At 40.7% G+C, this 143,899-nt stretch overlaps 1 protein-coding gene and 1 pseudogene across 4 annotated transcripts; both read left to right on the plus strand.

Annotated features, from left to right (window-relative positions):
• Positions 1-5,077: 5,077 nt before the first annotated feature.
• GDA (guanine deaminase) lies at positions 5,078-108,221 on the plus strand. 4 transcript variants are annotated; one of them, XM_008952995.6, is made up of 15 exons: positions 5,078-5,438; positions 51,808-51,896; positions 58,890-59,061; positions 67,005-67,092; positions 69,881-69,986; positions 75,471-75,498; positions 79,109-79,216; positions 81,670-81,777; positions 83,929-84,026; positions 87,146-87,213; positions 97,148-97,294; positions 101,142-101,272; positions 103,400-103,427; positions 104,267-104,333; positions 106,747-106,942. In XM_008952995.6, the coding sequence occupies exons 1-15, from the start codon at positions 5,316-5,318 to the stop codon at positions 106,799-106,801; spliced, it is 1,416 nt and encodes a 471-aa protein (XP_008951243.1). In that variant the 5' UTR covers positions 5,078-5,315; the 3' UTR covers positions 106,802-106,942. The 4 variants fall into 4 exon arrangements, with proteins under 4 accessions (XP_008951243.1, XP_024785924.1, XP_008951233.1 ...); XM_024930156.4 differs by lacking the exon at positions 104,267-104,333 and having other exon boundaries at positions 5,080-5,438; positions 106,747-106,969; XM_008952985.4 differs by having other exon boundaries at positions 5,082-5,438; positions 104,267-108,221.
• A 23,149-nt stretch (positions 108,222-131,370) lies between these two features.
• On the plus strand, positions 131,371-132,065 carry LOC100967816 (nucleoside diphosphate kinase B-like; annotated as a pseudogene).
• The last annotated feature ends 11,834 nt before the right edge of the window (positions 132,066-143,899 follow it).

Genomic DNA, 143,899 nt, shown 5'->3' on the forward strand with positions numbered 1-143,899 from the left:
TCTGCCTCAAAATACTAATAATATTAACAATAGACTTCTTTAAAACAAGTAATGTCAAATAGCATACTAGAGCATTGTTATCAATGTGTCACTTCAGCATCAATTGTTAAGTGCCTTGTATTATATTCGTATCACTTAAGATTTGACATGTAGTATATATAATAATACGACATTCACTAATTATGCTAGGGAAATGTTACAGTAATACTATGAAAGCTATTAATTTCTACTCCTAGAGGTGGCAGAGAGAAAATATATTAGTTCCATATAGGTAAGACAATATCTGTTTCATACAGTCATACCCACAGTGCTTAGCATGGTGCCTATCATAATATAGATGTCCAATAAATATTTGTTAAGTGAACAAACTATTAAAGAATATTTATAGGGACTAGCACTATATTCTCATAAAAATGGACAAAATATGAATTGAGCCACCTCTCTATTGTCAGTAAATACAGAGGTGGGATACTCACAGGCATAACTACACTATACAGATAAAGTAGTTTTGGGGGGCCGAAGGTGCTGCCTCTATGGATAGGCAAACCTGGGTTCTCACCTAAGAACTGGAAAATGGAGATCATTATGATTTGCTATCCATTAAGGCTTCCCACTCAGAAGAACACACAGTTTTAAAAGGAACGCATTTATCCCATCTCAAATTTTTGGTGTATCTTTTTTTTTTTTTTCTCTAAAGCATAACGAGCTTGTCAGAGTTTCCATGGTGAACACAGGGCACCATGGAAACTGATAGATTTAGCTACATGAAAAGAATAAATAAAATAGGCAGGCATTTATTTCACTGTACAATGACAACTTCTCTCCTAGATAAGAGAGGAAAAGTGGCCTCTCATTTAAACTGCTTCCCTGCACTCTCTGTACCTCATGAAAACCTGAGTTATTTTCGATAGCCCGTTCTACTGACCTACGCTGATTGGATTCTTGTTTTTCTCAAGGCCCATTATTCCCTTTAGTTTTACTGCAGGCTATATCTGAGTGTCACCAGCAACTGTTGGAAAACCATGTACAATGTGAAAGTTGTAGATGACAGCCCACAGTGCAGTGGCCAAGTGAGTCATGGCAAAACTGAATGAACCATTCCTGGGAGTTTACTGTGATGAGACAATGTATGAGAACAACTGGACTCAAGATCCAAGTCCATCCTATATTAACTGCACAGGCAAGCCAACCTCCCTGAACCCCAGTTTCCCCATCTGTGGAATGTTTAAAATACATCCTCTTCCTATTTTATAGGGTTGTTGAGAGGCTCAAAATTAGATAGTAGAGGAGAAAGCCTTTTCAAACAGTCAGGTTCTATCTAGCAAAAAGGACTGACTGACTAAGCTACAGGTATCATTACATTCATGAGATGAGCAAAATGTCAAAGCTAATCATGCTATGGTCTAGGTTTTGGCCTCAGGCAATTGGAGGTTTAGAACACGATGATCCCACCCCAGTAGTTGGGGAATTTGGGGGCTACTTGGCTCCATCTGAAATAGAGAAAATTGAGATTGTAAGAAATGAAGCTTTAAAATTTTTCTCTATGTTTGAACATTCTCATAAAATGTTGGAAAACTAAATAAATGAAATAAAACTCATCCTTAAGTTCTAGTCCCAATGAATTGTTCACCATTAGCACACACCCACTGTAGCCTCTTAATTTTTATCACTAAAATATAGGCACTAGAGCCATCTCCTGCAATTCAATATTCATATAAATCTATTGAGCACCTCCTAGTGACCAGGGACTGTGTTAAGGGGATGGATACACAGAAAGAAAGAGGACATGGTCCTTCAGAAAAACACATCTTCTTTGGGGTATAGATGAGTAATGGAACAATTACAGCACACCCACAAACTCAGGGGAGGAACACTTAACACTCTAGAGCAGAAATGTAAAGATATCCTGGATAAAGGTGAGGGGGGTTGGGGGAGTGGGTGGGACAATGAGGCAGACATGGTGTAAGGTGGTAAAAGGGCACCACAGGCAGAGAGAAGAGTGTGAGCAAAGCGGATTCATAGCATATGGGAGAGTGGAGGTAGCCAAGCCTGAAGAAGCAGCCAGGGAATATTCCATGCCAAGGCGGGGCTCTTTTTTTCTGAAGGAAGTGATATGTGGGGGTGGAGCACTAATGATGCTTGGGCTGTGTTTTGAGGGTGAATATGAAAGCTCTGTACTCCCTCTTTCCTCCAAACCTCTGTAGCCAGGAGAATATTTCCCTGGGGATACCAGAATGGGAATCAAAATTGCAGGAGGACCAGCAATTTAAAGGAGTTGCCAAGTCCGAGAGTGGAGTCTCACCCTGTTGCCCAGGCTGGAGTGCAGTGGTTCAATCCTGGCTCACTGCAATCTCTGCCTCCTGGGTTCAAGCGATTCTCCTGCTTCAGCCTCCCTAGTAGCTGGGACTACAGGTGTGTGCCACCACACTTGGATAATTTTTTATATTTTTGGTAGAGACGGGGTTTCACCATGTTGACTAGGCAGGTCTCGAACTCCTCACCTCAAGTGATCCGCCCTCCTCAGCCTCCCAAAGTGCTGGGATTACAGTCATGAGCCACCGTGCCTGGCTGGGAAGCCAAGACTTCTGACATGTGGCTGAGCCATGCTGCCTGGCAGTATAGCACCCAGGGCTTCTGGATCCTGGGCCCAGGTACCTACAACTTGACTGGGAATGGAAGTGGAACTATGCATTGCTCAAAAGAGCTAAAATTTACCTGAGGAGCACTAATGCCATGTCACCTGGAGGTTCATGGCCAATCCTTCTGCTTAAGACGATTAATTTTTTTAAAAGCATCATAATGATTATTCATCCTATAAACCACATAGTAACAACATTAAAAAAATCAAAACAAAATTCTCTACCTAGCAATTCCATTATCTCAACAGAACAACACACATTGTTTGATGTACCTTTTCAATTCCAGCCAATATGCTTATAGCTTTTCATGGTTTTAATCGTAGCATAGAAGCTGTTTTTTGTTTGTTTGTTTTGTTTTGTTTTTTTGAGACCGAGTCTTGGTCTGTCACCAGGCTGGAATGCAGTGGCGTGATCTCAGCTCACTGCAACCTCCGCCTCCGGGGTTCAAGCAATTCTCCTGCCTCACCCTCCTGAGTAGCTGGGACTACAGGCACGCATCACCATACCCAGCTAATTTTTGTATTTTTAGTAGAGATGGGGTTTCACCATGTTGGCCAGGATAGTCTCAATCTCGACCTCGTGATCCACCCGCCTCGGCCTCCCAAAGTGTTGGGATTACAGGCGTGAGCCATCGTGCCCAGCCAGAAGCCATTTTTGAAAGCTTAACATTGTGGCTATATATTTCTCCTGTTGTTTTTAATAACTGTATAATGTACTATCAAGTAGATATATTCTAATTCATAAAACTAGTCTCTATTTTTTTTTTGACATTTAGGTTTTCATTAAAACCTAATCATTAAAAAAATTATCAACTGTATCTGTTTTAGGAAAGTAATACATCTGTTGGAAACATCTGATTGAAACCTATCTCAAAAGCCATTTTCTTCACCTTTCTGTCTGAGGTTTTTGTGTATACAAGGGAATGTTTTCAGTGTGCTGGCTGTCGGTACTGCCAGGAGGGAGTGCGGTTGGCAGAATCAGGAGAAAGTGACAAGAAGCAGGGACAAGTGTAATGACCTCAGCTGCAGAGATTCCTAATTCTGGATCCCTGGTAGGGGGATCAACCATCTGTGTGCATGGTTCTGAGGGTTTTCCTGAACGGCCTTTCAGTGCTAAAACCAGGAAAGTGCCTGGTAAACCAGGATTTGTTGGTCACCTTAGACATTGGTTATGGGCGAGCTGACAGAACTGAGAAGGGAACGAATCATTTCTATAAGCCAGCCCTGTGTCTTAAAAGCAGCAATTCAGAGAAAAACTGCTCACACTGCAATGAAACCCTCACCCTTTATGTAGTTGTCAAAATAGTTATTTGTCTCAGGTTATGGCTCTGCTCACAGAAAAACCATCCATTCATTTATTCAATAAACACGTATGGAACACCGGCATTGTTCTAGGCATGAGACACGTTCCCTGCTCCTGTGGTGCTTCTGTTATTGGTGTGTGTGTGTGTGTGTGTGTGTGTGTGTGTATTGGTGAGAGGGAAACAGGAGTAAACTAAAAAACACAAAATAAAGAAGAAGGGACACAATAAATGCAATGGCAGAAACAAGATGGATTAGTGGAGTAGAAACTGCTGGGAGTCCGGTGCCACTTGGTGGTCAGGAAAGGTGACTCTGAAGAGCCTGACATTTGAGACAAATCAGTGGTGAGAAGAGCTGCCAAGTAAAGCGCCACAAGAGGCATTAGGGGCAGAAGGAACAGCACGTTAGAGGGCCCTGAATGGAAGCCAGCTGGGTTTCATGGAGGAACTTAGTGAAGGACCCTGTGGTCATTGTGTAGGGTGGGAACGCTGACCCTAGTTATGACCCAGTCCAAGCTCCATTTTCATAAGTGGGGATGATAAGGACACCGAGGCCCACGTGTCTTGTCCACAGTCTCTTGATTCCCAATTCAGCACCCATGGTACCATTGCTGCCTATTTGACTTGAGAACTTAATTTTCTCCCCTTGTACAACTGGAAGTAAATAAAAGAGATTGATTCATTTTACACGAGAAAAATTGGTATTGGAATTGTTTGCGGACAAACACAAGAACCAAAAACATTAGCCTCAAGGTGAAGAGAGGAACCTTGGGGTCCACAGTGACACCCAGTTTAGGGGTCCCCAGAGAGGTTCGGTAAGACATGCTTCCAGAACCTTCCAGGTGAGGACCAATACTAATTCTGCAGTCTACATAAACTAAAAATGAAACTGGTCATAAGGTAGGCAGCCCCAGCTGACCTTTCACCTGTGCCTGAACTAATGCAAGTACAGGACCTGGGTGCTACAGGTTGAAGAAGTAAGTGATCCTAGGAGTTGAAGGGTCAGAGGAGCCAGGCTGACACAACTCATAGAAGGTGGAGGAAGCTGATCTTCTGAGCCTCAGCTGTGGTTGATCTTGATAACTCAAAGAGTTAACACAACCAAAACTAACGCAAGGGTGGAGAGAAAGACCACACCCCACGGGAGCGCGGAGCCAACTCCGCGGGAGAAAAATCCTATTGGCATTGAGGAGGTAGGGAGCCAGCCCCTGGGCGCGGCCTGCAGGGTACCGGCAACCGCCCGGGTAAGCGGGGGCAGGACAAGGCCGGAGCCTGTGTCCGCCCGGCAGCCGCCCGCAGCTGCAGAGAGTCCCGCTGCGTCTCCACCGCCTGCGCCCTCCTCGACCCGCAGACCCGCGCTGCGCTCCGCCGCTGACATGTGTGCCGCTCAGATGCCGCCCCTGGCCCACATCTTCCGAGGGACGTTCGTCCACTCCACCTGGACCTGCCCCATGGAGGTGCTGCGGGATCACCTCCTCGGCGTGAGCGACAGCGGCAAAGTAAGCAGGCGCGGGGTCGAGCGCACTCCGACGGGCGGGAGGATAGGTGCAAGGAACCTGGCGCGGTGCTTCGCGTAGCCCGGGGTTCGCTCGGTGCACAGGGAGCGCCCTGGCTCCGGAGTTGAACTTGAGTCTTTGGCTCTTGGGCAACGCAGAGAGAACCCTGGCGCTAGGTTCGTGGGCTGGCTGGGGAGTTCCCAGAAGTCGGGAGCAGTGGCGTGCTAACGCCACAACTGGCTCGACAGCAGTCCGGGCTGCGGTAGAGCCGGGAGCAAGGATGTCACCCCCCGCTCCCCCGCCCCCCCGTTCCAATCCTAAAATACCGGCAATAATCTTCAATCTTGCTTCAATCATCTTTGTTTCCAACACCTAGCACTGTGCCTGGCACAGGAGGCTCTCCATAAATGTGGTTGAATTTATTGTGAAAGAAATAAGAGGAGGGGGTCATTTGATTGATGTTGTTTAGCGTGTCCAGAACATAGAATAAATAGAACTGATTACATTCACCCTATCATTCAACAGAGATAATATACTAACGATGCAGGTTCCACAACTTGTAATACTAGAAGGGATGGTCCGAAAGAAATAATTCATCCATCTCTTTTCCTTCCTCCCTCTCTCTTATACACACACGCGTACACACACACACACGCACATACACACACACACACACACACACACCATAGCCATTTGCATCAAAGCAAGCAGTTCCATTTTAAGGTTCAAAATGTCTTCTTTGAATGTATCTTTTACACTTCCTTTTCCAAAATCAGGATTTCTACAAATGACACAGGTAACTTGATGTCTACTCTTTACTGTTCCATACACACATATAGTGACTGTATCAGCCATGGCCTGGCAAGTTTGATAAGTGAAGCCATTCCATTTTTTAGAAGAAAAAAATGATAAAATAAATATGGAGATGGGATTTTTTGAGCTGTTTTCCAACTACTGGTTTGGTTAGCAAAAGTACACATACTTGTGATTTGTCAAGTTGAAGATACTATTCTTGACTAAGATGCTACCGAGTCGGTGACAGTTTTGAATCGTGACTCTTACATTTGGGGGTAACTAAACACTGTTTTCTCATGGTGCTTTAAAAAATACTCTTTCTATGCACGTTCAGGGAGCCTGCTGTTGTGTTTCCAAGGTGATAAAACTCTCAGAGCTCTCCCAGGGAGATTCTGGTAAACCCTGAGACTGATGAACCCATGCTTGGGGACTTGGTCCTCAAGTTTCAGGGAACTCAGGTTTGGGGCAAGTCCCAGGAAGCAAAGGAACGGAGATTGCTAAACTGGTGTAAGATTAGAGGTGTTATTTTAATCACAAGAAGCTGTTCAACTCTTGGGTTTCTTTTTTAAAAATTAATTTCCCATATCCAGAATTTTAATTGGTAGGGTAGCAGGCAACTGGCTTTACCAGTGGAGAGGAGTAAGAAAAGGAAGTAATAAAAATATCTTTTCTGGTGCTTGTACAGAAGAAGAATAAAAGAGTTTCCCGAACACGCAATTAGTAGTTGAGTCAGGGAGTCTATTCCTAACTAAAAATCATACTGAAGTTATAAATTTAGAAAACATGCCCTTCCCCCACAAGACAAAATGACTTAGGAATTGAATACAAAGGTGAGTTAGTCAGTGGCTGGAATGTATGGTATAGAGCTCCTGAACCAGTGGATTGCTAACTGTTGCTCTCCTCTCCTCCTAGGTGCAAGGCGGTTGATACCTGGCTGTGTTTAAAGAGAGAGCATGCCATACATATTTCAAAACTTGACATCCCCCATTTCGAAATGGAGAATATCTTACTTTTAGAGTTGCTGGGATAAATATATTACTTATTTAAACATTTCAAGGTTCAAAAAAGAAAATAATACGCCTTTGGAATACAGAAATATGTTGAATTATTATGATCTGTAATTTTTTTTTTTTTTTTTTTGAGATGGAGTCTTGCTCTGTCACCCAGGCTGGAGTGTAGTGACTTGATCTTGGCTCACTGCAAGCTCTGCCTCCCGGGTTCACGCCATTCTCCTGCCTCAGCCTCCTGAGTAGCTGGGACTACAGGCGCCACCATGCCCGGCTAATTTTTTTGTATTTTAAGTAGAGTTGGGGTGTCAATGTGTTAACAGGATGGTCTTGATCTCCTGACCTCGTGATCCCCCTGCCTCGGCCTCCCAAAGAGCTGGGATTACAGGCGTGAGCCACCGGGACGGCCAATGATCTGTAAATTTTTACTCCTAAATTTTTAGGAGCTCAAACCTTGCAATGAATCAGAAATATCTAGGGATGCTTGATAATATGCTGATTTCTGGGCATCATCCTCAGAGACTCTGAATCTATAGACCTGGAGTAGGCCCCAGAAAGTGGCATTCCAACAAGCATCCCAGGAGATTCAGGCGCAGGTAGCGGGTGGATTATAGCAGCAGGTGGATTACATTTTGAATAACTGTAACACATAGTTTCTGTGATGGGACAAGCTGTGTGAAGTATCAGGAGCTTACTTCTCCATTGCAAGTTTCAGATCTGGGGTAGAATCTCAGCGAGAGGGCACAAAGCTTACTCTGTCCTTCTGGTCTCGCTTTTAAACTTTATTCCTTATTTTGTATAACTTCGTTTAGGCCCAGAGAATGCTAATGACTAACTGCTCTTAATACATTAAATTAAAGCTCATTCAAAAGCAGGTTAATTAAAAGAAATTATCTAGCCAACTTTTTGATATAAAGCAAAATACAGAGTTATACTTTCTGCTCAAGTAGCATGTAGCTTTTAAGAATATAGACTCTAATGATTGCCATTCTAACTGGTGTGAGATGGTATCTCATTGTGGTTTTGATTTGCATTTCTCTGATGGCCAGTGATGATGAGCATTTTTTCATGTGTCTTTTGGCTACATAAATGTCTTCTTTTGAGAAGTGTCTGTTCATATCCTTTGCCCACTTTTTGATGGGGTTGTTTGTTTTTTTCTTGTAAATTTGTTTGAGTTCATTGTGGATTCTTGATATTAGCCCTTTGTCAGATGAGTAGGTTGCGAAAATTTTCTCCCATTTTGTAGGTTGCCTGTTCGCTCTGATGGTAGTTTCTTTTGCTGTGCAGAAGCTCTTTAGTTTAATTAGATCCCATTTGTCAATTTTGGCTTTTGTTGCCATGGCTTTTGGTGTTTTAGATATGAAGTCCTTGCCCATGCCTATGTCCTGAATGGTAATGCCTAGGTTTTCTTCTAGGGTTTTTATGGTTTTAGGTCTAACGTTTAAGTCTTTAATCCATCTTGTATTAATTTTTGTATAAGGTGTAAGGAAGGGATCCAGTTTCAGCTTTCTACATATGGCTAGCCAGTTTTCCCAGCACCATTTATTAAATAGGGAATCCTTTCCCCATTGCTTGTTTTTCTCAGGTTTGTCAAAGATCAGATAGTTGTAGATATGCGGCATTATTTCTGAGGGCTCTGTTCTGTTCCATTGATCTATATCTCTGTTTTGGTACCAGTACCATGCTGTTTTGGTTACTGTAGCCTTATAGTATAGTTTGAAGTCAGGTAGCGTGATGCCTCCAGCTTTGTTCTTTTGGCTTAGGATCGACTTGGTGATGCGGGCTCTTTTTTGGTTCCATATGAACTTTAAAGTAGTTTTTTCCAATTCTGTGAAGAAAGTCATTGGTAGCTTGATGGGGAGAAATAGGAACACTTTTACACTGTTGGTGGGACTGTAAACTAGTCCAACCATTGTGGAAGTCAGTGTGGCAATTCCCCGGGGATCTAGAACTAGAAATACCATTTGACCCAGCCATCCCATTACTGGGTATATACCCAAAGGACTATAAATCATGCTGCTATAGAGACACATGCACACGTATGTTTATTGTGGCACTATTCACAATAGCAAAGACTTGGAACCAACCCAAATGTCCAACAATGATAGACTGGATTAAGAAAATGTGGCACATATATACCATGGAATACTATGCAGCCATAAAAAATGATGAGTTCATGTCCTTTGTAGGGACATGGATGAAATTGGAAACTGTTGCAAGGACAAAAAGCCAAACACTGCATGTTCTCACTCATAGATGGAAACTGAACAATGAGAACACATGGACACAGGAAGGGGAACATCATACTCTGGGGACTGTTGTGGGGTGGGGGGAGGGGGGAGGGATAGCATTAGGAGATATACCTAATGCTAAATGATGAGTTAATGGGTGCAGCACACCAGCATGGCACATGTATACATATGTAACTAACCTGCACATTGTGCACATGTACCGTAAAACTTAAAGTATAATTTAAAAAAAAAGAATATAGACTCTAACATGTTTAATTCATTTGCAAATATTTAATCTTGAGGTAATGCATGCTCAAATATTACTAAGTTGCCTGATTCTTCCCACATACATCAGGGTCAGGTTGACAGTAAAGATGCATAAACATGCCTTGGGCCTTTTAATGCACACTTACCCAGAAACAAGAGTGAGGAAGAGATTCATTTTGAGGTTGTGTCCTGGGGTGGCAGGAGCAAGTCCAATGGAGGAATAGAGACTTGGGTTCAGGTCAGAGTCTCTACCACTTACCTGTGCTGAGACCACAGGTGAGACCTAACCTGCCTGAGCCTCCGTTTCCTCATTTGTAGAGTCAGATTTCCTTTCGCTACTTATTAAATGAGATAATGTATGAAAATGCCTGGAACTTTGTGGATACTTAACATGTACCATGTTCATTCTATTCCCTTTGCCTCCTAGCAAATCCTTAACCTCTTGCTCACTGTGACATTTTGCATGTTTTCACATGGTGACATGCCAAGTGGTAGAGAAGGAAGCCACGGCCTGTGATGAACTGTATGGGGTGGTCACAGAACCTTAGCTTTTTATTCTCACTGCTTATGTCATTGATCCCCTGGGACCCAAAGATGTACCCTGGAAGAAAGATCAAGAAGCATTTGGTGCTAGATTCACTAGCAAGCTATCTTTAGTATCTTTAGTGTCTCTTTTAGACTTGACAATGTCATTATTTCCACTAACAGATGAGGAAGTTGAGACTTGAGAAGTCATGCATTCAGATACGGTGGTGGTGTAGCTGGATTTTGAATTAGTATGGGGCAAAGGCCACGTTCTCTTTACTGTAGCTGACTGCTTCTCTAGGGCACAGTCCTGGACCTCAAAGAATCTGCACTTTGGCAAGGGAGCTAAGACTTGTAGCTGTAATAAAAGTGACTCATTCCTGAGCCAAACACTGGGGTTTTCACCGGAGATAAATTGATGAACAAAGTACGCAAATACTGCCCTGCCCTCTTGAGACTGATGATCTAGTAATAAATTAACAGAATCTGCCATGACCTATCAGAACTTGAACTAGTTAGGGGAAGGCTTTCCCTAGCGTGAAGTGACATCAAACTTGCAATGTGAACAATGAGAAGTTAAGTAGGTATATTAGTCAATTTTCACATTGGTGACAAAAACAACCTGAGACTGGGAAGAAAAAGAGGTTTAATTGGACTTACAGTTCCACATGACTGGGGAGCCTCAGAATCATGGCAGGAGGTGAAAGACACTTCTTACATGGCGGCAGCAAGAGAGAATGAGGAAGATGAAAAAGCGGAAACTCCTGGTAAACCCATCAGATCTCGTGAGACTTATTCACTACCATGAGAACAGTATGGGGGAAACTGCCCCCATGATTCAAGTTATCGCCCACTGGGTTCCTCCCACAACACGTGGGAATTAGGGGAGTACAATTCAAGATGAGATTTGGATGGAGGCACATCCAAACCATACCAATAGGTAAGGTGGACAGGATTGGAAGTAAAGAAGAGCCTTCTAGGTTGAGAGAACTGCCTGTGACTGCCTGTGCAAAGGTCCTGGGGTAGGAAGGAATGAAACAGTCAAGGTAGTTAGAGTCCAAAGGTTGAGGAGAAGGCTAACACAGGATAAGGCAGGACAGGTAGGCAGGGCTATGTTATGGAGGGCATCGGGGATGGTGGGATTGTGTCATGATTATATTTTGTGGTTATAAAGGTCTAACTTCAGGATAAATGCATTGAAGAGAAGTTGAGTGCAGGCAAGGAGGTCAGATAGGAGCCTGTTGCAGTATTTAGGTAAAATGGAATGTGGTTTAGATGAGAGAGGCAGTGTAGTTATCAATTGAGATATGAACTCCTAAGAGTACCTCTATCACTTATTACCTATGTGAATTTGATCAAGTTCCTTACCATTTGTATCTCCAAATTTCTTTATGCATAAAATAATTACTATGGTCTACCTAATAGGATTGTTGAAAGGATAAAATGGATTAATAAGTGTAAAATATATAGAATAATGCCTGGCATGTAGTACATGTCCATTAGACTTCAGCGGTTATTGTCAGTAATGCAGATGGAGAGGTGGATAGAATCAGTAGCTATTTAGATCAAGTTGACGGGATTTGATGATAGCTTACATATGTAAGGCTGGAAGGTAAGTGCATCAAGAGTGATCGTAAAATGTATGTAAATGTGTGTAAATAGTACAGTGGGGCACAAGTTGACCAGTGATAGGAAAAGCTTCTTGAAGGAAGTAGTAGCTGAATTGGACCTTTTAGGACTGGAACATGCAAAAGAGGATTATATAGCCCTGGTGAAAAGAGTGACCCAATGTTCTTCAGTTCTGAAGACTGCTGGGAGGAGAAAGAGTTCTTTCTCACCTGAGGCTACTTTAACAGAAGTTCTCTCAGTCTGAATCACAAATCCTAGTGATTGTGTATCATCCGTTCCTCCACTTCCTGCCAAGCTCAGCAACTCAAAATATGCTTTTGGTCCTGAGAAAGGAAATTGGGCTAATCCCTTCCTTCTGAGGCTGCTGAATAGGAGCTTGGCTTTCATCAGAAAGATGCTTTCACTCCCAAGTATTACAAGATCATCTTGCAAATTCCCATTTTCTAGAAGGCTGATTCCTTGTTCAAAATGCTCATGGCAAACACTGTTGGTTACCCACTCAGCAGTCATGACCTCTTTTTCCTTATTAACACCTGAATTTGATCAGTCCATGGTAGACTCAGCCTGTGGATACATCATGGTGTAAGCCAGTCATGGTAATCCTATCTCCATTTATCAGATACTTATTCTTCCAGCTTCCTGGTAGCTGAGGGTGACTAGTGATAATATTCTGACATACAGGAAGTTTGCTCAGAAGCTTCTAGGATGTGGGAAGAGAAGCCCTGCCTTTTTTGGATACTCTCATATGAAGAAAAGATACTTGGAACTGCTGCTGCCACCATGTGAGACTGTGAGGAAAAGGTTAAGGGGATTTCAGAGACACCATCCCATTCTCTAACATCACTGAGCAGTTGAACTACCCCTACCTGGAACTGTCTACCATCAGACTTCCAGACTTCCTTTTTTTTTTTTTTTTTGAGATGGAGTTTCACTCTTGTTGCCTAGGCTGGGGTGCAGTGGCGCGATCTTAGCTCACTGCCACATCTGCCTCCTGGGTTCAAGCGATTCTCCTGCCTCAGCCTCCCGAGGAGGTGGGATTACAGGCACTCACCACCATGCCCAGCTAATTTTTTGTATTTTTAGTAGAGATGGGGTTTCGCCATGTTGGGCAGGCTGGTCTTGAACTCCTGACCTCAGGTGATCCACCCACCTTGGCCTCCCAAAGTGTTGGGATTACAGGCGTGAGCCATGGTACCCAGCCCAGACTTCTTTTGTGAGATATGAAATGTCTTTATTGTCTAAATCTCTGTTAGTTGGTACTGTTCATTGCAGCCCAATGCACCCTCATTACTACACTGCTTTTCAATGAACAATATTTTACACTTTACAAGAATAACTACCTTCTCCTTCTTCTCCTTATTGGCCTTTCCAGGCACCCATATCAATAGTCAAGCCCAGCCAATTTTCCTCTGGGGTATCTGTGTGCATATTCACTTCCATTGCCCCCATCTACCCTTTAGTGTCTCTGAGCTAAAATATAACAGGAGACCCTTAACTGTTTTCTCTCATTCTAATATTTCCCCCACATTACTGACAACTCTTTTCTTGGACCATGGGTAGTATCATGTATCTACTCTTCTATAACCATCTATGGCTCACTATTGCCTCTAAGTTTCAAATGTCCTGGAAGATGTTCTAGGCATGACATTATTTGGCCCCAACCTGTTCTCTAATTCTTTCTGTTGCTTCATTTATCTGTCTGGCAAGTGGGAATAGGATTACCATGGCTGATTTACACCATATTGTATCCATGAGCCAAGGGATGTCTATCCATGCAAATTTCTCCCTGTTTTCCAGCACATCATGTCCTTTTATGCCTCCACATTGTTGGCACCAATTTCTTTGCCTGGAATAGTCCTCCTTTTTATATCCCCATTTCCATTTTACTTCTATCAAAATGAAATCTTGCTCTTCCTTTAAGGCCCAGCTCTGATCTTCTCTTTTTCACAAAGGCTTTCACAAAGGCTTTATTCCCAAGTTGAAATAAATTGCCCCTTCCTCTGTTCTTCCATAAAATTTTTCATATATTTCAAATCAGTATTTTACAGGTAGTTAAGAACATGGTTTCTAGAGTCAGATTATGTGAATTCAAATCAAAACTCTGCTACTTACTTGGACAAATTTTCTGACATAGCTGAACCTCAGCATCCTCATTTAAAAATGTGAATTAAGGCTGGGCGCAGTGGCCCGCACCTGTAATCCTAGCACTTTGGGAGGCCGAGGTGGGCTCATCACGAGGTCAGGAGATCGAGACCATCCTGGCTAACATGGTGAAACTCTGTCTCTACTAAATATACAAAAAATTAGCTGGGTGTGGTGGTAGGCGCCTATAGTCCCAGCTACTCGGGAGGCTGAGGCAGGAGAATCCCTTGAACCCGGGAGGCAGAGCTTGCAGTGAGCTGAGATCACACCACTGCACTCCAGCCTGGGCAACAAGAGCGAAACTCCGTCTCCAAAAAAAAAAAAAATGTGGATTAATAGCACCTTTAGCACCTTGATAGAGTTCTGAGGCAAGTGAGATAGTGTGTTGTTATTATTTTTCTTTCTCTGAAGTAGTTATCTCAATTTGCCTTTGATTATACTTAGCTTTATAGAATGTTCTCACTCACTGAAATGATTTAAAGTTTTTGGAAAAAGAGAGATGAACTGGAGAAAAGGTAACACTTACTAAGTCATACTGTATTTCAGACAGTCTGCCAAATCCCTTACAAATCAACAACCTTGAGACAAGGTAAGGACATCATCATCATCATCATCATCATCATCATCATCATCTCTACTTTACAAATGAGGAAACGGAGGCTCAGAGAGTTAATTGGCTGCAGTCACAGCAAATAAGTGGCAAAGGCAAGACTCAGAGCCATGCCTGTCTGATGTCCAAGGTCTGTGCTCTCCAGGAGTCTCTGCTGTCTTCTGTCATGGAGATGGCCAAAACTCTATTGTCCTAAGGCCCCTTCAACATTTCATGTTGTTTTAGCACAAAGTAGGTGGTCAGTAAAGTGTGTTGAATGTGATGTGTAATACAAAAACGAGGCAGGCAGATCACGAGCTCAGGAGTTCAAGACCAACCTGGCCAACATGGTGAAACCCCGTCTCTACTAAAAATACAAAAATTAGCCAGGCATGATGGCAGGTGCCTGTAATCCCAGCTACTCAGGAGGCTGAGGGGGAAGAACTGCTTGAACCCAGGAGGTGGAGGTTGCAGTGAGCTGAAATTGTGCCACTGCACTCCAGCCTGGGTGACAGAGTGAGACTCCGTCTCAAAAAAAGAAAAAGAGAAAAAAAAAATGAGTTTGATAGAACAAACCTTTCTCAGCAAACCCCACCTTAAAACCCAACTGTGTCAATATGAGTTTATTTACAGCCCATTGATTCATGAATTAAAAAAAAAATTGAAGGCCAAAGCAATCACAAGGTAATTATAATTTAAAGTGAGTTATTCTAAACTTACATATAATGATATAAGAATTTTAAAATTCCAAGATTCTCCAGAAGCTTAAATGGAAAAATAAAGTGCATCATAATCATACATTCCCCCACCCTCACACATGCACACCCTTATACACTCATCAACAAAACACAGTTCTGGAAGAAGATATTAAAATAAAAACTTAAATAATTACTTTTGTAGATTGGGAATGGAGATTTGGAGCTATGGAGGATAATTTTTATTTTTGTATTGCTAGTTTTTAAAATTTTTGTTTTGCTTTTATAATTTAAAACCAATTTATTTTATTTTAAAATTTGTATTCTTTTTCTTAATTGCAGTAAAATATGCATAACATAAAATTCACCATTTTAAAGTATATGATTCAGTGGCATTTATTGTATTCAGAATATTGTACAACTACCACCACACTGACCATGATCTAGTTCAAGAATATATTCATCGGCCTGGCGCGGTGGCTCACGCCTATAATCCCAGCACTTTCGGAGGCCGAGGCGGGCGGATCACGAGGTCAGGAGATCGAGACCATCCTGGCCAACACGGTAAAACCCCGTCTCTACTAAAAACAAGAAAATATGAAAAAAAATTAGCTGGGCATGGTGGCAGGCGCCTGTAGTCCTAGCTACACGGAAGCTGAGGCAGGAGAATGGCCGAAACCCGGGAGGCGGAGCTTGCAGTGAGCCGAGATAGCGCTACTGCACTCCAGCCTGGGCAACAGAATGAGACTCTGTCTCAAACAAAATAAAACAAAACAAATATATATATATATATTCATCACCCCAAAGGGAAACTCATTGCCCATTAAGCAGTCACTCCTTATTTCCTCTCTTCACCTCTGCAACAATCACTAATCTGCTTTCTCTATCCACTTGCCTATTCTGGATATTTCGGATAGATGGACACATATAATACATGACCTTTTGTGTCTGGCTTTTTAGACTTAGCATAATGTTTTTAAAGCTCATCCATGTTGTGGCATGTGTCACAATTCATTCCTTTTTATGGCTGAATAATAGTCCATTGTGTAGATATACCACATTTTGTTTATCCTTTCATCAGCTGATGGACATTTGAGTTGTTTCTGCCCTTTGGCTATTTGTCAGCAGTGCTGCTATAAATATTTCATGCACATGTTTAAAAAAGCAGCTGGTTAAAAAAAATCTTTGTATGGTTTCCCATTGCCTAACCCTGTGATAAACCCAGGCCTGGCCTTGCTGACTGTTTGCCCAACCTTCCACGTTGTTAAATTCCTTTGTGTCTTTGTCCATGCTCCTTTTTCACCTTCCATCCGCTGGATGGATACACATTTCAAGACTAAATTTAGGTGTTACCTCCTCAATGAGGTCATTGCTGACATAGCTTCCTGCCTTCCTTCCACAGGCAGAGTGCAGTGGTACAATGTTGGCTCACTGCAATCTCCGCTTCCCAAGTTCAAGCAATTCTCCACCCGCCACCTCTCAAGTAGCTGGGACTACAGGTGTTTGCCACTAATTTTTTTTTTTTTTTTTTTTTTTTTGTATTTTTAGTAGAGACAGGATTTCACCATGTTGGCCAGGCCAGTCTCAAACTCCTGACCTCAGGTGATCTGCCCACCTCGGCCTCCCAAAGTGCTGGGATTATAGGCGTAAGCCACCGCCCCGGCCTGTGTCCTACTTTCTACTCAGTGCCTCCTTACAACTCTTACTTGATCTCATGAGTCTCCCCAAAACCTGAGCTTGAAGGCAGGTTCACAACTTTATCACCTTTGTGTTGACAGCACTTAACACATGGTGGGCACTCTGATGAATATTTCTTCAATAACTGGTGCTTGGATTTTTTTCACCACAGGATAACCAGGTTATCTTCCAAATAACCAGTTGTTTGAATAAGAACTCTGGTTTTTTCTAATCTAGATGCCAATGTATGTGGTTACTGGGAGCTGTAATTAGTTTTATGTCCTAGTGAGTAATTAAGAACCCTAGAAGAGTACATTTTAATTAGAACTCTGACACCTCATGAAGTTCTCAAAGGCCTTTAACTCTGACTATGTTAAGGACTTGCAATAATGTAGATTATAAAGGCCTGCTTGCTTCTTTTGGTTTTGTATTATGGTTTATTAAGTGTTTGCTTTTTCATAAGATGGTAATTTACTTGAAATGTTGCTTGTAAATGCCACTTACAATTTACAGTCCTGGAACATGGTAGACCCTCCATAAGCAATAGCTCTTGTTATCCATCGCCTGTCCATCACAGTACTTTACACAGAGCTTTTGCACAAAATTAGCATTCAATGCATGCTTTTAAATGAAAGAATGAATAGAATGGGTATATGCTCTTCACAGAGTAGACAAGAAATAGTTAATCAACATTCTCAGATGGTTGTAGCCAATGTGCTTGAAGATGCAACACAAGAAGTAACATCATTGGTGACTTCCACACACTGACGCAGAGTTTTTCTCCTGAGCTATTTAACCTATAAATTGTTTCCTTTCAGCCTGTGTAGAGTGGTCTCAGGTACCCTTTAACCCTTTTTGGAAACGCAAAACACAGAAGCCATTCCTGGTTCCTAGATAAGTGGGGACACTTGTGCCTCCTCACCTTCCCGCAGAGCGTGGACTCAATGGTCTGTGGTGCTACTATGCTTGGAGCTCATGAGAGCTGACAATAGCTGATGGAGAGCAAGGATCTCAAGGTCTTAGGGATAAAATGGTAAGCAAAAGAGATGCGGTTCCTGCCTTATTTGCACTCGGAGTCAATAATCAAATTAGTATGGATCAGTATACAGTTTCTAAAAGGAAAAAATGCAGAGTGCTCTGGAGATGCAAATCAGAGGACTTGGCTTATTTTGAGGAGATGCTTCAAGAATGTAACCCCAAAGAAGTCATGTTGGAGCTGAGTCTGAAGGTTAAATGGGAATTAACTAGGCAGACAGAGGGAGGGGAAAGGCCTATGTAAAGACCCAGAGGGGAGGAGGAACCAGGAACCAGGTGGCAAAGAATGGAGGAGGAGGAGGTGGTGGAACTAGATGAGGGCAGAGAGAAACATAGTCATTCCCGTTAGCCCAAGAGCCATGGAAAGCCTACGAAGGGTGTCAGAGGAAGATAGGTCAGATTTACATTTTTTTTTTTTTTTTAAGACAGAATCTTGCTCTGTTGCCCAGGCTGGAGTGCAGTGGGGTGGTCTCGGCTTACTGCAAGCTCCGCCTCCCGGGTTCACGCCATTCTCCTGCCTCAGCCTCCCCAGTAGCTGGGACTACAGGCGCCCGCCACCACACCCAGCTAATTTTTTGTATTTTTAGTAGAGACAGGGTTTCACCGTGCTAGCCAGGATGGTCTCGATCTCCTGACCTCGTGATCCACCTGCCTCGGCCTCCCAAAGTGCTGGGATTACAGGCGTGAGCCAATGCGCCCTGACATAGGTCAGATTTACTTCTAAAAAATATATTAAAAATAATTTCAGAGTAAGGAGCAGAATGGAGCAGAGCAAGACTTGCTGGAAGAGATGACTTAGAAAATGACTGCAGTGGACCACAAAAGAGACAGGTAGATGGTGATAGACATGGAGAGAAACAGGGAGCTCTGTGAGATGAGAAGGAGGTAAATCAATGCGATTTGATGACAAAAATGGGTACAGAGGGAAAGGGAAGAGCTTTCCTGGGTTTTAGGCTTGTACAACTGGATGGATATGGTGGCTGTCACTGAGTTTTTGAAGTCAAATAAAATATAGAGACAAATCTCTGAAATGAAAACATTTTATTTGGGAAGAAAAATTGCAATTTGGGGGGGCATGCACACAGACCGACTGGCCTTCCGTATGTCCCATGAACAAAGAGAAAGTTAGAAGTTTTATAAAAAAGAGAAATGTTACATATTGCTCTTTGAGAAAGTTCATTGGCATTAGTAAGGTTTGAGGGAGCTGGCAAGTTTTGATTGGTAAGTGACAGTAACAGGTAAAATTATTCTTTTTTTTTTTTTTTGGACTGAGTCTTGCTCTGTTGCTCAGGCTGGAGTGCAGTGGCGCGATCTTGGCTCACTGCAAGCTCCACCTCCCGGGTTCACGCCATTCTCCTGCCTCAGCCTCCCCAGTAGCTGGGACTACAGGTGCCCGCCACCATGCCTGGCTAATTTTTTGTATTTTTGGTAGAGATGGGGTTTCACCGTATTAGCCAGGATGGTCTCCATTTCCTGACCTTGTGATCCACCTGCATGGACCTCCCAAAGTGCTGGGATTACAGGCGTGAGCCACTGTGCCCGGCCAACTATTCTTAAAGTCACAGGAGATTGTTTCAGCAGCTGTTAGATAAAACTGTTTCAGGTGCAGGAGGCAGTTTCAGGTGCAGGAGGCAGTTTCAGGTGCAGGAGGCAGTTTCAGCAGCCAGGCTTGCATAGAATTACGTTCTTGGAGCAATGTTTTGTTCCCTGAGTGCTTTTACTCCTGACCTCTCTGTTTTAGTTGGGTATGACAAGAATGACACATTTGTTGATTAACTTTCACATAGGGAAGAGAAGAAGAGGTCCAGCCAGGGAGGGTGAATCCAGAGGTCTGCTTTGGTCATGCTGAGTTGAGATGCTTTTGTGACATCTACATGGAGATTTGAAGCAGATGTTGACTTGCTGGTCTGGAGCTCAGAGGAGATATCTGAACGGGCGATATAAAATGTAGAGTAAAGGTTGAGAAGACAACAGGAACTAGACTAATTCCTCTTATTGAGTTTAGAGTTAAAGAGAATGAGTAGGATGAGGACAATCCAAATATCAGAGGAAGACAACGGGAGGGTATTGTCATAGAAGGCAAGAGATGGGGATACTTCAAGATGGAGGGAGCAGTGCAGCTGTCATGTTACTGAGACATAAGAACAACACTGGAAAAATGTCCAGTGGATTTAGAAACCTCAGGCAACTGTTGACCCTAGGAAGCTTATTTCAGCACAGGGAGAGGGTGGCAATCAGCTTGGGTTAGGTTTTGGAATGAGTGGAAGATAAGGACATGCAGACAGTAATCACAGACAACTCTTTTGAGATTAAAAAAAATGTGTAGTGTTTTATCATATGAGAAAAATAATTGCTTCCAACAGCAATAAAATGTAAATAAGTTACATACCTGTTATTCCTACTGCTTATCAGAGGACTTTTATACAAACATTTGCATTTGTAGCATTCTGAGGAAAAAATGCTCTGGCTGGGCCGGGCGCGGTGGCTCACGCCTGTAATCCCAGCACTTTGGGAGGCTGAGTCAGGCAGATCATGAGGTCAGGAGATCGAGACCATCCTGGCTAACATGGTGAAACCCTGTCTCTACTAAAAATACAAAAAAAAAAAAAAAATTAGCTGGGCGTGGTGGCGGGCGCCTGTAGTCCCAGCTACTTTGGAGGCTGAGGCAGGAGAATGGCGTGAACCCGGGAGGTGGAGCTTGCAGTGAGCCAAGATCCAGCCACTGCACTCCAGCCTGGGCGACAGAGCAAGACTCCATCTCAAAAAAAAAAAAAATGCTCTGGCTGTCCTCTGGTCTTCAAATACTTTGCTTAGGTTTCTGTGAATCTTTAAATTTCAGGTGACTTAAGCGCACATTCAATCTACTGAATCACAATTCACTTGTGCTCATATTCCTGTATTTGTATGATTTTTCCCAGCCTTCCTGTATTGTATGGTGAATAACTTCTTTCCAAGGGCGTTTCAAAAGTTAAGAAAGCATGCTGCTGTTGCCCATTTACAAATATTTAATTTCAAAGGATGCCAAAGCATTGGCAAATATATGTGTCAGAGCTTAGAGTTAGTTGCAGCCTTCTTAATAATCATTTTACTATTTTATTTCAGAAATATAATCTAGCATTTCAGCGTCACTGGAAATCTTGGTAGGTAGTCAGTATTTTTGTTTGGAAGTACAGGATACCAGCAGTGAAACACTTCATTTTATTAACGTCAAGCAAGTAAGGCATTATTTTCCTATAAATGTGAGGTTGTTTGAAATGAAAACAAACAAAACCAGGTAAGACAATAGAAGCAGCCATCCCATTACTGGGTATATACCCAAAGGACTATAAATCATGCTGCTATAAAGACACATGCACACGTATGTTTATTGCGGCATTATTCACAATAGCAAAGACTTGGAACCAACCCAAATGTCCAACAATGATAGACTGGATTAAGAAAATGTGGCACATATACACCATGGAATACTATGCAGCCATAAAAAATGATGAGTTCATGTCCTTTGTAGGGACATGGATGAAATTGGAAACCATCATTCTCAGTAAACTGTCGCAAGAACAAAAAACCAAACACCGCATATTCTCACTCATAGGTGGGAATTGAACAATGAGATCACATGGACACAGGAAGGGGAATATCACACTCTGGGGACTGTGGTGGGGAGCGGGGAGGGGGGAGGGATAGCATTGGGAGATATACCTAATGCTAGATGACGAGTTAGTGGGTGCAGCGCACCAGCATGGCACATGTATACATATGTAACTAACCTGCACAATGTGCACATGTACCCTAAAACTTAAAGTATAATTTAAAAAAAATGCGGTTGGTATGTGAGGTATGTGTAGGGAATGGCTAAAAAGAAAATAAAAATAAAATTTTAAATGCAATTTGGGTTGGGCATGGTGTCTCATGCCTGTAATCCCAGCACTTTGGGAGGCTGAGGTGGGCGGATCATCTGAGATCAGGAGTTCAAGACCAGCCTGGCCAACATGGTAAAACCCCGTCTCTACTAAAAATACAAAAATTAGCCGGGCATGATGGCAGGTGCCTGTAATCCCAGCTACTTGGGAGGCTGAGGGGGGAGAACTGCTCGAATCCGGGAGGTGGAGGTTGCAGTGAGCTGAGATCATGCCATTGCACTCCAGCCTGGGTGACAGAGCGAGACTCTGTCTCAAAAAAAAAAAAAAACAACAAAAAATGCGGCTTGTTCCTAGTTAAGCATTTTAAGATTTCCCCCTTCCCCAAGGGAAGAGAGAAAATCTTACCCCTCCTTCTGTTCTTCCCTTCTGGGTGAATGACTGTACAATGAAGATTTAATCTAGTTGAGAAAAACAACACATAGGTGACTCACATACAACCTTTGTATGTATGAATGGAGGCTTGTATAATCATTTGTTTTTCACTGTCCTGACAATCAAATGGGAATGAGAAAAATAAGATTTATGCTAGATTTATTTCAGTTGCAATTAGAAGGAAAACTATCCCTGTGATCTAGACAGGATTGGATGTTTCAAAAGTGCCAAATCATTGAGCAGATAGAGAAAGTGAGAAGACAATAAGGGAAGAAGATTTGGAAAGGAAATGATTTAACAGTTACGCCAGTGTCCTCACTCATATGCAGGAGTTGAAAAAGTTGATCTTATGGAGATAGAAAGCAGAATGATAGATACCAGAGACTGGGAAGGATGTGTGGGTGGGGTGGGGGTGGGGGAATGAAGAGAGGGTAGTCAGTGGGTAGAAGGGCAGCTAGATAGAAGTTATCAACAACGTATTCTACATTTCAAAGTAGCTAGAAGACAGAACTTGAAATGTTCCCAACACATAGAAATAATAAATACTCAAGATGAGGGATCAAATACCCTGACTTGATCATTACATATTCTATGCATGTAACAAATATCACATGTACCCTATAAATATGTAATATATTATTTATAAGTAAAGAAACTTAAAAATGTAATTGTGCCAATATAAACTTATGTATCAATTTATATTTGTTCATGTCTTTTGACTTCTCCACCTTTTTGTTCACACTCTTAATGCCCTTACTCTCTTTTCTCGCCTATATTTACCATACTCATCATTTCCTCTAGAAACACCTTGGTTATTCTGTCCTCACCAATTTCCTTTTTCTCAGAGTTTTCATAGATCAGTCCATAATGCCAATTTGGTGCTTAGAAACATATCATTGTGCATTGTTCTCGATTTTTCATAGGCAGTAAATTTTATTTTCTCTACCAGAAACTAAATTCTTGACAGGCAAAGATGATTTTGAAACTGACCCAATAGTTCCATAGACAGGTTTTTGTTGTTGTTGTTGTTTTGTTTGTTTGTTTTTGGATAAACATAGAAATTGACGCTTTTGGTCTTAAAGCCTGAAACTTACATTTGTTTTATTTGAGTTCCTTGTTTAGGAAATGACCCCCAGGCCTCTCAAAAGTATCAAAGAACTGAAACTAACCAGATATTGCATCCAGACAATGAAATCCAGGCCTCTCATTCATCATGATTGCTTCCTTAACCCCTCTGGAGTTCCTGTTTTCTCATACCTTTCTTCCCTGCTATATAAACCCCTCATTTTAGTCCATCAGGGAGATAGATTTGAGACTGATCTCCCATCTCCTCAGCTGCAGCACCTGATTAAAGCCTTCTTCCTTGCCAATAATCGTTGTCTCAGTGGTGTTTCGGTAACAACTTCTTATATATTTACCTGAACCCTTAGCAGTTTGACGGGCATACATTTAAGAAATAAAGGATTCCTTGAATTGTTATCAGTTGAAATGCTGCATTTCTGAACATGGCAAAAAGTGGTCTAAGAAGCATAGCTTAAGCAACTTTCTGTCCAACACTGGTTTTTCTGCACCCAGCCTCTGCCTGCAATGTGTGATTGGCATACAGCCTCTCACAGGCCCTCAGAATGTACAGGTCTAACTTTCACAAATGAACCTGGAAGATAATTTGTAATTTTGTGGAGGTGTGTGTTCAAGAGCAGCACATTGGTGTGCTAATCAGTATCCCTTCACCAGCCAGTGAGCCTTGCTGCTCATCAACATCAATACCTCAGTGTAATGTCTTGCCCTTGTCATATATGCAGAAACTCTCAAGAAGTAGTTGAAAAACAATCAAAGCTTAGCATTTTAGTAAAATGTTACAGTGGTTTTGAGAAAATTGCTGACCAAAGGAAGATGTGCACCTATCAAAGTAGTAGATTTTTACTAGTGTTGCTGCTGCCATAGGCTATAAGCTCCCTGAGAGCAGGGATTAGGTCTTACTCACATCATTCCCTAGTGCTGGGGTACATCACCTGGGAGATAGAATGTGCTCAGCATATATTTGAGGAATGGCTAAATAAGAAAATGATTATTTCTAATAAAAGGAAAAGATTGGGCAGGGTGAGGTAGCTTGTGTCTGTAATCCCAGCAGATTGGGAGGCCAAAGCAGGAGGATCACTTGAGCCCAGGAGTTTGAGACCAGCCTGGGCAACACAGGGAGATCCCTCTGTACAAAACAAACAAAAAAACACGAGCTGGGCATAGTGGTGCGTGCCTGTGGTCCCAGCTACGCAGGAGGCTTAGGTAGAGTACGGCTTGAGCCCAGGAAGCTGCAGTGAACTGTGATTGCACCACTGCGCTCCAAACTGGGCAACACACTGAGACTTTGTCTTTTTTTTTTTTTTTTTTTTTTGAGATAGAGTCTCGCTCTCTTGCTGAGGCTGGAGTGCAGTGATATGATCTCAGCTCACTGCAACCTCTTCCTTCCAGGTTCAAATGATTCTTGTGTCTCAACCACCCAAGTAGCTGGGATTACAGGCATGCACCACCATGCCCAGCTAATTTTTGTAGTTTTAGTAGAGTTGGTTTTGCCATGTTGGCCAGGCTGGTCTCAGTCTCCTGGCTTTAAGTGATCTGCCCACCTTGGCCCCCCAAAGTGCTGATACCCTGTCTTCAAACAAACAAATGAAGAATGTATAGCACTTACTATGTGCCAGGCACTGCTCTAAATCTTTTACATATATTAACTCATTTAATCATTGCAACAACCCTATAAATTAACTATTCTTTATCTCTATTTTTCAGATGAGGAAACTGTGTCACCAACAGTTTGAGTGCCTTGTTGAAGGTCACATAGCTGGTTACTGGTAGAGTTATGATTTATAATCCTCATGGTCTGACTTTACATTTAACAGCTCTCATATGGAATAAATTAAATGCTATGCTGCTATTCAGATATATGGGAAGACATGAAAGCCTCAAGATATAGTCACCAGCCTCTGTTACAAGCTTGTTGTTTGTTTTTGCTTTTGGCTTTTTGTCTTGCCACAGCAAACTCCTAAGGGATTCTGGTAATTTGTTAGCAAACTTTCTAAACCCTTCCAAAACTGCCAAATTGCTAATTCTTAAGCAGTTTTCATTGACACTATTACATTGTTTCATGTCAGGGCTTTAGAAGCAGGTGAAATAGATATTGGTTTTGGGGAGTGGGGGAAAGCTGACTAGTAATTGATGAATGGCTAGCATCTTTATACAGGAGAGGAATTTGCAAGGCAAGTAGCTGGGCTTGTTCTGAGTTTCTTTTGTTAGTTTCAGGAGTTAGGCTTGTTGAATTAAGTAAATAAAGCTCACAATGTGCTGATCATGTGAAACCTAATGCCAAGTCTATTTCTGAGCCACTGTGAAGAGGACATAGATAAACAAGGAGGGAGGAGTGTCAAGTCACACAAAATATTTCTTACTGGACTTGGATTTTATTTTTTAAATCTATTCTTTTGGAAATAGAGCCATGATCTAACTTAATGTGGCTACTCTGAATGCATGCTTTCTCCATGTCCACTATAATTTCTTTGCAGGTTCGTATAAATTTTGTAAGTAGGCTTTGTAAATCAAACTGTGGACTAAATATCCTGGTGCGACTCTCAAATTGCTCTCTCAAATTGCAGGCACAAAGTCTTGGAAGTTCTGTTGGGCAGAAACAAACTGGACCAACATTTTGCGTTTCTGTTATCACCCAACTTCCTATATGCAGTCAATCTGATAACAAACAAGCTAATGAGCTCACACTAGAATTAGAAATTATAAAACATTTGGTTTTCCAGGGGAACTGGGAATGGTTTTGTAATTAATGTGTCAGAAGGAAAACTGAAGCAAAGAAGTTTTCAATTGCACCATATATGACAGACAAAAAATGAAATTAAATGCATCCTTCAGCTCTGAGGACAGATAATGGTCCTCTGTATCTAAGCGTCCAGGAGGAGGTGTTCTCTCTATTCCATACATCTGTGTCCCAGTGACCAAATGCAATGAAGAGAGACAACTTGTAAATTAAACAAACACAATGGGGCATAAAGATTTTCCCCCTTTAATGTTACGGGATATGACAAAGAAGATCATTTTCTGGTTGCCGTAAAAATACAACAGTAAAGTTGAATTAGACCCGCAGATTTGATTAATGAATGCTGTGCTTATGAAAACACATAATTATTCCTGAGCTCTTGGAATGAACCAAGTGCGGTAGCTTCTGGGGCACTTGTGCATATTACTTTTAAAGATAGAATCCTGCTTGGCAAAAATGGCTCTCCCAGTTCTATATAAAAGATACAGCAAGAAGCAGTGAATGTATATATAGACAAAGAGAAAAATAAAGCTCATAGCTGTCTTCATACCAGTATAGATCTTTCTTAGCACATAACTAGATTTTTGTGGATTTTACAAGTTAAATAATGTGAAAAATATATTTGGGCACAAGCCGGGATCGCTGAGCTATATAAAAGGGATTCTATCACTCAGAGAGTTGTGTGATCATGGGCTAGTCAGTATCCTTTGTCAGTGGGCCTGTCTCCCTCATTCGTAAAATGGATATGGGGAGGCTTACTATTTCCTTACCGGCCATTTCAAATATATGTCTCCTGATAACCTTTGCATTTTAGAGTTCTTCTTTTGTTTTCCCATGAGCAAATCAGCAAGAGCTACAAGTTAGCAAACCTTTAAGGAGTGCTTGCTGTGTACCGGCCCATGATAGGTGATAGGGGCCACAAAGATGAAGGCGCCTTTTCTCTCTACCCATGAGATCCAGTGAGGCCAATGAATTACTATTATTGTTGTTGTTGTTGAGATAGGCCCTCGCTCTGTCACCTTGGCTGTAGTGCAGTGGCGTGATCATAGTTCACTGCAGCCTCAATCCCCTGGGGCGCAAGTGATCCTCCCACCTCAGCCTCCCAAGTACCTGGGACTACAGGCGTGCACCACCATGCCTAGCTAATTTTTGTATATTTTTTAGTGACTGGGTTTTGCCACATTGCCCAGGCTGTTCTCAAACACCTGAACTCTGGCAGTCCTCCCGCTTCAGCCTCCCAAAGTGCTGGGATCACAGGCGTGAGCCGCCGTCCACCGTGCTCTGGGTCATTGTTTTCAGCTCTCTTATAGTTCATATGTACTTTCTCCAGCTATTGTGTATTCCATCTGTTGACCTTGCTATAGCAACAACTATAATTTTAATTCCTTAAGTTCCACTTAGTTCTTTTTCAAATTTGCCTGATCATTTTTGTCTCTTGTTGCTTATTCCATTTTATGATTCCATTCTTTATTTCTTTAAGCATACCATGTATACTTGTGTATACTTCGTATCAGATCATCTAGACTCCTTGAGATTCTAAATCTGGACTTTGTAGCTTCTGCTAGCCTTTACCTGGGATGGTTTGTTCCTTTTGATTTTGGTGACCTATTTTTTATGGGTTCAGTTTTGGTTAATCTTAACCTGGGAAAATTTGGAGGCTGAAATTAAAGATGTGATCCTCCAGAAAACATTTTTTTTTTTTCCTGTTCAGAGATAGTGACCATTGGGGCCACCGTGCATTTTGTGTGGGTTTATTGTTCACGGCTCCCATTTCAGCTTAGAATCTCTTTTTTTCTTCCTCTTTTTTCCCCTTTAACCTTCATATTCTCCCTTAGGTCCTGCAAAGTGCTACCTAAAAGGTCTTGTACATTATAATGTTATTTTATAACTTAAAGGCCCCTCAGGGTATCTTGCCCACCATATTTCTAAAAGTGAAATTGCTGATGTTATTGAATGCTTACCCTGTGCCAAGCATTCTTTTGAGCATTTTACTTGTGTTAGCTCATTTAACACTCACAACAACTTCATGAGGAAAAGTAACATTTTTATTCTCATTTCACAGGTGAAGAAATTGAGGTGCAATGCGATTAAGTAACAGGTTGCCAATGTTACACAGCTGATACATGCTACATGGGTTGATAATGTTACACGGCAAATAGAGCTGGGATTGTAAGAAACACCTAAAAAATTTATGCACATGATAGGAAATTCAAAGTGTACAAAAGGCTCTATAGTGAATAGTAAGTCCTTTTCTGTTCCTGTGCCCTAGACATGCCATTGCCCCTCCCAGGAGGCAACTATTACCAGTTTCTTACGTATTTTTCTAGGGGTTGTGTACAAAACATACAATCTAATATATATATATAATAGTATATCATATTTATTATACATTATGTGTCTGATTTTGCTAGAAAAATAGAAATAACAAAAAGTAACATTTCTTGAATACTTACTCTATGCCTGTTACTTTTCATTCATTATCTCATTTGTTCTTCTGAGGAATTATTAGTTTTACTTTGTAAGTGAGAAATTGAGTATTACAAAAGTTAAGTAACTTGCCCAAGAATTTGCAGATAGTAAGAAGCAGAGCTAGGATTCAAACCTAGGTCTTCGTGGTTCTTGGGCCTGCACACTTTGGCTTTTCACAGGGAGCTGACTAGGGGTTGACATCTTTAACTCCTCTGTAGTGGATTAGGACAAGAGTTAGAGTAAAGGCTGGGGTTTAGGGTTTGTGCTAGGACCTCCTCTCTAACCCCTACACCATACCTGGATGTGGCCTGTGCAAGTGTGTTTTAGGATTGCTGCTTCCTGGGAAATGAGATGGAGAACACAAAACTCAACCTTGCCCATCTTCTCTGCATCTATATTTGTTAGTTTCATATGTTTAAGGATAGGCTTTTGTTAACCAATTACTCTATTTTGAAACTCCCTCTTCTCTTTTCTTCTTTTTCTAATTTCTTCCTTCCTTCCAACCCTCCTGTAAACATTTATTTGAGTGCCTTTATATGTCTAGCATTCTGTTTGGTGCTGGAAATACCAAGATACAAGAACATAACTGTCTTTTGAGAAGGTTGTACTTTAGTGGGGAGACAAATACCCTAACTGCAAATTATAACACAGTGAGTTAAGTGTTTGTACTTTCCTATGGCTGCCATAACAAATTATTACAAACTTGGTGGCTTAAGCAACACACGCAGATTCTCTCACATTTCTAGAAGTCAGAAGTTTGAAATCTGTTTCACTGGTCCAAAATCAAGGTGTCAACAGGGCTACAGTCTCCTGGAAGCTCTAGAGGGGAATCTCTAGATTCTCCTTTGCTTTTCCAGTTTCTAGAGCCACATTCCTTTTATGCTGAGTTCCAGGAACTTCCCTCCATCTCCAAAGCCATGAATGCAGCATCTTGCGTAAGTGATCACATTGCCTTCTTCTGCTGAAATACTGCTCTGACTTCCCCTTCTTTTTTTTTTTTTTTTTAGATGGAGTCTCGCTGTTGCCCAGCCTGGGGTGCAATGGTGCGATCTCAGCTCACTGCCGCCTCTGCCTCCTGGGTTCAAGTGATTCTCCAGCTTCAGCCTCCTGAGTAGCTGGGAATACAGGCGTGTGCCACCACGCCCAGCTAATTTTTATATTTTTCGGAGGGGCAGGATTTCACCATGTTGGCTAGGCTGGTCTCAAACTCCTGACCTCAAGTGATCCAACCGCCTCAGCCTCCCAAAGTGCTAGGATGTGAGCCACCAAGCCTAGCCCTGACTTCCCCTTCTAAGGACACTTGTGATTGTATTTAGGGTCCACCCTGCTAATCTGAGATAATCTTCCCATAGCCAGATCCATAATTTAGCTATGTCTGCAAAGTCTCTTTTGCCATATAAGGTAACATTCACAGATCCCTGACTTTTATAGTTCTGTTCTTTTGTCCTCATTTTCTCATTCTGTGAGTGTGTGTGTGTGTGTGTGTGTGTGTGTGTGTGTATCCTCAACAGTTTCCTCCAGACCTGGTGTACTAGCAAGTTGTGTGGGTTCTTCCTCAAAATACCACCCATGGGGTATTTCTTTTTCTTCTCTCTCTCTGCTCCTCTCTACACTGGTTGATGCCCTTATTCAGATAAACATTCAAATGGTCAGCTAAGGGTTCTCCCTGTCTCTAAGCTCTCCTCCCAACTTACCTTACAACCATTGTTCCATTAATTGTTCTATGTGATCCTTGTTTAAAAACTTCTAGAGAATAAATTCTGAACTCCTTAGCATGACACTTCAAGGTTCTCTGGAGTTCAAGACCTATATCAACTTCATTTATTTATTCAGCAGGTGCTCATTAGGATTTCTCATGTGTTAAGACTGTGCCAGGCACTGAGAGTATGATAGTGGGTAAAAGTAGGCATGTCCACCCTTGGGGATTTTGCTGTCTAATGGGAAAGACAGATATGAATAAAATAATAATTATGAAGAAATGTGAAATTGCAACTGCAATAAAACAGCAGCTCAGACTTATGTAATGCCTGCCATCCATCTAGCATCATCCTAAGAATTTTACATATACTGTCTCTTGTAATCTTCACAGCTTGTTCATAACTGCTACTTCCTACTTTATGGATGAGAAAACAGGTGCAGAAAGTTTAAGTGATTCAAATTCACACAGCTGGAAAGGATTTAAGCCAGGTAGCTTGGTTCTGGATTTTGTGTATGGAACCACTGTCATATTTTGATAAAAGAGAAGTGCCTGGTGCTATGAGGATCGTTAATTGGGAGTGGGACCAGGGTAGAAAGAAGCACAGAGAGAAGCAAAACTGCCTCATGAATGATGTGTTGAGGAGGTACACAGCTTGATGGTAGGCCGGGTCTGTTGGGAACTGTTGAGGTTACATATTGGGAACTGTTGAGGTTATATATATATATATAGAGAGAGAGAGAGAGAGAGAGAGAGAGACAGACAGACAGACAGACAGACACACAGAGACAGAGAGACAGAGACAGAGTGGGGATGGGGAATTGGAAAGGCTTCCTAAGGAAGGGACAGCTAAACTGAAGTTGGAAATATACCTTGGCATTAATTGGACAAGAAGAAAGGAAAAATGTTCCATCCAGAAGGAAGATCATGTGTCAAGGCCGTATGGAGGCAAGGAGCAGAGTGCTTAGGGAGTCTGAAATGGGACCAGGTGGAGCCGAGAGAGCAAAGGCAGAGGGAGGAGCAAGGTATAGGATGGCTGCAGTGGGATTAGGCTGGGGAGGCAGGTAGGTGCCAAATCACCCAGGACCCTATAGGACATATTATAAACCCTTTTCTTTATCCTAAATGCAATGGGAAACCATTGCCATTGAGTTTTTGTTTTGTTTCATTTTTCTGAGATAGGGTCTCACTCTGTCACCCAGGCTGGAGTGCAGTGGTATGATCATAGCTCACTGCAGCCTTGAACTCCTGAGCTCAAGCGATCTTCCTGCATCAGCCTTCCAAAGTGCTGGGATCACAGGGGTGAACCACCACACCCAGCCCCATTGAGGTTCTATTCAGGGGGTACGACAGAGATGTGTCAGAGGTTTCTGGATTGTGCCCTGAATTGATGTGGTCTCATTCTCTGGAACGGAACCCAGGAAAGAGAACATGTTCAGGAATAAGATCATGGACTCTGTTTTGGACCTGTTGACTTTGAGAAACACAAATGAGATGTGAAGGAAATTTTCAAATATTTGGATCCGGAGTTCATAGAAGATGTCTGGGCTGGGTCTTTAAGTCCAGCCCTTGTGTCACTGACTTTTGGCAATTGAAAGATGAACCTTTTGAAGGACTTCTATGGTGCTAAGGAGAATTTTAAATTCTACTTGTGAGACTGCATTAATCTTTTGTTGTAGATTTGAATGTGGGGTGAAAATCAGTCAGAGTGGGAAGAATTAATTTTAGAGTCCTTCCCCACTTTCTACTTTTACAACAGAATACCTTTGGATAATCATTTATCCTTCAATAATAGGAACTAGTTTTTGGAAATTGTGGTTTGAGTCTGCTATAAGGAAACTGGCAAGACAAAAAACAAATAACCAAAAAGCTGTGTGAGAAGGCTTCTTAAGACTGCAATGTAACCTCAGTGTTCAAGGCAAAAGGGAGTGTATTTGTTAGCTATTGCTGTATAACAAATTACCCCAAAACTTAGGGGCTTGAAACAACAATAAAAATGTATTGTCCTCACAGTTTCTGTGCATCCAGGAATCTGTGAGCAGTTTAGCTGAGTGGCTTGAGCTCAGGAGGTAAGAGGTCCCAGGCAAGATGTCAGTGAGTTCTTCAGTCATTGGAAAGCTTGACTGAGGTTGTAGGATCCACTTCTGAGGTTAAAGTTCATTCACATGACTGCAAGCTAGTGTTAGCTGTTGGCAGGAATCCTTGGTTTCTTGCCACAAGAGCTTCTCTCAGAGCTACTTGAGTGTCCTTACCCTATGACTAGAAAGCTCCCCCTAGACAACCTAACAGTGAGAGGGCCAGATGGAAGCCATCCTTTTTATGAGCGAGTCTTAAAAGTCACACGGTGTGGTGAATGCTTCATTCCAAGCAAGTCACTATGGTGTGGTGAATGCTTCATTCCAAGCAAGTCACTATGTTTGGCCTGCCTCAAGGGTGAAGGAGGGAACTCGGCTCCACCTTCTGAAGGGAAGAGTGTCGAAGATTTTGTGGGCGTATTTTAGAACACCACATGGGTGTTTGAAATCTGAGCTGTGGATAGGGCCTCCCCTCTCACCCTGTGTAGGAATTAATTTCGGGTACAGCATCCCTGACAGATGGTCATTCAGCCCTCTGCTTGCCACTTCCAACTACGAGGAGTTCACTACACTGTGAGTCAGTGAATTCCACTTATATCCAGCGTTAATTGTTAGAAGCTTTTTCTGTTCATGAAATTGAAAGCTCTATTGTGGATATTCCATTATTAAAGCTAGTTCTGCTACTCTAGAATGGCACTTTTACATGATGGCTTTTCCAATATTTGCAACTGTGGTAATCTTAACTTTTCTCTTCTCCAGGTGAAATTTTGTCTGTTCCATTCAGAGCTTCCTCTCGTGTTTTAATTCCAGGCTTCTTCCACATTCTGGTCACCTCCTTGTGAAAACATTCTGATGCAGTTTATCCTTCCAAAACTGAAAACACACTACTAATTCTGTAGCCCGAGCTAAGTATAAAGGGACACAGCAAGGGTTTCCTCACTTTGCGTAATAGTGGAGGACTGAAAAATGACTGTGAAACCTGAAATAATGCAAAGTGATCTTAGTGGGAAAAATGATGATCATTCTGAGACCTTTATAAACTGCTTTTTTTTTTTTTTTTGAGATGGAGTCTTGCACTGTTGCCTGGGCTGGAGTGCAGTGGCACGATTGTTGCTCACTGCAACCTCCACCTCCCGGGTTCACTTCATTCTTCTGCCTCAGCCTCCCAAGTAGCTGGGATTACAGGCACATACCACCACATGGCTAACTTTTTGTATTTTTAGTAGAGATGGGGTTTCACTATGTTGGCCAGACTGGTCTCAAACTCCTGACCTTGTGATCCACCCGCCTCGGCCTCCCAAAGTGCTGGGATTACAGGCGTGAGCCACCGTGCCTGGACAAAACATCTGTTTTTAAAACTTTAAAACTTGTTAAAATTAAAAATTTTATTTCAAATTTAAATGCAAAAATTAGTAAAACTAGTGTTCATTTAGTATTCATTAGTATTCTGTAATTAAAATATTACATATTACATTAAAGATATAGAGAATTTAAAATACAGAGGATTAAAATACTTTTGCAAAAGAAAAAAAACAAAAACATCAATAGTAGATTGAACAGTGCTTGCTACCTCCTTCTTCTTGTATAACTAATGATACAGAGTGAGTATTTTTGCTTCGGCAAATTGTCATCCTGCTTTTAAAATTTGTATCAGCTTTCAACATTATATCCTTTGAGCTTTCAGTATTATAAAACATCTCTGAGAGTTCCTTTAATGTGAAGTTGTTTTTGCTGGTATCATTTCCTTGGAGACACCTTTAATCACTATCCACATTTATGTTAACAAGTTCACCTTTGCTAAGTTCCTCTGGCTGTAGACTTTAGAGTCTCTGACAGTGGCAGTGACCACATTGCTATGGTTAGCTGTATAATTACATTTAGGTCCGATTCCCACCTCGCTACTCTGTTGTCACTTTTCACTTCTTTGCTGTACTTTCATGTTTCTTGACCAATTCACTCTCTCCATTATCCATTCTTATAAAATGCCACATGGGTTTACTGCTGGGAAGCAAGGAAGCAACACAGCTACATGCTTTGATGTCAGTGTGTGACCTGAATAATAGATGCACAGTGACTAGCCACACATACTTTGGAATAAGGAGTGTGGTTGGTTACTGATCATGATGCACGTCTGTTATGTATGTAATGATTTGTGGACTACAGAACTAGAAACTAAGTTTGCACTTTATTCAATTACTCACAGTTAATATACCATGGTAATTGATATTTGAACCATGTTGTTAGGGGACTGGTATTATTTAACTAAATCATGGTATTGGAAATTTATGTACATCAGATTCATGCAAAGCAAAGTCTGCCTGTAGGCTTACGAATTGGTCTGGAGTTGGAATCGATATATATATATTTTTTTGAGATGGAGTTTCACTCTTGTTGCCCAGGCTGGAGTGCAATGGTGCAATCTCGGCTCACTGCAACTTCCACCTCCCGGGTTCAAGCAATTCTCCTGCCCCAGCCTCCCGAGTAGCTGGGATTACAGGCATGTATCATCACGCCTGGTTAATTTTTGTATTTTTAGTAGAGGCAGGGTTTCACCATGTTGGTCAGGCTGGTCTCGAACTCCTGACCTCAGGTGTTCTGCCCGCCTTGGCCTCCCAAAGTGCTGGGATTACAGGCGTGAGCCACCGTACCCAGCCTGGAATCGATTTTTATGGGCGACTGTTCTGTGCTACTTATTTTAAGCTCCTGGTCCTTGCTGTGATCAAGTCTCATATGTCTTTACCTATGCATTTGAATTGTGTAAAATATAAGTGTAGGATTTTACATACATTCCATTTAGCTTGTGGCTGTATTTTTGACATTTTAAAAATTTTCTGATACATAATATTTGTACATATATATGGGGTCTCTGCCTTTTTAAAGCTGGATTGTGCTATCTAGTAAACAAACTGTCTTCTCCAAATTGTTATCCTTTTCACAGTAAGCCATTAGCAAGAACATGGCTGGGGCCGAGCTCAATTATATGTTTCCAGAGCTCTCTAAGAGCTCTCCAGCCATACTTCCCTCATCCTATTAATCAACCTTTTAAGTAGGAATATATAGCAGCTATGAATTTCTCCAACTCTGCTGTCATCCAGCCTGACGTTTTCGAGCTTGTCCAACAAAGTTATCTGTCTGGTGCCATCAGATGCCTTTCTGAAATCAAAGCATATTGTATCAGTAGTGGTGTCCTGAAATGCCACTCTGGTTACCCTACCAAAAATTAACACTATGGATAATACCTTGTGTTTACAGAGAACTTTTACAGTTCACTGGAGTGTTTGGCATATCTCTATTTTAAAATATTTTGTCTATATAGAGTTGAAGGGAGATATGGCAGATATCATTACTTTATTTTCAAAAATGGTAAATCAGAGAGGTTAAGGGATTGGCTCTTGTTCACAGAGCTAGTAAATAGCAGAATCTTGATCCTTCAGTAAATCCAGTGTGTTTGACCATTTCAAACTATCTCAGATGAAGTGACTACAGGCAAGAAAAAGGGAGTTTCTGCAGTGTTTTCCTGTCGATTTATTAGGACAGATCAGTCTTATGACCCTCCTCCTATAGGGTCTGTGCTGGTTTCCCAGGGCTGCTGTAATGAAGTACCACAAACAGGGAGGCTTAAACAACAGTAATTTATTGTCTTAGAATTTTGAAGTCCAAGATCAAGGAATCAGCAGAGTTGGTTTCTTCTGAGGACTTTGAGAGAAGGATCTGTTCCAGGCCTGTCTTCTTTGCTCATAGATGGTTGTCTTCCCTCTATGTCTCTTCGAATCATTTTCTTTCTATGTGTGTTCCTGTGTCCAAAAGGACACCAGTCATACTGAATTAGGGCCTATCCTAATGATTTCATTTTAACTTGATTACCTCTGTAAAGATGTTATCTCTAAATAAGGTCACATTCTGAATTACTGGGGGGGGGGGCGGTTAGGACTGTAACATATTAAATTGGGGTGGGAGGGGAGGTTCAACTCATACCAGGTCTTCAAGGCAGATTTCAAGTTTTTTTAAAAATGGCCATCTGGGCGCGGTGGCTCACGCCTGTAATCCCAGCACTTTGGGAGGCCAAGAGGAGCGGATCATGAGGTCAGGAGTTTGAGACCAGCCTGGCCAACATGGTGAAACCCCATCTCTACTAAAAATACAAAAATTTTCCAGGCATGGTGGTGGGTGCCTGTAATCCCAGCCACTGAGGAGGCTGAGGCAAGAGAATCGCTTGAACCCGGGAGGCAGAGGTTGCAGTGAGACAAGACTACGCCACTGCACTCCAGCCTGGGCAACAGAGCAAGAGTCCCTCTCAAAAAAAATAAAAATAACAAAGGCCCAAAGGAATAGGCTTGTGTAGGGAGTACTTTTGTGTGTGCCTGCATTTTTAAATCAATGTCTGTGTATCTGATACAGTCTATTGAGATCAACTTTATGGTCAATTGATACTGCCTTTCAGTTTTTCAAAAGAGAGAGAGTGAGTGCTTTTCCTAAATTAATTCTTAGTTGTCTACTTGCTGAATGTAGTCTCTGAAGATGTCTTTTGTGAGGCAGCTGCTGAAATTATTTGCTTGTTTGATGATTTCAGGATTCAAATGTGTCATTTAACTTTAGAGCTGAGATTTATGGTGAATTTCACTCCGAGGTTGGTGTTAATTTTACACACATCTAAGCAGTTTCCTTCTTCCACAAGTTGGTTAAGCATCAGAGGATTCTGAATTTAGGAAAAAAAAATAAATTAGGCAGTAACAATTTGCATCCCAAAGTGATTCACAAGTTTTCAAGTATATTCAAGGGTTGTTTAGCATATTACCGACTACTTATCAAAACACGGGACTGATTATGACCTTGTTTTAGATTGCTGGTGTTGAGGTGCTACAAATGTGAGATCTGTATTATTGTGTTTCCTCATTGCCTTCGCTTCTTCTGTGGTTTTTTCCTTTTGGTCACTTTGGGTTTTCCACAGATGACCAATGTGTGCATTTCACATGAAATAGATTTTGATTTTTTAAAAATAACATTTATTGTGAGTAGAAAATTTGGTTTTACTCATACATTTTTCTGGTGATCTTTGTGCATTTTACTTATTTTTTTGAAGTGATTCTTCTTTTTAATTAACTCATTGGGTAAAGAAAGTACAGTTCTAATGTCTACGTAAGGTGTAATGAATAAGGATGTGACGAACTGTGGTTATCTTTGAAGCTCTATGTGTTCTCAATATCCATTCCCTTCCCTTATCACCATTATACTAAATTTTATGCTTATCATGTCCTTACTTTTACTTATACTTTCACAATTTTTTTTGTGTGTGTGTGAGACAGAGTCTCACTTGTTGCTTAGGCTGGAGTGCAGTGGCGCGATCTTGGCTCACTGAAACCTCCACCTCCTGGGTTCAAGCAATTCTCTGCCTCAGCCTCCGGAGTAGCTGGGATTACAAGCGCCCGCCACCACGCCCAGCTAAGTTTTGTATTTTTAGTAGAGACGGGGTTTCACCATCTTGGCCAGGCTTGTCTTGAACTTCTGACCTCAGGTGATCCACCCGCCTTGGCCTCCCAAAGTGCTGGGATTACAGGCGTGAGCCACTGCGCCTGGCCTCACTATCTTTTTTCACTTTCTTTTTTTTCTTTTAGTCAGAGTCTTGCTCTGTCACCTGGGATGGAGCACAGTGGCGTGATGGTAGCTCACTGCAACCTTGAACTCCCAGGCTTAAGCAATCCTCACATTTCAGCCTCCCAAAGTGTGGGATTACAGGTGTAAGCCACTGCACCCAGCCTATACTTTTACTTTTTACATTTGCGTTTCCAAATAATATACTGTTTAGTTTTTCAGTTAAAATTTTTTATTTTTAATTCATTAAAAAATGATTCAAAAAGTCACAAGAATATACAAAATAATGCTGCTATAGACTTCACCCGGATTCTCAGTGCTAATATTTTACAAAATTTGCTTCATTATTCTCTACTCTCTCTACATATATAGGTAGACACACACATGCACGCACACACACACATTTTTCTGGACTGAGAGTAAGTTATAGACATGCTGTTGGAGTCTAAATACTTTATTTTTTTTCCCTAAAAAATAAGGACACTGCCTTACATAATCATGAATTATTATCTGGGTCAGGAAATTAACATAGGTATAATTCTACCACATGATCTGTAGACCCATTCAAACTTTGCCCACTGACCCAATAATGCCCTTGGTGGCTATTTCCCCTCCTCTTATTCAGAATCCACTCCAGAACCACAGGATCCATTTATGTATCATATTCCTTTAGTTGCCTTTCATCTGTAATGGGTCTTTAGTGTTTCTTTGTCTTTCATGCTCTGGATAATTTTCAAGAATATAGAAGAGTTTCTTCTTTTTTCAAACTGTCCCTTAATTTGGGTTTGTCTGATGTTTCCTCATGATTAGATTCAGGTCGTGCATTTTTGGCAGGGACATCGGAGAAATGATGCTGTGCTCTCAGTGCATCATATCAGGAGGCACAGGATGTGGAATTGTCCCGTTATTGGTGATGTTAACTTTGGTCACTTGGCTGAGGTGGTGTGGGCCAGCTTTCTGCACTTCTCTTTGTAAAATAAACTTTGTGGGGAAATACTTTGATAATTATATAAATATCCTGTTTCTCAACAAATTTTCACCCACTAGTTTTAGTGTTCATTGATGATTTTTGCATGAATCATTTTTTTATGATGATGGATGCCAAATGCTCATTTTCTAATTGTGTCATTTCTTCCACATGTATTAGTTGGTATTCCACTGGAAGAAAGAACTCTCCATTCTCACTCATGTACTCATTCATTTACTTATCATTGTGGACTCATGGATTCCCATATTATTCTTTGGATTTTAATTTGTTAGTATTTTTATTTATTTTGATGCTCAAATTGGCCCAGATTTACCTAGTGGGAGTTTGTTTAAAGTGGCTTCTTTGTCCTTTTGACTACTTTCTGACTATATTCTAGCACTTCCTTACTTTTGGCACAAAATTATGTTCTAGATTCATCTTGTATTTTCCTTACCAGAGCCCTGGAATGAGCCCTGGAGTCACTTGGTTCTGTTTTGTGGAGAATGGTATTTAGAAACCAAGATCTGAGAACTAGGGGTGCTGATTGCATCTGGGTTTCATTGTCTCTAGGCCTCTCAGCAGATAAAGCTAGTATGTGTGTGCATGTAATGTATATGTATGTATGTAAATATATGTAAATATATATTACTCCTATATGTAATCAACCTCCTGACCCTGGGGACTGTCTCCTCAGCTACAGCCTTGCCCATTCCACCTGCCTCCTTGACACTGCACTTCTCCAACCCCAGTTCCCCTGACCCTATTAGCATTCTCAGCCTTGACTGCTCCCTTAGCCCCAACTACCTCTGCATTCCTGGATCCACCAGGCCCACCTGCTGGGGCTATATGAATGGAAGGAAAAGGAAAGGAAAGGCACAAAGAAATAGTTTATAAAGAAAAAAAGAAAAGGAAAAGGCTGTTTGGTTTTTAAAATATTACATGAAAAAATACATAACGTAGTGTCTAATGGCCGTTAGCCTGTAGGCAACTGGGGTTCAAATTCAGGATTTATTACCTGCCAGATGCGTAATTTTGGGCAAGGTACTTAACATCTCTGTGCCTCAATTTTATCCTCTGCAAAATGGGGCTAGTAATAGTGCCTCATAGGGTTCTTGTGAGGTTTAAACAAGTTAACACATGTAAAGTATGTAGGATGGTGTTTGGCACATAGGAAATATATTTTAATCTCTTTATTATTATCAGACATCCCATCATTTTAGAATATGTTGCTTTATATTTCTAATAAAAATGTGTTAAATACCAATGATTGATTAGTGGTGTCTTCTACAGAGATCAGAAGAGTTATTAAAGTTACCTTTTTTCCTGCCATGAGTATTATTTTCTTTATTCAGATTTGACTGTCTATACCTTATACCACTTTGCAACATAAGCATTACATTAAATTACTATTACAAATCTTGAATCTTTGCACTTATCTTTTAAAAATTTAATTTTTAGAGAAGTTTTAGGTTCACAGCAAAGTTGAGAGAAAGGTTCAGAGCTTTCCCATGTATCCCCTGCCGGGACACATGCACAGCCCCCTCATTATCAATATCCCCCACCAGAATGCTACATTTGCAACAACTGATAAACCTACATTGACACATCATTATCAACCAAAGTCCACAGTTTATACTAGGGCTCACTCTTGGATTTGTACATTATGTGGTTTTGGACACTTGTATAATGATGTATTGACCATTATAGTATCATAGAGAGTGTTTTCACTGTCCTAAAATTCTTCTGCTCTGCCTATTCATCCTTCCCCCTCCAACCCTTGACAACTACTGATTTTTTATTGTCTCCATAGTTTGCCTTTTCCAGAATGTCATATAGTTGGGATCATATAATATGAAGCTCTTTCAGATTTGTGTCTTTCACTTAGTAATATGCATGTAAGATTCTCTATGTATTTTTGTGGCTTAATAGCTCATTTATTTTTATTACTGAATAATATTTCGTTTTCTGGATGTACCACAGTTTATTTATCCGTTCTTCTACTGAAGGACATCTTGGTTGCTTCCTAAAGGTACGTCCTTCATCTATCAAGGAGTGTTTGTTTTCTACTACAGAATGATACTTGTAAGCCACCAGAGTCTGTACTCTGATCAAATACCAAGGGCATTTGATCAGTCCCTGACGTTAAAGAAAAATGTTAAATGTTATTTCCATTTGGAAGCTAATCATAAATAAATATAAAGTTTCAGAGAAATGCTAGTGAAAGCCACTGGGATGGTTTTCAAGTTATATAATTTTAATTTACATGCATCTTTTTAGGAGTTCATATCAGAGCTTGGCAACTGTAGGCCACAGGCCAAATCCAGCTCCCTGACTGAGTTATATGGCCTGTGAGCTAAGTATGGTTTTAAAATGATTGAAAAAAAGTGAAGAAGAAGAGGAAGAAGAAGAAGACTTTATAACAAATGAAAATTACATAAAATGCAAATTTCAGTTCCTGTAAATAAACTTATATTGGAATATAGCCATAGCCATTTGCTACTATATTGTCTATGGTTGATTTTGCAATTCAGCGACAGATTTAAGTAGTTCAATAGACACAATATGGCCCGCAAAGCCTAAAATATTTACTGTCTCACCCTTTAGGGAAACTGTGCTGATCCTTGGTTTATACTATTACAGAAGCAATCATAAAGTTTTGGAAGAATCTCGGAAGACATGTCTAGTTTAGGAGATATGGCTTCCCCTGCACCTTAGGCATTTAAAATAACCTGGCCTGTTTCTTTCTGAAATGAGAATATTGGATCTGAAGATCTAAGTCCCTCATGCCTCATGCTATTCTTTGATGCCTTTGTAACATTATTCGCCCCATTGTACTAGTCCGACGGGGTTTTTTCCCCCACTTTGGTTTTTATTTTAAGGCAATCTCACTTCATCTCTCTTTTCCATTAATCTGTTTGACATGAACTGAGCTAATATGGCAATTTTTGTCTCTGTTCAAAAACTTCAAGAAATTTTGAGACCTCATATTTTTATCTGGTTTTATCTCCCCTCACAGTGACGTAAGAGTGGATTTTGTATAATGGATTGAAATATGTTCTTTTATTTTGTTGGATGGCTGAGCTATTTCACAGTGGCTCAAAGAGCAGTTTACTTTGTTCCATAGCAACAAGCCTCTTGCCCAAATTTGCCATCTGGTGTTTGAAGCCTGTATCTTGCAGCAGTTTTTTTCATTAGCTGACAGCCATTACTCATCTGCTTTTGGCTTTAGTATTCCCGACATTCTCATTATTGCTCATCCTAAATAGTCCCAGTTTCAAGTAAGAAAGCACTTGGAGTTGTTTGCTTAGCAGAAGGGAATCAATTTCATCTGGAAAACAAGTGGCCAGTTGAGAAGATACCTGCCAGCTGGGACCATGACTTTATTATTTGTGAAACTTGGTTTTTAATGACTTGTGTATATGCTTAACAGCCCACCTAGAGTGTGGCCTGTGAAGGGGAAGGCCAATTGGCCATGGTGGGTACCCACTAGATGGTGAATGAGTGAACGGGTTTCCTGCATAAATCCAGGAAACCTTGGGATGAAAAAGCAGTAGCCCCATGAAGAAAGCATCAATCATACTTTGTAATTTTGCCACATTTGCTTTCCAAATTTTTTTTAGAGATTACCTGAAAATAAATCTCAGGGCTGATCCCTGGCTACCTCTGATCTGATCTTCTATCAGTCTTTCTTGTAGTCCTTGTACTGTATCCCCACTAGCCTCTCTGGTGTTTCAGAACCTGCCAAGCACACTCCCATTTTGGGGTCCTTGCTAGATATTCCCTCTGCCTGGAATGCTCTTCCCCAAATGTCTAAGTGGTTCACTCTCTCCTTTTATGCAAGTCTCTGCTTAAACCTCATTCTTCGGAGAAACCATCACACTCCACATTTTAGTCTATTTACCTCTCTTTATTTTCACCATAACCCTCACTGTGAAGTATATCTTTATCAATTTATTGTTCCCAGTCTCTGGAATAATCCTGAGCATACAGGAAGCACTCAGGAAGTACTTTCTGAGTGAAAACATGAACGAAAGCAAGACAAAAATCTATTAAATACTTGATTTGTGAATTAAGGTTTTCCCCAACCCAACACTTCCATGTTATTTATAGAATACTCCTGTCTATTTCACATCTTGTAGCTTTTTGCCTCTTTTCTGCTGCTCCTGTTGTTACCCCTTCCATCCCTTTTCCCACAACCCTGGATACTTACCAAGTACCAAGTCCTACCAATCACTGTCCAAGTTCTGCCTTTTCTTTGAAATCTTCGCTGATCACACTTATTATCTCTCCATTGGAACCCACAGGGCCATTGCACTTCCTCATCCTCCCTTCTCATGTCTAATTCATTTTCTACCTCTGCCTGTCTTAACTCCTAAACCTTAAGCTCTATGAGTAGAGACTATGCATATATATTCCTATTTTTCATACTTTGCATTTTCATATACACTTAATGCATATTTTTAGTACATTGGCTAGAATAAGACATTTATTATTAACAACTTTGTATCTAAAAAGGAGTAAAGATGAAAGTGGAGTCACTCTCAACTTCTTTCCTAAAGAGATAAGCACTGTCATTATTTAGACACCTGCTATGGTTTGAATGTTTGTCCTCTCAGAAACTCATGTTGAAACTCAATTGCCATTGTAATAGTATTAAGAGGTGGGGCCTTTCAGAAGTGATTAGGCCGTGAGGACAGAGCTCTCATAAATGGATTAATCTTGTTACCATAGTAGTGGTTATCTTGACAGTGAGTTGTTATAAAATGACTCTGGCCTCGAGTGCTTCCCTCTTTCACATGCTCTTGCCTGCCTTTCCACCTTTCTGCTGTATGATGACTCTGGCTAGATGCTGGTGCCATGCTCTTGGAATTCCTAGCCTCCCAAACGGTGAGCCAAACCCATTTTGCTCTTTATACATTACCAATCTGTGGTATTCTGTTGTAGCAGGAGAAAATGTACTAAGACAGAAAATTGGTACCAAGACCAGGGTTGTTGGAATAATAGATACCTGAAAATATGCAAGTGGCTTTGGAACTGGGCAATGAGTAAAGGCTGGAAGAATTTGGAGAAGCAGGCTAGAAAAAGCCTAGATTGCTGTAAATGGAGCATTGAAAGTGATTCTGGTGAAGGCTCAGAAGAAGAGAAGACTGGGGAAAGTTTTGAACTTCTTAAAGATTACCTAAGTGGTCATGACCAGAATGTTGATAGAAATATGGACAGTAAAGGCTGTTCTGATGAGATCTCAGATGGAACTGAGAAACAAGGTATTGGAAACTGGGGCAAAGGCCATCCTTGTTATAAAGTAGCAAAGAACTTGGCTGAAATGTGTCTATAACTGAGGGCTTTGTGAAAGGTGGAATTTAAAAGTGATGAAATAGGATATCTAGCTGAAGACATATTTAAGCAGCAAGGCATTCAGGCTGATGCATGGTTACTTTTAACCGCTTATAGTAAGATGCTAGAGGAAAGGAATGATTTAAAGATGGAATTTATAATGAAAAAGGAAGCTCTGTGAAAAGATTTGGAAAATTTGCAGCCTGGCCATGTAAACAACAAAAAAGCATTCTAGTGTGGAACCAAGAGACCATTTACTGACGAGATTAACACAGACAGAAGAGAGCCACCATCAATACAATGGGAGATAGACCCTGAAGGCATTTCAGAGATCTTTGAGGCTGCCCTGCTCATCACAGGCCCAGAGTTCTAAGAGGGCAGAATAGTTTGAGGGGTTGGGCTAGGAGCAACCTACACAGGCTCCCTGCCCAGACCGACCTCACATCTCTGCTTTCTGCATTCCAGCACAGAGCTCTTTCACTGCTCCCACCATGGCTCAAGCAGGTCCATGTGTGGCTCAGGCCACAACTTCAGAAGATGCAAGTGGCAAATCTTGGTTGCATCCATGTGGTGTTAAGTTTGCAGGCATGCAGAATGCAAGATCTATGGGGGCATGGCTTCATCCACCTAGATTTCAAAGTATGTTGCAAATAGCCTGGAGCCCCAGGCAGAGACTTGTCACAGAAGCAGAGCCACTGCAGAGAGCCCCAACTATGGCAATACTGCACAAAAATGTGGGGTTGGGGTTAGTGCCAGAGCTGCCACAGAGAGTCCTCACTGGGGTAATGCCTAGTGGAGCCCTGGGAGCAGGACTGGCACTGAGACTCCAGGATCGTGGAGCTACTAGCATGCAACCTCAGCCTGGGAGAGCAGCAGGCAGGAGACTCCAACCTATGAAGCATGGGCTGGGTCTAGGAAAGCCATAGGAGTGGGGCTGCCCAAGACCTGTGTGCCCAGGATGCAGAAAATGGAGTCAAAGATTATTCTCTAAATTGAGGGCTTAAAGTGTTTTTTCCCATTGGGTTTTGGACTTAATTGGAGTCTGTTACTCTTCTCTTTTTGCCTATTTTTCCCTTTTGGTACAGAACTGTCAATCCTATGCTTGCCCCACCATTGTATTCTGGAAGTAGATAACTTATTTGATTTCACAGGCTCACAGCTGTAGGAATATGCCTATGGATGAATCCTGTCTGGTGTCTCACCCACATCTGATACAGAGGAGACTCTAGACTTTTTTTTTTTTTTTTTTTTTGGAGACAGGGTTTCACTTTGTCACACAGGCTGGAACTACAGTGGTGTGATGACAGCTTACTGCAGCCTTGACCTCCCAGGCTTAAGTGATCCTCCCACCTTAGCCTCCTGAATAGCTGGGGTTACAGGCATGCATCACCATACCTGGCTAATTTTTTTGATTTTTTTAGTAGAGATGGGGTCTTGCTATGCTGCTGGTCTCAAACTCCTGGGCGCAATTGATCCTCCCACCTCAGCCTTCCAAAGTGCTGGGATTACAGGCGTAAGCCACCACGCCTGACCTGAGACTCTGGACTTTTGAATTGATGCTGGAACAACTACTTAAGACTTTTGGGACTACTGGAATGAGATGAATCTATTTTAGGCCAAATACAATGGCTCATGCCTGTAATTCTACCACTTTGGGAAGCCAAGGCAGGAAGATCAGTTGAGCTCAGGAGTTCGATACTAGCCTGGGAAACGTGGTGAAACCCCTTCTCTACCAAAAATACAAAAGTTAGCCAGGCGTGGTGGCACATACCTGTGGTCCCAGCTACTCTGGAGACTTAGATGGGAGGATCATTTGAGCCTGGGAGGTGGAAGTTGCACTGAGCCGAAATCATGCCCACTGCACTCCAGCCTGGGTGACAGAGTAAGACCCCATCTCAAAACAAAACAAAAAAAAGAAATGAATATGTTTTGTACTTGAAAAGGACATGAGTTTTGTAGGACCAGGGCAGAATGCTATGGTTTGAATGTTTGTTTTCTCTGAAACTCATGTTAATATTTAATTGCCATTGTAACAGTATTAAGAGGTAGGGCCTTTAAAAAGTGACTGGGTCATAGGGATGAAGCTCTAATCAATGGATTAATGCCATTATGAAGGGAGTGGGTTAGTTATTGTGAGAGTAGGTTGTTAATGTTTTCTTTCCTTTTCTTGTTTTTTTGTTTGTTTGTTTTTGTTTTGTTTGAGACAAAGTCTCTGCTGTGTTGTGCAGGCTGGAGTGCAGTGGCATGATCTTGGCTCACTGCAACCTCCGCCTCCCAGGTCAAGCAATTCTCCTGCCTCAGCCTCCCAAGTAGCTGGGACTACAGGCACCTGCCACCATGCCTGGCTAATTTTTGTATTTTTAGTAGAGACGGGGTTTCACCATGTTGGCCAGGCTGGTCTCGAATTCCTGACCTCAAGCAATCCGCTCGCCTTGGCCTCCCAAAGTGCTGGGATTACAGGCATGAGCCACTTCACCCCACCATGTTTTCTTTTCTCTAGCTTACTTTAGTGAAGAATACAGTATATAATACATATAATATAGAAAATATGTGTTAGTTAACTTTATGTTGATTATGTCGATTATGTTATTGGTAAGTCTTTGGTCAACAGTAGGCTATTAGTAGTTAAGTTTCTGGGAAGTCAAAAGTTATCGCTCATTTTAGACTACGGTGCTCCTAACCCCTGCATTATTCAAGGGGCAACTGTAATCCCCTTTTCTTCTTGAATTACTAATTCTATTCTACTTCCCTCACAGACTTTTTACTAATGCAATATATTTTTATACTTGAAAGCCTTCCGTTGATCAACCATTGTAGTAAAATATCTGTACATAAATTTAAGCATTTACAGTGGCCTGGGAATATAAGAAAATTAAAAAAAAATTGTATTACACGTTTTGAAAGTAATTTGTTAAGTGTAAAAAGTTTTTTTCATCCAGTTTGATAATATATCTATGAATGATTGTTAGTTGTTGGTAGAATAAAATAAGGGGCAGCATCAATTTTTTCTTATTTTCCATTTTTATAGATGTGAGTTTTAGGAATAATTTTAACATAAATCGAGTAGATGCGAATGGAAAAAGTTTCATTGTAGCAATATTATTCAATTCTTTGAACTTGTTATGTGATAAATTTACATATTAATCTATCAAAAATATCTTAAATGATCTGTCAATTGATAAGCAATGAGGACTTCTATCTTTTTATTGACAGTTAAAGACCACAGTGCTAGAGAAATATCGTAGGGTGCCAGGCAGAAGCCTTGGTAGGGGCACATTTGAGCTTGGTGACTATGGCTATTCCATCTACTGTGCTGCGTGCCTTGTTCCAGTACTGCATGGCTACTCAGGTGCAGCCCAGAAAAAGGGAAAGTGGGATTCAGTTATTTTTACCAGCTGTATGTTAAGTAAAAGACAATGGAAATATGAAATAATAGATAGTGAAATCTAACCTCGACAAGGAAAATGGAGGAAGAAGATGGCTGGTGGACTGGGCAAAAGTACAGGGAGAAAGTAAAGGGAAGGCTCTTTTTTTTTTTTTGAGACGGAGTCTTGCTCTTTTGCCCAGGCCAGACTGCAGTGGTGCTATCTTGGCTCACTGCAAGCTCTGCCTCCCGGGTTCACGCCATTCTCCTGCCTCAGCCTCTGGAGTAGCTTGATTCTTTTCGCTCTTGTTGCCCAGGCTGGAGTGCAATGGCGCAATCTCGGCTCACTGCAACCTCCACCTCCTGGGTTCAAGTGATTCTTTTGCCTCAGCCTCCCAAATAGCTGGGATTACAGGTGTCCACCACCACACCCAGCTGATTTTTTGTATTTTTTAGTAGAGATGGGGTTTCACCATGTTGACCAGGCTGGCCTTGAACTCCTAACCTCAGGTGATCCACCCACCTCGGCCTCCCAAAGTGCTGGGATTACAGGCATGAGCCACCATGCCTAGCCATGTTTCTTTCCTCTTGCTGCTTTTAGGATTCTTTCTTTATCCTTGATCTTTGAGAGTTTGATTACTAAATGCCTTGAGGTACTCTTCTTTCGATTAAGTGTGCTTGGTATTCTGTTACCTTCTTGTACCTGGATATTGGTATCTTTCTCTAGGTTTGGAACGTTCTTTATTATCCCTTTGAATAAACTTTCCATCCCTATCTCTTTTCCTACCTCCTCTTTAGAAGCAAATCTATGAGTTATTGAATTTGTGGGTTTTTAGATCCTATAGGCTTGCTTCATTGTTTTTTATTCTTTTTATTTTTGTCTCCTCTGACTGTGTATTTTCAAATAGCATTTTTTTTTTTTTTTTGAGAATGAGTCTCACTCTGTTGCCCAGGCTGGAGTGCAGTGTCGCGATCTCGGCTCACTGCAACTTCTGCCTCCCGGGTTCAAACAACTCTCTGCTCAGCCTCCTGAGTAGCTGGGATTACAGGTGCCCACCACCACGCCCAGCTAATTTTTGTAGTTTTAGTAGAGACGGGTTTTCACCAGGTTGGCCAGGCTGGTCTTGAACTCCTGACCTCGTGATTCACCTGCCTCGGCCTCCCAAAGTGCTGGGATTACAGGCATGAGCCACTGTGCCTGGCCTCAAATAGCCTATTTTCAAGCTCACAAATTTTTTCTTCCGCTTGATCAATTCTACTATTAAAACACTCTGGGCCGGGCACGGCGCCTCACACCTGTAATCCCAGCACTTTGGGAAGCCAAGGCAGGCAGATCACTAGGTCAGGAGATCGAGACCATCCTGGCCAACATTGTGAAACCCCGTCTCTACTAAAAATACAAAAATTAGCTGGGTGTGGTGGTGCAGGCTTGTTATCTCAGCTACTCAGGAGGCTGAGGCACAGGAATCACTTGAACCCACGAGGTGGAGGTTGCAGTGAGCCGAGATGGTGCCACTGCACTCTAGCCTGGTGACAGAGCGAGACTCCTTCTCAAAACAACAACAACAACAACAACAACAAACAACAACAGTCTGATGCATTCTTCATTATGCCAATTGTATTTTTCAGCTTCAGGATTTTTCCTTGATTCTTTTTAATTATTTCAATCTCCTTGTTAAATTTATCTGATAGAATTCTGAATTATTTCTCTGTGTTATCTTGAATTTCTTTGAGTTTCCTCAAAACAAGTATTTTAAAGTCTCTTTCTGAAAGGTTACATATCTTTCTCTCTCCTGGATTAATCCCTGGTACTTTATTTAGTTCATTTGGTAAGGTCATTTTTTTTTTCCTGGAATGTCTTGATACTTGTAGATGTTTGTTTGTGCCTGGGCATTGAAGAGTTAGGTATTTATTGTACTTGTCGCTATCTGGGCTTGTTTGTACCTGTCTTTCTTGGGAAGGCTTTCCAGGTATTTGAAAGGACTTTGGTGTTGTGATCTAAGCTATATCTGCTTTAGGGGGCACCCCAAGCCCAGTAACAGTGTGGTTCTTGCAGACTCGTAAAGGTAGTGCCTTGATGGTCCTGAACAAGATCTGGAAGAATTCTCTGGTTTACCAGGCAAAGACTCTTGTTCTCTTCCCTTACTATCTCCCAAACAGTCTCTCTCTCTCTGTTCTTAACCACCTGAAGCTCGGGGTAGAGTGACACAAGCACCCTTGTGGCCACAATCACTCTTATGGCCACAATCACTATGACTGTGCTGGGTCAGACTTGAAGCCAGCACAGCACTGGGTGTTGTCCACAGCTTTCTGTAATCACTCCCTGGCTACTGTCTATGTTCACTCAAGGCCCTGGGGCTCTACAATCAGCAGGTGGTGAAGCCAGCCAGGCTTGTATCCTTCCCTTCAGTATAGTAAGTCACCGCAGTTCCCTGGCAGTTCTGGAGGTGCCGTCAGGGAGCTAGCGATTAGAGTCGAAAGACTTAGAAAGCCACCTGGTGTTCTATTGTACTGTGGCTGGGCTGAACTCAAACCACAAGATACAGTCCTTCCTACTCTTCCTTCCCCTTTTTGAAGGTGGAGGAGCCTTACCTTGTGTCCACTGCCACCACAGGTCCCCTGGAAGTCCTGCCAGACTACTGCCTATGTTCCCTTAAAGCCCAAGGATTCTTAGTCAACTTGTGAATTCTGCCTGGCCTGGGATAAACTCTTCAGAGCAGTGGGCTTCCCTTTGGCCCAGGGCAGATCCATAAATGCTGTTTAAGAGCCAAGTTCTGGAACTGGGGACTCCAGGAGACTGCTTGATGTTTTATTCTTCTGTGGCCGAACTGGTACCTAAAGTGTAAGACAAAGTACCGTTTACCCTCTGCTTTCCTCAAGCAGAAGGAGTCTTGCTCCATAGCCACCACAGCTTGGGTGAATGTGCTGAGTTTCACCAAAGGCCCTCAACATAGTACCTGGTATTGCTGCTGGTTATTCAGGGCCCAAGGGCTCTTCAGTTAGCAGGTGACGAATCCTACCAGGACTGAGTCTTTTCCTTCAAGGCATCAGGTTCCCTTTTGGCCCAAAGTATGTCTAGAAATGCTGTCAAGGAGCTAGGGCCTAGAAAGACAGTCTCACACCCCTGACAGGTGCCCTATCCTGCTGTGGCTGACCCGGTATCCAAGATGCAAGAAAAAGTCCTCCCCACCCTTCCCTCTCCTCTCCTCGAGTGGAAGGAAGGAGTCTCTTTTGGAGCCATGAGCTGTGTGGCCTGGAGTTAGGGGAGGGGTGATGCCAGCACTCCTGCAGCCACCCCAATTTGTGTCTCAGGAGGTTGTGTTCCCCCCGTTCCCGGCCCAGTCTATTGTCTCTGGGCCCAGTTCAGCACTAGGACTCACATAAAAGTTGTAGTCCTTGGGGCCTAGACTGTCTTTTAAGTTTATTAGGGCCTCTGGGCACTTTAGCCCACTGTAGTCTGTGGCTAGGCTTGTGGAAACTCAAGTCCCAACTGCTGGGATCAGCAATTCCCCTCTGGCCAGGGCTGGTTTGAATGCTCCCTCTGTGGGCAGACATCAGCTAAGTTTGGTCCAGTTTTCTTTCTGCTATAACAGAACAGCACTGAGTTCGGTGGCTCATAATTGCTATGCTCTCCTTCCACCAGTGCCCAGAAATGCTCTCCACACCACATCACCACGCCCTGGGGGGTAGGGAAGGGGTAGCATATGCAATTCAAGACTGGTTTTTGTATCTCTTCAGTGCCTCTTTCAGCAAGATAAAGTTAAAACCAAGTACCATGACTGCTCACCTGATTTGTAGTTCTTATGAAGGTGCTTTTTAATATAGTTGTCAAATTGGTGTCCTTGCAGGGGGTGATTGGTGAAGCCTTCTATTCTGCCATCTTGCTCCGCCTCTCCAATTAGCCATTTTTAATACCTTGTATCTTCAATTGAGAATTTTTGAAGTCTCAGATTGATATTATGGCAGAAAAGGAGGAATCACACACAGCTTGTCTTTGGATGACCAAAAGCAAACACCTGTCTTTTTTTTTTTTGCCTCTAAACTCAATTCCATTTGGTATCAAATACCTTTTAACTCAGCTATAGTCTCTTTTAAGAATATTTACATATTTAATAAAAAACAAATGACTGTGACTCACTAATATGTGTTTCTTTTCTTTTCTTTCTTTCTTTTAAAGATAGTGTTTTTAGAAGAAGCATCTCAACAGGAAAAACTGGCCAAAGAATGGTGCTTCAAGCCATGTGAAATAAGAGAACTGAGCCACCAGTAAGTTTTTACTTCTTCCCTTTTACTGGGTGCCACTAATAAGCTTAAATTATAGAAAACCTGCCTTGAGAGACAGAGAGACTTTAACAAATAATATTAATTTAACAATAATTAGTTTGTATTAATTATTTGTTAAGGGAGGAGATGGGAAGGAGAAGGTATACAGGAAGCTGAAGGATGGAAACTTAGAGAGCTAGAGGCTGCCATCATTCATCAATTTCTTTAGCATATATTTGTTGAGCATGCTATGTGCAGTACTGGAGGGTCTGGAGGTGAAAAAGATCTTCAAAGTCCTTGTCCTCACAGGGTTTACAGTCCATGGAGGACAAAGACAGTAAACAAGCAAACAGATACCTGCGCATGACCATAGTAGATTGTGATAGCTTCTATAAGGAAGGAAACAAGGTGGGGAGGGGTATGATAGAGGTTAACTATTAAGAAGTAGGGAGGAAAGAAAATTTGAGAATCAATTGGTTGGGGAAGCTCAGAAGCACACTTGAGCTGTGATATTATATTTCAACTACTTTTAGTGGTTTTTAATATTTGTTATATTTTATATATAATATATATTTAATATATGTTATACAGTTCTTAAAGAAATGATTGGGCCAGCCAGGCATGGTGTCTCATACCTGTAATCCTAGCACTTTGGGAGGCCGAGGCGGGTGGATCACCTGAGATCAGGAGTTCAAGACCAGCCTGGCCAACGTGGTGAAACCCCGTCTCTACTAAAAATACAAAAATTAGCCTGGCATGGTGGCGCATATGATGCCTGTAATCCCAGCTACCTGGGTGGCTGAGGCAGGAGAATCTCTTGAAGCCCGGGGGGCAGAGGTTGCAGTGAGCCAAGATCATGCCACTTCACTCTAGCCTGGGTGAAAGAGCAAGACTCTGTTAAAAAAAAAAAAAAAAGCTCAGTTTCCTCATAGCCTGGTTGATATGCTTTATGGAAATGGGAAAACTTTTTTTGATTATAATTTTTATTTTATTTTTTGTTTATTTTACTTTTAAGTTCTGGGATACATGTGCAGAACGTGCAGGTTTGTTACATAGGTATACATGTGCCATGGTGGTTGGCTGCACCTATCAACCCTTCATCTAGGTTTTAAGCCCCACATGCATTAGATATTTGTCCTAATGCTCTCCCTCCCCTTGCCCCCCACCCTCCAACAGGCCCCGGTGTGTGATGTTCCCTTCCCTGTGTCCATTTGTTATTATTGTGTTCAACTCCCACTTACGAATGAGAACATGCGGTGTTTGGTTTTCTGTTCCTGTGTTAGTTTGCTGAAAGTCATGGCTTCTAGCATCATCTATGTCCCTGCAAAGGACATGAATGGGAAGACTTTTTTAAAGCTAAAATATTTTATCTTGTTTCAGGCCAAGTAAGTTCCAAGGCCAATAAAATTGGTACCATTTATATTCTGAAAACACTTTGATAACTTGGGAATTGACTTTCACGTAATATAGAGAAACACTGTTTCACGTAATAGAGGAACATTGAACTAGGAATGAAAATACCTGGTTTGAATCCACAGACTGTACTGTAGCTTTGCAGATGTTAAAAGTCAAGCAAGCCACTTTCCCTCTTTGAGGTCATTTAGACTATGAAGCTCATCCCTGGTCATAGTCCAGAGAGACAAGAGTGACTATTTATAATGTTTCACTCCACCTGCAGTTTTACTCACATCCCTTGCCTCCTTCCCTCTCCCTGCTGCCTCTCTATGGGCTTGGAAGTGTGTGGGTGCTGGGCATGGAAATGAATATAGTAGCTTCTGCTGTTACCATCTACTTCCTCTTGCTAGATTTTCATGTAAGAATCTATGATGAGGAGCAACTGACATTTATAGTCTCCTGCTTGCGTGTCTTTGTGATGCAGGATTAGAAGAAGGCTTGGAAGCAGTTGAAGTAGAGGCTGAGATGGGATGAGAGAATGGTGGAAACGGTTGGAGGATGGGGAGGAGGGTAAACATAACTGTGGGTCTTCACTTCCTTTTCTTCCTCTTTATGAGGTTGCTTTTGAAATTAAATCCATCAGAAATGCAGATTCTGGGGGTCGTATGTAAGTACTGCACACAAGGAAGTAGTAAGGTAAGAAATAATTTAAATTTTAGTAGAAGACTGAAGTCTTTGAAGAAAGATTATATTTAAAATGCAGAGATTCTTATATCAAGCACACAAGTTATGTGCGGTTGAATTTAAGTCATGATTAAAATACCATAAAGGGATGTCTCAGACAGTTTTTAATAGACTTGGCCCAATACACAGTGTATCTACAGGTCTATCTCAGTACTGTGTGGATTTTTAGAAAAGGGAAATCACAACTGGAGTACCATGGGCAGTGCTGTGGTAGGAGTGAATCAGATGGTGGCCATGGACCCTGGACAGGTTTGCAGGGCCAGGATTAGGGTGAGGGGAGTGAGGCATTCACCTCAGGCACAAAATTTAAAAGCAGCGGGGGAGGGGCAAAAACTCAGTAATCAAGATAAATACTTTTAAGACAATATTTTAAAATATAAAAAGTAATGCATGGCTGGGCGCGGTGGCTCACCCTGTAATCCCAGCACTTTGGGAGGCCTAGGCAGGCGGATCACTTGAGGTCAGGAGTTCAAGACCAGCCTGGCCAACATGGTGAAACCTGTCTCTACTAAAAATACAAAAATTAGCCAGGTGTGGGCCGGGTGCGGTGGCTCACACCTGTAATCCCAGCACTTTGGGAGGCCGAGGCAGGTGCATCACGAGGTCAGGAGATCGAGACTGTCCTGGCTAACACGGTGAAACCCCATCTCTACTAAAAATACAAAACATTAGCCGGGCATGGTGGTGGGCCCCTGTAGTCCCAGCTACTCGGGAGGCTGATGCAGGAGAATGGCTTGAACCTGGGAGGCAGAGGTTGCAGTGAGCCGAGATCGCACCACTGCACTACAGCCTGAGTGAGACTCCATCTCAAAAAAAAAAAAAATTAATGCAAAAACTCATGATGAACAAAATACCAACATTTTAAATAAAGACAAGATGTTGTTTGTTTTACAGCCATGCATTTTTTGTGTGCAATGGAACAGTCACTTTCAAATAACATGGATTCTCAGGCCCATGATGCCATTGCATTACTGGTAGGGCAGGCTGATGATGGTGATGATGGTTTGGGTAATACACACATGTATTGATATATACCTGTATTGTTTTCTGATTATAAAACTTTATTAATGTGTTCCATTTGGTGAAAAGATAGGTGGATGTTCTGATAAGCATATATAGGGGGATATATATATATATATATATATAATTTTTTTTGCTCAGGTTATGATACAGCTTGGCCAACACTGCAGATTTGGAATACCTGGGGGAAGTTGAGATTCTCTGAGGAAATTATGATGCTGATTAAGTAAAGTGAGAAGAGGAAAGCTGAAAAGAAGGGAGAAAGGAGAGCTTTTTTACCTTCTGCTGCTGCCTTCAGATCTCTTCTCTGCTTTGCCTGCAGCTGGGCTTTTAGTAGCTACAATTTAGCCATAAGTGATGTTGTGAGTGGAGAACCGAGTTTGAATCCTAGCTGAGCCGCCAACAAATTGCAAGTCAAAAATAAACTTGCAATCCCAGACCTTCCTTTTGTTCTCTCTATAAAATGAGTAGGTGGGCTCACTGACCTCTAATCTCATGTGCACTCTCACATTCCATGCTTCTGTGTGTACCAATATTATCTGTAATTAATCCTGGACTGTAACCTTGATTCTGGGAATCTTTTTATTAATAATCATTTCACGATGCTTACTATTTCCTTAAAAGGATTGTAACTTTTCTGGGTAAAAAAAATCACACTTCAGATGCAATAAATCCTTGCGCTTCTGTTGCCTCTGAAGACTTTGTACTCTGAATCATCTTTCACTCTCTCATCTCAGCCACAATGAACATGCTCATTTCTCCTACATGAAAAACATAAAGTGACTTGAACTCTTCTTCATCCTAACTTTCACTACCAAATATTTTAAAAGGGAGCTCTCCATCTGCACAGGACTTTCTCAAACACTCTCTTTTTAGCACTTAGTGCAGTAACAAAAACATTCTAGAGACTCAGTGACTACTTTTTAAAGGAAGAGCTAAATCTTTCCAAAATTGGGGGTCTTAGGATTATTCCTGAGGCCATGCATTTTTGACCCTTGCAGTTTTTGGCACTAGTCACTGCCCTGCTCCTTCTTGAATGTCTCTTCTTTACTGTCCCTGACACCTCTCTGTCCTGGGTTCCCTCTACCCTCCTGACAATAACTCTGCCAAGATTGATCCTGATCTTTTCTTTCTCAGTCTTACTCCTGAAGTCGAAGGTGCTGCTTAAGATGTTGGTTTGTTCTTTCTTCCACAGAGAACTCTGGCATCGCCAACTTCTAGAGTTACCTATATAAGAAGACCCTCAAATCTGAATCCTTTCTTTTTTTTTTTTTTTTTTTTTTTTTGAGATGGAGTCTCGCTCTGTCACCCAGGCTGGAGTGCAGTGTCACGATCTCTGCTCACCGCAAGCTCCGCCTCCTGGATTCACACCATTCTCCTGCCTCAGCCGCCCGAGTAGCTGGGACTACAGGCGCCTGCCACCATGCCTGGCTAATTTTTGTATTTTTAGTAGAGATGGGGTTTCACCGTGTTAGCCAGGATGGTCTCGATCTCCTGACCTTGTGATCTGCCCTCCTTGGCCTCCCAAAGTGCTGGGATTACAGGCGTGAGCCACCGTGCCCAGCCTCCTCTCCTTCTTTTCTTCTGCCTCTTCTCCCTTCTCCTTCTTCTTCCTTTTCTTGCTCTTCTTCTTCCCTCCTCCTCTTCCTCCTCCTCCTCTTTTTCTCCTTCTCCTCCTCCTTTCTCGTCCTTTTCCTCTTCTCCTCCTCTCCTTTTTCTTTCTCCTCATTTTTTTTCCTCCTCTCTGTCTCCCTCATTCACCCGTAACCTCCTCAACTAGATTATAAAGTCTTTGAGGACAATATGCCTTATTTTTCTCTGGACTCTCCACAGGGCTTGGCGGTTTCCTAAATATAGTAGACATTTGGGAAATATTATTTGGTTAAACAATTTAACTGCATGAGGTAGTTACACTGCTATTCCGTTTTATGACGGGAGAGAAAGCAAAGACCCAAAGGACTGACATTGTGGAGAGATCAGTGACTGATACCTGAGAGAAATCCATATTCCACCCTGCCTTTCAGAGTGCTTCCCACATTATAGGCCCACTTAATGCTGCCTTCTTGACGTCCTTAAAAATTTGTCACTGTTCTTTATTTCCATAGTCAGTGAATTAACAATTCCATCACGTGGAACGTAGTGACCGAGAGTACTGAACCTACAGACAAACTGCCTGGGTTTGAATCTCAGCGCCAAAGCTGACTAGTTAACAGTTACTTTTTTTCAAGCTACATAAATTCCCTGAGCTTTAGCTTACCCTTATGTAAAGGAGGGTAACAGTACTCTCATACTTACTAAGTTTCTTGTGAACATTACATCATCATCATCATCATCCATAACATTTATTGATGCTTTCCATTATCTAGGCATTGTTCTTACACACACTAAATACATCCTCACGACAGCCCTATGATGCTACTACTATCTCCATTTTACATAAGGGGAAACTGAGTCACACAGAGTTTTTTTTTTTTAATATGTCAAATATCTAACTGCTGATTTATGGTCAAACCTGATTTCAGATCTTAGCAGGCCAAAACCAGAATGTATACACTTTAACTCAACTGCTGCCCACAGATGAGATGATGTATGTAGAACGCTGTGCCAGTGCCTAGTGAATGTACATATTCAGGAAACATTAGCTGCTGTCACCATCATTATTATAATAACTGACTACAAAAAAGCTAGTCTTTTCCATGCGATGTAGAGGCTTTCTTGTAGTCAGACAAGATCAAGATGACCACTGAGTCTGCCATTCCTTGCTCTTGTTTTAAAATAAAGCATTTAGAGTTACTCATGGCTTTATTAGGCTTACAGTTAGGTGGTATGTATACATTTGATTTGATAGCATGAGGAATTATTTGTAATGTTAGGTTTCAAGTTCAAGTTGCTTATGTGATTGAATATTTACCTAGGATAATGGTGGCAGTAGAGGGTCCCATCTTTTGGCAAATATCTGTTTGGATGAGGTTGGATACTTAATAGTGACTGTGGTGAACTGCATTAGCTCTTTAGAAAAGCATGAAGTGTCTGTTAGCACCATACTGCCTCAATTCTGTGGGTAGTGCCTCTGAACACTTTCAAGGACTTTCTAATTATAAGAATTAATAGAAATATGAATATTAATTGGTGGATCATGGTGGTAGCATTAGTGATCACAAGCATCCTGAGCATGGTTGTCACAGCATCATATGTAACTCCCTCTTCGCTTCACTACTTACACCACTGCCCGTTTGTGGTCCATCTCCTGAGATCGCCTGTCCCTAACCAGCTTGCTCTTGCTGCTTCTATTTCAGAACTCAGTTTCTGTAACACGTGGGAAAAGACTAGGTTTCTTGTAGTCAGACAAGATCAAGATGACTGCTGAGTCTAAAATTGCAGCCAGTCTGTTTCTCACCTTTAGTTGCCCTTAGTGACTCGTGTGCACATTGCTCAGCACGGCTCTAGAAGTTTTAAAGGCCTCCTCTTCCATTCTTGATCTCTGACCTACAACCATCAGTTGTGAGAACAAAGTCATAGGATTAAATCAGAGTTCCCGTCCTTTCTTGTGCCACCACTGCTTTGCTTCTGCTCAATGCTGTGTTTTTCCCTCCCTTCGTCATCACTGGTTAACCCCGACCAGCCATTCCAACCTAGGAGCTATATCTCTCCTAGCAGAGCTTCATTTTTATGTCCTGACCTCTAAATAATTGGAGAATTTACAGTTGTCTGATTGCATTACCTATAAACCTGTGTGGGGTGAACAGTGAAATCATGCTTGGGAAAAAATGTGATTTAAAAATATGGGAAATGACTGAAGATATTATTAAATACTTTTATTCTCATCTTAATTTCCAGTGAGTTCTTCATGCCTGGGCTGGTTGATACACACATCCATGCCTCTCAGTATTCCTTTGCTGGAAGTAGCATAGACCTGTCACTCTTGGAGTGGCTGACCAAGTACACATTTCCTGCAGAACACAGATTCCAGAACATCGACTTTGCAGAAGAAGTATATACCAGAGTTGTTGTAAGTATCTTGTGTGTGAGTATGGTATTCTGTTTGGTCATCTATAGAAATATCAGTTTCCTAGGACAGATTTAAATTATAAAGCATAAGCAGTTAAGCCTAAGATGGGCCATAGAGAATTTTTAAGTTTCTTTTTCACAGTCCAGTGAGTTTGTGACCACCTCACCTACACAGCTAGTCAGTGGCAAAGACAGAATTTGAATCCAAGTTTCCAAAACCCCAATCTGGTGGGTTTACGTTACTCTTTTACTTTCTGTGTTTTACTTTACCAAATCTGGGTTTAATGAATGTGTGTATTTCCCTACTCCTGCTAATCCATAATGATGTTCTGAGGACCATATGGATTCATTATGTGACCTTTGCAAAGTTATATGACTCACTTTTCCCATCTGTAAAAAATAGAGATCATGATAGTACCTATTTCACAGGATTCTCATGATAATTAAGCAAGTTAATATTTGTGAAGTTCTTAGAATAGTGCCTGGCACATGGTAGGAGCTCTATTTGTTTGCTTTAAAAATACCCAAGGAAATTTAAAATTAAAAATTTAAATTACTGTTAGAAGGAATATCATGTTATTCTGGGAGCTTTGCAAGGAAGGAAAATAGGATGGTCCCATATTGCATGGCACGTGGTAATGTGACTTGAGCACTGACACCACTAGAGGGAACTCTGGGGCTAGTACAGTCATTGAACAGTGGCAGTAGTGTGTGCCAGCCATATGTTGAAGGCTCTGTAAGTGTCCTTCCTTCTCCTCTTTCAGGAAAATCAGTTCCTTTCTTACTCCAATCCTGTGCCCAGAACCAGAATCTACTCAGGAATTAGAAACAGTTTCTGCAGTAAAGGAGCTAAAGTGCAAATGCTGCCTTGTCTGACCATTATGTCCTGGTGTTCAGCACACTTGGTCTGAACACTCATGGATTTTTGTGGGACCCATTGATTCCTCCTAAGGTGTTCACTGCATGTGGTGGTGGCAGTATTATAAGCCTTCCACATCAACTGACCTAACCATCTTGCCAGTTTTTTTGGTCTTGCATCATTCCAGTCTTAAAGAGTAAAAGCAAGTGCTTTTTTTTTTCTTTCTTTTTTTTGGAGACAGAGTCTCACTTTGTCACCCAAGCTGGAGTGCAGTGGCGTGATCTCAGCTCACTGCAACCTCTGCTGCCCAGGTTCAAGCGATTCTCCTGCCTCAGCCTCCCGAGTAGCTGAGATTACAGGGTGCACCTGCCACCGCACCCGGCTAATTTTTCTATTTTTAGTAGAGACGGGGTTTCACCATATTGCTCAGGCTGGTCTTGAACTCCTGACCTCATGATCCATCCACCTCGGCCTCCCAAAGTGTCAGGATTACAGGCATGAGCCACCGCGCCCGGCCGAGCAAGTGCTAACATTTATACACTTGCCTCACGTAATTATAAATTCAGTGCAATTGTGGATCTTACATATTTAGCATGCACCACATGACACTAGAAAAGCTGAGAAGGACTAAAGCTATGTATAAAGTAGCTGGTGCATTGTGTTAATGAATGGTGTTAACCACACCAAATCTTTATTCTCAAAATTTATTTATACCTCACATTGTTCTAAAAAAGATGTGAGATAGCTGAAAATTGCATAGTATACAACAAAAGAAAATGAGTCATGATATCAAGGCAAAGAAAAAAAAGGGGGAAGGAAAAGTAAAATAAAACCAAGAAAACAATGTCTACTGTGGGGGTCCATGCATTTGTTAGTTTGTCATGAATTTGGCTTTAGATTTCTAGAACCTGACCCAAAGAGGGAAATCAGTTATGAAATTTACACTGCTTTTATGATTAAAAAACACATTTGTTAAGGTAAAGCATATCTATGCTTCATACTGAAACTTAAGAAAATTAATCTCAATATTCCTTAGTGTGGATAGACACTATGCTGCCAAAATATATATTGTAAAGATTCTATACTATCAAAAAGTCCAGATAGATCATTCTTTTATGTTTAGAGAGGTAGAGTATCAAAGACTATATATTTTTCAGGCAGTACTCCATATAAATTATTTCTGACATCAGAGATTTGTTTAAGTATTTGATGTCAGGCCGAGTGTGATGGTGGTTTAAGTATTTGATGTCAGGCCTGTAATCCTAGCACTTTGGGAGACCAAGGTGGGCGGATCACCTGAAGTCAGGAGTTTGACACCGGCCTGGCCAACATGGCGAAACCCTGTCTCTACTAAAAATACAAAAATTAGCTGGGTGTGGTGGCATGTGCCTGTAATCTCAGCTACTCAGGAGGCTGAGGCATGAGAATCGCCTGAACCCGGAGGAGGAGGTTGTAGTGAGCCAAGATCAGGCCACTACACTCTAGCCTGGGTGACAGAGTGAGACCCTGTCTCAAAAAAAAAAAAAAAAAATTGCGGAGCACATATCCTATGTTCTTTCTTATGTGTCTGATAATGAATGAGTGTGGGCCCATAAACTTTCAAGTTGGAGGCACTGAGGGTATGGCTGACATCTGTTTAAGGGTGTGGAGATGTGTTAACTAGCCACGTAGCCTACTCAGTGGGATGAGCTCAGTGGGAATAAACAGGAGTAGCTTTGGGTTTCCTTCCTCCCTTCCTTCTTCCCTTTCTCAGGGGTCTCCCTGTCCTGTCCCTTTACTGTAATTAGGGCAGTTCCTGAACTTTCTAGTGTTTTCAGTTCATTCTAGTTGTGGAAAGAAAAACTTCACACAAATTAAATTTAACAGAGTAAATTGAGCAAAGAACGATTCCAGAATCAGGCAGCTCTCAGAACCAGGAAAGGTTCAGAGGACTCTGCCCAGCAAGGTGGGCAGGCAGCATTTAAGACAGAAAATGGAAGTGAGGTACAGCAACAGCTTGATTGTTACAGCTCTGGGTTTGCCTTATTCGAACTTGTTCTGATCACTTGGCACCTGTGACTGGCTAGAGCTCAGCTGCTGTGATTGCCTGAGACTCAGCTATTTGTTACAAAAGCATATTACTAATCAGGCTTTCAGTGAGTTGATATACTAAGTTAGGTTGCAGTTCCTTATAAACTCAAAGTTGAGAAGCATGCTCAGGCCAAATTTAGCTTGCTTTAACACAGTCCAATTTGAAGTTTCAATTTCTCATTCACTAAAATCTTCTCCCATATAAGCCCTGTACCTCCTGGTTTGGGCCTGACACTGAGGAAGGGGCTTACTATCAGTGTTTGTGTAGTGCTTCTAAATAACCCCAGCTTTCCGTTTCAATTTCATCTTTAAGTCAAGATTGTAGAAAGGTGCTTAAAATTTTGAAAATTTAGAAAAATTTAGATTACATATCCGTTTTAATTTTGAGTTTTATTTTAGTTTGGTTAGTAAATGTGATGTGTCATTTTTCTTGGGGATAGCTGAGATTTATGACCTAATAAAAGGTTAATTTTTATGATTATTCTGCGATTTTTTAAAAGAAGACTGCATTTTCTCTGTTGATTTGACATTTTTTTCTATCTCTATGAGATGAAGTTGTTAAAAGTCTTGAACACTTCTATTCTTTTGCTGCATATTCTCCCATATGGTAAGACAAGAACATTTTCATTCTGTTCCCTTCTTCATCCCTACCCTTTTTGCTATGTCCTATGTTATATCATCTGAGATTTTAGTTCCATTTTTTTTTGCCGTGTATACTGTATTTAAGATAATATTTAACTTTTAAGTTTAATTTTAAAAAATTATCTCAATTTAATTCCAGTTTTTTATTTTAACACCTGCACTTAATTTAACAATGAGGGCCGGGCACGGTGGCTCATGCCTGTAATCCCAGCACTTTGAGAGGCCTAGGCGGACGGATCACCTGAGGTCAGGAGTTCAAGACCAGCCTGGCCAACATGGTGAGACCCCGCCTCTACTAAAAATACAAAAATTAGCCAGGCATGGTGGCGGGTGCCGGTAATCCCAGCTACTCAGGAGGCTGAGGCGGGAGAATCTCTTGAACCCAGGAGGTGGAGGTTGCAGTGAGCCAAGGTGCGCCATTGCACTCTAGCCTGGGTGACAGAGTGAGACTCCATCTCAATAATAATAATTATTATAATTATACTTTAACAATGAGCTTTGCTTTTTATTTTGCTACTTGGATCCCTGTCTTCATTCATTTTTGTTGGAATATATCCTCTGACAATTCTTTCCAATCAGGTGAGTGATAAACATTCTAAAACCTAGAATTATCAAAAATGGCTTTACTTTTTTTTTTGACTCTTGAACAATGCCTTAGCTGTAGAGACAATTCTATTTGAAATTATTTATCTATCAGCATCTAATGTGCTGACATCAATCTGATTCTCATTTCTTTCTAGTTAATTTTCTGGCCTTTGAGATTTTTTTCTTCATTCCTGATATTCTGAAATTGTAATTGTTGATCATCCCAATTCATTCTCAGTTTAATTCTTCAATTCATTCTCTTTAATACATAGTTCTTTCAATAAGAGAACTTCTGTCTTCCTTCTGTTTCTAGGAATTCTGTTATTTCTCTTTCTCTTTCTCTCTCTTTCTGAGTATATTCCTCTCTTCAATCTATTCTTCCTTTTGATAATTACTATTAGAAAAATATTGAAACTTCTGTTCTGTTTTCATGTCTCTAAACTTTTCTTTCATACTACATTCTTAGGAAATGGTATGGGCCAGTTTTGTAAATCATTAACTCACTCTTACTATTTATAATAACCTGTTCCTCTTTCAAGATACGACATCCTGTCCTATTCATCAAAGGATGCTATTTTTCATTCATTTTATGTCTCTTGTTGTTTTAGTAATTCTGCTTCCTCAGGTGTTCATTCAGTAAATATTTACTGAGCACATCCTAGAACCCATACACTTTTCTAGTTGCTGGAGATTAAATTTGATACCTTTGTCATGGTATTGGCTTTCCACCTGGATTTGTGATGGAGAGCTCATCCTTGTCTGTAATTGACAGGTTCTAAACATCCTCTGCTGGTGGCCAGATCTTTTTGTTTTACATGAAAATTATCTTAATATTTGGAAAAATTGACAGGTTTCCAAATTCTGTTGACTTTTGGGGCTAACCAATATTACTGAGTTCTCATTTGCTTTTTTGAAACAATTGACTGGGCCAGGTGTGGTGGCTCATGCCTATAATCCCAACAACTTTGGGAGTCTGAGGGCAAGAGGATCACTTGGGGCCATGAGTTCAAGACCAGCCTGGGCAACATAGCAAGGGCTTGTCTTAAAAAAAAAATAGCTAGGCATGGTGGCATGCATCTGTAGTCCCTGCTACTTGGGAGGCTGAGGTGGAAGGCTCTCCTGACCCCTAGAATTCAAGGTTACAGTGAGCTGTGATGTGTGATGGCACCTCTGCACTCCAGAGCAAAACCCTGTCTCAAAAAACAAAACCCAAAATAACAACAACAACAAAAAATGGAACACACTGGATCTAATTAGAGGCTACTGTCTAAGGTATGGCATGTTCATTTCTATTATCCTAACTCCAAACTATTTCAAGCCTGCAGACACTTGAGCTTCTGATGTCTGTACTAGTCAAGAAAACCCTGTTTTTTCACAAAGGAGGAAACATGGAATGTAAGCAACCTTCTCAAGGTCACATAGCTAATAACAGGCAAAACGTAAGCAAGAGCCACTGTCTGGAGGGTTTTCCTCTGCATTTAAAAGCTTCTGCTAAAGATATGCCCCAAAGTATTCAATCCACTAGTCCTTTTTCCAAGTGCTCAGACAGGTCAGGCAATATCCGTTCCATTTTCTTTCTTGAAGATCTTCTCACCTCCTCCCATTCTCTTGTTTCTGGTCAGCATTCTCTGTAGCACTACTGTAATCTTGGCATTCTCTTTGCCTCTTTCCTGCGTTTAATGCCCACTCCCTGGATCCAGGAATTACTTTGGATTACTCTTGTGTTTTACTAAAAGACAGTTTCTAAAAGCTTCCTAAGAAAGAGTTCATGGAGAGTAAAATTTTCAAGTCCTTTGGTACATAATCATATTTCTATGCTACCTTCACACTTGATTGATAATTTACCAAGGTATAAAATTGTATGTTAAAAATAACTCCTGTTGTGACAAACAACTTATATGTACTTGTGGGAAGACCTCCTTTTTAATTGCTAGAACATGAGCATTGCATTTTTTGCAAGTACTTAATTGTCTGTGTATTACTGTGGCCCTTAGAAAATTTTCTAAAGTACTTAGAAAATAGAAACCTATATAATAGAGCGTTTTCTATTTTCTAAGTACTTTAATTATTTACTTAGGATTTTTGGTTACAGAATGATATATATGAGTTGAATTTGAAGGCATTGTTCTGCTTCCAGCATTGTTAGTGAGAAATCCAATGTCGTTGTGAGTCCTGTCATTTATCTGTGACCAGTTTTTTTTTTTTTCCTGGAGTTTTTAGCATCTTTTCTGTACTTACGAACTTAATATCTCACAATTATATGCCTTACTTTGGGTTCTCTTTTTATTCCCTGTGCTGACAATTCTATGAGGATTTTAGTTTTGGAGATGAATATTATTTTTCATATTTTTGTCCCTTCCATTTATTTAAAAAAATTTAGATTTCTTATTCTAAATGTTGGATTGCCTAGATTGAGCCTAATTTTCTTATGTTCTCACCTTTGATTTTCATCTTTTCCTTTTCCTGAGCAATTCTCTTGTAATTTATCCTACAACCCTCCTACTGGCTTCCACATTTCATTTATAATATTTTTACTTTTGGAGAGCTCCTGCATTCTGATTTTCATAGCATTCTGTTCTTGTTTTGTGGGTGCAATAGTGTCTTTTATTTCTTTGAGGATGTGAGTCATAGTTGTTTTTTTTAACTGAGCTTTTTTCTGACCTTATAGATTATGTTTCCTCTAAGATTTTTTCCAGATTCTTTCTCCCCCTCCTTATCTTTTTGATAATAGATTCCCTCCAATGCCTATCAAACCCTGGACATACATTCATACTGTGATGCTATAAGGTGCTGACTGGAATTTCTGGGTGGAGGTATCACTTGTTGATGGTAACTTCATTATAGGATGAGTAGTGAAGGCAGTGAATTTGGGTCCCAAACGTCACTGTGAAGACATCTTTCTTTTAGAGCCATTCATTTTCTCTAGAAAAGAATTGTTTAGTCCCCTGCCAGGAGTTGTGGGAGTAGTACACGTGGTATTCTGGGGAAAATGACTGAGTGCCCTTGAGGTCAGCCAGATTTTCACTTAAACCTCTGCTTTACCTTCTCTTTTGGAGCTTGTACCCTCTAAATACTATCCAGGTTCTATAAAAAGTAAATCTCTCTTACAAGGAAGAAGTTAAGGGTGGTTGGCTGATTTCAACAAGGTTCCTGCCAGGGTTTAATCATACCTGCATAGACTTCCAGCCAGTCCCCTGCTAAAACCCACACACTTCTCTCCTTCTTTCCAAGTTGCTTCCAGGTTCTCGTCCATGTTTTTTGTCTTCCAAGAAGATATTGAAATGTTTTCTCTGCTCATGTCTCTCCTCTCATGTTCTTCTTGTGGGTTAATAACGTTTGTACTCCTTTACTGTCATGTTTGTTGTAGTTTGCAAAGGAAAGGAGATAGATACATGTGATTAACCTTCCAGGTTGAGCTAAAGTCTGGCTGAATATTTTTATTCTGTAGTAGAAGAAAAACCTTATTTATGTACTCCCAGATGCAATAAAATTTGGATATCCTTAAACAATCCTAAGAAAGAAGGAATTCATTAGTATCACATTTTAATGAATTCTGAAGCACAGAACTGTGTGAATCGAGAAAAAATCAGAAGTATCAGCTTCTCCTCCAGCTAACTTTTGGAATATAAATACCTTTTGCCATTTACCTAACTGTACTCTACATCAAGATGGCATACCTTTAAATAAAAACATTTTAAAATTAAAAACTAAAATTCTGTTTTCCTCTGGATGTACCATGTGACTTTTCTGAGCACACGTGATTCGCGGTTTTTGTGATTTATTTTTAGAGGAGAACACTAAAGAATGGAACAACCACAGCTTGTTACTTTGCAACAATTCACACTGACTCATCTCTGCTCCTTGCCGACATTACAGGTGAGCAAATGAAGCATGATTTATGGGCACCTCAAACAAAGACAGCCAGACCATCGTGGCAAACAACTTATATGTACTTTTGGGCAGACCTGCCTTTTAATTGCTAGAACATGAGCATTACATTTTTTGCAAGTAATTAAGTGTCTATATGTCACTGTGGCCCTTAGGAAATTTTCTGAAGTACTTAGAAAATAGAAAACTGTATCATAGAGTGTTTTCTATTTTCTAAGTACTCTGATTATTTACTTACAATTTTTGGTTACAGAATGATATATATGAGTCTGAATTTTGTGTATTAATTTAGGGCTTTTTAGGGAAACTTTACTAATTCTAGCTGTGGTAATAGTTTCTTATATCAGCAGATACATGGTGGCTGTTGGCTAGAGTCAGGGCACTGTGCTAGATGCTGGAAATGCAATGAGATAAAAAATAGTCTCTGCCCTTGAGAAGCCAGACAGAATACCTACGCCATTGATCACTAACCTTAGTAACAACTATAGTGCTGTTACTAGACGTCTAGCATTGTGCAAAGCACTCTGGAAGAATTAGTTCAGCGGCAAACAGCCTTCTGAAGTGGTTACTGATGTCCTCATGTTACAGATGGTTAGACTGATGCTCAGAGAGGATAAGTAACATGCCCAGGGTTGCACAGCTAGTAAGAAGAGCTGATTCTGGATTCGGGTTGATGATTCCAAAACTTGTACCCAGCACAGTACCTGGCACATAGCAGGTGCTCAGTAAATACTGTTGGCTGATACACTGATGCCACTGTTTGCTTATGCAAAAGACCTGACCTAATGGGTGACTCTGAAAATAGATACTACAGTCTTCAGAGAAGGCAAAGAAACCCAGAACTACGACATCTGGGAAGACTTTATGAAAGGGTCCTTTAAACTGGGCTTTGAAGTAAAGACAAGATGAGAGGACAAACTGTCTTCTAGATAGGGGAAGGACACAGGTATGGGAACAGGAGTGTCAATAGTGGATGCAGGGACCACAGTAGTTTAACTAGAGGAGTGGATTCATCGCCTGGGGGCAGTGGGAGAAGAGGGTAGGCAGATGGGAGGGTTCACATTGTAGAAGAGCTCAAATATGCACCAAAGACTCAAAAAAGGTTCTGAGTCCAGGTGTGAGTGATGTGATGAAAGTGGTATTTTAAGGAAGATTAATCTAATGGCCAGTTATCTAAATGAATTACAGGGGAAGGAGAGAGGCAGAAAGGTTTTTGAAAATCTCTTATGACAGAGATGGAGACACTGTAAAAACAATTACCATTGTCCCATATAGCCTCAGCTTTCTTGCTGAAATAGAATTCTTCCAGCACCTTTGATGAGGACTAGGTTCTAGTGCTGAGAGCTGCTAGTAAGACTGCATAAAATTCCTCACAGATAATATTGGCATTGTTTCAGTTAAGAATAGTATGGCCAGGCACGGTGGTTAATGCCTGTAATCCTGGCACTTTCGGAGGCCGAGGCGGGCGGATCACGAGGTCAGGAGATTGAGACCATCCTGGCTAACATGGTGAAACCCTGTCTCTACTAAAAATACAAAAAATTAACCAAGCGTAGTGGTGGGTGCCTGTAGTCCCAGCTACTCAGGAGGCTGAGGCAGGAGAATGACGTGAACCCAGGAGGCAGAGATTTCAGTGAGCTGAGATTGTGCCACTGCACTCCAGCCTGGGTGACAGAGTGAGACGCCACCTTAAAAAAAAAAAAAAAGAATAGTAGCAGTATGTTGCCTAGATAACCACATGCCTGACACCTTATATATATTATTGCATGTATTCCTCACAACCCTACACATAGCAGAGAACACTGTACATATATAGGTTTAGACCTTAACCAAATAATATCCACCACCTGGAGTAATCAGAGGAATAAGGAATCAGTCCAAATCTTTCCAATTCCAGTGCTCATGTTCTTATCTCTCAGCCATTCTGTGTTTTGTCTAGAAGAGGATCATGATAGAGAGAGGGAGAGAGAGATTCAAGGGATGGTGGTAGAGTAGGAGACAGGAGGGAGATTGTAAGTTTGGGGAGAAGAAGCTGAGTATAGGTATGCCAATGACTAAGAGAGTCTTTCTTTAGGACCTGAGACTGTTTGCTCCTTTACCATGTGATAAAATGAGAGCAAAGATAGTTACATATTTAATGAAAATATAGACACACTGGATAAGCAAAGGGAAAAACTGAATAATAACTTAAAAACACCCAGCCAAGCACAGTGGCTCACGCCTGCAATCCCAGCACTTTGGGAGGCCCAGGCAGGCAGATCACAAGGTCAGGAGATCGAACCATCCTGGCCAACATGGTGAAACACTGTCTCTACTAAAAATACAAAAATTAGCTGGGCGCAGTGGTGCGTGCCTGTAATCCCAGCTACTCAGGAGGCTGAAGCAGGAGAATCACTTGAACCAGGGAGTTGGAGGTTGCAGTGAGCCCAGATCGCGCCACTGCACTCCAGGCTGGTGACGGAGTGAGACTCCGTCTCAAAAACAAAACAAACAAACTAACAAAAAAACCAAAAAACCCACCTGACAGCCTGAGAATGGGGATGGGGGAGGTAGTGGGTTAAAGTGATGAATAGAAAAACTTTTACTGTTTACTGAATATAGTAGGGAGTTTGTGGTGGTTCTTGTTCTTAAGTGGTGTGATGGTGGATGATCTTTTACATTTTCATTTATGTTTTCCATATATGATTTTAATTTAAAAATTACTGTTGAAAGCTTAGAAAAAGTACTGTTTCAGAAACAAACATGCCTTCATATTCTTTTTGTGTATACTTTACAGATAAATTTGGACAGCGGGCATTTGTGGGCAAAGTTTGCATGGATTTGAATGACACTTTTCCAGAATACAAGGAGACCACTGAGGAATCGATCAAGGAAACTGAGAGGTAAAAGGCCCATTTGTCTTGATTTGTCTTACAGGTGAATTCCTGTGCTGCACTGATGGAGTTAGAGATGGAAAAAGGAAACAGGATACTGTTATCACCCAGTTGGGATGTGCACATAGTGACTCAGAATGTTCTGTTTAATGCAATGGGTCGGCTAGTCTACAGTGAATTTGATCAAACACTCGATAATCATTAATGATTTACAAAGAGCTTTCCTTCGTAGTGCCACACTTGATCCTCATAGAAATCTCCATGAAGCATCTGTCTTTTTATTTATTTTTTATTTATTTTTATTTTTTCTTTTGAGACGGAGTCTCACTCTGTCATCCAGGCTGGAGTGCAATGGCGTGGTCTCAGCTCACTGCAACCTTCAGCTCACTGCAACCTCTGCCTCCTGGGTTCAAGCGATTCTTCCACCTCAGCCTCCTGAGTAACTGGGACTATAGGTGCATGCCACCACACTCAGCTAATTTTTGTATTTTTAGTAGAGACGGGGTTTCACTATGTTGGCTGGGCTGGTCTCGAACTCCTGACCTCGTGATCTGCCCGCCTCGGCCTCCCAAAGTGCTGGGATTACAGGCGTGAGCCACCACGCCCAGCCCACATCTGTCTTTTATGATAAGGAAGCTGAGTCTGACATAGGCTAAGAGGCTTGCTCACAGTCATACAGCTTTTAAGTAGTGGAGCCAGAATTCAAAACCAGGGTCTATGACTCTAAATTCAAAGTTCTTTTTTTTTTTCTTTTCTTTTCTTTTTTTGAGACAGACTGTCACTCTGTCACCCAGGCTGGAGTGCAATGGCACGATCTCAGCTCACTGAAACCTCCACCTCCTGTGTTCAAGAGATTCTCCTGCCTCAGCCTCCTGAGTAGCTGGGATTACAGGCGCTCACCACCACACCCAGCTAATTTTTGTATTTTTAGTAGAGACGTGGTTTCACCAGGTTGGCCAGGCTGGTCTTGAACTCCTGACCTCAGGTGATCCACCTGCCTTGGCCACCCAAAGCACTGGGATTACAGGCATGAGCCACTGTGCCTGGCTCAAAGTTCTTTCTCTCATGATATAGATAACACCTCATATTCAATGTAAGTAAAGAGAATAAAAGAGAGAGAAACAGAGGGTATGCAAGAATACTTGCTATGGCATGTGTTAATTTAAAAATGATGATGGAAGTGAATAATTATTTATGAAATAAAATGGTATACAAGAAGTTAGGAAAAATGAGTTATAGTTACAGGTTAATGAAAGACTTTCACTACAAAAGGATTTTTTTAAAAGATACCAAAGTAATATGTGTTTCCATGGTCCAGAACTTAGAGAAGCACAAAAAGGTATAAAGAAGAATTTTTTTTGTAATGAAACCACCAAAAGTTACCATAATTGGGTATCTTTTATTGTTTTCTCAAGGTGGTATATGCATCCTTCACTACTATTTCGTCCTACCTTGGGAACAGGAAAGTTGTTCTGGATGTATGCTGTAATGGCCATAACAGGCTAATATAGGGATCTAGAATATCCCCTCTCCACAAAGGTGACCTGAAAGAACATCTCTGCAAGCTGAAATGCAGGCATACAGGAGGGAAGATGTGGTTCCTTTTTCTGCTTTGGTTCTACATCTGTGCTTATAGGGAATAGGGCCTCACTCTACTACCTGTAATAAAAGCTCTGAGGATGTTATGTGGTGATACAGGCTAGAGAGAGACCATGGGAGGGACCAAGGCCCACTCTGCTGCTGCTGGACATTGAGCTGGATTCCCAAAGATTGTGGACAGCCTACTTTGGAAAGATTTCCACCTCAAAGAATAGGATACCATATGCAGATAGAATCATAAAAAGTAAAGATGTGCGAGGAAAATGAAAACATGTTTCCACGTAAAGACTTGCAGGTAAATGTTCATAGTGACATCATTTATAGAAGACAAATGCAGAGCAGGTTCACTGCACATAGGTATCAATCCCAGGGGAGGACTCTAAACACCTCACCAATACTGCACACCACTTGCATGAATCTGGTGAGACAGCACACTTATACAACAAGTTAAGCAAAGCAAGTTTATTATGCACAGATAGGTAGCAAGGGACAATAGAAGCCTAGGTGAACTGATCCTCCACGGCTCAGGAAAGTTGCCCAAGAGTCTCATATGTGCATGCCCCACATCACATCATAGCTGAGGGACCCTGTGAGCATGCTCTACCTGTGGTTTTATACCCAGATGAAACTGGTCTCACTGAGCTAAAACATTGCAGAACATCCTGTTCTAGGAGGAATGGGAACAGAGCCCAGGCTGTTCTGACCAGTTTCTCCATATCTCAGGGTGGTTGCATTTCCAGCACATTCTACAGTTATTCTGATAGCTACAAGTAAGAAAAGGGGAAAAACTGGGTCACCAAGGCCATATGAGAACTTGTCCTGCACCAAGTAGTGGAAACAACCAAAATGTTCATAACTGGTGAATGGATAAACAAAATGTGGTATACAATGGAATATTATTCAGCCATAAAAAGGAATGAAGCACTGATACATACTACAACATGGATGGTTTTTAAAAACACTGTGCTAAGACAAAGAAACCAAACACAAAAGGCCACACATTGTATGATTTAATTGATATGAAATGTATAGAAAATGCAAATTCATGGAGACAGAACACCAGCGATTGCCTGGGGCTGGAAGTAGGAAAAACTATTTTTTTTTTTTTTGAGACGGAGTCTTGCTTTGTTGCCCAGGCTGGAGTGCAGTGGCACATTCTTGGCTCACTGCAAGCTCCGCCTCACGGGTTCATGCCATTCTCCTGCCTCAGCCTCCCAAGTAGCTGCAACTACAGGCGCCCGCCACCACGCCCGGCTAATTTTTTGTATTTTTAGTAGAGACAGGGTTTCACTGTGTTAGCCAGGATGCTCTCGATCTCCTGACCTCGTGATCCACCCACCTCAGCCTCCCAAAGTGCTGGGATTACAGGTGTGAGCCACCGCGCCCGGCCCAGGAATAGCTATTAACTAAATGGGCCCAAGGAATCTAACTGGGGTGATGAGAATGTTCAAAAACTAGGTTATGATGGTGGTTGTAAAACGCAATAAATCTACTAAAAATCATGGATTTGTGCACTTAAATCAGGTGAATTTTATGGTATGTAAATTATACTTCAATATAAATAGTTTTTAAAAATAGGAGTATGTGGGTGAGATTGTGTTCATGTATATTTGTGTTTTCTAGTTCACATCCACTTTAGATAAGAGTTGAGTAGAAAGTGATTAGATTTTTTTAAAAGGAAGATTTTGTACAGAATAAATAGCTGTGAGCATATTTGCAGAGACTCCAGCTCTCTGTGATTTTCTCCTGTGGTACAGTAGTGCTTCTCTTGATGCTTCTAGCATTCTTCCCCTCACTTTTCTCCCTTAATCACACATTGTTGAAGCCAAAACCAAAAAACGCCTGAGAAGCTCAAGATGTATTAACACACTGCGTCGAATTAAAGTTGAAAGATGAATTAATGCACTGAGGCATTCTTCCTATTTGCCAAGGTCACTGTGTGGGTTTGTCCAACTTGAATGTCAATATTATTTTTGTGTAACAAATTATATTTAAAGCCTGCAGGAACTTGCTATAGGAGTCCTAGGGTAAATCCTCTTGTAAAATGAAGTAAATCATTTACCCTCTCCCTACCCTTTATTATAGACCAGGGCTTCTCCTGTAGATTGGATTTGCTTTTAAGTACATATGGCCTGCTCATTAAATTACTTTTGGTTGTGGGTCATACTATGGCTTGAGATTATGAATTTCATTATGTTCTTTTTCATACAACATTGGGAGATTCTACTGACCATATAAATACTTTTCTTATATTTTAAAATGGCTTTTCTATAGTACCTTAAGGATTTGACAAGAAATTGTATCGGTTTATTTATTTATTTTTATTTTTTATTTATTTATTTATTTTTAGATGGAGTCTTCTTCTGTAGCCCAGGCTGGAGTGCAGTGGCACGGTCTCAGCTCACTGCAGCCTCCCACTCCCGGGTTTAAACAATTATCATATCTCAGCCTCCCTAGTAGCTCGGATTACAGGCCCCTGCCACCATGCCCAGCTAATTTTTATGTTTTTAGTAGAGATGAGGTTTTGCTACATTGGCCAGGCTGATCTTGAACTCCTGACCTCAAGTGAGCCGCCTGCTTCAGCCTCCCAAAGTGCTGAGATTACAGGCGTGAGCCACTGCACCTGGCCAAAATGTAATTTTATTCTGTTCAACATCTAAGAGATACAGAAGAAAATGCTTTAGATACAAATCTTTCCCAAGACCAAACATATTCTGATGCAGGTTTTAGAAGTTCAGCTTTTTTTCTGTTCCCCAGACCCCTTTCCCCTTAAAAGTGTCCTCTGAAAAGGGAGCAGAGGGGCTGCTTACATGCTCACAGAGAGGAGGAAGTACCCGCCTTCCTTTAGGATCAGCCTATCCCAGCTTATCTATTAATCCATTTTTGTGGTGATAGTAAACCTTAATTCTCATTTTGTTCTGAAACAAAGGAATGCCAGAAGGCAGAAAACTACAGCTGCCTAGGGAGGGCAGAAAGAGCCATTTCATAGTCTTTACAGTTGCCACCATCCCTGCAGGCATAAACTGGTGGGATCACTACCATCCCATTCCCCATGCACCTCACAACCACCTCTCGCGTTTTCCTTCTGCTTTACTCCAAGGTTCATCTCCAAGAGAACTCTGCCCTTGTAAATAAATGGTGATATTGTGGGAATAAGTAGCTTCCACTTTAGGAGAATTCGAAGTAAAGAGCTTCATGGCTTCTAAAAGCCTCCAAGTGCATAGGACTTCATGACTCTAACATCCATAGAGCATAATATATTGCAACATTTCTCCAAACGGAGCTTGAGCTAGTAGAACAGCTTGAGTGCTGTGGGAATATTTGAGAACAGCCCGACCGATGCTAGATGATAACATTACGTTTCCCTGTGATTTTGCACTCCATCTCTGGCTGCAAGTTAAAAAGCAGAGTAATTACTACTTGCTAATCTTTAATTAGTGGTGGTGGAACATGTGCAGCATTAGAAATGTTTGCATGAAAATCAGGATATGTAAGAATCATGTTTTTACCTTTTTAAAATGTTTATTTGAAAATGGTTGGCCGGTCGCGGTGGCTCACGCCTGTAATCCCAGCTCTTTGGGAAGCCGAGGAGGGCGGATCACGAGGTCAGGAAATCAAGACCATCCTGGCTAACACAGTGAAACCCCGTCTCTACTAAAAATACAAAAAATTAGCTGGGCGTGGTGGCGGGTGCCTGTAGTCCCAGCTACTCGGGAGGCTGAGGCAGGAGAATGGCGTGAACCCGGGAGGCGGAGCTTGCAGTGAGCCGAGATCGCACCACTTCACTCCAGCCTGGGCGACAGAGCCAGACTCTGTCTGAAGAAAAAAAAATAATAAAGAAAAGAAAAAAAGAAAATGCTCAAGTTTTCTAACGCATTTGTTGCTTTATTTCAGATTTGTGTCAGAAATGCTCCAAAAGAACGTGAGTAACTTTGTTCAGAGCTCGCTTTTAGATTGCCTTTGCATTAGCTGTAGGATTCATAAAGTTGCTTGATAGTGATTAGTCTGTGTACGACTGGCTTATCTCATGCATGTAGAAGTATTTACCTAGAGCCTGATGTGTCACTGTGGACTGTCACTGTCAGCTCAGTGAAGTCAGACATTTTTAAAAAATTATCTTAAAATATTTAATTGACAAAAATTGAATCCACTCAAGGTGTACAATGTGATGATTTGATATATTTATACATTGTTTATTGATTATTAGAATCAAATTTGTTAACACATCTATTCCCACACACGCTGTACACTAGATCCTCAGAACTTGTTCATGTTATAACTGAAAATTTGTACCCTTTGACCATCATCTCCCCACATAAGCCAGCAATCCCACTTTTGGGTGTATATCCAAAAGATGCAAAATAAGCATCTTGAAAAGATATCTGCACCTCTATATTCATTGCAGCATCATTCAGAATAGCCAAGATATGGAAACACCTTAAATGTCTGTAGACAGACAAATAAAGAAAATGCAGTGTATATGTCTATATACAAACACAATGGAATATTATTCAACCATAAAAAGGAAGGAAATCATGCCATTTGTGACAATGTGGATGAACCTACAGCCCATTACAATAAGTGAAATAAGCCAGCCCCAGAAAGACAATACTGCATGATCTCACTTATTTGTGAAATCTAAAAAAAGTCAAACTTATAGAAACAGAGGTCAGGTGTTTTTTGCTTTCTTGGGGGCAGCTCTGTACCTAGCCCTCTGTGTTTTGTTTTAAATACATTTTGAAATCATGAAATATTAATGATTTTAGTGGATTTGTTTAGACATCATTCACATATGTACAAACATCAAACTTGCTTTATTCTTAAAATTGTGTGTACTTTTCTTGGCTCCCAAACCCCATGCCTACATGCAACAGAAAAACTAAATTTTGTCAGGCAGGTAAACTTCGTCTTAAGTTCACTAAGCTTTTAGTTGATCCAATTTTTATTAGGACAATCTCAGTCACTGCCCGGGTTAGATTTACCATCTCAGGGTAGGTTTTTCTTCCTCAGTGGTTTTCCTTAGCCCCTCTGGCATCTTCTGATTTCACAGGATTGGTTTCTGGCAAGCAGGGAGAGGGCTTGATGGGCGTGGGCTGACTGGTGGCACCTGGAAGTTGGGGACTGCTTGGTGGCCACCTCAACATTGGCTCTGGCCACTTGTGCCCTTGGCCTGCTCTGTAACACAGGCAGTGTCTAGTCCTATGCCCCTGCCACTGGCTGTCTTGGTCCCTATGTGTGTGACACCTCACATGGCCTGCAGGCATGCAGCAGGCACCCCCCATTGTGGTCCCCTGGTGTTGGTGAGCCTGTGGAGACAATGCTGTTTCCTGCCTCCACCCCTAACAGGCTGGCATGTGGCTCTGTCAAGCAATCTCTTAGACTGGCAAGCCTGACCCTTCCCTGATCATCTTTTGGGGCCTGATTGGAAATCATAAGAAATCTCAAAATTTCTTTCCATCTAACTTTGGGAGATTTAGATGAAACTTTGTAGATCCTTATCCTCACCACCCCTCTATGAGTCCTTCTCTCCTGCCTGGCCACTCACCTCAGGTGCCACCAGAGCCAATCCTACAACTGAATAGTTCTCAGGAAGGCTGTAACCAGCACACCTGCACAAGATGTATTCCCAAAATGGAATCGGCTATCACCTCACTTTTAGTCTCCCCAGCAGTCTTTTAAAACTTCAGCCTCCACTTTTCTTCATAAAGGCTACCCAGTCTAGCCTTCATCAGAGCCTTAATGTGGCGGCAGAGGAGCATCTGTCATTTGGGATAGGATCTTTTGTTGAACTTGGGTGCTGAAGAAGATACCCTCCTTTATTCTCCACTTTGAGCTGTTTTCATGAAACCCCGTACTTCCACCGACTGTTAGAATGGAGGACTGCTCCCCAAAATGAAGACACAAAATCGTCTTGCTGTATGATATGCATTTTGGGGTACCCTTCACATTCATGATATCCATAGTTTCTTTTTTTTTGAAAAAACTTTTAAGTTCAGGGGTACATATGCAGGTTTGTTTACACAAGTAAATATGTGTCATAGGGGTTTGTTGTGCAGATTATTTCATCACCCAGGTATTAAGCCTACTACCTATTAGTTATTTTTCCTGATGCTCTCCCTCCTTCCATCCTCCACCTGCCGATAGGCCCCAGTGTTTGTTGTTCCCCTCTATGGGTCCATGTGTTCTCATCAGTTAGCTCCTACTTATAAGTGAGAACATGCAGTATTTGACTTTCCCTTCATGCGTTAGTTTGCTAAGAATAATGGCCTTCAGCTTCATCCATGTCCCTGCAAATAGCATGATCTCATTCTCTTTTTATGGCTGCATAGTATTCCATGGTGTATATGTACCACATTTTCTTTATCCAGTCTATCATTGATGGGCATTTAGGTTGATTCCATGCCTTTGCTATTGTGAATAGTGCTACAGTGAGTGTATGTGTGCATGTGTCTTTATAACAGAATGATTTATTTCCCTTTGGTATATGCCCCGTAATGGGATTGTTGAGTCAAATGGTATTTCTGTCTCTAGGTCTTTGCAGAATCACCACATTGTCTTTCACAATGGTTGAAGTAATTTACACTCTTACCAACAGTCTATAAGCATTTCTTTTTCTCCACAACCTCACCAGTATCTGCTATTTTTCTGACTTTTTAATAATATCCATTCTGACTGGTATGAGATGGTATCTTATTACAGTTTTGATTTGTATTTCTCTAATGATCAGTGATGTTGAGCTTTTTTTTCATGTGATTGTTGGCTGCATCAATCATATGAAAAACAGTGAAAAGTGTCTGTTCGTGTGCTTTGCCCACTTTTTAATTGGGTTTTTTTTTCTTATAAATTTGTCTAAGTTCCTTATAGATGCTGGATATTAGACTTTTGTCAGATGCATAGTTTGCAGAAACTTTCTCCCATTCTGTTGGTTGTCTGTTTACTCTGTTGGTGGTTTCACTTGCTGTGCAGAAGCTCTTTAGTTTAATTACATCCCATTTATCAATTTTTACTTTTGTTGCAATTGCTTCTGGTGTCTTTGTCATGAAATCTTTTCCCATGCCTATGTCCTGAATGGTATTGCCTAGGTTGTCTTCCAAGGTTGTTTTTTTGTTGTTGTTTGTTTGTTTTTTTGTTTTTTCTGAGACTGAGTTTCTCTTTTGTTGCCTAGACTGGAGTGCAGTGGTGAGATCTCAGCTCACCACAACCTCCGCCTCCTAGGTTCAAGCAATTCTCTTGCCTCAGCCTCCCGAGTAGCTGGGATTACAGGCATGCACCACCACGCCCAGCTAATTTTGTATTTTTTAGCAGAGACAGGGTTTCTCCATGTTGGTAAGGCTGGTCTCGAACTCCCGACCTCAGGTGATCCACCTACCTTGGCCTCTCAAAGTGCTGGGATTACAGGTGTGAGCCACCACACCTGGCCCTTCCAGGGTTTTTATAGTTTTCGGTTTTACATTTATGTCTTTAATCCATCTTGAGTTAATTTTTGTATATGATGTAAGGAAGAGGTATCAATTGTTTTTAATTATCTCCAGTATTCTAGAGTGAAGCCCATAGTGACACCACGTTTTTCCCTCTCCTGCTCTGAGACTTTGATGGGTGAACTGGGCAACATTGCTAAAACCCGTGATTTGCACATTCAGGTGGGTATTCTTCTTCTCTTTATGCCTCTATGCAGACCTGCAAGATTTCTCAGCACCCTTAAATCATCATCTCCAATAATCTATAGTTGTTTTACTGAGTAATCTCTGTTTCTTCAACTGAGATATCCTAGAGTCACAGCATAACAGGAGAGAAAGGACCCCTGTAGATATCACCTAATCCAATTCTTTCATTTTGCAGATAAGAAACCTGAAGTTCCTTATACCCTCAATGTTTTCTGATCAGTCTTCTAAAGACAAGAAAATCATTTTAAGTAATGGCAAGATCAATAACAGACTGTGATCTATTCTCTGTAGGATACATTTAATGCATGTATTTCCTACTTCTCTTTCACTTGATACTTTCTCAGTGTGTTCTGTACCTTCATTCTTAGAGAAATCAGCTATTATTTGAAAAGCAAAACGAGCCTAATTTCCACCTTACAAAATGGCATTTAAAATCCCTTTTGTTCTGAGTTTCTTAATTTAAAATCAGAACAAAGAAGTATACCTTGCTTTGTCATTAAATTGTTGCAATTTAGGAATAAAACACTTTTTTAAAGCTTATATCTGGGTTAAAATTGAGAGTTCCCCTTCTCCCATCCAAGCTTAATTACATACTGTACTAAAATTTCTCCTCTTAGGAGTTGACGGTCTCATAAGAAAGGTCAGATCAGGGCAGAGACAACACATTGATTCTTTACCATTTGTAAATCAGTGTTTTTTTGGTTTTTGTTTCCCAAATCTATTTTCTTAGGAACCATTAACTGCTCTCATCTTCCCTATTATTGTTATTATTATTTGCAGCCTATAATTTTTGAATTTTTAATTCAGTCCCACACATTTCTCTCCTGGAGATAAAATTCAAAACTTACCTGATGTTTCTGCTTTGCAAACAAAATGCTTCTGTCGCCGACAAAATAAAATACAAATGAACATTTAAAAATACATGAAAAATAAGATGAGAAGAACACACAACAAAATCAAGTTTATCCTTACTAGAGAGATACATGTGGATGTATGCACATTTACTCACATTTATCCAAATGACTCGAATCATCAGATTGTCCTTTCTTCTGTTGCTGTCCATGCATTTCATCGGTGGTCTGGGATTTCCTCAAGGCCAGGGATGGAGTTCATTGTCTGAGTAAAACACGTGTTTTCAGAACATTGCTATTTTTTTCTTTTAAAAATTTAGCTACGCATGTTCTAAATGGCATTGCCATTCTTGGAAGTATTAATTACGCCCTCTTAGATTTTGTGGTGCCCTAGAGAAAGGTCTTAGGGGCATTTTTCAGTGTGGGGCATAGGACTTATTGTTTTGCTTGCATGTGGATTCTTATGGGCTGTTTCTTGATGACTGTGGAATTTTCTAGCTCAGCTATTTTCAAACTCTTTTTTGGAGAACTCATTCTGGAAACTAAGAAAGGGCACAGAATGGGGACAGGGTCCCAGAGTCTCAATCCTGCTGCATCCTGAGGGGCAGTGCTTTTATGCCTTCTATATATTGGGTTTCTGTGAATTTTTATATGAATAATATATTCAATGCTGAGAGAATTTGGAAAATCACTCATCTAGCCCAACCCTTGTTTTTTTTTTTTTTTTTGAAAGATGGGAAAATTGCTGTCCAAAGAAAAGAATGACTTTCTCTAGGACACATAGCTGTCAGAACTTGGGCTTAAACCCAGCTCTCTTTACTCAAATTCCAGTGTTCATGTAAGTGGACCCCACTGTCTGCTTTTTTATGAACACTGAGCTCTTTTCTTAAACGGCCAGCATGGCCAGTCACGGTGGCTCACGCCTGTAATCCCAGCACTTTGAGAGGCTGAGCCCGGCAGATTACTTGAGGTCAGGCCTTTGAGACCAGCCTGGCCAACATGGTGAAACCCCATCTCTACTAAATATACAAAATTAGCCAGGCATGGTGACACATGCCTGTAATCCCAGCTACTCAGGAGGCTAAGACAGGAGACTCACTTGAACCTGGGAGGCAGAGGTTGCAGTGAGTGGAGATTGTGCCACTACACTCCAGCCTGGGCGACAGAGCCAGACCCTATCTCAAAACAAAAGAAAGGCCAGCACCAGAAGAGGCAAGTTGCTAGGGTCCTGACTATCTTCAAGGAGGACTTCATATTTGTTCTAGCTGTAGGTCAGAATTTGAAAAGACTTTGTTGGAAAAATTTGTCTTGATATTATACATACACATACACACCCACACCCACATCCACACACACACACTACATGTTCATAATATTCAGTTTCTTTGTCATATGCATTATATTATCTATGATGAATATAATTGTTTCTAACAAAATGCATGTGTAATCTTCATTGCCTTTCTATGTGGTCCCTTAAATAGGCAAGTAGAAAACCATTCACACCATTTTGAGGTAGGAAGTGCAATTTCTAATGGTATTTTACAGAAGAAAAATGAAAATATTATTTTTTTCTTGTAGAGCCATATAAGTGAAAATCATGATGAGGTTGAAGCTGTGAAAAACTTATACCCCAGTTATAAAAACTACACATCTGTGTATGATAAAAACAATCTTTTGACAAATAAGGTAAGTTTTATATCATGACATAATCTGTTTAAAGGAGGGCATATTTATCTAAATTTTAAAATCTCAATAGTAATCTTCAGATGTCTGATATGAATACATTTCTTTTAAAATTTTTTTTAAAGTTTTAATTTTTGTGGGTACACAGAAAGTTTATATATCTATGGGGTACATGTGTATACATTTCTTAAACTAGAGTAAAGCCTAGTGTGTGTGTGTGTGCGTGCGTGCGTGTGTGTGTGTGTGTGTAGTTAAAAATGGACCCGAAGTTTCATCTTAGTGAATTAAATGTAAAGGCTTCATTGAAGATGGGAATGTCATTTGGTCCAAGGACATTTTAACAGTATCTGTCAGAATGTAAACCTACATTTCTTTGAGTCAGCAGATGCATTTTTAAGAATTCACTCTAAGTAATATGAATAGGTATGCTAATTTTATATTAAAGTTTAAAAATTGTTATCGGTGAGAGATTAAATTACAGAGCATACACAGGATTTTATCCAGCATTCACAAAGAAAGAGGTATGCAGGCTTACAAGGAAGAATGTTTGTGTAATATTATTTGATGTGTGTACATATGTATAGATGCCTGCTTACTTAGAAAAAAACTGTCTGAAAGACATAACTTGAGTATTAAAAATGACTCTTCCTGAGGGACAAACCAGAAGGACTTTCTGCTTTTTATTTTTAAATACTCTGAGAGTGCTTTTAAAAAATGAGTATGCATTACTCCTATAATTAAAATTAATATGTGTGAAGAGATCTCATTACAATAATGTACTACTTGGCCTTGGCCTTCAATGAAATGTACAAACCGCATGGAGAGTTTACCATAGCAAATAATTTCTTAGTGACTGTGTGAATGGAGATATGAATATAACTGATTTAAAAAGTTAATACTTTGCATAAATCATGTAAAACCTACACCATAATTTTCATTCTTTATATATTTTCCATATGATTAATAAATTAACCTTCCATTTGCATGTTAATTTTATTTGAACAGAGATTGGGAAAGTTATATTTTAATAATAATTCTGTAGTCACTGGGCCGGGCCTGGTGGCTCATGCCTGTAATCCCAGCACTTTGGGAGGCAGAGGCAGGCAGATCACGAGGTCAGGAGATGGAGACCATCCTGGCTAACACGGTGAAACCCCGTCTCTACTAAAAATACAAAAAAATTAGCCAGGCATGGTGGCAGGCGCCTGTAGTCCCAGCTACTCGGGAAGCTGAGATAGGAGAATGGCGTGAACCCAGGAGGCGGAGCTTGCAGAGAATCGAGATTGCGCCCCTGCACTCCAGCCTGGGCGACAGAGCGAGACGCTGTCTCAAAAAAATAATAATTCTGTAGTCACTGAACCGTGCCTCTCAAAGGAGAAAGCAAGTTGGATACAGGTTTTGTACTGAGAGAAAAATAATTTTGAAAGAGTAAAGTCTTAGTTAAGAAAATCTACAAATAAATACTACCAACATTAAAAATTTAGAGAGGTCTCATGTGTGTGCAGTGCCTGCTTTCTTGGATCAGTTTTACTTTCTGAATTAATGATTATAAGATGTTAAATTTCCTAGTTTTTATGAAAATATAAACGTAGGTGAGTTAAAGTTTATTTAGTTGAAAATATCAAGGCCATTGGCACTTACATTGAAGCTAGGAGCAGAAATAAAGAACAGCGCTTTGCAGGATTACTCTCACGGCTTTCACATACTGAGAAGGGACTTTTAGTTCTAGAAAGTTTTTTTAGAATTGGAGCAAGCACAACACTACCAGTCGCTTACCATATAAACTTAGAAAAGAAAGTAACTTGACAGTCTTCTAAAGTAGAGATGAGAAAATCATGTTATCTTCCATCTGGATGGATATTCTGTGCTGTAGATCACCTGGACCAAACCCTCATTACTTTATAGATCAACAAAAAGAATCTAAGTAAACTCCACAAATTTGCTGAGACTTTCGTAAGACAATGTGTTTACAGGCCTTTTCTAAGGTATAACTTGTACCTAGCAACTTTGTGCATATAGATCATCATAAATGTTCTTGTGAAGATGCTAACAGCCAAGCTACAGCTTCGGTCTCTCTCTAAAATACCTTGTGAGTGAGTACCCACTTAATCATTTGTGAGCGGTAAACTCCACGTAGGGCACTCTTCTCTCCAGACAGTGATGGCACACGGCTGCTACCTCTCTGCAGAAGAACTGAACGTATTCCATGAACGAGGAGCATCCATCGCACACTGTCCCAATTCTAATTTATCGTAAGTAGACAATGATTGTTTGGTAGATTACGAATGATTGGGTTGCAGATTAGCAGCCAAATGCCTTTGTTTCCTCTGTCATTCCTCCAGGATCTCTCCTGTATTCTGTGTTTGGCAGGACCCAGATAGATAGACATTTACTCGTGCTGTAGAGGAGTAAAAGAGAACACGTAAGAGGACATTTATCTCAGAGGACACATGTGAAGAGCACAGCATCTTCTGAAATCTCTGAGTTTGTACAAAGAAAGGACAATAGGGAATACAACATAAAAAATTTACAGTGAAAGTACTGAAAGAACCCATATGTCAGCCAGGAAATCCAGAAGAGGGTAGTCACTCCCATTACTGTTTGTGCTGTAGTGTGAGAAGGAAACACAGCAATACCAAAGCAAATGCACTATGATGTATGTTACCCTGTTGGACCTGACAGAATGCCAGCCCACACAGGCAAGCCCAGGAGGACCTTGTCCTATTATAATTCCCCAGAATACAGAGGTGTTATTTATTAACTGGTTCTTAACCTTTTGAAAGGTGATGGATCCGTAAGTGAATAAAATGAAAGTTATTGCCTGGGCGCAGTGGCTCACATCTGTAATCCCAGCACTTTGGGAAGCGGAAGCAGGCAGATCACTTGAGGTCAGGAGTTCGAGACCACCCTGACCAACATGGTGAAACCCCATCAGTATTAAACATATAAAAATTAGCTGGGCATGGTGGTGGGCACCTGTAATCCCAACCACTCAGGAGGCTGAGGCAAGAGAATCGTTTGAACCCGGGAGGCGGAGGTTGCAGTGAGCCAAGATTGCACGACTGCACTCCAGCCTGGGTGACAGAGTGAGACTCTGTCTCAGAAAAATAAATAAGTTATAGCCTGTAATTTCAGGGGAAAAAAGCCCATGGATATTACAAGTGTTGCATCTAATTTCAGGGAATTCATAGATCTCATGATGCCAGTCCATGGATGCTAGGTTAAAAACCCATGCTTGTGGCTGTAATCTCAGAAAACAACTTCAGGGGCCGGGCGCGGTGGCTCACACCTCTAATCCCAGCACTTTGGGAGGCCAAGGTGGGTGGATCACGAGGTCAGGAGATCGAGACCATCCCGGCTAACACGGTGAAACCCAGTCTCTACTAAAAAAAATATATATATATATATATATATATATATATATATATATATATTAGCCGGGCATGGTGGCGGGCGCCTGTAGTCCCAGCTACTCGTGAGGCTGAGGCAGGAGAATGGCATGAACTCGGGAGGCAGAGCTTGCAGTGAGCCGAGATCGCGCCACTGCACTCCAACCTGGGCGACAGAGCAAGACTCCATCTCAAAAACAAAACAAAACAAAACAAACAAACAAAACCTTCAGGGAAGTAAAACAGGGAAGGGAAAGAAGTCAGTGAAGATCGTATCATCACGGAGGTTACCACTGTGGGCTCCCGGAGTTTAATCCTTCTATTTAATAGAAAACTCAGGTAACCAGTGTCCAAAACAGAACTCAAAGTTATCCTGCCCAAGAAGTGAGGGAGCTGGCTGTGACAATAATACCCAAATGCTTATGGGTTGTTGTTGAGGGCTCCTGGGTAGAGGGGAGAAGAGTATTAATTCCCTGGAACTTCTGGCCGTCCCCAAACAAGGGCAGAGCAGGCTCTAGCACAGGAGAGAGCTGAGAAAGCTCCTAGGCAAAGAGCTGGAGGCATTCACAGTTGGAAATCTAGGGACTTTGCAAATTACAAAGATATATGTCAGTGTCATTATGGGAAGGGTGCTGAGAGCCACAGTGACATATTTCTGGAGTGCTTTAGGGACCCCAGAGGTTCTGAGTTTTCAGACTTAAAGGAGTGACAGGTTACAGGGAATCTTGTCTATGTACAGCTTAGTGACTATAATTAGGGTCTAGTTACTTGATAGTGGAAGGATTTAACACCCATTGGGTGTTAATATCCTCTAAATTAAAGCATAATCTAGCTTTGCAAATTGAGTTTTGAAGTTAAATTTCTTTAGGACACATTTCTGTTTAAATGGTCACTGCTGTTCTTTCTCCAGCAGCTGAGAGATTTATTATGTATGCACCAGGGCTTTCAAAATTAGAGTTATGTGCATCTTCCAGCAGACCACTTTGACCTTTGCAACTTTTTAGAATTCTAAGGATCACCTTAGTTTTCCTTTGTCTCTTTAGAAAGGCAGCACATGGTGGGCATGGTGGCTCATGCCTGCAGTCCCAGCGCTTTGGGAGGCTAAGGTGGGAGGATCACCTGAGGTCCAGAGTTCGAGACCAGCCTGACCAACATGGCGAAACCCTGTTTCTACTAAAAGTAGAGACTGGACATGCTGGCGGGCACCTGTAATCCCAGCTACTCGGGAGGCTGATGTAGGAGAATCGCTTGAACCTACCTTGAAGGAGAAGGTTGCAGTAAGCTGAGATCGTGCCATTGTACTCCAGCCTGGATGACAGAGAGAGACTCTGTCTCAAAAAAAAAAAAAAAAAAAAAAAAAAATATATATATATATATATGTATATAGATGGCTGGCACATCTCTTTAGCTCAGAGTCACAAGGTCCCAAATTCAGCCCAGGAACCATCTATCCTACTTTCTCTGTCTTCAGAGGCAGCGTTTGAACGGTCAGATCCTGACTTTTTAGGCTGCACCCCTTTTTCTAGTTGTACTCCCCTTTTTCGATCTTACAAGTCACTACTCATTCAGGGTAACAAATTATTCCAGGCAGAGAGAATAGGTAATGCTTTATAATTTCTGCTTCCTAACATAAAAAGATGTGTTGGTTAGAAAATATTAAAGACAGATAAAAGACTTTTGTATTAATTGCAAAGTTTGATTTCTTCATTTTTTTCCCACACAAACGATCCCCTGCTTTTCCTTCTGGCTCTTGCTGCTTTGTGCCCACCTGAGATTAACCTTGGCCCCAGGATTAGGCTATTTTATGATCCTGTTTACTCCAGGACTTGGATGGTCTGATTTGACTAATATGTTTGTGTCAACATTAGAGCTGATATATTGGGAAGCACAATTTTCGGTGGTATCACCATCATTGTTATTAGTGTTCATCTTTTATTGGAACCACATGGATCTCCTTGTTCTGACATCTCCTCTCTCTACAGGCTCAGCAGTGGATTTCTAAATGTGCTGGAAGTCCTGAAACATGAAGTCAAGATAGGGCTGGGTACAGGTTAGTAGTTCACCATTTGGAGCTATGGCAAAGTGGTTGATTACTGTGTAATTTTCTATTGTGACTAATTTGCAGGTGACTGTTCTGTTTAAAAAAAAAAAAATTAGTTTTGGGCCGGGCGCGGTAGCTCACGTCTGTAATCCCAGCACTTTGGGAGGCTGAGGCGGGTGGATCACGAGGTCAGGAGTTCAAGACCAGCCTGGGAAACCTCGTCTCTACTAAAATACAAAAAAATAGCCAGGTGTGGCAGTGTGCGCCTGTAGTCTCAGCTACTCGGGAGGCTGAGGCAGGAGAATGGTGTGAACCCGGGAGGCGGAGCTTGTAGTGAGCTGAGACTGCGCCACTGCACTTCAGCGTGGGTGACAGAGCCAGACTCTGTCTCAAAAAAAAAAAAAGAAAATTGTATGCAAAGGGAGAAGTTTTGATGATACTGACCTCCTGAAAGCTGTTATCCCTGTTTATTATTCAAAGATTAGGCTATAAAGGAAGATTAATTCCTTCTGACGTGTTTCAGAGGTATTTTAAAAAGTCCTTGACTTTTGTTTTGTTTTGTTCTTCTGGCTAGGTTTTAATGGTTTGGATTTCTATATTTTTAGTTTTCAATAACTGTCATTACAAATGCTGTCTCAAAAGAAATTTTTTTGTCCTTGCCATAGTGAGCACAGATTCAATCTATGACAGAATTGAGAATTCGGATGTATGTTAAGAATTGGTTTTGCTTTTAAGCAATGTTTAGCCAAATGAGACCTCTCCATATCCACAGGCAGTCTGCTTGTCTACTAGGCTGAGGGACGTTCTAAGTGCATATGAATTAGTGACGGATTAGTGATGTTTCCTTTCTTCACAGTACATTTTAATTGTGTTTCTTGAGAGTGTGCAAGCATTGCTTGCTTCGAAAGTGTGAGTCAGGCCCAAATTTCTAGGTGTCCTCTGTGAGGCTTCTTTTATGACTGAATGACTGAATTAAAAATTTTTTTAATGGGTATGGGGCAGGAGGACGTGTTTTCTGTTCTTGATGCCTTTGTCTTCCTCATATTTAAGAGCATCAGGCTGTATGCATGTTGACACTGGTGGTTTTCATCACTTTCTGCAGGAACTCAAGTCTCAGTTTGTTATAGTGAGACATTTTACAAAGTAATTAACTGGTAAGACACAATAATACGCATAATGATTTTACTGATATTTTGAAAGAGGTATATATTAGATTAGAAGTTTTTCCCAATTTTATGGGAATCAAAGTAATCAAGATTTTGAAAATTCTAATTTAAGCCTGAAATCATCAAGATTGTGATAATTCTACATAAAGTCACAGGTGTTAAAGGAGGAAACCAGTGATTTTATGTTCACAAAAAAGCTTCAAGGGATAAGAAAAAAAATGGCCAAGAGTTTTGGTTACACACTATAGTCAGTTAATATGAAAAATTTAGCAGACACATAAAAATCAGTCAGATATTGTTTTCAGATATTCTAGGATTTTGGTCTCCATAATTTAAGTTCATCACATGACTTCCTTTTCTTGACTTTGGATTGTTTAGTGATGGTCTATAAAGTTCAAGTTGAGTTCTAGCTGTCACTTATTATCTGTAAGACCTTGAGAAAATTAATTTTCTAGTAGTTTTTAGTCAAGGATTCATTTCCTGATTTCTACAACAATAGTAACTAGCAATTACAACTATGTCTATCTTACAAGCTGTTTAGAGAATTAAATTTTAAAATGCATGCAAAATGGTTAGCACAGTGCCTGCCTGGCACATGACACAAATCAATCAAGATTGGCTTAAAAAGGAAAGGGCGAAGTTGGTATATTGACCAAACGTTTGAATAAATATGACCTATTAGCTTATTTACTCAGAGGATGGTGTTTCATTTTTACCTAGTCCTTTTTGCAATTTAGTCACCCTCTACTCTACTATTTCCTAAACGTGACTTTTGTGTATCAATTTACCCTTCAATCTGTAAACTTTAGAAGATTATTATACCTCATACTATGAATAGAGAGCAAGTCCAAGAGCAATTCACACACCCTGTCTATAACAAGTGCAGGCAGATCTTGACTTGCACAAATATTAGGTAGAAGAAACCCACATGAAATTTAACAGAAATATAGCAAAACAAGATAAAGTGATATCACAAACAATAAGAATGTGAACAAATATCTGAAAATGATTTGCTTTAGGATCCAGAAGAAAATTTCAGAAAATTGCCTTCATCCCTGGAGTACAGGAAATCATGGTTCTATGAAAAGATTGTGGTAGAAATTTTAGAAATCAAGGAAGAAAACTGAAAAAAGTCAGATTAAAAAGCACATAGACTCTCATACACTGATGGAAGAAGAGTGGATGGTACAACTACTTTGGAGAATGTTTTGGGAGTTTCTTATAAAAGTTAAATATACATCTACATATGACCCAGCAATTTTACTCTTGGGTAATTACCCTAGAGAAATAAACATATATGTTTGCAGAAATAGTTGTATGAGGCCCAGGTGCAGTGGCTCATACCTGTAATCCCACCACCCTGGGAGGCCACGGCAGGAGGATTGCTTGAGCTCAGGTGTTTGAGATCAGCCTTGGCAACATGGCAAAACCCTGTCTTTACAAAAAATACAAAACTTTGCTGGGCATGGTGACATGCACTTGTAATCCCAGCTACTTGGGTGGCTGAGGCAGGAGGATCACTTGAGCTTGGGAGGTCAAGGCTGCAGTGAGCCATGTTCATGCCACTGCACTCCAGTCTGGGTGACAGAGTGAGACCCTGTCCCTAAATAAATAAATAAATGAAAGAGTTGTATGAGGATGTTTATATCAGCTTTATTTATAATAGCCCCAAACCAGAAACAATCCAAACATCTATCAGCAGGAGGATGGATAAGCAAGTTGAGGTATATTCATATAATGAAATATTATTTAGCAGTAAAAAACACACTACAGATATATGCAAAATGTGGGTAAATATATGCCAGTGTGTGGGCTTAAAGAGCACACACTGCATGATTCCATCTGTATGAAACTCACAGACCAACAGAACTAACTGATATTGGTAGAAATCAGAAAGTGGTTGCCAAATGTTGTAGGTAAGAATTTGGGGAATTGACAGGAAAAGGCCATGAGGGAATTTGCTGGGGTGATGGAAATGTTTAATATCTTAGTTTTTTTGCAAAGTAGTTAATGCTATATAATTGTTAACATTCTCCAAACTGAACATCTAAGTTATATATGTATTATGATATTTTAGTTATACCTCAGTTTAAAAAATGACAAACCCACCAACCCTGTAGGAAGCTATGAGAAGCAGAATTATTGTTACAGAAAATCAAATCAGTGATGTGAGAATAAAATCAACCAAAGATGATAGAAGGTGTTTGAGGATGATCGATGTGAGGCCCAGAAACCACAGAGCCAACACATGGGGTTTTTTTCTGATGGAGCACCCAGAACAAATGGGACAGATGCAATAGTCAGAGCTTTGAAGGGTAAATCTTTTCTGAGCTTAAGAAAGAACTGCCTTGCAAGTGCTTACCCTGTTTTACGCTAAATCGTAACTGAACATGTTGTGGCAAAATATTTTAATTACAATAAAAAAATTTCTACAATATTGACACAAGGAAAAAAGTCAATTATCAACAAAACAATTAAAAACCAGTTTGCTTTCAGATGTTTTTGTTGGCACACAAAATACCAAAAGGCAAGAAAAGAGTTTGGAGACAAAGCAGTGTTAGCCAAGAATAATATATCTGGCCAAATTCTCCTTTATGTAGGAAGGCAACAAAATTCTCAGCTATACAAAAACTTGGAAAATATTTTCCTTAGGAACCCTTTGAAAAACTTACTTGAAAATCTACATCATTCAATGAAAGATGAGGCAAATGAAGGGCCATGTGGGGAAATAATGGCACAATATGATGTCATGGAAAGCTAACATCAATCAGAATAAGAAGATCAAAGAATTGTAAAGGAGTTTAAAAAATGAAAGTAAAAGCCAAAAATATATCTCAAGAGAGAATAGGCACAATGTTAAAAACCTATCAGAATGGTAACATAAATCAGGAAGATGTTTCCCTCAGGCTGGAAAGAGGTTCCTGGGACTGAAATACATGGCACTTATTTTAAAAACTGAGTGTTAGGTCCTTGAGTTTTGGTTTTAGGCTTTCCTTATGTCATTTGAATGTCTTCAGTATTTTATCACAAAATTTTAAAAAATAATATATGCTCTGCCAAGGAAGAATTTTCCAAGTATAATACATAATTCTGTCTTATAATTTTATTAACAAAACCCAAGAAGTTGTAGTTTATGTGTAAGGCTGAGAGGAGGATGTATTTGGCAAGTTGCCAACATGGTGAAACACATTTCTACTAAAAATACAAAAATTAGCTGGGTGTGGTGGCATGTGCCTGTAGTCCCAGCTACATGGGAGGCTGAGGCAGTAGAATTGCTTGAACCCAGGAGGTGAAGGTTGCAGTGAGCCGAGATTGCACCACTGCACTCCAGCCTGGGTGACAGAGAGAGACTCAAAAAAAAAAAAAAAAAAAAAATCCTTGTCTCAGAAAAAAGAGAATTGCACATATTTTACTTTTGACTTTTCAGTATAAAAATATTAGAGATAACTACTTGAAGACTTTTAAAGATAGGATACCTCCTATGTGAAATATGAAACAAACCATAAAAACAAAGAAAACATAGCAAATAACCAAAAACACTCATCTGAAGGAAAAATTTAAACATATAGAACAAGTTTACATAAACAAGACCTATAAACTCATTAAAACAAACAACATACATGGAGCCACTGCCTCACTTTTCAGTGACAATTCCCTATCCTAACTTACTTCTTCCATTATTCCAAAAACAACAGCTCTTTGATCTCTTGTAGACTCTAGTCCAATGACTCCATGCTTTCTCAAAATCCATTATTCTAATTCGAATTCTTAGATGTCAGAGTACATCACTGTAATCATTTCCTTGGAAACATTCTCGCTTTTCATATTCCCCTCATTTTCTTTGTATTCACGTTGCAAAAGCCCCACCCTTGATTATCTCAAAAGTCCCCTTCTCAGTGCCTGCAGTGGAGCATCTGGAAGTTGCTGGAGAAAATCCTCCAGTGGGCTTTCATTTTAAATTTTGTTCTCAAATCCCAAATGGCCCACCGCTTGGGGATTAGAGACAGTTATTAGTCTGTAATAAGCGTATATCTCCTTTTTCCAAGACAGCGTTTTCTCATTTCTTCTTAAACTTTCTACCCCAACTTCTAGTTTAAGGCCTCCCTCATCTCATAAGTTATTGAGAAATAGAAACGACCAGAAATCCTTCCCTCAATCTCCCACCACGAAATTCACACACCTTTCTGCATCTGCTGGGATTTTCTCTTCTTTGCCCTGTTGCAGCAAAAACAACAACAATAAAACCCTTCTTCCAATCAAAGGCAAAAATACCAAAATACCCCAACGTGTGTTCTGTATTCTTTCCCTCTCCCAGCATCTCAATAAACTAATTCCTTTGGCCATAGACCGTCCTGTATCATCAGTGTCTCCTTCCTGCTGGATCATTTCTGCTGGTACACAAACATCTCTAGTATCTTCTTTTAAGCAAAGAAACAAAACCACTTCTTTTTTTTTTTTTTTTTTTGAGATGGAGTCTCATTCTGTCTCCCAAGCTGGAGTGCAGTGGCACGATCTCAGCCCTCTGCAACCTCAGCCTCCAGGGTTCAAGTGATTCTCCTGCCTCAGCCTCCCGAGTAGCTGGGATTACAGGCGTGCACTACCACATCCAGCTAATTTTTGTATTTTTAGTAGGGTTTCAACATGTTGGTCAGTCTGGTCTTGAACTCCTGACCTCAGGTAATCCACCTGCCTTGGCCTCCCACAGTGCTGGGATTGCAGGCATAAGCCACCACGCCCGGCACAAAACCCCTTCTTAATCAGACATCCCCCTCATGCTCCTGCTCCACCTGTCTGCCTCCCTTCGTGGCAAAGCTTCTTCAAAGAGTGGGGATCCACACTGGCACCACTTTCTAGGCCCTTTTCCCTTCCTCCACCAACTTCGGTCTGGATTCTTGCCCCACCCTCCGTGACAACTGCCTTTGCTTTTTTCTCCTGTGGGTATTACCACTGGAATTTCTGCTGCCAACTCCAAAGGATGCCATTCTGTCCTCATGATTGACTGTTCTCTCCATTGTCCAAATAATCTTATCTTGAATCCTATGAAGCACCTTCGTTCTTCCCTTCTTTCTCTTGTCTGAAGGCTGATTCTCTTCCTCTGGGACATTTGGAAGCTTGCTTCAAGGGTCAGTCTTTGGCAGTCTCTTTTTTGACTTTACACATTCTTCTTAGGAGGTGCCATCCACAACCATGGCTTCATGTGATTTAATATACTCAGATGACACACAGGTTCTTATATCCAGCCCAGACTTCTCTGAATTCTAAACCTATGTTTTCAACTGACTACATTCTCCCTTCTCTTAGACCCCTCCTGAAGGAACCCCCGAACTTCATTCTATCCCAAAACACATTTAAACCTAGTTCTCTAAAATAGCTCTCCTTTTTAGAGAATTCATTTTTGCTAACTGGAAACTTGATCATTATCTTTGGGACCTTCTTCTCCCTCACTTCTTCCCCAGCACAATGCCCAACCTCATGACTCCTTAGTATCTCCTCGAACCATCCCCTTTCCCCTCATTGGTCAGTACCACCTGATGCAAGCTGCCATCGTTTCTTGCTGAACTGCTGCACCAGCTTCCTAATGGGTCTCATACCCATCCTAGGCCCTTCCAGTCCATTGTGATTTACAAAAGAATCACAATGAAAATCTGATCATGTCACCCCCTTGTGCTCGTCACCCTTCAATGGGATTTTGAGTGTGTAAGGCTCATTACAAGGCCCACAAAGCTCTGCAATGGTTTGACACCCATCCACTGCCCAGCCTCATCTCACACTACTCTCTCCTCCTCACCCTGGCTATCTTTTATGAATAGATACGGCTTTTATGAATACTCTGACTATCCTCTCTGTAAATCATACTCCCTTCTCTCAAAAGTCCTGTATGCATTGTTTCTCTGTCTGAATGCCCTTTTTGCCTCTGTTTATATGGCTGAGTTCTTCTCATTCTTGTCATAGTTTAAATGTCGTTGCCTTAAAGAGGTCTTCCCTCACCATCCTATCAAAATGGGCCCTTCATCTCCATTTTCTTTATCACTAAAGTGAAAACAATTTATTGTTAATATATGTCTGTTTATATGATTCTTTTCTTTCTCCCCAACAAGATAGTTAGCTCGCTCATGTGGGAAGCCCATAGGTTTTATTTACAAGTGCTTAAGTAAATCAAGCACATGTAAGGAGTGTAGTAAATGATTGCTGAATAAGTGAATGAATGCATAGGAAATGAGCACATACATATGAAATCATTTTTTAATCTTTCCAGTGTCCTCTGGCTTAAGTTTTTGCTCTTGTATAATTTTGTTAGAGTCTTCTTGTAAATAATAGTGTCCAAATGTTGACTCTGACGAGCAAGTAATGATACCATCTTCATTGTGATGGTCCTGGGGGAGTAGTGGGGTAAGGGGGCAGATCTTCTGAGAAAATGCTTCAATTTTCCTTCCTCCTCCACACAGTTTCCACCCATTGGTCCTCATTCTTCAGCACTTTGGTTATGTAACTGAATTTTCTCTGCAATTATTAAGATATGTGATGTTATTTCTATTTTCTGAGAAAACTGAGATTCACAGGTCCTAAGTAACTGATCAAAGGTCCGCAAAGCAAAAAGTTCCATGTGCACAGTTTAAAACCAGGTCTGTAAAATGTAGATATTCATGATTTCTCCTTCTATCCTACCACAGTGCCTCTAGCCATATGACAAAGTAGGGATTCCACCTACATTAAATGTGTTGTAGATGGAAGGGGAAAACTACAAAGCTAATCCAGTCAGGAAGAATCGGCAAGTTACTGTCACAGTGGAAATCCCTGGAAAAAAAGGCTTGACTCTTACTAAATACCATGAAATTATGCAGCCCAGAGTTCTTTCTTTGATGAGCACAAAATTGTTTTTTGGTTTACAGTTATTTTACTGACATAACATTGGCAACCAGAAGAATATAGGATGATTAAATCAACATCATAAGGCATCTCTCAATTTTTTTCCAGTAAATTGCATAGCATTATTTCCTAATTTATACTTATTCTTTCTGTAAGGTTAATTTTGAGTAGGTATTTAGGAAAATGCTACTTTCTGTGATATTTTATACCTTGTTTTTATAACTGCAGGTATTTAAGTCTTCCATATTCACACCATCCCAACTGCATTGCTTTCATTTCTCTATGTTTACTTCCAGTCGTTACCCATATATTATAAAATATAGTTAGTCTTTACATATTTTATACCACATAGTGATATAATTTTTATTCCACCTTTATTTATATTTAACATTTTTGTTGTTTTAGCAATAAAGAAGGAAGCAGCAGACAGACTATTTCAAAGCTTAATGTGTGTATTTCCCAAATTGTGTTTGTTTTCTTAGTATTTGTTTTCCTAGCTATGATAAAAATGAAGATTTAAGGGATGGTTACTACATATTAACACAGACTAGTAACTTAAGTAGATGTAATGAAATTTTTTAGAGAGCTGGGTGATTCTCTAATTTAAATACAAGTGGAAGGACATGTAGGATAGTTGAACATAAAATTGAGCTACAATCTAGAATTACTAGTAAATAGGCAATTATTTTGTTTTGGCAACATATATAGAGGCATTAAAAATTACATATGTCTACCTAGAAATGACAGAAGGAACACTTGAAATATGAAGCTTACTTTATTAGCTATAAGTGTGTTTTTCTTTAATAAAACATACTAACTTACTTGAAATTTATTTATACAAACTCACTTAACTCCATGTTCATTCTTGTTAAAGGTAGTGTTTCATTTGATTATGATTAGGGACTTTATTTAAATCACTAAAATTTCATTCTTCATTTAATGATGCCTACCAAAATATAGAGCTGTCTACATTAGCACTGCTCATTTATTACACTAATTTCCCAAAATATACAAGTTTATTCTAAAACCTCTTCATAAAAATTACAAAGAAGTGGCTTTTTAATTTCCCAAAGTTCTCATCTGGATTAGAACAAGGTTAGGATAAATTTTTAGTGAATAGAACCATGAGCTTATTTTAAACCACATATTATCTAAATTATCTTTATAACTATGCAGGCATATTTCAACAATTTCTGTGAGAGTTCATGGACTCTTCAGAGATAAGAGTTTCTTTTGGCTCTTTAAACCATTTGAGTATTGTGGTGGGTTGAATTGTGGGTCCCTAAAAGATGTCTATCAGAATCTGTAAATGTGACCTCATTTGGAATAAAGGTCTTTGTAGATATAATTAAGGAAGAGATCTCAAGATGAGATTATTCTAAAATAGAGTGGGTCCTAAATCCAGTGATCAATACCCTTAGAAGAGACAGGAAAAGAGAGACAAATAGAAGACACAGGGAGAAGAGAAGAAGGCTATTTGAGGATGGAGGCAGAGGTTGGAGTGATGCTGCCACAAGCCAAAGAATGCCAGGAGCCACCAGAAGCTGGGAGAAGCAAAGGAGAATTCTCCCTTAGAGCTCTTGTGGGGATCATGGCCCTGCCAACACTTTAATTTCAGACTTCTGACCTCCACATTGTGAGAGAATAAATTTCTGCTGTTTTAAGCTAGAAAATTTGTGATAATTAGTTGCAGCAGCTGTAGGAAACTAATACAAGTATGCATTTGACACTAATTACAGATTTTGAATTGCTTTAAATCTTAGTCTACGACTATCTTGTGTTTATACTTAAGAGCTTTTTAAAAAAAGTATATTAAGGACTGAATATCTGTCATAAAAACAATGTTATATATGTATTATTCCATTTATCCTCACAAGGTTACTGTTTTGGTTTTATTTTACCTACTGCAGACGTGGCTGGTGGCTATTCATACTCCATGCTTGATGCAATCAGAAGAGCAGTGATGGTTTCCAATATCCTTTTAATTAATAAGGTAAATGAGAAAAGCCTCACCCTCAAAGAAGTCTTCAGACTAGCTACTCTTGGAGGAAGCCAAGGTAATGACTCTTACATTTTTCTCTCACACAATATACAACCATGCTGATCGGTGTCTTTGGATGTAGTATGAAGGTGCATGATTGGTATTAGGAAAATCCAATATTTGTGATGATCACATCTCATGTAACATACCCAGAACTCAGCCAGTAAAGTGAAGTTCACTGAAGGAGGAATCATTCCTTAGTGAATTCACTGTCTTTGGTAGAATAGATGTCTGAGACACAGTTATCATATTAATTGTTTTAATGGGTATTACATTGGTTACATGGATATGAGTGCTTTAAAATAATCCATTCTTAGGCCAGGTACCTAAGAATCACAGTAACTTACATCTGTAATCCCAGCACTTTGGGAAGCTGAGGCAGGCAGATTGCTTGAGCCCAGGAGTTTGAGACCAGCCTGGGCAATGTGACAAAACCCCGTCTCTACAAAAAAATACAAAAATTAGCTGGGCTTGGTGAAGTGTCCCTGTAGTCCTGGCTACTTGGGAGGCTGAGGTGGGAGGATCATCTGAACCCGGGGAGGTAGAGGCTGCAGTGAGCAGTGATTGTGCCACTACACTTCAGCGTGGGCAACAGAGTGAGACCTTGTCTCCAAATAAATAAATTAAAGAATCCATTTTTCCACTAAGTCAAGTAACTTGCTCTCCAGTGGCCTAAGTGATGATCATAATAGTAAAATAGTAGCCAAGGCTTACTAAGCTCTTCCCCTGTGATAAGAATCATACCACATGCTTTATATGTGTTGTTATTTAATCCTCACCACCACTGTTATTCATTTCGTTTTACAAACAAGAAGCCTGAGTGAGGCTTACACAGCTGTCAAGCCACAGTGTGCTATGATTTGAATCCACCTAATCTGATGCCAGCATGCAGATTTCTTACCTTCTGCCCTTCCACTACAGTATCTTCCTGTATAAATCCCTGCCAAGACCATGCATTTGGTTCATATACTTAAGTACACTAATTACTCTTTAAAAGGATAAAGATGTAAAAATTTAGTTGGTTGATATGCAAATATTGCTCATCAACTTTTCCCAATTCTCACGTGTAACTGTATTGTTATGGAAAAAAATAAAAATTGGTCACTGTATTTCTTTAAGTCACTTTAGAATTATAAATGTAATCAGAATGGATGATAGTGAAACACAGCATGAAACCATAGGTAGCTAGTGAGAAATTAAAATGTAGATATAGATTTAGAAACATATTGGGTGTAGATTTATGATAGATACCCTGAGTCTTACAAATGGAGGATGACCGAAGCCAAGATTATCCTGGGAAGAGAAACTTCTCAGATGTTCTCTGAGTGTTGGGGACTATGATGAACACCATAAGCACATTTCAAGAAAAGCAAATACAATGTTGTTTTTTGTTTTTGTTTTGTTTTGTTTTGTGATTTCCCAAAGTATTATGGTTCATTTTCCAAAATCCCAAGTTTCAAATCACCCACTATTTTAATAATTGTTACAACCTTTCACCCACACCACCATTGTCTTTTCATATCTGAATGTGAGTTTGAGTAGTTATTCTACCATCTATGTTTGTGGTACAAACGAGTTGTATTTAAAGAGTGTTTTTTGAATTCTAGGCTCTCTGTAAGTTACTTCATCAGGATCCTGTTTCTTTGATCAAGTCAGCATGGGTGCCTACCAAATCATTTCTACTTTGCTGTGTAGCTTTTAAATCTATTTTCTGGGTCACTGGGCTTACTCATGGAATTTCTTTTCCTTAGTTTGTTTCTCTACTATAGTCAGAGTAAAATGAGATGAATGGATCTGTATTTAAAGTGTGGCATTTTCCCAGAACTGCCATGGCCTTTACATTCATTCTCAAGAAGATCAAGATGAGCAGAAATGATCTTCACAGAACCAACATTTACTCCAAAGGCATCAAAACTCTATTTCCTGAAATGCATTTGAGTCACTTACCAGCCCAGTGGGATCTCTGTGCAACAATTTGAATTTATATCAGTTTACAAATTCACTGAAAAGAATTGTGTCTTTTTTGGTTAGTTCATTCCTGAAGTCTCCAGGCTCTACTGAATAACCCAGTTGGTTTATATATACCATCAAACTTGCCTAAACCCTAGTCACTGCACCTGGTTATCTGGCCTATTAAATGCACAGTCAGTAATTCAGTTTAATTCAGTTGAATTCAGTCATTAAAAACTCATACTTGACATGTTTCTTTGTCAAGGGCAAAAAGAAGTCAAGTAATCAGTGAAGGAGGAGAGAATTTCCAGTGATTTTCTATTACATTCAGTCCTTTCCCATACAATTAGTAGAAGTCACCTGGCTCCTTTTAACATTTTGGATTATTTTCATACCCCTGTCTTGCTAAAAGAGTACTTTAGCTAAAAAGCCATTTTTCTTTTCTGAGAATAAAAGAGTTGCCCTTTAAAGCATCTTTTAAGAACAAGTAAGATTTCTGAGTCAGTGTTTAGAGAAATGCCACAACTTCTGGATACCTATAGGTAGAAATATAATGTATTAGATATTGCCTAACAAAGGTAGTCGATTCAATATTTTCACATGAAACTTTATCTTAGCGGTGATAGAATGCAACAAACACATGTGAAAATTGAAATAAGGCTGAGCACAGTGGCTCACGCCTGTAATCCCAGCACTTTGGGAGTCCGAGGTGGGCAGTTCGCGAGGTTAGGAGATCGAGACCATCCTGGCTAACACGGTGAAACCCCATCTCTACTAAAAATACACAAAAAATTAGCCGGGCGTGGTGGTGGGTGCCTGTAGTCCTAGCTACTCGGGAGGCTGAGGCAGGAGAATGGTGTGAACCCAGGAGGCACAGCTTGCAGTGAGCTGAAATTGCGCCACTGCACTCCAGCCTAGGCGACAGAGCAAGACTCCGTCTCAAAAAAAAAAAAAAAGAAAGAAAGAAAATTGAAATAAATAATACTGCACTCCAGTTAACCTTCCATGCTTCCATTTGTGACCCCAGTTTACACCTTCCTCAGATTACAGGCTTTAAGGAACTTTAGATCCAATACCTGTGTTGGCGAAGAAAGCCAACTACCCCTATCTTTCTGAAACTAAATCATAAAAAGGAGAGATGTTCTTCCTTGATATCCAATGATCTTGGAACATGAATTGTAGCTATGAGATGAGCCAAGTCAATAGATATTATTGGCCTGTGCTCTATTTTAGAAGACCATTCTTCTCTGGTGACCAGAAAACCTTTGAGGTTGCAAAGAGATTGGTCTGTTTTCAAAAGCATTGAGACTTTTGAGTTATGAGAATCTGTTCATTTTGAGAAGTGAGGTTTTTTTTTCCATTCAAAGGATTTAAACTAAGGAATTTCTGATGGATATGCCTGCATTGACAAATATGCAAAAGGATAATTATTTTTTATTTATTCAAGGTTCATTTCACTGCCATGAAAATAAATCTTGTCAGCTATTTCACGGAACAGAAAGAACAAAAAAAAGCAAGGCAAGGAGTTGGAGTGTTGGGGGAGAATAGAAGGGAAAAAGAATAAAGGTATTATGTTAATCATCATGTTGCTTAGAGGGATAAATGAAAAGCATAGACCAGCTGGGCTATGAAGTGCACTGATAGAGCTGAAATAGAGACATACCAGAGTTATGATACAGTAATGAAGGGAACTGTTTTCATTCTCAGATTTTGCTTTCCTGTGCTTACTCCGCTTTATGTAAGTAGAAGTCTTGTGACCTGTTAGAATGAGAGTGATTTTCTGTCTCACTGTTAAGATACTAATTTTTTTTTTCTCCTAGCGACATGTTGGCAAAATCTGTCCTTACAAACTGAGACATTAGTGTGGTCTGATGGCTTGCAATCCTGACTGTTTATTCACTTGTTCTCAATAGCCCTGGGGCTGGATGGTGAGATTGGAAACTTTGAAGTGGGCAAGGAATTTGATGCCATCCTGATCAACCCCAAAGCATCCGACTCTCCCATTGACCTGTTTTATGGGGACTTTTTTGGTGATATTTCTGAGGTAAGTAAAAGAAAGTTAATCAAAAGGCATTTATTTCATAAAGTCGTCATAATAGCTTCCCTGTAGAAAAGAAAATAGAAACCGAAACTTTTTAATGGAATGCAGGAAAATCTTAAAATGGACACTAGAGCCCTTTGATAATTATTATAATTTTATGACAGCAATGTTAAGAATAATGGTGTTAACAAAACTTTTATATTTTGAATGTGTTTGTGTATTTGAATGTATTTGGCTACAAACAGCCATAATGTAACTAGCACTCATTGAACACTTGCTATGTGCTGGGTAGGCATGGGATTAGGCACTTCCATACCTAATTTTGTTCGATCATCAGAACAACTCTAAGAGAGTAGGTACTATTAATATTGCCATGTTAATTTATAGGGGCAGTGAGGCTTAAGGAAGGCTAAGTGATTTACGTAAAGACTCATAGCCAGTGATTAGTAGGTAGAGTTTGGATTCACACCTGGGACTTTCTGACTACGAGAGGCGAGGCTCTTGAGCACTATGCTATGTCAATGTTTTTAATTTTATAAGAAAATGAACTTTGTTTCTCTTATTATAAAATGTTTTTCTGTGGATAAAATAAACTAGTTCATCTTACCTGAAAAATAATTCCTTGTAAGATATTGAGTTCTTCCTAAAAAAAGAATTAAGTATTGCCATTTCTAAATTGATCTACTTGTGAGAGTAATTGCGATAATAAATATGTTAAAGATTTTAAAAGAAAAATTCTGTATTATATGAAGTTTGTACCATTTGTTATTATAAAAGAGGAAAAATATATTTTTCTCTACCCATCTTAGGGTCAAGGCTGAGGTCACTATAACAAGAGACAGATTTAACAGGAGAAAGGCATACACATTTATTTAATATAAATTTTTTTGAGACGGAGTTTTGCTCTTGTCGCCCAGGCTGGAGTGCAATGGCATGATCTCAGCTCACTGCAACCTCTGCCTCCTGGGTTCAAGCAGCTCTCCTGTCTCAGCCTCCCAGATAGCTGGGATTACAGGCGCCCACCACCACACCCACCTAATTTTTGTATTTTTGGTAGAGACAGGGTTTCACCATATTGGCCAAGCTGGTCTTGAACTCCTGACCTCAGGTAATCCACCTGCCTTGGCCTCCCAAAGTGTTGGGATTATAGGCGTGAGCCACTGTACCCGGCCTATTTAATATAAATTTTATGTGACATAGGTGCCTTCATAAGGAAGTGAAGAACCAAAGAAACAGGTAAACTTGGATATTTTTATGCTAGGTTTGATGAAGAGTGGAGAGTTGTAGAGAAATATGATAGGACAAAGAGTGTGGTCCAGTGGTAATAAGCTAAAGAGAACTTAGCAAGGCCTGCTTGTTCAGATTCTTCTCTGTGATCCTTTAGCTTCAGAGATCAGGTATAGGGAGGGCACCCCTTACGTGATGGTCTTATGACCTGCATTGGGGTAAGGGGTAAGGGGAGGGTCAGAGTGACCTTCCTGTGTTTGATTTGAGGGTAGCGTGTCCTGACCCCATCATTATTTTCATATTGTTTATTCTTTTACTCTCTGATTAGAGTAAATTTCTAAGAATAGGGCTCTAGGGAATAGTCCTAGTCATTTTTCTTATATCAGGGGTGTCCAAGGGAGTTCTTAGTTTCTGTTTCAGGTTGTGCCAGTAAAGCCCCCTCCCTCATCCCTCTTTTCTGCTTATCAGTAGAGACAGAAACTAAAAACCATGACTTCAGGCTGCTAAAAGCCTAAAACAAAACATAACAAAACAGAACAACAACAACAAAATAAGGCAGGTTGGATGAGCTTGTCTTACATCATACCCGTCTTGAAATATTTGAATTATTTTACTAAATTAATTTCTTTAATTTATATAATACCTTTTCTCTGATGACTCAAAATTTACATACCCAGAACTTTCACACAATAGGTAAACTTCTGTTAATTGCCAGTGGGTTATTTTTTGTTCTGGGAGGTTTTTATAAAGCACATAGCCACTTCTTTTTTAATTAATAGAAGTAGATTTTGCCATTGAGAAATAAATTCGTATTTCTGGGCTTTGTCAACCACTATCAGCTGTGAATTTACTTTTCTAAATGCACAAATGAGTCTTTCTTATTACTTTTATTTTCCATTTTAGGCTGTTATCCAGAAGTTCCTCTATCTAGGTAGGTAGATGTATGTCTCTATGCTAAACATTAAATAAAACCTTTCCCTGTCTTTTTCTTGGGTATGGCTCTATGTATTTATCCTACCATATATTAAACTCTATGGATGATAATTTGCTTTGATTCATTATTTTTTTAACATTCTGAAGCATCAAGCCCATTGGTGGCACATTATTTAAAGGTTCTATTTGAAATGCACATGACTCCCTCTAGTCATAAATTCTAAGCTGAGGAATGGAAGGCCAAAGGTGAAGAGATCTTCATGTTCAACCCTCTTGTACTCATTCGGTATCTGACATACTGCCCTGCCATGTTTTTGTGACAAATGTATAGTAGAGTCTCACCACACGTGCTGGTGATGTACTCACATTCAATTCCATTCACTGAGAGAGAGAGAAACAGTAATGCAGAAGATTCTACACTGCCTCCCATTCTGTTCAGTGAAACCAGGACTGAGTGAACTCAAGATGGAAAGATGCATGTGTTACTTCTTGTGGAGCTGATTCTGGAGCATAAAGAGTAGTATTTCTTTCTCAGTGGGGGTAAAATGTAAACCAACCACTTCAGCTGAGAAAGGACAGCTATAGGGGGTTGATTCAACTTTATGTGATTTCTGCCTCTGGTGCAGAATTCAGACCCTAATCATCAAATTAGCTATGGCATTTTCTACTAGTCATATCTTCCTGTTCAGATTATAAACAATCTGAGGATTGGGGGGGAAGCAGCTTTTAGTATTTCCTCTCCTAGAAGTATCTTTAAAAAAAATCTCTCCCAATGGCAAGGAAGATACTTATTGACACAAAAGGATTTTATACATGATTCCTTGATTTTTCTTTCAGGAGATGATCGAAATATTGAAGAGGTTTATGTGGGCGGAAAGCAGGTGGTTCCGTTTTCCAGCTCAGTGTAAGACCCTCGGGCGTCTACAAAGTTCTCCTGGGATTAGCGTGGTTCTGCATCTCCCTTGTGCCCAGGTGGAGTTAGAAAGTCAAAAAATAGTACCTTGTTCTTGGGATGACTATCCCTTTCTGTGTCTAGTTACAGTATTCACTTGACAAATAGTTCGAAGGAAGTTGCACTAATTCTCAACTCTGGTTGAGAGGGTTCATAAATTTCATGAAAATATCTCCCTTTGGAGCTGCTCAGACTTACTTTAAGCTCAAACAGAAGGGAATGCTATTACTGGTGGTGTTCCTACGGTAAGACTTAAGCAAAGCCTTTTTCATATTTGAAAATGTGGAAAGAAAAGATGTTCCTAAAAGGTTAGATATTTTGAGCTAATAATTGCAAAAATTAGAAGACTGAAAATGGACCCATGAGAGTATATTTTTATGAGGGAGCAAAAGTTAGACTGAGAACAAATGTTAGAAAATCACTTCAGATTGTGTTTGAAAATTATATACCGAGCATACTAATTTAAAAAGAGAACTTGTTGAAATTTAAAACGTGTTTCTAGGTTGACCTTGTGTTTTAGAAATTTGCACTTAATGGAATTTGCATTTCAGAGATGTGTTAGTGTTGTGCTTTGCCTTCTTTGGGGATGAATGTCAGAAATTGAATGCCACATGCTTTCATAATATAGTTTTGTGCTTCAAAGTGTTTGACAGAAGTTGGGTATTAAAGATTTAAAGTCTCTTAGGAATATTATTCATGTAACTCCATGGCATAAATAGTTGTATTTTTGTGTACTTTAAAATCAGCTTATAACTGTGAGATGTTATTGCTTCCATTTTATTAGAAGAGAAACAAATTCCATGCTTTATGGAATTTATGTAGACTGGAGTCTTCGTGAACTGGGGCAAGTGCTGGCATCCAGGAGCCGCCAATACTAACAGGACAGGTTCCATTGCCATGGCCTATTCCACCCAAACAATATGTTGTAGTTTCTGGAAATTCCATACTCAGATATCAGTCTGCTAGAACTTTAAAATGAAGGACAAATCCTGTTAAAGAAATATTGTTAAAAATCTTTAAACCCTGTGTATTGAAAGCACTCTATTTTCTAATTTTATCCAGTTTTCTGTTTAACTCCTTATAATGTTTAGGATATTAAAATTTTAGGATAATGAAGAGTACGTAATGTCCTACTTAATATTTATGTTAATAGGACTTAATTCTTACTTGACATCTAGGAACATTACAAAGCAAAGACTATTTTTATGCTTCCATAACCTAGAATTAAAACCAAATTATGACCTTATGATAAATCTTTAAGTATTGGTGTGAATGTTATTTAAATTCTATATTTTTCTTATTTAATTACAAATACTATAAATGAGCAAGGAAAAGGAATAGACTTTCTTAATATATTATAACACTCATTCCTAGAGCTTAGGGGTGACTCTTTAATATTACCTTATAGTAGAAAACTTTATGTAATATAGCTAACTCCGTATTTACAGAACAAAAAAACACAGTTCCCCCTCCTGTAGTATAAATTTTATTTTCACATACTTAGCTAATTTAGCAGTAATTGGCCCAGTTTTTTCCCTAATAGAAATACTTTTAGATTTGATTATGTATACATGACACCTAAAGAGGGAACAAAAGTTTAGTTTTATTTTTTTAATAAACAACAGAGTTTGTTTTGTGAGATAAGTAGCTTAGTAAACCCAATTTCCAGTCTTAGTCTGTATTTCCAATATTTCTAATTCCTGAGCCACGTCAAAGATGCCTTGCCAAATTTCTCCCCATTTCTCTACGGGGCTAGCAAAAATCTTCAGCTTTATCCCTCAACCCCTGCCAAAGGAACTTGATTACATGGTGTCTAACCAAATGAGTAGGCTTAGGAATTTAGATGAGATGTGTAAGATTCACTTACAGGCAGTAGCTGCTTCTAGCGTTTGCAAGATCCTACACTTTTACCTTCTTTAAGGGTGTACATTTTGATGTTGAACATCAGTTTTCATGTAGACTTAGGACTCATGTGCAGTAAATATAAATAAGTGTAGCATCAGAAGCAGTAGGAATGGCCGTATACAACCATCATGTTAAACATTTAAATTTAGCTCTGATAGTGTGTTAAGACCTGAATATCTTTCCTAGTAAAAATAGGATGTGTTGAAATATTTATATGTACTTTGATCTCTCCACATCACTTATAACTTATGTGTTTTATTTCTCCAAGTGCGGTGTTCCTGAATGTTATGTATGCTTTTTTTTCTGTATCACAGGCATTATCCATACCTGGGGCCAGATTTTCTGCACTTTGAAATGTTGCCTTTGCCTAATGTAGGTTGACTTTCTGAATTGTGGAGAGGCACTTTTCCAAGCCAATCTTATTTGTCACTTTTTGTTTTAATATCTTGCTCTCTGACAGGAAAGAAACAATTCACTTACCAGCCTCCTCACCCCATCCTCCACCATTTCCTTAATGTTCCATGGTATTTTCAACGGAATACACTTTGAAAGGTAAAAACAATTCAAAAGTATCGATTATCATAAATTCACAAAATATTTTTGCAACCAGAACACAAAAGCAGGCTAGTCAGCTAAGGTAAATTTCATTTTCAAACGAGAGGGAAACATGGGAAGTAAAAGATTAGGATGTGAAAGGTTGTCCTAAACAGACCAAGGAGACTGTTCCCTAATTTATTCTCTTGGCTGGTTCTCTCATTGAATTATCAGACCCCAAGAGGAGATATTGGAACAGGCTCCCTTCATGCCAAGGGTCTTTCTAAGTTAATACTGTGAGCATTGAGCCCCCATTAAAACTCTTTTTTTACTTCAGAAAGAATTTTACAGGTTAAAGGGAAAGAAATGGTGGGAAACTCTCCCCGTAATGCTTAGCCAACTTTAAAGTGTACCCTTCAATATCCCCATTGGCAACTGCAGCTGAGATCTTAGAGAGGAAATATAACCGGTGTGAGATCTAGCAATGCATTTTGAATCTTCACTCCCTACCAGGCTCTTCCTATTTTTAATCTCTTCACCTCAGAACTAGACATATGGAGAGCTTTAAAGGCAAGCTGGAAGGCACATTGTATCAATTCTACCTTGTGCTATACGTAGGAGAGATCCAAAATTTGGATGCTTCTGGAGACTCTTAGACATCTTTTCATTGTTGTCCATTTTTAAAGTTGATGATTGCTGGAAACATTCACACGCGTAAAAGCAATGGTGTGAGTTATTAATGGGTAAACTAAGAAGTGTTATAGGCAATGACTTGAAATGGTTTTTAAATTGTATGGATTGTTAAGAATTTTTGAAAAAAAATTTTTTTTTTTGGACAGCTTCAAGGAGATGTTAGCAATTTCAGATATACTAGCCAGTTTAGGTATGACTTTGGAAGTACAGAAACAGAAGGATACTGTTAGAAAATCCTAACATTGGTCTCCATGCATGTGTTCACACCTGGTCTCACTGCCTTTCCTTCCCACAGACCTGAGTGTGAAAGATTGAGAGTTGAGGAGTTACTTTGTGGATCTTGTCCAAATTTAGTGAAATGTGGAAGTCAACCAGACCAATGATGGAATTAAATGTAAATTCCAAGAGGGCTTTCACAGTCCACAGGGTTCAAATGACTTGAGTAACAGAAGTTATTCTTAGCTTACCTGTTATGTGACAGTGATTTACCTGTCCATTTCCAACCCAAAAGCCTGTCAGAAAGCATTCTTTAGAGAAAACCACTTTACATTTGTTGTTAAACTCCTGATCGCTACTCTTAAGAATATACATGTATGTATTCATAGGAACATTTTTTCTCAATATTTGTATGATTCGCTTACTGTTATTGTGCTGAGTGAGCTCCTGTGTGCTTCAGACAAAAATAAATGAGACTTTGTGTTTACATTATTTTTTGTTGTGAGTTCTCTCTGTTTGGTTTTGTTGTGAATTCTATCAATCTGCTGGAAGAGGAATTGATTTTACAATGTTTTTCTTCTTTTAGCATGAATTTAAAAAAATAGAATAGAATACTCAGCTGTGAGCCAACATGTATCTAACATCCTATAATAGTCACTATACATAGCTTTTAAAAATTAAGCTCGAATGTTCAGCCTTTTAGAAGCAGATTGCTATTGCTTTTGATTTCAGCATAGTGTATATTTTATATATTTTAAGACATTACCCAGAGTGAGTAATGCACTCTATATGAAGAATCAGTTCACACAGACATATGTGCATGTGTATTTAAAACAAAAGTTTCACAGAAAAATACTTTCTCTATTTGTGATGCCCTGGGCTATTTTCTATACTATTTTAGTCTATGTCATTTTATTTTATTCTCTACTTTTTTATGGTGCTGATGATTCCCCAGTTGGTTTCTTGAGCTTCTAAGGAATCACCTGCAATTCAGAAGCAATATTCCAGTATCTTTTGATCTATGTTTGAATCTAAGTTTGGTCATTGCCTTGCTGGGTGGCAGATATGTTACTTTAAGTCTCCATTTCTAACTCTGTGATATGGAGATAATATGAGTGCCGGCCTTACAGTCATGAAGATTAAATAAAAGGATACATAGACAGCACTTAAGCTAGCAGCTGGAACACAGTGAGTGTTCACTATCTGGTAGCTATTATCCTAAAAATTAATATAGACCAAATAAAAATAGAAATAATTTTATAAATATTTTTATCAGTATATATTTTAGAATCGAAATCAAGTGATATTATGGATCCTCCTTTACATAGAAACACTTTGCATCTGATTTTTCAACAGTATTATATATTCATTTTTTTTATTTGTAATATGAAACATAAAGACAGTAGTAGATTAGGTCTATAAATTCATCCCAATATCTGAGCAGCTTACAGAACAAGTCTTCGGATTGCACTGGTGACCCAGCTCATCCCCTCTTTCTCTCTTGTAGTTCTCAGAATAACTGTAGAATGTGCTGGAAATGGAACATTCTCAGATAAGGAGGAACTGGCCAGATCAAACTAAGCTGTGTTCCCATCCCTCCTGAAACAGGATCTTATGGTGCTTTAGCCCAGGACGTCAAGTATCCCCTAGGTATGAAACCCAGAGTGGAGCATGCTTTGAAGGTCCCTCAGCTACATGCAGACTAGACTGCATGTAGCTGACTCTAACTGCCCTGGGAAACTATCCTGAGCCTTGACAGACCTGCCATGAATCTTAAGCTTTTATTGTCCCTTGCTGCCTATCTGTGAGGAATAAAGTTGCTTCACTTACTTTGCTGTGTGATTGTTCTGTCTCACCAGACTCATGCGAGAGGTAGAAACTGCAGTCCCAAGATGCAGTGGGCATGATGAAACTGCTTCCCACAAATTACTAAGCACTTTATTTTTCTCCTAAAGATCAATTTAGTATAAAATATCCAGAAAAGAAATTTCACATGCTTAATTTAGCAATAATGTATGTCCAGTTTGCACATTGTGGACACTGGGTATTACAACAGATAATATATAAACGTGCAAATTATTGCATGGTACTAAATTCAGGATTTAAATTTAAAAAAAAGATTTGGATATAAGAGTTAGTGGGTGCAGCACACCAGCATGTCACATGTATACATATGTAACTAACCTGCACATTGTGCACATGTACCCTAAAACTTAAAGTATAATAATAATTTTAAAAAAAGATAAATACCTCCCAGTAGCAAAACAGGACTTGTGTTATGGTGTTCTAAGACTCCATGAAGAGGCCACTTAGTTACTGGAACTACTGGAACAGAACTCACAGGTAACTCTCACCAATGGCAGCAGGTGTTTTGTTTTGTTTTCATCTTATTTTAAAACAGGATATAAGGGAGATGTTCTCTGTCTTTGATATGATAGTATTTTAAAGTGTAATTAATTTTTTAAACTAATTCAGACTTATCACTTTTATCTCCAGCCCTGCCCTAACCTACTACCACATCATTGTAAGACTACATTGCATTTATCATACTTAAAAAATTGTTCATGCGTCTGTAATAGTTGAATCTAAATTTTGGAGCAGGAGTATAGATAGAGAGCTAAAAGCATTTTCTCTGTAGCAAAAACTTTGTTGGGAAATTCTTCAATGGTAACTAAAAAAAGTAAAAAATAAATGTTTTCTCTCCAGTACAAAATGCAATTAAAAAAAAAACAAAAAAACAAAAACAGATCACACAGAATTTCATACTCCACTTGGACCCTCCTCTATTGCCTGGCTTATGTAGAGAGGAAGCAAACATTTGTCCCCTGTCTGTAGAAGGAGAACCCAAAGTCATAAGCAGTCAAATCAAACTGCAGAAATAACGGCCCTGGAAGATGGTTATTTGGTCAGATGACATCCACTCACTTGAAAACTGAACTTGTAGCTTCACTGTGAAATTAACTTCTGTCCTTTTAGTCTGGGCCAGTCTCCAGATCAGACTTTTGGTTAACTGCTGTCAAATAAAACCCATAAGTGGATAATCCAAGCGAGAATTCTGTTTGTGTGTGTGTGTGTGTGTGTTTCAGATTTCTAAATTTGGTGCCCTGGAACACTTGAGAGACTTCAAATGGCCTTGGTGATTTTTGTTTTTGTTTTTCTTCCACAAAAGTTGGTTTCATCCACACCTGAGTTAAGGAACAAGTGAAGGATGGCTTTGTGTTTGTAAAGCACTTTGAAAACCTTGACTGAAGCACAGCAACAGATAAAGGCAAGAAAGGCTTAATTTATCAAAGTATTGCAGAACAGATGAGCCCTCAAATTGGAGCTTTGCCCAGGAAGGTTATCCGGGAAAGAATTCAGTGTTAGACAGCATCTTTTGTTGAATAGTACTGCTCCCTACAGAGCAGGGCTAACTCATAGGCAGTGCAGCTAAAGTTGACAACATATGAGTTCTTGGCAGCTTTATTTATACTCACTTAAACCTGCTTTCAATTACATGCAAATTAAGGGGTGGGTGGATGCAAATTGAGGGGCAGTTTGTTTAGAATTTTCTAGCAAAGGGGTGGTAACTTCCAGGTCATCCTCATAGCTTTTGTAAATTGTCATGGTGCTGGTGGGAGTGTCTTATGCTAATGAGCAATGAGGGCATCTATGGATTGCTTTGGTAGCCATCTGCTGGTTCCTACCAGTTTCTTCACTTTATCCTGTTTAGACCAGATCCTGTTTTGGTCAGCAAGGTTGTGACCAGAAAACAAGGTTTAGACCAGATCCTGTTTTGGTCAGCAAGGTTGTGCCTGTCTCCTACCTCAAAAGGTTACTCAAAAAGATAAATTAAGGGGCTCAGAAATACAAGTGCACACACTTCTTTCAATTCATGAACTTTCTTTGTGGAACTATGAAAGATGAATTGGCAACTTACGTATTTTGGACTAATTTATATAACCACAACAAACCCTCCAGCATCATAAACGTGTCCTGGCATAATGCAATGGCATGCTATCCATCCCGTAAAATCTCATGGTAGTGACTCAGAAACGTGGGGGTAAAAGAGAAGCTATGGAGTTTAGGTTGTTTGTTTATTTATTAAAGCTGGGTAATAGGCTTTTTATGTCATCCAGGACAATTTTGCAATCTCTTATGGATGTATTATTTATTGTAACTTATGGGGGAAACTCATGATGAGACTCACATTCCCTAGAAAATTTTCACATTCCCTAGAAAATTATTGCCCAGACTAAATAAGAAGTCAGTATAAATGCATATAAAATACTCATTTAATGTTGTTTGTAGTGCTGCAGACCATTTAACATGGCATAATTTAATCCAAAAGAAATTATAATTAATCAGTCAGTTTGCTCTGAAATATACTTGGCTGTTCTCTTATGCTTTTTATGTCTTTGTAAATTTCATACTTTAAAAAGGTTAATTAGTTGGTTTTTTGAAAGATTTAAAAATGGTTAATTAGTTGGTTTTTTGAAAGATAGAAATCTGTACCTGCAGAAAACAAAATAATGGCCTATTAAGTCATATTTAATTTACTAATCATGAAGTTGTAAATTTTAATCAACATTCATTTAAGCAACATTTCATAATAAATACCAGGTATGGGTCAGTTCTGAGGGTTAAAAATAACATTCATCTCTTTGAAGAACTCACAGTCTGGGATGGGAGGTGAGAGGAAACACATAGACAATATGTTATGTTTATGACAGATGTATAGAGAGCTAAGGGTGTTTAAGGGGGAAACTGGTTCTGTTGGGTACATAGTCCGCAGAGAATACAGAGGGCTAAGTGTGGTGGTGAATCTTTCACAGAAGTGACATCTAAGCCTGGAAGAAGAGTAGGAATTTATTTTCCATGTGAAAACTCAAAAAGATATTTCGAGTAGAGCGTTCAGCATGAGCAATAGCAGCTCATCATAAAGACTTGACTTCTGGAAAAGTAAGATAAGAATGAAGTGGATGAATCCAGTCTTCGTAAGAATCACCATGGGTGTTGGTTCAAAATGAAGGTTTCCAGGCCCTTGTCCCTATACATTCTGATTCGGTAGGTTTGTCCTGGGGCCCAAGAATTTGTATTACCAACAAATACCTTGGTATGGTCAGGCAGTGGGTGTAGTGAGGAGAGTCATCCTGGGTATGACAAGGACCAGGTATAATCAGATGTGTAAGCTAATGAAGAGAAGGCACCAGGCTCACTGAGTGCAGAAACTGTGGGTCTCACGTACATTGGTGGTTTTCCTATTCACTGGCAGATAACTGTTGTTGTTTCCCAGGCTGATCTTGATATCCTGGTCTCAAGTGATCCTCCCACCTCAGCGTTCTAAAGTGCTAGGATTACAGACATGAGCTACTGCACCCAGCCAATTGGAGGCCTTGCCCCAGCAGGTGGGGAAGGAAATGCCAGCCAAGTTCCCACCACATGCAGAAACCTGAGAGGGTGAACCCTACCCATCAACACCTGGAGACCTTTTCCTGACTCTGGGACCCACGACAGACAGAGTAGCCCCTGCATGGGTGACTCCCTGATTCCCACGAGGCCCCAGGGCTGCCGTGGCTCCTGCTGCTCCACATATTGTGGGGCACCTTGATAGCCGAGGTTGCCTTAAGTTACCTCCAGCTTTGTTTCTGTCACCTGCAAATCAAAGAGCCCAGCCTAAAATCCTCTGTAGCCTTCTTATTTCCCCCATGGTGAGTACATTCTTTAGAGATAGGATATAAACTTTGAAATGACCATTTTCTTTTAAAATGAATGATAAACCATTGTTCCTTCATTAGGCATGTGGCCACTCTACCCTCTCGCAAGCCTTGCCAGAGATGCCATCCTCCACTTCCACTGGGCACCGGGAGCCTGAACCTGGAATCTTCCAAGACCCCAGATCAGCCTCTGCTGACAGTTCTCTTGTAAAGATACTGAGGATAGGATTACAGGTGGTGGCTCACGCCTGTAATCCCAACACTTTGGGAGGCTGAGGCAGGTGGATCACTTGAGCTCATGAGTTCAAGACCAGCCTGGGCAACATGGCAAAACTCTGTCTCTACAAAAAATACAAAATAATACAAAAATAAGCTGGATGTGGTTGTGTGCACCTGTAGTCCCAGCTACTCAGGAGGCTGAGGTGGGAGGATGGCTTGAGCCTGAGAGGTGAAGGTTGCATTGAGCCGAGATTACACCACTGCACTCCAGCCTGGGTGACAGAGCCAGACCTAGTCTCGAAAAAAAAAAAAAAGATACTGAGGATGAGTCAGTCATGACAGAATCCTGGTGAAATACTAAGAGAGGGAGATGTTGTTTAATGAAATAAATGGAGGCCAGGTATGGTGACTCATGCCTATAATCCTGGCAGCTTGGGAGGCTGAGGTGGGAAAATCACTTGAGGCCAGGAGTTTGAGACCAGCCTGGGCAACATAATGAGACCCTTATCTCTACAAAAAAATTAAAAATGTAGCTGGGCATGGTGGTGCACACTTGTAGTCTCAGCTGCTTGGGAGGCTGAGGTGTGAGGATCACTTGGGCCTGAGAGGTTGTAGCTGCAGTGAGCTGTGATCATGCCACTGCACTCCAGCCTGGGCAACAGAGCAAGACCCTGCCTCAAAAAGAAAAAAAAAGAGAAAATAGAAGAAAAGAAATAAATGGTGGTAGATTCAGTCAAAAATGACCTGTTTTCTCTGCAGAGGCAGTCACACTTCTGAAGATGACTTCGTGGACTGGAGACCAATTGCAGGGCACCCTTGGGAGGCATGAGCTGGACGGGACAGGGCAACATGATGTAAAGAGTCTGGGCCACTTAAGTTACCACTGGGGGAGAGTCTTCCCCTGATTCAGGAATACATGGATTGGAATGGGGCAGCTGGCCCCAAAGAAAATCTGTGAAATGTTAAGACATTGCTAATTCAGTTATTGAAATCCAGGGCTGTTAGTTTATGCCCTTGTTGAGGTCTTTCAGAGCTCTGTCCCTGCCCACCTGGACTGACCAAACACAAACGGGTGGAGGACCGTTCAGTGGACAGAGGTCCTGTGACCTTTGTAGGTGGGATCAAACTTTCCCTGCTGCCAAAGGAAGCTTGGACTCAGGAGAAAGAGCCTCACCCATGGGTGTGGACACAGGTCTTCTGCTGCAGTGTGCCCCACCATTACTACCTGACATGCTTGTGGGCACAGAATGGGTAATGACATGGCACTGCTTTAGCTTCTAGGCTTCTTGCAGGGCCAGCCAGGGATTGGGATGGTCAGAGCTCATGAATGATCTCCTCTGGCTGCAATCAGCATTTTCCACTGGCCCAAATGTACTGTACAAATAATAACTCTTTTTTTTTTTTTTTTGAGACAGAGTCTCACTCTGTCACCCAGGCTGGAGTGCAGTGGTATGATCTCGGCTCATTGCAACCTCTGCCTCCCAGGTTTAAGCGATTCTTCTGCCTCAGCCTCCCAAGTAGCTGGGACTACAGGCGTGCACCATCACGCCTGGCTATTTTTTGTATTTTTAGTAGAGATGGAGTTTCACCATATTGGCCAGGCTGGTCTCGAATTCCTGACCTTGTGATCCTCCCACCTCGGCCTCCCAAAGTGCTGGGATTACAGGCGTGAGCCACCGTGCCTGGCCACTTTCTATTTTTGCAGTGAGCAGATCAAAATCAGAGAGCGCTGTCTTTCTACGATGTGGCTCCCAACCCACTGATGGCCTGTCCTGGATGCCAGGCACTTGTTTGGGTTGGAAGCGGACTGCTCCACAGCTGCAGGCTTTTTTGTGGTTAGTTGTGGCCCACAGGATACTGGCAGCTGGAGGCAGAGCAGTGGTGCCTTTTGAAGCCATGGAAGACCTGCTGATTGCCAGCAAAATGTCTTCCCAGCCAGTTGTTCCTGGAGCCGCTGTGCAGGGCTCTGGAGATGGTGTGTGAATGTTTGAGACACGGCCTAAGTCTCTTTGAATCTCTCTGGGAGATTCTGATATATGCTGCCCCAATTATTATAGCAAAGAGCCAACATACTTGGAGGAGAAAAAAAAAGCTAGTCAAAAGATTTTCTGCTCAGGTTGAAGAATATCTTAAAGTCAGTGTAATTGATTAGACTGATTATACTAGTTGATCAAGCAGCCACTCCTCTGAAGTTACAAAGAGAATTTGGCAGGACTTAATAAATATTTGAACAGGTTCAAGTTTTTACTTGAGGTTGTCATACACATTCTCCACAAAGAACAGAAAAGTGGGCCCCAGATTTTCATTTCATGGAGCTATGATGGCTTCACCTCAAAGATAGACACAGTCACTCAAAGATGTATCAAAATCCTGTCACTCCCAAGTGACCAATGCCAAAAACGCCATAGAGAAAGTAAAACAACTTCAGGAGGAAATCATGGATGGTCTTGGTGAAAACACTTATTTTTAGGAAAGACAAGTTGCTTTCCCAAGAAGCTTCTGGATGGAAGGAAAGAGCATGGAACTGAAGGTACAGGAAAAAAATTCCTGACAACTCAAACACATGAACGAAATAATTTGTAAATGATAAAGCCTGTTAAAATATCCAAAACTGCACTAAATATAAGTTTGCCTTCTGTCTTTAGAATAGATTACATGGATGATGGTGATTTGAAATTAGACCCCCCACCCCAAAAAAAAAAAAAAAAAAAAATGGAGATCACCTAGACTGACAGAAGTCTATTTGAAGAAACTCATTGACGCTGTTCACTTAAAAAGGCTTAAAGGAGAAAAACAAGGACAAATACATGTGCAAATATCATGTATTTTTAAATTTTTTATTATTTAAGTTCTGAGGTACATGTGCAGAATGTGCAGTTTTGTTACATAGGTAATTTTCCAAGGCTTAATTATTCTGTTTAGGAGGTTCTTTGTTAGACATTTCTAATTTTTATGCAATCAAAAAAGTCTTAATTTATGGAAAAAAATTTGCATGACCTAAATTGCCAGTCGGCAGCCTTGGCTGAACTGTCCCTTACAAGGGTGATAGCCATTTCTCCACACTGGCCATACTCTGCTTTTGGATTTCCTGCCTTTTCCTCATGCTCATACTGGAAAACGGCAGTATGTTGTACTCTGACATCCCATCCCTCACCATCACAAATGATTGGCCAAGTATAAGTACTGATCCGAGCTAGACCAGTGCAATTCTCTTTTCCTGGAATTTGGATTCAGGACCCAAATAAGCTGAGAGGGTTTGCTGGAGGCACTGGGCACATACGACATTTGAATTCCTCATTTACATATGGCTGTTTGGAGCCATCAGTGGGCCAGATGAGAAAGCAGATTCAACCTGCAGGTAGAAGCACAGTATTTTGGGGGGAAAAATTCTTAATTCTAAAACATGTCTGATCCAAGGGTTTCAGATAAGAATTGTGAATTTGTACTACCCCAGTTTTACAATTGGGTCAACTGAGGCTCAGAGAGGTTAAGCCACTGCAAAACTAGTACATGAGAGAGCTAAGGTTCGTTCAGACCCCATGCTCCTTTGGCATGACACTAGCTCCAAGAGGATTATTAATGAACTAGACACTGGCATTTGGATTCAGGACCCAAATAAGCTGAGAGAGTTTGATGGAGTCACTGGACACATATGACATTTGAATTCAGGGGCCAAGGTTCCCATTTGCCTGTGGCTGTTTGGAGCCACCAATGGGCCAGATGAGAAATCAGATACAAACTGCAGGTAGAAGCAGGAGAAATGGAAGAGACTTCAAGGCCCCAGAGAAAAACAGAAGCTGGGTTGGCCTCTTAATAACATTTTTTTTGCCTTCAGTTAAGGCTCTCAAAGGCCTGGGTCTCATAAGATTTATTTTATTAAATAATTCTTCTAGCTACTTGGGAAGCTGAGGCAGGAGAATCGCTTGAACCCGGGAGGCAGAGGTTGCCGTGAGCTGAGATTACGCCACTGCACTTCAGCCTGGTGACAGGGCGAGACTCCATCTCAAAAATAATTTTAAAAAAGAATAAAAATTCTTCTTCCTCCTCCTCCTCCTCTTCTTCTTCTTCTTCTTCTTCTTTTCTTCTTCCTTCTTTTTCTTCTCCTCCTCTTTCTTTTCTTCTTCCTCTTCTTTCTACTTCTCCTTCCTTCCCTCCCCCTCCCCCCTCCTCCTCCTTCTTCCTCCTCCTCCTCCCTCCTCCTCCTCCCTCCTCCTCCTCCCTCCTCCTCCTCCCTCCTCCTCCTCTTCCTTCTCCTCCTCCTTCTTCTTTTTGCTAATCATACAACCCTTGACTAAAGATCTACTTGCCATTAAAACGGAATTTTGTTATTCCCTATGACCATAGCAAACAGGCAGCTGATTTCTTGAATTGGGTGGGAATGAAGGTGGGGTCTGCTTGCCACTATGCAACACGACAAGTTTGAGTTATAATTCTTCAGTGAAGAGGTGAAACAAAACCCTGTTACTATAATCAGTTGGTCTGACTATCCAATTAGTATTTTTTATGTTTCTACTTAACACTTGTGAAATAACCATCTGCCTTTAAATAACTGCCACCTCCTGCCCGCCTCTCAGCTACATACTAATAGTAGCTGAATGTCCCTTTACAGTTTATGAGAGGACAGGATGAGTGACTTATGCTGCTGGACTCTGCAGTCCGTAATAGGATGGTATCACTTCCTCTGAGATATGACATCTCAGCCAGGTACAGCCCCCACACTGGGAAGGACCAGAATTTCCTGCCTTCCTCTCCTACCTTTCTGGACTGAACTAAAGCTTGTTCTATTATCCAAAGCCAAATTGATTGGATAAGATTCTGCCCACAGTGACAAACTATTGACTAGATTTTTTTTCTACATTTTTTTCCTCAATGGCTACTCAAAATTCTTTTAACCCTTCAATCTCAGCCAGGTTTCACATTGGTATTAACATGTGAAACCAATCCTGTATGAGGTACCAGTGCCAAATCCTCAGTGTCATGCCTAAACAAAGACATTTCCATTTTTACAAAGTATTCTCGGAGATGCAAAGTCACAACTTGAAGAAATGAATGATGGGATTTCAGGTATGATTTAGAAAAAGCACTGACTTTCCAACTTATTAAACTTTCCTCAAACTAATCTCCAACTTTTCTGTCTCTATAACTAGTACTTCAGTGGCCTTTCTGAAACTGCTCAATTCTAATGAGTTCTAAAGCAGAAAATAAGGTATGACTACTTGTTCTTCTTTTCTCATTTTTATTTTCATAGCATTTGAGAGTACAAATATAGTTGAGAATCATCAGGCCGGGCATGGTGGCTCATGCCTGTAATCCCAGCACTTTGGGTGGCCGAGGCGAGCGGATCACGAGGTCAGGAGATTGAGACCATCCTGGCTAACACGGTGAAACCCCGTCTCTACTAAAAATACAAAAAAATTAGCCGGGTGTGGTGGCGGGTGCCTGTAGTCCCAGCTACTTGGGAGGCTGAGGCAGGAGAATGGTGTGAACCCAGGAGGCGGAGCTTGCAGTGTGCCGAGATCACGCCACTGCACTCCATCCAGCCTGGGAGACAGAGCGAGACTCCATCTCAAAAAAAAACAAAAAAAAATCATCCTTAAATATTTAGTTCAAGGTTCAACATTGTAACTAGAAACTCACTATTGTGTACTTCAGCACTATTTAAAATAGCAAAAAACAAAAAAGAGAAATAACCTTGGTGCCCAGCAATAGGGGATTGGAAAATACATTATGATATAGTCAAAGAATAGAATCCCATTTAACATTGAAAAGCAAAACATCTGTTTACTTAATAAATATATTTGGGACAATCAGGTAATCTTCTGGCAAGAAAAATTTGGACTCCTTTTCTCATACGTCACACTAGAATAAATATAATTCAAACTAATTCTAATTCAATCTGATTTAATCAAAGCTTCAGGTATAAAATATGAAATCATAATGATACTAAAAAGAAAACATGGGAGAATCCTTTTTCTACTCTCATATGGGGAAGGCAAGACTCAAAACTCACATGCCATATAAGATAGATCGATATAGTTGACTACACAAACACTTGATAGATTGATAAATTTAGCTGTACAAACAAAAAAATTTTTGCATGACAAAAGTCAACACAGTGACAGTAGCTGGAGTGGGAGATGATCTTGTGAACTTTGAGGCCACTGTGATGACCTTGGCTCTTACTCCAGGAGATGAGAGTTGTTGGAAGCTTTGAGCAGATGTGATATGACTTAAATGTTAACAGGATCTGTGACTGCAGTGTGCAGAATAGACTATGGGGTGTGTGAGGAGATGATGGTGCTTAGCCCACTGCAGTGGCAGTGGAGGTGGAAGGAAGTGGTTGGATTTTGGGTGCCGTAAGGCACTGCTCCTGGCCATGCACCATTTTCTCTCATCCTCACTACCACCCTATGAGGTAGGTCCTTTATCCTATAGGGGAGGAAAGATTTTTTCCTCTACCCTCCTAGGTTCCGTGGCTGGGTCAATAAGATAGACTTACATCCAGCAGATCAATGGGAGAAAAAGTATACATGATTTTTTTTTTTTTGAGACAAGGTCTGGTTCTATCACCCAGGCTGGAGTACAGTGGCGCAATCTCGACTCACTTTAATCTCCGCCTCCCAGTAGCATAATCTCGACTCACTGAAACCTCCACAAACCATCCTCCCACCTCAGCCTCCCAAGTAGATGGGACTACAGGAACCTGCCACCATGCCTGGTTCATTTTTGTATTTTCTTGTAGAGATGGGGTTTCGCCATGTTGCCCAGGCTGGTCTCGAACTTGTGAGCTCAAGCTATCTGTCTGCGTCTGCCCTCTAAAGTGCTGGGATTATAGGCATGAGCCACTGCGCCTGGCCACAATTATTAATTTTTATTATTAGGTGTGTGGGGGCCTCACAGGAAACATGTGAATACCCCCAAATGTGCTGAGATTAGAGAGTGTGTATACTCTTTTAATAGGAGATGGGGAGGACAGATGTCAGCCACTTAAGGGAGACTAAGTGATTTTTAGGAAAGATGAATGGCTCTTGGAAGAATAAATGGGAGATATGATAATGCAGGGAAGAAAAGATGTCTTTTTTTATCCCTTGCTAGGTTCACGACTGAGGCCCCTATAACAAAGGCAGATTAACAAGAGAAAAATATACAAATGTATTTAATATAAGTTTATGTGACATAGGGGCCTTCAGAAATGAAGACCCAAAGAAACAAGTAAACCTGTGTGTATTTTATGCTTGACTTGATGAAGTGGACAGTTGTGCAGAAGTATAATTGGGCAAAGGAAATATAATCTAGTGGTAATAAACTGGGGGGAACTTAGCAAGGCCTGTCTGGTCAGATTCTTCTCTGTGTCCCTGTGTCTTCAGAAATAAGGACATTTCCTTTTCTCCAGGTATAGGGAGGCTACCCCTAGAATGAGGGTCTTACGACCTGCTTCAGAGGAAGGTCAGAGGATTCTTTTTTGACCTACCTCAGGGGAGATGGGTGGGAGAAAGTCAGAGAGTAACCTTCCTTCTTCTGCTGTTTTCTCAAAAGCCAAGTGTATTAATCAGTTTTCAGGCTGCTGATAAAGACATACCTGAGACTGGGAAGAAAAAGAGGTTTAATTGGACTTACAGTTTCACATAGCTGGGAAGGCCTCAGAATCATAGTAAGAGGTGAAAGGCACTTCTTACATGGTGGCATCAAGAGAAAATGAGGAAGAAGCAAAAGTGGAAACCCCTGATAAACCCATCTCATGAGACTTATTCACTATCATGAGAATAGCACGGGAAAGATCAGCCTCAATGATTGAATTACCTCCCCCAGGTTCCCTCCCACAACATGTGGGAATTCTGGGAGATTCAATTCAAGGTGAGATTTGGGTGGGGACACAGCCAAACCATATCATTCCACCCTTGGCCCCTCCAAATCTCATGTCCTCACATTTTGAAACCTATTATGCCTTCCCAACAGTCCCGCAAAGTCTTATTTCAGCATTAACCCAAAAGTCACTGCCCAACGTCTCATCTGAGATATGGTAAGTCCCTTCTGCCCATGAGCCTATAAAATCAAAAGCAAGCTAGTTACTTCCTAGATGCAATGGGGGTAAATACAGCCATTCCAAATGCAAGAAATTGGCCGAAACAAAGGAGTTACAGGGCCCAAGCAAGTCCAAAATCCTGTGAGACAGTCAAATTTTAAGGTTCCAAAATTATCCCCTTTGACTCCAGGTCTCACATCCAGGTCACACTGATGCACAAGGTGGGTTCCCATGGTCTTGGGCAGCTCTGCCCCTGTGGCTCTGCAGGGTACAGCCTCCCTCCTATCTGCTTTCACAGGCTGGTGTTGAGTGTCTGTGGCTTTTCTAGGCACACAGTGGAAGCTGTCAGTGGATCTACCATTCTGGGGTCTGGAGGATGATGGCCCTCTTCTCACAGCTCCACTAGGCAGTGCCCCAGTAGGGACTCTGTGTGGGGGCTCCAACCCCACATTTCCCTTCCACACTGCCCTAGCAGAGGTTCTCCATGAGGGCTTAGTCCCTGCAGCAGACTTTTGCCTGGGCATCTGGGTGTTGCCATGCATCTTCTGAAATCTAGGCAGAGGTTCCCAAACCTCAATTCTTCTGTGCACCCACAGGCAAAACACCACTTGGAAGCTGCCAAGGCTTGGGGCTTCCACCCTCTGAAGCACCAGCCCAAGCTGTATGTTGGCCCCTTTCAGCCATGGCTGGGGGGGCTAGGACATAGGGCACCAAGTCCCTAGGCTGCACACAGCACGGGGACCCTGGTCCTGGCCCAGGAAACCATTTTTTCCTCCTGGGCTTCCGGACTTGTGATGGGGGTCGCTGCCGTGAAGGTCTCTGACATGGCCTGGAGACATTTTCCCCATGGTCTTGGGTATTAACATTAGACTCCTTGCTACTTATGCAAATTTCTGCAGCCAGCTTACATTTCTCCCCAGAAAATGGGTTTTTCTTCTCTATCACATTGTCAGGCTGCAAATTTTCTGAACTTTTATGCTCTGTTTCCCTTATAAAACTGAATGCCTTTAACAGCACCCAAATCACCTCTTGAATGCTTTGATGCTTAGAAATTTCTTCCGCCAGATACCTTAAATCATCTCTCCCAAGTTCAAAGTTCCACAAATCTCTAGGCATAGGCAAAATGCTGCCAGTCTCTTTGCTAAAACATAACAAAAGTCACCTTTGTTCCAGTTCCCAACAAGTTCCTCATCTCCATCCGAGACCACCTCAGCCTGGACTTTATTGTCCATATCGCTATCAGCATTTTGGGCAAAGCCGTTCAACAAGTCTCTAGAGAGTTCCAAACTTCCTCACATTTTCCTGTCTTCTTCTGGGGCCTCCAAACTGTTACAACCTCTGCCTGCTACCCAGTTCCAAAGTCACTTCCACATTTTTGGGTATTTTTCAGTAGTACCCCACTCTACTGGTACCAGTTTAGTGTATTAGTTTGTTTTCAGTCTGCTGATAGACATGCCCAAGACTGGGAAGAAAAAGAGGTTTAACTGGACTTACAGTTCCACATGGCTGGGGAGGCCTCAGAATCATGGCGGGAGGCAAAAGGCATTTCTTACATGACAGCGGCAAGAGAAAAATAAGGAAGAAGCAAAAGTGGAAACCCCTGATAAACCCATCAGATCTCATGAGAGTTATTCACTATCACAAGAATATCATGGGAAAGACTGGACCCCATGATTGAATTACCTCCCCCATCTTCCCTCCCACAACATGTGGGAATTCTGGGAGATACAATTCAAGTTGAGATTTGGGTGGGGACACAGCCAAACCATATCACCAAGGTAACATATTTTGGGGTACTGTGTCCAGAACCCCATTAATAGTTCATGACAAAGTTTGTCTGAGTGCGGTGCTGACTTCTTGTCTCCTATTTTGTGATCAAAGTTGATCTTCCCTGGTTGCTTAAACTCCTGGGGAGGGGATTGATGACAACTGAGTTCCTTTTGGAGTTTCTATCTTTAGGCAAATAAGAGGAGTTCAAAGAAAGCTTCTCCTTGCATTTGCTACTTTTCAAGTGCTTTCAGCTCAAACTAATCCCTATGCCAGAGAGACATGTTTTAGAGTGGCATATTCTGCCATCTTTGTTCCCTGTTGCACAGATCAGGAAACAGGTTCAGAAAGGCTACACCACTAGTAAGCAGAAGATTCAACCCAAGCTTAGCCACGCCCAAAGCCCAGGTTCTTTGCATGCCACTCCACTGCCCCCCTAGTAAGTCAAGACATTTCACCAGCTGAGATTTTTATGCTAATTTGGAACTTTCATAAAGTATCATATTATCATTCTGTATCTTTAAAGTTCAAATGATTTAAAAATCACCATAAACAAAATTGAAAAACAATTGACAATTTGGGCTAAAAATACAGTTCATATCACAGAGTAATTTTTTTTCTTTTTTTTTTTTTGAGACAGTCTTGCTCTCACTCACGCTGGAGTGCAGTGGCGTGATCTTGTCTCACTGCAACCTCTGCCTCCCAGATTCAAGCGATTCTCCTGCCTCAGCCTCCTGAGTAGCTAGGATTACAGGAGAGCACCACCACGCCTGGCTAATTTTTGTATTTTTAGCAGAGACGGGATTTCACCATGTTGGTCAGGCCGATCTCGAACTCCTGACCTCATGATCGCCCATGTTGGCCTCCCAAAGTGCTGGGATTACAGGCGTGAGCCACCGCACCCAGCCGTAATTTTGTAAATGTCTAATATCTGTAACTCATAAGAAAATGTCCAATTGTTTTTAAAAATTGGTCAAAGAATATGAATAGAGTGTTCACAGAAGAGGAAATACAACTGATTCTTAATAGATAATGATGTTCATTTTCACTAATAATAAGAGATTTTTAAATTAAAAAGAGAACTACCAATTTTCAGCCATCAGTTTGTTAAACTCCTAAAATGATAATCTCATATTTGGAAGAAACATGTTCCCTCATATGCTGCCAGTGAGACTGTAAATTGGAACAATCTCTGAAACGGGAAATTTGGTAACAACTCTCAAAAATAAAGATATTCATGTCCTTCACAAGCCCCCAGTAGAAATGGGAAAAGTTCCCTTGTCCCCCTCGTAGGGCATGTTATGGGGATGTGGCTTGCTTCTTCAGTGCCCTGCTGCTCAAACCTCTAGAGGAGCATACAGAATGGCAGGCTGTGGGGCTGCAACCCCACTGCAGTGTCTAGGGGTGAATGTTTACGACTCCTAAGAAGCCCCAGTGGTGTGTGTTACAGGGTGCTCTTTTAGTTTTGCTCTTTTAATTTCACCGTCTGTAGGTGGCTTGTGTTAACCAGCTTAGTTAAACTCTACTTTGTCACAAGCACAGAAGGCTTTCTGTGTCCTGGGTTCTTGCCTTGGTGTACTGGAGGAATCAGATCACACCTGGGCTTGGAGAATGAGTGCAAGGTTTTACTGAGTGGAGGTAACTTGGGGGAAGTCAGAAGGGGATATAGTGGGAAGGTTTTCCCCTGGAGTCGGGCTGCTCAGCAGCCTGGGCTCTCCTCCGACTGCCCCAGCAAAACTCCTCATTGTTCTGCTGGTGACTGTTGGTACATTCCTCTCGACATCCAGCCACCCATGTGTTCCTCCATCTATGTGCTCCTCTCAACATCCAGCAGCTTGTATGTCTGTCTTGCTAGGGTCTCGGGTTTTTATAGACACAGGATGGGGGTGTGGCAGGCCGGGGTGGTCTTGGGAAATGCAACATTTGGGCAAGAAATGCCTGTCCTCATCTAGGTCTGTGGGGGTGGAGTCCTAGCCAGGGACCATGCCCTCCTCTACCCAGCACTTCCTTTCCTCGCTTTCATATCATTTAAAGGCATCATGCTCTTTCCTTCCCAGTACTTCCATATCACATTGAGGAATTTAGTCTATACACAAACACAAGAATATTTTCGTAACTATAATAGCAAAAAATTGGGAATGACCTAAAAGTACACCAACAAGGCACTGGTTAAATACCATGCAGTGGCTGGGCACAGTGGCTCATGCCTGTAATCCCAGCACTTTGGGAGGCCAAGGTGGGCGGATCACTTGAGGCCAGGAGTTCAAGACCAGTCTGGCCAATATGCTGAAACCCCGTCTCGACTAAAAACACAAAAATTAGCTGGGTGTGGTGTCACATGCCTATAATCCCAGCTACTTGGGAAGCTGAGGTAGGAGAATCGCTTGAACCTAGGAGGTGGAGTTTTCAGTCAGCCAAGATCACGCCACTGCACTCCAGCCTGGGTAACAGAGGGAGACTCTATCTTGAAAAAAATAACAATAATAATAATTAATTTTAAAAAGATTTTTGGCCAGGTGCAGTGGCTCACGCCTATAATCCCAGCACTTTGGGAGGCCGAGGTGGGCAGATTACCAGAAATCGGGAGTTCGAGACCAGCCTGACCAACATGGAGAAACTCTACTAAAAATACAAAATTAGCCAGGCGTGGTGGCACATGCCTTTAATCCCAGCTACTCAGGAGGCTGAGGCAGGAGAATCACTTGAACCCAGGAGGCGGAGGTTGCAGTGAGCTAAGATCCTGCCATTGCACTCCAGACTGGGCAAGAAGAGTGAAACTCTGTCTCCAAAAAAAAAAAAAAAAAAGTTTTTAAAAAATACCATGTAGTACTATGTAGTTATTTAAAATTTCCCAAAGCAGTAGCCTTTGGAGAGAGTAGCAGGGAAACTTACATTTCGCAGCATTCTCTTTTGTATGTGTACCATTTAACTTTTGTACTGAATGTATGTATTGCTTAATTTAAAAAATACATATATTATTTTATTTATTTGTTGAGGCAGGGTCTCACTCTGTTGCCCAGGCTGGAATGCAGTGGTGCAATCACGGCTCACTGCGGCCTCAACCTCCTATGCTCAAGCGATCCTCCCACCTCAGCCTCCTGAGTAGCTGGGATTACAGACATGTGTCACCATGCCCAGATAATTCTTTTTTGCTTTTTCTGTAGAAATGGGGTCTTGCTACGTTGCCCAGGCTGGTCTCACATTCCTGGGCTCAAGTGATTCTCCTGCCTCAGTCTCTGAAAGTGCTGGGATTACAGGCATGAGCCACTGTGCCTGGCCAAATATATGAATTTTTAAAAATGAAAAGTAAAACTAAGATTGAAGTAGTAACAATTGCCAACATTTAATGTGGTGGTTATTCTATAGGCCAAACATTGTTCCAAGAGATTTATTGGATCAACTCATAAAATTTTCACAAAAATTAAATGGGAAAGATCTATTACTATTTTAATCGCACAAAGAGAGAAACCAAGGTCCACAGAAGTTAAATAATTAGGTTGGATTCCAGGCCAAATAAAGGACATTAGTGGGACAATTGGAAAGGTTTGAATAACGTTTGTTGATTAGATCAGGGATCTGCAAGCTTTCTTTGTAAAGGGCCAGAGAGGAACTATTTTAGGCTCTGTAGACCAAACGGTGAGAGAACCTCGGCAGGTCTCTGTCACAAGCAGTAAATTCTGCATGTGCAGCACAAAAGCAGGCACAGACGTGTGAACAAATGAGCATGCTGAGTTCTGATAAATCTAGTGTATGAACGTTGAAACGTGAATATCATATAACGTTCATGTGTTAAATAGTGCCTAACTGGCTGGGTGCGGTGGCTCATGCCTGTCATTCCAGCACTTTGGGAGGCCGAGGCCGCTGGATCACTTGAGGTCAGGAGTTCAAGACCAGCCTGGCCAATGTGATGAAACCCCATCTCTACAAAAATTAGCTGGGCATGGTGTCACACGCCTGTAATCTCAGCTACTCAGGAGGCTGAGGCATGAGAGTCGTTTGAACCCAGGAGGCGGAGGTTGCAGTGAGCCGACATCGTGCCACTGCACTCCAGTCTGGGCAACAGAGCAAGAAGAAAGAAAAGAAAGAAGGAAGGAAGGAAGGAAGGAGAGAGAAAAGAAAGAGAAAGAGAGAAAGAAAAAGGAAAGAAAGAAGAAAGAAAGAAAGGAAGGAAGGAAGGAAAGAAAGAGCTTAACTATCTAAAAGCATTCTTATCTAGGGCGCCCTGCAAAAATAGATGGTGTGCTGGATTTGACTGAGTTTCAGGCCAAAATTTGCTACCCCCTGAGTAAGATAACGGTATTGGTCATCGCACTCTGGTTATGTAAGAGAATGTCCTTGTTTTCAGAAAATACTACACATGAAAATATTTACAGTGAAAACGTCATTCTGTTTCTAACTTGTCTGCCAAGTGGTTGTCTGGCCTCTGCTTGCACAGCTCCCTTGATGAGGAACTCATTTTATTGAGTGGCTTATTTTCTTACAGGACAACATAAAAAATTATTTATCAGATAAAATATATATGTGCTTCCATGTGAGACAAATGCTAGAATAAATACAATTATTTTAAAGTGAATGAAATTGGCCTTTTGATAACAAGACTAAACAACTGGCGTTTTTCAAGTGCAAGGTGAGATTGCAAGCAGGCCAGCCAATGTTTAACTAGTACTCCACCTAGTGGCCAAAGCTTGAATGAACGACTGTGGAATGACCAGTCTCCCTCCAAAAGGGCCAAGGGCAGAGGAAAAAATAAGTTAAATTAACTTTATTTTGACAACCAGTAGAATAGAAATTCATGATTTTAAATGTACAAAAAAAGTAGTGATTATTTTTCTAGAAAGAAACTGGATGTATTTTTTCTTATGTGAGGAAAATAATTTCCTAGGTTGAACCCAAATTCTACAATAGATCAGTTGTAAATAAAATTATATTCTCAATGAAAACAAATATTGCTTACTTAATTCCTTCGTGAAGACAATTTTACAAGGAAAAAAACACAAAATTATGAACTTCCAAATGGCTTGCTTGAATCACCTCAGCTCCTTAAGATAAAAGGCAAAGATTTGTCCATTGGAAAGCTATCTCTAACTTGTGGAAATACGAGAAAATAATGAATGTTCATGAACATATTAAATTTAACCTAGGAAGTTTCAATGTAATTCAAAGCATTTTACATATTCACCAAATATGAAATTCAACAACACTGCTTACAGTTGGCCAATTATTTTAGATTCCTATGGACACATACATGATTCAAACCACACAGCTTGCTCTAGCTTATATAAACCAACTACAAGTTAATGGGCATCACCCCCTCTTCCAGGATCACATAGTCAGGTGAAATCATCAGCGGGGAAATTGGGCAGATGGTGCTATAATGGTTCCATGACAGATGTTAAGAGTCAAGGCTTGGAAATCTAGAATCTCAGGTTTGGAAGGGCACTCTAAAGATCACCTTGCTTGGCCAGCTGACTGATCTTTGAATCCCTTTTTTGACATTTTCAGCAATGAATATTCAATCTCGTTTAAGCCCTGAGAGTGATGGGCAGCTCAAGACTATGTTCCAAGGTTCTTTCCATTCTTGCCAAGTTGGAAAATCTCTTGAGCAGCCAGAATTGTTCTTGCAGACTTTCACCTCTAACCCGCTGATACGCCTTTCAAGAACAAGTCTACCATGTCTGCTTATGAAAGTCTTCACATATTTGAAGAAAACTACTATGTCCCACTGAAGCATTTAAAAAAATCTGGATGAAGTATTTTTAGTTCTTCATATCTCACTGTTTTATTATCTACTTAAACCTTTCATTCTTTTCCACATTGGTCTATTAAGTCATTCATCTACTCATCAATTTTTTCATTAGTATTTATAGATCCAACTGTTGGAGTTTTCTTCTACCTCTATTGAATTGCATGTTCCTAAAGTAAGTCCATCCTTTTAACCCACTGAAGTCTTCGGATCCAGAATTTTTCTATGCCCACTAGATTTGTATCATTTCAAGTTTGAGTCTATCTCTGTTCATCCATAGGGAGCAGTCACTAGAATTTTCCCAAGCTTTATTTAATCCTTATAACAACCTGTTATTAAGTGAAGATATCTTGAAAGTGATAATGATTGACAGTCAGGCAATAGTTAATCCATTTTATAGAGAAAATAAAAAGCAGGTGGCCAAGTGAGTCATTCAAAGATGGTGTCCAATGAACCATGACTCTCAGTTTTCATGCCTACTCCCAGTGTGGTCCTCTTTTACATTAAACCTGGGCTTGACCTGTGGCTCAACTGGTAACACTGTCTAGGTTGAATGTGATTTTTTTTTTTTTTTGAGATGGAGTCTCGCTCTGTCGCCCAGGCTGGAGTGCAGTGGCGTGATCTTGGCTTGCTGCAACCTCCACCTCCGGGGTTCAAGCGATTTTCCTGCCTCAGTCTCCCGAATAGCTGGGAATACAGGCACATGCCACCATGCCCGGCTAATTTTGTGTGTGTGTGTGTGTGTGTGTGTGTGTGTGTGTGTAGTTTCAGTAGTAGAGATGGGGTTTCACTGTGTTAGCCAGGATGGTCTCGATCTCCTGACCTCATGATCTACCTGCCTCGGCCTCCCAAGAGTGTGATTTTTAATTGCCTTTTGAGTCAAATCATTCAGCTGGTAATAGATGAAACTTATGTTCTCCTTGCTAAGAAATGATGAACACAACCACAATACTAAACAATGGTATGAATGAAGCAGAATTGGGAATTATTTTGTGGGCAAAATGTAAATTAGAGCACATCTGAATGTTTTATTCAATCAGAATATATCCCAATGTTAAACTTAGAAAGTGAATAGAGCATATTAAATTGATTTGTCTCTGCAAATTTTAGAGTGTATGACTAGATTTGTACGTATCTGAAGAGTCATTAACAGTGCCAGTCAATCCAATTATATAAATTTTACAGGCATCTTGCTGTGACAATAATTGAATACAACTATTTTGCTTCCCTAAAATTATTATATCTTTAAGTCAATAAAAATATTTTCACATTTTAAATTCATGGGGACTTTTTTTCTGCCCATAAAGAGAAGAGATTAATAAATATATTGATAATCCTTGGAAGGAATTTGTCTTTAAGGGGAAAAAAGGTATCTGATTTGCCTCTATTTGAAGACAGAGCTGAGTTTGCCTGAAGGCATGTAGAAATTTACAGCTTCTGGATCAAAGAGAGGTCATGATGTAATCAGGACTGTTTGATGCAAGTAACAGCAACTGACTGGGGCTATCTAAAATCAGCTCTCCACTTCCAGAGGACATGCCAGTACTGAATGCCTCTTCTATCACTGGGTACCATAACCATGTGGTACACGGTGAAAGATGCTAACTGCCCTTCAACTCTGGTCCCTGGGCATTGGATTAACCAGCTTGGGTCATGTGCTCCCACCTCCATGATGGGCGTGAAGGAGGAAGACTTCATCCTGATATTCTTTGGTAAGAGTTGAGGTACCACATCCCACTGACACCACACAAGGTGGAGAATTCTTGCAAATTAAAAAAGGGGGGTTGGATGTAGGGACAGCCTGAATTAAAATAAAAGCTGTTTACAATATTCATCTCTACAGTGCCGGTGGTTTTGACTTAACGGCCCTGCTCTGACCTGCATCTCCCAGAACAACATTTTTGTTCTTCACATGAACTGTCCTGCCCCAGTGTTTCTTCCTGCCCAAGCCTGTCCCATTATATTACCTAAGTATTCATGATTCATCACGAACTCTTCCTCTCCCCCGCACCACCCCCTCCACCACCACCACTACTATCTCCTTCCACTTCCAGTTGGATTTTTCTCCCCAAGTCATGGGAAATTCATCACTGGTGTATGAAGAAGGAAGCACAAGAATGGGAAGGAGTGAGGCAGGGGCTATCTGCAGAGGAGAGTTCTTGTTCTCACTGGCAAGGCTGAAGCAGGAGCGATATGTGTTCTAATGCTCATGATAGGAAATCTGGGTGCAGGTCACTGCAGCTCTCAGCTCCTGCAGTGCAGCCACTGCCTGCCCCATCAGCTTCCCAGACCGTGTCCAACCTCGAGCGCACCTTTATTGCCATGAAGCCACACGGTGTGCAGTGGGGCCTGCTGGGCAATGTCATGAGGCACTTTGAGCTGAAGGGATTCCACCTTTGGGCCTCTGAGGAACACCTGAAGCAGCTCTACCCTGACCTGAAAGACTGTCCATTCCTCCCTGGGCTGGTGAAGTACATGAACTCATGGCCATGGAGGAGGGACTGAGTGTAGTGGAGACAGGCTGAGTGATGCTTGGGAGACCAATCCAACGGATTCTAAGCCAAGCACCAGTGGCGGGGACTTCTGCATTCAGGTTGGCAGTGACATCATTCATGGCAGTGACTGAGTAAAAAGTGCTGAAAAATAAATCAGCCTATGGTTTATAGCTCCATGTCCCCAAATACCCTCAGCCCTGGGAAACCAAGACAGTTGATGGCACTACATATTTCCAAGGTCAGAGTCTGTGGGTGGGAAAAACTTAACCTGAAGAGCTGGTTGATTACAAGTCTTGTGCTTATGACTGGGCCTATGAACAAGAGGTGGACACAGCAGTGGTCTTCTTCAGCACTGCTTGGAGTGTCCCTGGACATGGTTCTTCATTCCATTGACTTGGAAGCAACAGGATTGATCATTCTTTTCTAAAGGATATTTACCAATAAAGCCTTTGGAAACTGGAAACAAACAAACAAACAAAAAGGAATCTGAATGCATATGTGATGTAAATGGGTCAAAGATGGGCGCTGTTTCTTGGTCCTCATGTGTTGAACTTCTTCGCAGCAGGCTAGGACCATGAACTCGAAGCCTGCCAGCACCAATTCAAATTTTTACACATATTACTTTAAATATAGCCCCAATAAGCCTATTTTTAGACCATTAGAGCCTGACTTCTTTGCACACCCCACAAAACTGCACCCAACACCTGTTAGCCATATATAAGATACATTCTGTAGCTACTAAAAACCCCAACAGACCTGCTGCTCTTCAGAACTCTGACCCAGAGGCTCCCCACCTTGCTGCTGAGTGACACTGCCTAGACCCGTGTACCCCCTCTCCCATTTCCCTCTCCACTCAGTGCTCTCTTTCCCTCTTCCCTTCCAGGTGGTGGCCCCATGCCTGCAGCTCTCTCTAGATCAGCTCTTGGTAGGAAGAACACCCTTTCTTTCTTATGCAACCTTGTCACAGCACTATCAAATAAGCTTGTTGTGCAATATTGCCATCTCATCTTTTCCTTAATCAGTCCTGAAATTTACAAACTTACTACAGTACCTATCTTATCTTAACCATGATCCAGGACTAAATTTCAGCTATATCAAGGATTAATTAGGCTTCTGGAAACATAACCATCAGAAATATGTAGTGTCATCAACTGTATTGGTTTCCCAGGACTGAGGGTATTTGGGGACACGGAAATTTTAGTACTAGAACAGGGAAGGGGCGCAGGCAAACCACAATGAATTGATCACCCTAGGAATAACTGTTTCTAATAACTGTTTCTTATAACTGCACCCCCAATTACTGATTTCAAGTCAACTTGGTGAGAACCTTTGGAGACAGACTGTTGGAAAGTATCTGTGCTCACTTTATTCAATGCAATCCAACTTTTAAGTAGGGCTGGATATGTATATCTTAATATGATTTTCAACAGCTTCCCCTGGAAATCTTTATGTTCAGTAATATTTTACACAGACCAAAACTGGGATACCAAGGACGTCAAGAGAATATTCATGACTTGGCTAAGAGTCAAAGAAAGATTTTATGGTGACCCAAGAAAAGAGCCAATAAATAGCCAGTCTTTCTTTAGAAATTGTTCTTTAAAAGCTTGATTATTTCTGGTTTCTGGTCAAAATTTACTCCAGGAAGACTAGACAGGCCATGCTGGCCAAAAGCCCAATTGTCAGGGCAGCTGCCCTTGAAGTTGGGAGAAATTTTATTAACAACAAAGTTCCAAGGTCAGAATCTGCAGGTGGGAAAAACTCATGGTTGAAAATTGCCAATAAAAGACAAGTTCAGTGGTCTGTGCCTGAAATCTCAGTGACTCAGGAGGCTGAGGTTGGAGGATCGCTTGAGTTTAGGAGTTCATGACCAACCTGGGCAACATAGTGACACCCTGTCTCTAAAAAACAAAAAGAAAAAGAAAATTGTAACAAACACCGATGAAATCAAACTGAATCATGCGTATCAATTTGGGTGAAGTTTTCAGGAATCTCTAAATCTATTTTCTTGGTAGCCAGGAAAAACAGCAACAACAACAACACCTTATAGGGATGAACTCGTTCTCTAAATTTAAACTCCTTGTTTAATATGCTTTTAGCAGGAGATCATCTGAATCTGTTAAAAAGGCACACTTCTCATGATGTTTGTGTTAGTTTGGGTTCTCCCAAAAACAGAGCCTGAGAAAAGAACTCAGGTGTAGAACATGGGAGGCGATCCCAGGAAACAGGAGAAAGGGAACTGGAAGAATGAGCAGGGAAGGAGAAAATCAATATAAGGAAGGTACATTATCAGGGTTACTGCCTTGGGCAGTGTGGGCTCAGTTCTCTCAGGAACACTGAAAAAGAAAAAAGTTCTTGTGGGTCAGGAATTTGGGAGCAGCTTGTCTGGGCAGTTATGGCTCTAGGTTTTTCATAGGTAGCTGTTAGATGTTTGCAGGGGCTATGATCATCTGAAGGCTTGTCTGAGGCCGGGGGATCCCTCTCTAAGGTGACTCACTAATGTGGCTAGCAAGTTAATGTTGGCTTTTGGCCTCAGGCCTCAGCTCCTCTCCACATGAGCCTCTCCACAGGGCTGTTTGATTGTCCTAGCAATACAGCGGCCAGCTTCCTCCAAAACAAGTGATCCAAGAGATAAAAATGGAATACAAAATGCATTTTATGATGTGGCCTTGGAAGTCACACACTGTCACTTCTTTCATATACCATTGATCACACAGACCAGACCTGATTCAATGTGGAAGAGGCTATGTGAAGGTGTGAATTCCAGGGAAACAAGATTCTTTGTGGTCATCTTGGAGGCAAGCTGCCACCTAGCCTCAATTTCCTAGCCACTATGTTCTTGAAAGGATTAAATGAGATAATGCATATAAAATTCTTTTTTTTTTTTTTTTTGAGATGGTGTCTCGCTCTGTCACCAGGCTGGAGTGCAGCAGCGCAATCTCGGCTCACTGCAACCTCTGCCTCCCAGGTTCAAGCGATTCTCCTGCCTCAGCTGGGATTACAGGCATGCACCACCACGCCTAGCTAATTTTTGTATTTTTAGTAGAGACGGGGTTTCACCATGTTGACCAGTATAGTCTCTATCTCCTGAGCTCATGATCCTCCCACCTCGGCCTCCCAAAGTGCTGGGATTACAGGCATGAGCCACTGTGCCCGGACTGCATATAAAGTTCTTAATACATTACCTGGTATAGTAAATACTCAATAAATATTAGTTATCACTATTGTTATGAGCTTCTCTTTTCTTTTATCTTCTTTCCACCCAGAGACAGACCATCTTCATAGTAGCTGCCATGATTGTAAATTAGTGTACAGCTGATTGTTTAACTGAATTGAATGTTTAGTTTCAAAGCCTAATCTGGGCGTAATATCTAAGTAGAAAATCCTAATGCAACATTTAAGTTTTTGAAGGGCAGCAGGTTATCTGAAAGCTTGAGAGCTCTTTCAGTTTGAAAGCTGTTGTCTGATCATCACCCCTTTCACTTTCGTAGCTCTGGACCCAATTGAAGCCCAAGAACTTAGCTCTACTTCCTCCACCCCTAGCACCTGCTTGTCATGCTAAGAATTGATCCTCTGAGAGAGGCTGGAGGCTATAAAAATTCATCTGTGTCCCTCACACCCTGGGGGGTTTCCTGATGGGTCTGAATCCCCCTCCCTAACCCACACCCCTAGCTTTCACCAGGACTCTTTGGAACCAGAAGAGCATTCTGCATATTTCTTTGGTTTGATTCCCATGTTTGAGTTCTGGCTGTGCGGACAGATTTTATTACTTTATGTCTCCCAAACTGCTCAAATCCTCACCTAGGTGGCATTTTAATCTAGTTTCCTTTTCCCCAGCTGGTGAAGCAGTGGTGTATGAATAAATCCAACATCCTTGGCAGGAGAAAAATTTTTTGTCTAATTACTAGAGCTACAAAATATCCCCCTTGTCCTGTTGTACTTTTGGGGTAACATGATAGTCCACTCTTTCCTGCTCTTCTGTCTGTATTTGCTGTTAGGGACCATATTTGCTTTCTCCATCCTTAGCCATGGCCGTGTTTGTTTTGACATCCATAATATCCTTAGACTAGTGCTGTGGTTCTTAGCCTTGGCTGCTCATTAGAACCACCTGAGAGCTTAAAAACTTCTCAATACCCTGGCTAAACACCAGAACAATTATATAGGGATCTCTGGGCGTGGAATCCAGGCACCAGTATTTTTTTCAAGCTTCCTATGTTGATTCCAATGGGCAGCCAAGTTTGAAGACAGTGATTCTCAGACTTTTTAAACTTAGAACCCCTCACCTCTCTTAAAAATTATTGAGGAGCCGGGTGCGGTGGTTCACGCCTGTAATCCCAGCACTTTGGGAGGCTGAGGCGGGTGAATCACGAGGTCAGAAGATCAAGACCATCCTGACTAACATGGTGAAACCCCGTCTCTACTAAAAATACAAAGAAATTAGCCAGGTGTGGTGGCAGGCGCCTATAGTCCCAGCTACTTGGGAGGCTGAGGCAGGAGAATGGCATGAACCCGGGAGGTGGAGCTTGCAGTGAGCCAAGATCGCACCACTGCACTCCAACCTGGGCGACAGACTCCATCTCAAAAAAATAAATTATTGAGGAGCCCAGAGTTTTTGTTCATGTCGATTATATTTAGATATTTACTGTATTAGAAGTTAAAACAAAAAGTTTAATTCATTCACTTAAAAGTAATAAGAAACCTATTATATGTTAATATAAATAACATTTTTTAAAAATGAGAAATAGCTATATTTTCAAAAAAACTAGAACAGCAGCTTTTTTTTCTGCTATTTTTTATTTATTTATTTATTTATTTTTTGTGACAGAGTCTTGCTCTGTCACCCAGGCTGGAGTGTAGTGGTGTGATCTTGGCTCACTGCAACCTCCACCTCCCAGGTTCAAGCTATTCTCCTGCCTCAGCCTCCTGAGTAGCTGGAACTACAGGCATGCACTACCGTGCACGGCTAATTTTTTTTGTATTTTTAGTAGAGACGGGGTTTCACCATGTGGTCAGGCTGGTCTCGAACTCCTGACCTCAAATGATCCACCCTCCTTGGCCTCCCAAAGTGCTGGGATTACAGGCATGAGCCACCGCGCTCAGCTACATTGTTTTTAAATAACTTTAATGCCTGGTTTAATAAAAAAAAAGCTTGGATTCTCATATCTGCTTCTATATTCCATCTGTTGGGAGTGCAGCATGTCATGTGGCCTCTGGAAATCTCTGTATATTCATAATGAGAATAAAAAAGGCAAATTTTTATATTATCATGAAAATAGTTTTGACTTTGTGGACCCTTCTTTGGGTTCCCCAGGCCACACTTTGAGAACTGATGTGCTAGAAGACTGTAGAGTGAATGATGCCAAGGGAGTTAGTTAACAAGCGTCTCTTTTCACCTCACTTTCAACTACCCTTCAGTTCTCCCTGCCCTTATTACTGTCGGCCTCTAGAGGGAGCGCGAGGTCCTTTACTCCAACACCCGCAGGCTGCTGCAGCTGAGGCCAAATTTTAAGTACCTGCAGGAGCTACAGCATTAGGGAAGGGGGATCTTGGGTTATAAGAAAAGGAATGAAAGTTTTTCTTTTCCTCCTCCTTTTTGGTCTCCTTCTTTTTCTGTTCCTCGCTCTCCCTCTTAGAATTCCTGAAGCATTTGACATTTTTCTTTGTTGAGCTTTCCTATTATTCCCATTCAGTTGGTGCAATAAAGAGCAAGACAAGCAGAGATCCGAGAGTACAGGCTAGAACCATGATTCTCCCCCTTCATATTCAGCAGAACCACCTGGGCAGTTTGTTTAAATGTAACTTCTGGCCGGGCGCGTGGCTCTTGCCTGTAATCCCAGCACTTTGGGAGGCCGAGGCGGGCAGATCACAAGGTCAGGAGATCCAGACCATCCTGGCTAACACGGTGAAACCCCGTCTCTACTAAAAATACAAAAAATTAGCCGGGCGTGGTGGCGGGTGTCTGTAGTCCCAGCTACTGGGGAGGCTGAGGCAGGAGAATGACGGAACCTGGGAAGTGGAGCTTGCAGTGAGCCGAGATCTCGCCACTGCACGCCAGCCTGGGGGACAGAGCGAGCCTCTGTCTCAAGAAAAAATAAAGTAGCTTCCGCTGTCCCTACCACAAAAGCTGTTGATTTCATAGGACTAAGGTAAGACTCATGAATCAGCATTTCTAAGAGGACCCCAGGTGATTCTAATCCAGGTGTTCTGAGGACATGGTTTTGAGAAACAGTTACCTGAGAGAAGAGGTCACCTGGGCCTACATATTTCAGGTAAAAGGAGCCTAAAGCTAAGTATACTTCGTGGGAGTGTAGAGTAAGCATGGCCCTCACCCAATGTGGCTAGAACTCTCTAGAACTCAGTATCCTGAATTTTAAACACATATCTCTCATTATGGCTAGAAAATTGCCTTTAAATTTTGCTTGTATCCCTGCTTCATCTAGAGTCTCTTCTTTCCAATGGAAACACTGGAATACGTTCATTGGGACCATCTAAGAATCATCTGAGACCAAGCTGCATGACAAAGCAGCATCAGGTAAAGAAACTGGTGATATTTAATCTGTAGAAAGGAAAATTTGATACAGATTAGGGAGCCATCTTTCAATATATAAAGGCCTACAAATTTGTTTTAAATGACTCTAAAGGTAACATTCAGAAAGTCATTGGTAACTTGGAGACAAAACAATGTTATTTGTTCTACAGAATTTTCGGCAATCACAGCTGCCCAAACAAGAAATGGACTGTCTTGGGAAGGGTGAGTTTATCATCACTGCAAGTATCTGAACACAGCTTGAACAATGACTTGGTAGGGATGACACGGGGGTGATTCAACCACAGGTTAGGTGACTGAAGAAGACTTTGAAAGTCCTTTCCAACCTGGAATATTTGATCTATGCACTGAACAAAATGGAACTTTTTTTTGCCCCCTTGTTATCCTACCTATTTCTCTGTGAAAGCCTCCCAGGCAAGGGACACACAAGACCAAGTCATGCTGCAGGTTTTATTCATGGTGGCTGTGACAAATCTTGGACCTAAGTTGAACCAGAATCTATACACGCAGTTTGATTTGAGTCACTGAATTTCCTTCATCCTGAGAGTGCATGCATTTGTTGGGTACCCTGTTCTATCTTTTATCCCTACACCTGCAGAGTCCCTTAGTTCCTTGTACTCATAGTGTGGTCTCAGGACCAGGAGGAGCAACATCACCTGGGAGCTTCTGGAGATGCAGAATCTCAGGTCCCGCTGAAAGAGACTGCAATTAACCTCTAACTTTGAGTTTAGAGGCAAATGCAATATATTCCCAACACAAAGTAGTCTATAAATGGAAGGCTCTTTCAGGAGAGGAATAGTGGTTTGTTGATCTTTGAGGGCCTTGCTCATAGCCAACTCTCAGAGTGTGTTGATGTGAAGTGGTTTATCAAGCTAGATAAAGAAAGGAGGAGCAGCAGTACACCAGGAGAGGGTAAGTCGAAATGTCTCTTGGGAGTCAGGGAGGAGTTACAAAGTAGTAGAAGGACTCTGAAGATAGTCTCCGATATAAGCTTGATCCACCTCTCTACTTGTCTAGAGTGCATCAAGGTCTCCCTTGACATTATCACTTACAGCAGGCTATCCCATAGGGCTCACCAGGTATACTCAATTTACCAGTTTGTATAGATGTGAATCGGATCAATAGCCACCATGTGGCAGGGCCAGGACCTAATCCGTGTGTGCTCTGCTCTGTCTCCTATACCTAGAGCCAATGCCTCTCTTCTCTTATCCTGTATTAGTTAGCTACTGCTGCATAACAAATTAGCTCAAAATTCAGAGACCTAAAACAATAATCATTTATTATCTCACATACTATCTGTGGATCGGGAATCCAAGGGGAACTTAGCTGGGGGATTTTGGTTCGAGATCTCTTTAAGATGTTTGCCAGGGCTGTCATTGTCTCTACAGAAGCTGGAGGATCTCACTCACATGACGATTGGCAGGAGGCCTCACTTTGTTATCAAATGGACATCTCCGTAACCTACTTGAAAGTCTTCATGATGAGGCAGCTGACCTTCTTCAGAGCCAGGGATCCACAAGAGAGCAAGGCAGAGCTGCAGTGTATTTTTCCCCCCAGAATATCCTATCAATTACACAAGTCAGCCTTATTCAATGTGGGAGGGCATTTTACAAGCTCATGAATACAAAGAGGCCATTGGGGGCCATCTTAGAGCCTGGTGACTACACACTCTTAGACTCTGCTCTCTCACTTTGATCATTAAGACAGACCACGTCTTCAACACACATGTCTACATATATAAACAGTATGTTACAAAAGCACGGCTCATGACACAATCAAAACACAATTTTAAAGTAGCCTCCTACTATTCCTGTAGAATTATTCCATAAAGGTGATTTTCCTAGCCCTTGGTAGGCCCATGACTTAACAGCTCACTGTTACACAACATCGAGACCTACTGTCACTTTACAAGGCAAACGTAGTTAATTCATAAATTAGAATATCTACTCCAAAACAAATTAAAATGTTGAACTTGATTTAACTTTGCTTTTCCCCAGATGTCATCTGGTCCTGCTTTAGGCTGAAACTTATAGTTTAAAAAGGAAGTGTATTGTAGAGTGTCTGGTCGGAAAAATAGACACTGCTGTAGAGATGTCAAGAGAGAGGGACTTAATGCAGCACATTGGCTCCAAAGGGAAAAGGCTGAAGGAGCAAAAGAAGGAAAGTGATGACGAAGCTGTGAGCTGGAGCTCAGAACCCCACACTTGCTGTTCAACTGCTAGAGATGGGACTGCTGCTGCTGTGGGACCTGCTGGTTCTGCTGAGCAGAAATTCAGAAGGCTGCACTCCCAGCGATGCTGCCAAAACCACTACAAATGCTGCTCAAGGTCACGCCAGGTGATCTGCCTGGCTCGGCCTCCCAAAAGTGCTGGGATTACAGACATGAGCCACTGGGCTTTTTTTTTTTTTAAATTATAGTCATCCTAGGGATGTGAAGTGGTATCTCTCGGTGGTTTTGATTTGTATTTCTTTAATGACCAATGATATTGAGCATATTTTCATGTACTTATTGGCCATTTGCTTATCATTTTTTCAGAGAAACTTATGTTGAAATCCTTTGCCTATTTTGTTTTATTTTAGAGATAGAGTCTGTCTCTGTCACCCAGGCTGGAGTGCAGTGGCATGATCATAGCTCACTGCAGCCTTAAACTCCTGGGCTCAAGTGATCCTCCCATCTCAGCCTCCTGAGTAGCTAGGACTAAATGTGTGCACCACCACACTAACTTTTTATTTTTTGTGGAGATGGGGTCTCACTATGTTGACCAAGTTGGTCTTGAACTCTTGGCCTCAAATGATCCTCCTACCTCAGCCTCCCAAAGTGCTAAGATTATAGACTCAGAACTGAATCTCAGAAAAGGTGGCAGTACCCTATTCCCATTTCCAGCTCTCCAGCAGTTTATGTGTACCTTGTGTTGACAAAACCTTTTTAATTTTCAGGAAATTATCAACTATTCCTTCAAATACAGTCCTAATTCAAGGATGACCTTTCCTATTCATTATTTTTTCACCCCTTCTCTTGCCCATCTTACCCTGAGAAGGTAAATACCCTGACTTGTCTGGCGTCTAACAGTCCCATGGGAAGAATATGACATTTTCCACAATTGTATTTCAGACCTATGTGTGTAACAGGAGGTTAAAGTTGAAGTTCCTCAAGATATAACTGTGAATTTCCAATGTGTGGTCCCAAATCACCATGTGCAGAGTTTAGAGGAAATCTGGCCTTTGCCTATTTTAAAATTAGTGATTTATCAGTCCTATTGTTGAATTGTAAGTATTCTGTATATATTCTATACAAATCTCTTATCAGACATATTATTTGCAAATATTTTTTCTTACCATGTTGGTTGTCTTTTCACATTTTTGATGGTGTCCTCCGAAGCACAAAAATTTTAATTTTGGCCAGGCGTGGTGGCTCATGCCTGTAATCCCAGCACTTTGGGAGGCTGAGGCTAAGGTTAGGAGGTCGAGACCAGCCTGGCAAATATGGCAAAACCCCATCTCTACTAAAAATACAAAAATTAGTTGGGCGTGGTGGCAGGTTCCTGTAATCACAGCCGCTCTGGAGGCTGAGGCAGGAGAATCCCTTGATTCCCTACTCGGGAGGCAGAGACTGCAGTGAGCCAAGATTGTGCCACTGCACTCCAACCTGGGTAACAGAGCAAAAAAAAAAAAAAAAAATTTAATTTTGATGAAGTCCATTTTGTTTATTTATTTATTTAATAACTTGTGCTTTGGGTTGTGTGTCCAAGAAACCACTGCCTAATCCAAGGTCACAAGGATTTACTTCTGTTTTCTTTTTATGCTTTTATAGTTTTAGCACTTTCATTTCAGTCTATGATACATTATGAGTTAATTTTTTTATATGGTGTAGAAGTCCAACTTCACTCTTCTGCATATGGCTACCCAGTGGTCTCAGTACCATTTGTTGTCCCAGTACCACTGAATGGCCTTGCACCCCTGTTGACAATCAATTGACTACAAATGTGAGAGTATTTCTAAACTCTTAATCCTATTCTATTCATTTTTCTGTCTACCTTTATGCCAGGACCATACTATCTTCATTACTATAGCTTTCTAGTAGGTTTTGAAACTGTGACATGAGTTCTCTGGCTTTGTTCTTTTTCAAGATTGTTTTGGCTATTGTGAGTTCTTTGAATTTCTGTATGAATTTTAGGATCACTTTGTCGATTTCTGCAAAAAAGGCAGCTGGAATTTTGATAGGGATTGCATTGAATCTGTATGTCAATTTGGAAAATATTTTTATCTTAACAATATTAAGTCTTCTAATTTGTGAACTTGAGATGTGTTTTCATTTATTTCCATCTTCTTTCATTTCTTTCAGCAAGGTTTTAAAAGGCAGCTATGCTCACCACTATATCATCAACACCACATGACAATAGTACTTTCTAGTTTTCAGTGTACAAGTCTTGCCCTTCTTTTGTTAAATTTATGGCTATGTATTTTATTCTTTTTGGTGCTATTATAAATGGAATTATTCTTTAAATTTCTTTTGCATATTGTTCATTGCTAATGTACAGAAATATAAGTGTATCTTGTACATTGATTGTACATCTTGCAACCTTATTGAACTTGTTGATTAGTTCTAACAGTTTGTGTGTGTGTGTGTGTGTGTGCATGTGTGTGTGGATTCCTTATCATTTTTTACATACAACATCATGTCATCTGCGAATGGAGACAGTTTTATTTCTTCCTTTCCAATCTGGATGCCTTTTTTTTTTCTTGCATAATTGCTCTGGCTAGAACTGAAAGTACATTGCTGAACAGAAGTGGTGAGAGAAGACATCCTTGTGTGTTCCTGGTCTTAGGATGGAGCAGCTAGTCTTTCACCATTGGGTATGATATTAATTGAAGTTTTTCATAGATGCCTTTTGTCAGGCTTAAGAAGTTCCCTTCTATTTCTAGTTTGTTGAATGCTTTCATTATTAAATACTGTTGAATTTCATCAAATTTTTTTCCATATCTACTCTGATGATCATGTAATTTTTGTCCCGTATTCTATTAATATAGATTATTACATGACTGATTTTCAGATGTTGAACATTCATGGAAAAAAATCACGTCATGGTGTATATTTGTATATGTTGCTGATTTGGTTTGGGTTTGCTAGTGTTTTGTTGAGGACTGGACATGGAGTCTTTGATACATATTTGTTGAATGAATGAATGAATGTTTAGAGAGGGAAGGCCTTACTCATATAGGCAAGACCTACAATACATGCACATCATTTTGGGAAATTCAAGGATATCAGATTAAGTAGCCCTGAAGAGCTTAGCAAGATATATTATTGTAGAATCACCATGTGGAAAGGAGGTAGTTATATTGAAGCAGACAGAACAGTGATCAGAATCAAAAGATGGGGATGATAGCCTTACTTTGCTAATTCCTAGCTAAAAATCTTATGTATTTAACTTATTTTAACAGGCTCCGTTTCTTCATCTATAAAATGGAGGTGACATGTTGGGGGTAAGCTTGGGAAAGAATTATATTTAATTTAATAATCTTGCAGATACCTTCTAGCTCTAATAATTTATAATTATCTAAAATGCCATGTGAAAAATAACAGATGTTGGCGAGGATGTGGAGAAAAGGGAACACTTGTGCACTTTTGGTGGAAACGTAAATTAATATAACCTCTGTGGAAAACTATACAGAGATTTCTCAA

Source organism: Pan paniscus, chromosome 11 (genome assembly GCF_029289425.2).
Source record: "Pan paniscus chromosome 11, NHGRI_mPanPan1-v2.0_pri, whole genome shotgun sequence".
NCBI lineage: Eukaryota > Metazoa > Chordata > Mammalia > Primates > Hominidae > Pan > Pan paniscus.

Excerpts from the sequence above, each read along its gene's own strand:
- GDA (XM_008952995.6), top strand. The coding sequence starts at position 5,316 with ATGTGTGCCGCTCAGATGCCGCCCCTGGCCCACATCTTCCGAGGGACG. Across the intron at positions 87,214-97,147 it reads CAAGATAGGGCTGGGTACAG|ACGTGGCTGGTGGCTATTCA; the intron begins GTTAGTAGTTCA and ends TACCTACTGCAG. Across the intron at positions 104,334-106,746 it reads GTTCCGTTTTCCAGCTCAGT|GAAAGAAACAATTCACTTAC; the intron begins GTAAGACCCTCG and ends GCTCTCTGACAG.